At 32.9% G+C, this 139,479-nt stretch overlaps 9 protein-coding genes, 3 long non-coding RNA genes and 3 other non-coding genes across 20 annotated transcripts; 12 read left to right on the plus strand and 3 right to left on the minus strand.

Moving 5' to 3' along the window:
• The first annotated feature begins 15,066 nt into the window (after positions 1-15,066).
• LOC123895399 (cytochrome P450 93A3-like) lies at positions 15,067-20,217 on the plus strand. Its single transcript, XM_045945679.1, has 2 exons — positions 15,067-16,025; positions 19,360-20,217. The coding sequence occupies exons 1-2, from the start codon at positions 15,108-15,110 to the stop codon at positions 19,987-19,989; spliced, it is 1,548 nt and encodes a 515-aa protein (XP_045801635.1). The 5' UTR covers positions 15,067-15,107; the 3' UTR covers positions 19,990-20,217.
• Positions 20,218-20,729: 512 nt separating this feature from the next.
• On the plus strand, positions 20,730-23,022 carry LOC123899706. Its single transcript, XR_006805720.1, has 4 exons — positions 20,730-21,114; positions 21,622-21,747; positions 22,600-22,739; positions 22,934-23,022. It is a non-coding gene; the product is annotated as an uncharacterized LOC123899706 (long non-coding RNA).
• Positions 23,023-23,121: 99 nt separating this feature from the next.
• On the plus strand, positions 23,122-26,718 carry LOC123896059. The gene is made up of 2 exons (XM_045946505.1): positions 23,122-25,949; positions 26,484-26,718. Exons 1-2 carry the CDS (start codon positions 23,122-23,124, stop codon positions 26,716-26,718), a joined length of 3,063 nt encoding a protein of 1,020 aa, XP_045802461.1.
• An 8-nt stretch (positions 26,719-26,726) lies between these two features.
• Positions 26,727-28,885, plus strand: LOC123899705. The gene is made up of 6 exons (XR_006805719.1): positions 26,727-27,290; positions 27,373-27,769; positions 27,883-27,949; positions 28,062-28,157; positions 28,241-28,343; positions 28,586-28,885. It is a non-coding gene; the product is annotated as an uncharacterized LOC123899705 (long non-coding RNA).
• Positions 28,886-39,694: 10,809 nt separating this feature from the next.
• Positions 39,695-42,767, plus strand: LOC123898313 (FT-interacting protein 1). The gene has a single exon (XM_045949233.1). The coding sequence runs from the start codon at positions 40,006-40,008 to the stop codon at positions 42,394-42,396; it is 2,391 nt and encodes a 796-aa protein (XP_045805189.1). The 5' UTR covers positions 39,695-40,005; the 3' UTR covers positions 42,397-42,767.
• Positions 42,768-43,871: 1,104 nt separating this feature from the next.
• Positions 43,872-53,164, minus strand: LOC123899948 (bZIP transcription factor TGA10). The gene is made up of 11 exons (XM_045951221.1): positions 52,718-53,164; positions 52,358-52,464; positions 51,572-51,672; positions 51,125-51,247; positions 50,960-51,028; positions 50,784-50,843; positions 50,580-50,657; positions 49,251-49,329; positions 48,889-49,160; positions 47,565-47,804; positions 43,872-44,365 (listed from the first exon to the last, which is right to left on the minus strand). Exons 1-11 carry the CDS (start codon positions 53,014-53,016, stop codon positions 44,216-44,218), a joined length of 1,578 nt encoding a protein of 525 aa, XP_045807177.1. The 5' UTR covers positions 53,017-53,164; the 3' UTR covers positions 43,872-44,215.
• A 24,136-nt stretch (positions 53,165-77,300) lies between these two features.
• Positions 77,301-81,260, minus strand: LOC123898087 (FT-interacting protein 3). 2 transcript variants are annotated; one of them, XM_045948951.1, is made up of 3 exons: positions 81,055-81,260; positions 80,465-80,545; positions 77,301-80,056 (listed from the first exon to the last, which is right to left on the minus strand). In XM_045948951.1, exon 3 carries the CDS (start codon positions 79,978-79,980, stop codon positions 77,656-77,658), a length of 2,325 nt encoding a protein of 774 aa, XP_045804907.1. In that variant the 5' UTR covers positions 79,981-80,056; positions 80,465-80,545; positions 81,055-81,260; the 3' UTR covers positions 77,301-77,655. The 2 variants fall into 2 exon arrangements, with proteins under 2 accessions (XP_045804907.1, XP_045804908.1); XM_045948952.1 differs by lacking the exon at positions 81,055-81,260 and adding an exon at positions 80,843-80,995.
• Positions 81,261-91,619: 10,359 nt separating this feature from the next.
• LOC123899533 lies at positions 91,620-93,440 on the plus strand. The gene is made up of 2 exons (XR_006805660.1): positions 91,620-91,739; positions 93,197-93,440. It is a non-coding gene; the product is annotated as an uncharacterized LOC123899533 (long non-coding RNA).
• A 389-nt stretch (positions 93,441-93,829) lies between these two features.
• LOC123899534 lies at positions 93,830-98,456 on the plus strand. Of its 5 annotated transcripts, none has more exons than XM_045950695.1 (7): positions 93,830-94,098; positions 94,719-94,821; positions 95,083-95,134; positions 96,633-96,850; positions 97,088-97,259; positions 97,368-97,695; positions 98,169-98,456. In XM_045950695.1, exons 3-6 carry the CDS (start codon positions 95,132-95,134, stop codon positions 97,524-97,526), a joined length of 552 nt encoding a protein of 183 aa, XP_045806651.1. In that variant the 5' UTR covers positions 93,830-94,098; positions 94,719-94,821; positions 95,083-95,131; the 3' UTR covers positions 97,527-97,695; positions 98,169-98,456. The 5 variants fall into 5 exon arrangements, 2 of the variants coding, with proteins under 2 accessions (XP_045806651.1, XP_045806652.1); XM_045950696.1 differs by having other exon boundaries at positions 94,719-94,809; XR_006805662.1 differs by having other exon boundaries at positions 96,652-96,850; positions 97,088-97,695.
• LOC123900200 lies at positions 95,607-95,676 on the plus strand. Its single transcript, XR_006805852.1, has one exon. It is a non-coding gene; the product is annotated as a small nucleolar RNA snoZ7/snoR77 (small nucleolar RNA).
• Positions 95,841-95,939, plus strand: LOC123900194. The gene has a single exon (XR_006805845.1). It is a non-coding gene; the product is annotated as a small nucleolar RNA Z103 (small nucleolar RNA).
• LOC123900195 lies at positions 96,065-96,161 on the plus strand. Its single transcript, XR_006805846.1, has one exon. It is a non-coding gene; the product is annotated as a small nucleolar RNA Z103 (small nucleolar RNA).
• A 2,022-nt stretch (positions 98,457-100,478) lies between the features above and the next one.
• Positions 100,479-110,366, plus strand: LOC123897759 (TBCC domain-containing protein 1-like). The gene is made up of 9 exons (XM_045948511.1): positions 100,479-101,186; positions 101,697-101,843; positions 104,155-104,532; positions 106,054-106,158; positions 107,942-108,082; positions 108,663-108,866; positions 109,150-109,242; positions 109,330-109,441; positions 109,960-110,366. The coding sequence occupies exons 1-9, from the start codon at positions 100,725-100,727 to the stop codon at positions 110,007-110,009; spliced, it is 1,692 nt and encodes a 563-aa protein (XP_045804467.1). The 5' UTR covers positions 100,479-100,724; the 3' UTR covers positions 110,010-110,366.
• Positions 110,367-124,900: 14,534 nt separating this feature from the next.
• On the plus strand, positions 124,901-129,084 carry LOC123896806 (CDK5RAP3-like protein). The gene is made up of 10 exons (XM_045947184.1): positions 124,901-125,127; positions 125,225-125,359; positions 125,670-125,764; positions 125,858-125,952; positions 126,075-126,210; positions 126,279-126,428; positions 126,608-127,150; positions 127,393-127,601; positions 127,739-127,871; positions 128,644-129,084. Exons 1-10 carry the CDS (start codon positions 125,067-125,069, stop codon positions 128,773-128,775), a joined length of 1,689 nt encoding a protein of 562 aa, XP_045803140.1. The 5' UTR covers positions 124,901-125,066; the 3' UTR covers positions 128,776-129,084.
• Positions 129,085-129,866: 782 nt separating this feature from the next.
• Positions 129,867-135,180, minus strand: LOC123896060 (protein STRUBBELIG-RECEPTOR FAMILY 2). The gene is made up of 16 exons (XM_045946506.1): positions 135,087-135,180; positions 134,317-134,443; positions 134,152-134,223; positions 133,986-134,051; positions 133,813-133,884; positions 133,564-133,635; positions 133,024-133,095; positions 132,843-132,908; positions 132,705-132,770; positions 132,250-132,617; positions 131,567-131,880; positions 131,199-131,464; positions 130,978-131,125; positions 130,424-130,563; positions 130,179-130,335; positions 129,867-130,058 (listed from the first exon to the last, which is right to left on the minus strand). The coding sequence occupies exons 1-16, from the start codon at positions 135,178-135,180 to the stop codon at positions 129,867-129,869; spliced, it is 2,292 nt and encodes a 763-aa protein (XP_045802462.1).
• Between the last annotated feature and the right edge of the window lie 4,299 nt (positions 135,181-139,479).

A 139,479-nucleotide genomic window follows, 5' to 3' on the forward strand; every position in this document is an offset into this window, starting at 1 on the left:
CCTTTGTTTTTCTTGTGGGTTCAAGCTTAGGGAGGTGTTTTGAGTGATTTGGGTGAATAAAATTGAAGGTTGGAGGTGGTTTTAATGGATTTCGAATTTTTGGAAAAGTGATGAAAAGATGAGTTTTTTTGGTTTTTTCTCTTCTCTGTTCTAGCTTCTAAAAATCGCCTCCCTGAGTTTCGGTTGCTTTATTTATACCCAAAAATTAGGGTTTATGTTTGATGGAAAAGGGAAAAAGTTGACTTTCAAATTTTTTCTTGTTGGAAGTAATGGTCCGAATGGGAAAGAGGACAATCCTTTGAGTTGGCTGTGCAGGTGTTGCAGTGGTGGTTTTAACATTTTGTTCTTGTCTCTGTTGTGTTGCAGGAAAAAGAAAGAAGGGAAAGGAAAATCCTTTCTGGGTTCAAGGATTTGCGTCTCTGATCTTGCTGTTCTTGGACATTTTTTTGATTTTTTTTTAATAAAATAAAAAAAAACAATAATAAATATTAATAAATAATAATAATAATAATAATAATAATAATAATAATAATAATAATAATAGTAGTAGTAGAAAATAAGTGATGAAAATTAATTTTTTTTAAAAAAAGGGGTAGGACAAAATTAGGGTATGACAGCTGCCCCTATTTAATTATCTTGGACCCATGAATGTGTATGACATTTGTCTTCATATTCTTGTGGTGCAAGGTAATTAAATACAAATGCCCTAATTTTGCTCCAAGGAGAAAAGTGAGTTCAAAGATGATAGAGAATGAGATCCACTTCCCTTGAAAGCTGGATACCAAAGGTAGAAATTATTCTGATTTTATTCAGCCGCCCACACTGAAGGTCAATCCTTGGTTTGATCTTATTCAGCCGCCCACGCTGAAGGTCAATCTTTGAAAGTGATTTTATCCAGCCGCCCACACTGAAGGTCCATCTTGATGGTGATCTTATCCAGCCGCCCACACTGAAGGTCAATCTTCTGTTTTGATTTTATTCAGCCGCCCACGCTGAAGGTCAATCAACTTTTGAATTTGTTCGCCACTTCACTTTGTAAGTTTCGAAACCTAACACTTGTTCTCCACTTCGCTTTTGAAAGTTTTGAAACTCAACAATGGATCTCCACTTCGCTTTGAAAGTTTTGAACCCTGGATACTCCGCTTTGAGATCTTTTGAAATACTAGATACTCCGCTTCGAGAGCTTTGCAAATGGATACTCCGCTTTGAGAGCTTTGCAAGTAAGGTGATCTTGGGATCCCACCGGGGATAAGATAATCTTGTTCAGCCACTTTTGCTGAAGGTTGATCCTTACTGATGAGGCGATGCTCTTCTAGGAGATCCTGCTGGGGATGTACCTTTAAGATGTCCTGTCTAAGGATTCTTCAAGAGACTCGTTGGGGAGAAAGCTAGACATCTTCCAATTCAGACTTGCTAGGGAAAAGGTAACTCTACCTTGCTCGTGGTTGAAGGCTGAAGGTTATACTCTGTGGGGAGAAACCTTTGAATCTGTTGCATGCATATCTTGGATGTTGCAATGATTGTTTATGCATGTCTTAATGCCTAAAGATGCAAAGCTATTGCAAATGAATTTGTTGATTCATGATATGCATGATATGTCTTTGTCTGTATGAAGTGAAATGCATGATTAGTGCATGCGATGACCGTTGGGACGAGTAGAAATTGGATTTTTTTTTTACGAACGGGTGCTAATGACAACTAGGCTTAAATGTGGCCAATGGTGATTAGGCTGCAAAGTGGGTGCTAATGACAATTGGGCTTAAACATGTGCCAATAACGATTGGATTTTGAGTTGGTGCCAATAACGATTGGACTTTCAGGGTGCCAATAATGATTGGACTTTTGAGTGAATACCAATGACAATTGGATTTTTGATTGGGTGCCAATAACGATTGGACTTAGCTGGGTACCAATAACAATTGGATTTTTGGGTGGGTGCCAATAACGATTGGACTTTTGAGGGTACCAATAACAATTAGATTTTTGAGGTGCGCCAATAACAATTGGACTTTTTGCTGGGTACCAATAACGATTGGATTTTGAGTTGGTGCCAATGACGATTGGACTTTTGAGTAGATACCAATAACAATTGGATTTTGGTTGTGTACCAATAACAATTGGATTTTTGAGTAGGTGCCAATAACGATTGGGCTTTGAGTGGGTGCCAATAACGATTGGACTTTGACTAGGTACCAATAACAATTGGATTTTGGGTGTGCCAATGACGATTGGACTTTTGCTGGGTACCAATAACAATCGGACTTTTGAGTGGGTGCCAATAACGATTGGACTTTGACTAGGTACCAATAACAATTGGATTTTGGGTGTGCCAATGACGATTGGACTTTTGCTGGGTACCAATAACAATTGGATTTTGGGTGTGCCAATGACGATTGGACTTTTGAGTGGGTGCCAATAACAATTGGGCTTTGGGTGTGCCAATGACGATTGGACATATGAGTGGGTGCCAATAACGATTGGGCTTTGAGTTGGTGCCAATAACAATTGGACTTTTGAGTGGGTGCCAATAACAATTGGGCTTTGGGTGTGCCAATGACGATTGGACATTTGAGTGGGTGCCAATAACGATTGGGCTTTGAGTTGGTGCCAATAACAATTGGACTTTTGATGGGATACCAATAACAATTGGATTTTTGCTGGGTACCAATAACGATTGGATTTTGAGTTGGTGCCAATGACGATTGGACTTTTGAGTGGGTGCCAATAACGATTGGACTTTTGCTTGGGGATATTTGATTTGCTGTCTAATCTCGAGGTTATTGAGTTTGTGGTATGGGGCATACCAGATGAATGAAATGACATGATTAATGCGTGATGTCGATTTGCTAGAATGAAATGACATGATTAATGCATGAAGATGATTAATGCGATGATTTGCATGTTACTATGAATGCCCCTGTAGTGGGTGAGGATTGGTTTTAGAACCGGTGAATGTTCAAGGCTTTTTGTGGAAAGGTGGTCTGATGTTGTGTCAACATAATCCCGACACCCATTCCGGACTCAATAGTTGCAGATGTATGCTAGATTTGGCTTGGCCGCCTTGAAGGTATGAGGAGGAGTTGCCCCTGTGTAACCTGTCTTGCCCCAGTCAATTGCGTCTTTGAAGTGATTAGCCAAATCACTGATATTGGTGCCCCTTTTCTAGGAGGTATGTTCTTTGATCAAACTGGCATTTTGGAGGTGCAACCCTGATTGCCCCATTCTTGAAATGTTTGGCCGGACCAATGAGATCTTCAGGTGCCCCTAGTCACAAGGGTTCGCTCTTGATTAGCGGGATCCCAAGGTGATTTGCCCCTAATTAGGAACATCTTGAGCTAGTTTGTTAGGTCTTGAACACCTGGGTTTTGATGCAGCTTGCCATGATGTGATTTTGAGCATTTTTCCCGTATTGAATGACCCCTCTAGGGAATGTCCCTCTTGGTTAATTGAAGTTCCGAGATAGTTGCCCCAGATTGAACCGATTTCTTGCTGATCACTTGGTGACCGTTCATAGCTGAAACTTCCTTATTGTTAAGTGCTGATTTGCAGATAAACCTGTTTATTCAAAATAGTAATTCTAATACAATGTGCATGCTAGTTTTGAAATCAAGATTGAGATGAAATTGATGTATAGTGGATGAATGTTGTGAAAGAGGGTGTGAGAGCATGATATCAACACTGATGATTAACAAAAGATCTGGGAGTCAGGTTAACACAACCTTGCTATTGTATGCTTTCAAAATAAACCTTGCTTCAATTAGGTCTTTTGAGGGTTGTAACGTGGCCTGGTTCACGGTTTTTGAATAAAAGGATACAAGGCTCAAACTTTAATTTTAACCCACCCCATTCTCCATGATGTTCTTCAGTCTTACGTTCAATTAATTCAACCTATGCTCTCAAGTTCCAAGAGATTTTGGAAATGCGATGGTGAGGATATGATGGCTTAGAGGTCAATGATGTCTTTTGACGTGACAATCACTTACTTTTTGTTTTGGTCATATGATTTTGATTTCATTGGTGACACTCTTTTCGATTCTCTTTTGTTTCATTGAGATCGTGTGATGTGTTCAAGGAAAAAATGTGATTGATCCTCGAATGGGATGTTCTTCTCTTGAAACTCGAATGCATGGTTGAATCAACTGAACACTACCCTGCCCCGGGTTAAAATTGCGGGTTTTTTCGTATAAAAAAGAAACACCCACTTCTAGGCTCAACAAGGGTGACTACGAATTATCTTCCTTATTTCTCCGGTGTTTGGGGATTTGAAACAATGCCTTACATCATTAGCAAAGTTTTATCCGAAAGCATACTGTAGCAATTTTGGTTATTTCGTTTTTCATCATCCTCCCTCCAATCTTTATTCAAACAGATTTGATTATGAGTGAAATATATTTTTTTGCTTTCGTGAGAAGAGAGAAAAGTGAATGGACATGAAAAGATTAATTCGAAACATGCATACACATTTTATTATGATTACTATTGCGAATAAACAAGTTTAAGCACAAATCAAACTTTGCAAATAGGAAAATTACAAAGATGAAAATAGTCTAAAGATAATCAGTCCTTGAGCTTGATTCTTGTTTGACCGGTCGACAACCTTTAAACTCTTAGAAGACCTTTGCATATGAACCAGCGTAATCCGGCAGCGGACTATCTTTCACATTTGGCTTGTCTTGCTTGAAGGTCAACAATTGTTTATCAATAAGCTCTTGCACTTTCTTTTTGAATTCTCGGCAGTTGTTAGTGGAATGACCTTTGGTACCGGCATGGAATTCACATTTAGCCTTAACATCGTAACAAGCTGGGAATGGCGGGGTCATCGGTTTTAGAGCCCTAGGAGTTACCATTCCGGTGTGCACTAGATATGGAAGAAGCTGACTATATGGCACAGGAATTAGATCGAAGACCTTTCTAGCTTGCTTCGGAGTCCGCTGTGGTGTGAGATTCATAGGCATTTGCATTGTCTTCGGAAGAGAGTACCCTTGAGGTTGTTGGGAGTAGGGGGTATGAACATGCATTGATGAGCAAAATTGAACTTTGCTGACATTGCTTAGCTTGTCCATTATTTCCCTGAGCTTCAGATGGGTTTCCCCAATATGGGCATTAGCAATGTTTGCCCCAGGATCAACACTTGGCATCCCTGAACTATGGTAAACATTCTTTGGATTTTCTTGACTCTTTTGAGGTACGACAGCCCTTGGTAAAACTTGATGAGCTCTTGGCTGACTAGCAAAGAATTCAGTATTGGTACCCATTGGCGCTTGGATGACTTGGGCAGCGACAGACCCATCATTAGACAGATGTGTGTATCTTGAAGAAGTGCACCCAACTGGTAAACCGACCGGAGGCCATATCACATTTGACGAAGAAAGATCCATTGACGAGTTTGCCCCTACTGCTGCAACATTCAGTCCCAACACATGTTGTGGAAGCAAGTTGAGATTGGTTAACACCTCCAAGACACAGTCCAGTTTGACGGCCATTTGATCCATGTCACTCCTAAGGGCGTCAATTTGTTCTTGCCAATTTTCCATGATTTGCCTTGAGACGTTTCGAGTCTAATAACGGCGCCGGGAATATGACTGGTTATAGGAAAGAATGGAATGAGATGCATGAATGAAAATGCATGCGAAAAATCCATTAATCTTTTTTAGTCATTTTTGTTTAAGGAAACCGTAGACACATAGTTATCATAAGTGTTTCGGGATATAAGGAAATTCAAACTATTACTTCTCATGATTTAAAAACCTTATGCTTATGTAACTAGTGTCTATTTAGTTCTTTAAAAACCAAAATGTACATGCATGATTATCGTTATGGATGCATGAATGCAAGTAATGTCATGCAGCAGATCGGGCGAACCAGAACATATTTGGTGTAAGTTTTGAAGGTCAACGGCTCAGAGTTACCTGCAACCCATCCCATTCTCACATGTTTGTTCTAGGTTTGACACGGGTTCTAGAATCATAGATAAATCTTAGGAGACGATGTTCGTGTTGCAACCGCTCATAACAAACATCCCCTAAGAATGAATCTCATCTACAAAGGTTCCTAGTAACACGTTTTGGGTTCTAGGTTAATTAAAAAGGTTCCTAGAGTCACGGACCCCACAAGAAAACATCGGTCCTACGAGCCATACGTCAGGAGAACCAACATTGTCAAGGGAATCTACTCTAGGTGGGGTATCATGCCAACCTTACGAGCCATACGTCAGGAAGGTCAACAAAGATCCACCGTTATGTCCTAAGTTTTCCTCAAGTCCGGGTGTAGGACTTTTCACTCAATAACCGGTAACCGGCCCAAGTGGGCAAAAGGAAAAAGAAAGGAGATGAAGAAGAAGAGAGAAATATAGCAGATAATATTCAAGCAAGCATGCAATATAATATTAAAAGCAGTAAAGAAAAAGCAAATATGTAAATAACATACACATTAAGGCAAACAAGCGAAAACCCCACTAAATTAGGCTTAACTCTCAAAAGGTTTAGTTTCCCCAGCGGAGTCGCCAGCTGTCGCGGCGCGAAAAATAACCTCGAGTGTAAACACTCGAAAAGAAACAGAGTCGCCACCGAATTTTATTTATCCCAAAAAAGGGAAAGGAAAATATCGAGAAAACCTTGGGGTAGAGAAAAAAGGGTTCGGGAGTTGGTTATGCGAGGGGAAGGTATTAGCACCCCTCACATCCGTTGTACTCAACGGGAACCTTTTAGAGGGAAATGTTTGTTTGCTTTAATGTGTTTTTTAATGTTTGCTTGATTACTCGTTTCTTGCTTCATCGATAGAAAAAGTTTGTTTTTATTATTATTTATGTTATTATGGATGCGGGGAAAAAGGTTTTGTTTTTTATTATGCCCGACAAGATGTTGAATCTTGCTCCTACGTATTCCCAGGTGCAATGGGAAAATCAGGGTTTCGTAGTTCAGAGTAAAAAATGTTTGTGGGTTGGTTGTTTTTAGACGCATGACGTCTAAGTCGCATTCTCGTATTTAAACGCTGCTTGTATGCTCGTACTTTGGAGGCTTAAGCGTGGTTTGTGTTACGGAGAAAGGACGAAAACGTCACTCGTTTTATGAAAAGAGTTTTACTTTTACTGCGCGCGTGGGCAGAGAAAAGGTTTGAGTGTGTTGAGTTGATTTTAGGAGTTTTAATGAAAACGTCCGAGAATGAGGATAATCCGAGTCACGAGCCATACGTCAGGGCCTCGAATTATCCGGGGAAGAATGTCATACGTCAGACTAACCCCTTTTCACTCTAATTATGCTTAAGTTCTTTTATTTGATTTAAGAAAATCAAAAGGAAAGATAAAGCGGATAATGAAGTGTTTTAATGTTTTTTAGCGTTGGGGAATGAGAATGATTCAAGTCACGAGCCATACGTCAGGGTCTCGAATCATTCGGGGAGAGAAAGCCATACGTCAGACTAACCCTTTTTCATTCCAATTATGATTTGATTTGATAAGTTTAAGCAAGATAAACAAAAAAACAAGCCAAGCAGACATAGTATAACCATAAACATATGCATGGACTGAAGCTTTTGTCAACCGGTTAATTTTGTTTAATCGTGATTGTTTAGGAAAAAATAAGAATGAGAATAATTCGAGTCACGAGCCATACGTCAGGGCCTCGAATTATTCGGGGAAGAAAGTCATACGTCAGACTAACCCTTTTACATTCCATTTATTTTAGTTACGGGGTTTTTCAAGAAATAAGCACTTATTTAAATAGGCACTTAAAAATGGACAAAAACGCCACTGGGGTGCAAAACTGGGTCTGGGGGTGAAGCAATAGTAATCTGCAACACCAAAGCCCAGCCGAGTTCGTCAAAAAAAACAAACAGAACAAAAATGATTCAAAGTGTTATCAGGATCAGGGTGCACGATATGCTTCACAGATCTGGGCCTTCTGATTCATCAGACGGGTTGGATTTTAAAATAATCAAACAGATCTCAGCCTTTCACCAGATCCAACAGACCTGTTTTAAACTTGGGAAGAAGCCAATGACGTGCTGACACGTCATCGTCTTCAACCCCCCTCCTTCTTCTTCACGTGAAAGCAACAACAAGAAGCCATGAAAGCTTCATCGAAGCTCACGGCTTCAACAACAACATCATCAATTTTTGACCAAAAAACAAAAGTTTATATACCTTTTCACTCGAAATATTTCGTAGATTATGAATATGAACTTATATTTTTCAAAAGATTTTTGTATCTCAAAAACGGTTCGAAACTTTAAAACCCAAAAAAACTTTAAATTTCACATTTGTTCGATTTAAGAAAAATCAAGGGTTGGAAAAGCTTCAGATGATGTTCAGGAGTAAAAAGCGTTGAGAATCTTACTGGTTTCGAGCTCTGTTTTGGTGGGTTAACACCTACTCTTTTCTTGGCTATTTTGAACTTTGAGTAAGCTCCTCTTGACGGTTTTCCTTTGTTTTTCTTGTGGGTTCAAGCTTAGGGAGGTGTTTTGAGTGATTTGGGTGAATAAAATTGAAGGTTGGAGGTGGTTTTAATGGATTTCGAATTTTTGGAAAAGTGATGAAAAGATGAGTTTTTTTGGTTTTTTCTCTTCTCTGTTCTAGCTTCTAAAAATCGCCTCCCTGAGTTTCGGTTGCTTTATTTATACCCAAAAATTAGGGTTTATGTTTGATGGAAAAGGGAAAAAGTTGACTTTCAAATTTTTTCTTGTTGGAAGTAATGGTCCGAATGGGAAAGAGGACAATCCTTTGAGTTGGCTGTGCAGGTGTTGCAGTGGTGGTTTTAACATTTTGTTCTTGTCTCTGTTGTGTTGCAGGAAAAAGAAAGAAGGGAAAGGAAAATCCTTTCTGGGTTCAAGGATTTGCGTCTCTGATCTTGCTGTTCTTGGACATTTTTTTGATTTTTTTTTAATAAAATAAAAAAAAACAATAATAAATATTAATAAATAATAATAATAATAATAATAATAATAATAATAATAATAATAATAGTAGTAGTAGAAAATAAGTGATGAAAATTAATTTTTTTTAAAAAAAGGGTAGGACAAAATTAGGGTATGACAGTAGTCGCTATGTTTTTGGTTTTATTTGCATTTGTACCTTTCTAGCTTTTGCTGTTATTTGCCCCTTAACATTTCTCATGTTTTGGTGGGTTTAATAAATTCACATTTTGCTGCTCAAAAAAAAAAATGTTCAGCTATAGTAGAGTTCCTTATTATTTGTGGTTAAGCTATAGTAGAATTACTTATTACTTGTGATGTTATCAATGATTAGCTTGTTCACAAGTTCAATATGTAGAGTAATGAATGAAGATCTGATATTGTCTGACATATCATTTTCTGCAAATTTTAGATTGCACCACATAGCTGTCATGATAAATTGATAATATCTTGTTTTGAATTGATAAATTGATAATATCTTGTTTTGAATTGACTTAGGCTTCAACCATACTTTCTTGGATAGTTTTCTCGCTTGATTTTTGTCTAAGTTAAGAGTACTTATGTAATATAGTTATGTGATATTGATCTATATATGTGAACATTAGTGTAATATAGTTGTTGTTGATTAAGGGGTTCTTATCTGGTGTGTTGAAGTGTGGCTACTGTTTTTTGGTGTTTACTTGATATGTTTCTATGCTCAATGTGTATAGTTAACAAGTCAATCTATTGTAAAAATTGGTTGGGTAGAAGGCAAACTTGTGAGTTGAGTTGTGATTTAAGGTTTGCTTTTGATTATTGTTGAAGACACATGTTGATTTTTTTTAAAAAAATTAGCCAAATTGAATCAACAAAAATCAATAGAGTGTATATATATATATATATATATATATATATATATATATATATATATATATATATATATATATATATATATATATATATATATATATATATATATATATATATGTGATTCTACGCTCTCTCTGCCTCTCTATCTCTATTTTTATATTATAACTTTCTTCACTATCTTTCTTCAACATGCATGGATTTAAAGAATTTCATTTCCAACATGTTTATGTACCTATTCATTATCTTAGGCGACCTGTTTTGGATGGTTATAACTGGTGGCGAGGTCATGCTGCAGCCTTTCTTAAGTATGCAAATTTGCCTCCGGAAGCACTCAGACATGGGAGAGTAATCCAGGTTAGAGAATTTAAATGTCTAAATGTGTTGTACTTGAGGAGACTAGAAAGGCTTACCATACATAATGGAAAAGAGTGAAATTGAGTAGTAAAGACCTCTATGTTATATGAAGATGAAAACAGACATCAATACTAGTTGATAAAATAACCTAATGCTGAGAAGCCATTGACACTAATCTCATGCTTTTAGCTTTTTTTTTATCCTCAAAATTTTATGTGTGATGGTCTAATATCATTTGTTTCAATGTCTGGAGTCTCAAATTATGCGTATTTAATTTGCAGCATAAGATGACAAGCGGCTAAGCATGCACATGCATCAGATGTGCAGTCAACATTAGATGACGATGCTTGAACACAATGACAGCAGGATGAGGATGTTGGCTTATCATCATTTTGTTATCATGAGAATTGTTTATTGCATATGTACTTGAAATTTGTATCATATTGTGTGTGGGATGTAATGATGCTCACCTATTTCAATTTAGAGCTAAATTGTAATTTTAAACTTTGGTAACTTAGGGGGCCAAAAGTGCTATTTTGAAATATAGGGGACCAAAATCGCAACTTTTTGAAACTTAAGGGGCCAAAAGTGTAATTTAACCTTCATGTTTAAAAGATTTTAAGTCAGTTAACCAAATTTGTTGTGCAACTCCCCAATTATCTACACATAATTCCTCACGTCTGTATTGTTATTAATTTAAAGGAATATTACTATTGTCAATACAGGTGTGGGGATGTTCATATAACTGGGGAGTTGGAGAACATATTTGGTTAGTTCTCTTAAAGTTTTTCAAACTTGAAAAAAATCTTTCACTTTTAACTTTTTTTTAACTCTCATTTGCAACAATTAGACGTGTGTTGCATATAAAATTTTACTTTTTAATAAATAGTGAGATTTTATGAAATTATTACTAATATAGATGTGGATAGTCATGCGTTGATAACTAGGGAGTTGGAGAGCATATTTGGTTAACTAATTTAAAATCTTTTAAATTTAACCAAATCTATCATCACCAAACAATCAGAATTGTACCCCATATACAATGTCAATCATGAACAAATAGTAAAAAAAAAAGTGAATGCTTTTTTCAAATTTGGAAGATTTTAAGCTTCTTAACCAATTTTGTACACCGACTCCCCACTTATCTACACATAACTCCCTCACCTAAATTGTAAATAATTTCAAGGAATATCATTATTAGTTCAAAAGTGGAATTGTCCAGAGACACATTTCTGATTGTTTGTAGATGATAAAGTCAAAACAAAGTTAAATATGAATGATTGTTTCAAATTTGGAAAATTTTAAACTTCTTAACAAACTTTGTACACCGACTCCCCACTTATCTACACATAACTCCCCTCACCTAAATTGTGAATAATTTTAAGGAATATCATTATTTGTTCAAGAGTGGAATTGTACACGAGACACATTTCTGATTATTAGTAGATGATAAAGTTAAAACAAAGTTAGATGTGAATGATTTTTTCAGATTTGGAAGATTTTAAGCTTCTTAACCAACTTTGTACACCGACTCCCCACTTATCTACACATAACTCCCCTCACCTAGATTGTGAATAATTTCAAGGAATATCATTATTTGTTCAAAAGTGGAATTGTACACGAGACACATTTCTGATTATTAGTAGATGATAAAGTTAAAACAAAGTTAGATGTGAATGATTTTTTCAGATTTGGAAGATTTTAAGCTTCTTAACCAACTTTGTACACCGACTCCCCACTTATCTACACATAACTCCCCTCACCTAGATTGTGAATAATTTCAAGGAATATTATTATTTGTTCAAGAGTGGAATTGTACACAAGACACATTTCTGATTATTAGTAGATGATAAGTTAAAACAAAGTTAAATGTGAATGATTTTTTCAGATTTGGAAGATTTTAAGCTTCTTAACCAACTTTGTACACCGACTCCCCACTTATCTAAACATAACTCCCCTCACCTAGATTGTGAATAATTTCAAGGAATATCATTATTTGTTCAAGAGTGGAATTGTACACGAGACACATTTCTGATTATTAGTAGATGATAAGTTAAAACAAAGTTAAATGTGAATGATTTTTTCAGATTTGGACGATATTAAGCTTCTTAACCAACTTTGTACACCGACTCCCCACTTATCTACACATAACTCCCCTCACCTAAATTGTGAATAATTTCAAGGAATATTATTATTTGTTCAAGAGTGGAATTGTACACGAGACACATTTCTGATTATTAGTAGATGATAAGTTAAAACAAAGTTAAATGTGAATGATTTTTTCAGATTTGGAAGATTTTAAGCTTCTTAACCAACTTTGTACACCGACTCCCCACTTATCTACACATAACTCCCCTCACCTAGATTGTGAATAATTTCAAGGAATATCATTATTTGTTCAAGAGTGGAATTGTACACGAGACACATTTCTGATTATTAGTAGATGATAAAGTTAAAACAAAGTTAAGTGTGAATGATTTTTTCAGATTTGAAGATTTTAACCTTCTTAACCAACTTTGTACACTGACTCTCCACTTATCTACACATAACTTCCGTCACCTAGATTGTGAATAATTTCAAGGAATATCATTATTTGTTCAATAGTGAAATTGTACATGAGACACATTTCTTATTGTTTATAGAAGATAAAGTTAAAACAAAATTAAATGTTAATGAAACTCTTCCCTGTTACAAAAATTAGCACAAACCAAAATACTAAGAAAGAAACTCTAAAATAGATTCAACCAAAACAAAAAGCATCCCACACAAACGAGATACACAGTCAACATACCACCAAGCACAAAACCAAAAAATAACCTTGCAAGCCCTGGAGCGCACAAGAAGGCCAATAGATACATGATGTTCTCAACAAAATCAAAGCTAATGAACAACTTCCAAACACCCTGAAATGTAGCCAACATCCACTCCAAAAGCATTGCACTAAAGCACGAGCAAAAGAAACACAGCAACACCATTAAAAAACACCCGTTTGCTAAAGGTCCTTCACTACATTAGCAAAAACTGTACCATTTTTAGCCTTCCAAATAGTCCAAATCCCATCGTTTTGTATTTATCCTTTGCCAATGAAAAAACTTCAAATTCTTGATAGTAGTCCCAATGCCTATTTTGCCTTTGAGTTGTGAAACCTTTGTTCGTCAACAAAATTGATAAATGATTCCAAATTCCCAAACCAGTGTGGTCACTTGTAGATCAAACAATTGTTTTCATTCAATAATCTCACTCACCACCACCCTGTTCCACCAATAACATTGAAAAGAGGTTCACATGAAATTATTAGATTTTAACAAATATTACATACAAAATTGAAACAGAACAGAACAAACTGATTATGGTTTCAAATAATATTGCTTGAACCAAAACACAAAACCTTTTATCCTTTCAAATAATATAAACATAAAAAACAGAACAGACCGATTACACAAAATTGAAACCTCATTAATTAATGGAAGAATGAGTTCCTAGGCTTACAAGAAGGCCAAAGTTACTAGTTCACTCTTAAACTTGCATGAAAGGAACAAAAAATTAAATCTAAAACCCTAACAAGGAGAAGAAACAAACTTTTTGATTTCTCAAAATCGCAAGAGAGAGAGGGGTCGAGTTATGAAGAAGCATTGACGGCATGGAGGGAGAATAGGGGCGGTATGATTGTTTGGTGGTGGAGGGAGATCAGTGGCATCGATGAATGGTGGTGGAGGGAGAAGAGGGGTTTGGCAGAGAGAGGGAGAAGAAGGGTGGTGAATGGTGAAGAACAAGTTGTTCTTCTTTCTCTTTCTGCGGGTGGTAAAGAAATAGATAAAAAGTAAAAGAAAAGTGACATCATTCACGTGTGGGAGGCTTGTTGATGAGCAAAATGACAAATGTACCCTTGATGTGTTGTATTTTTGTTGGGGGTTTGTGTCCCTATAGCATTTCTGTTATTTTATTATGAGTATTCACATCTTTATATGAGTATACTGTATTGCCATTTGATTGAAATAAATGAAAAATATAATGAAGTGATATTTCATCTTTAGATTCAACTTGGAGACAACAAATCACCTTTAGAACCTCAAAAATCACTATTTTTAGAAGAAGAATTTGGGTTACGACCAAATTTGCAACAAATATGAAAATAAAGGATCAAAATGTTTTATATTATAATATGGGGACTATTTTCGTGAGTGTTTGATAAAATAGGAAGACTAAAAATACAATTAAGTCAATTTCTTTTTGTTATTGTTATTACATATGAGTAGTTAAATTCATTAGGTTATGTTGTTAGATGAACTTCCCTGATCTAATTGAGCCATGTAATTTGTAGAAGTATCATATTATTGCAATTCAATCTTAATATTTATTTAATTTTCCCTATGTTTAATGTTTTTCATAAGTAGACATATTTGTGAATTGATTTTAAGTACATTACAAGAAAAACAACTATTATTGCCAGCTAAAAACCCTTTTTAAAAGTGCCCAAAAAGGCCACAAACTTTAAATTTATCGACGGTCTACTAGCTAGGGTAAAAAAACGCCATTAAATAGCTCATTTTTAAGTTTTGGGGCGGCCAAAATCGTCAGAAACAAAAAATAAGGAATGTATTGGTGCCAGATCTGCCACAAATCAGCAACTGTCTTTTCAAATTTAGTGGCGGCCAAGACCGTCACAAAATGATGGTGTTGGCAGCTTTATAATTATTGGCGACCAAGACCACCTCTAACACTTGCTGCAGTTTTGAATGTGACATGTAAGTTGAGGGACTAAAAGAAAAGAATCAGATATCACAAAAGACAAATTTTGAGAGGAAATTTTTTATTGACTAAAATCCAAATTTGGACGAAAAAGACATTTTACCCGAATCATATTTAATCCATAAACTTATATGTGAGTTGGGAAGTTAAATCAAAATATATTGTTCACTTTTACTCCTACAAGTTATCTTATATATAATTCATAATCAACATTGTAATTTACCATTTCTTCCAAAAATACATCAAGTATGGCATTAATGTTGGTAGACTATATCCAACTCTTCTTCCTCTGGCTACTCTCAACCATTGCAATTCTAGCCATACTAACTAGAAAGAAGAACAAGAACCATCTTACTCCACCTAGCCCTCCAACACTACCTATCATTGGACACCTTCACCTTATTTCTAAGTTACCTCACCAAAGTTTTCACAAACTCTCAACAAAATATGGTCCTATAATGCAAATTTTCTTAGGTTCTAAGCTATGTGTAGTAACTTCAAGTCCAGAAATAGCAAAGGAGTTTCTAAAAGTCAATGAAACGTATTTCTCCAACCGAATTATAAGTGCTGCAGTTGAATATTTATCATATGGCTTAAAGGGTTTCTTGTTTGCACCTTATGGTGACTATTGGAAATTCTTGAAGAAGATGTGCATGTCAGAGCTTCTTGGTGGAAAAACTCTTGATCAACTCCGTCCCTTGAGGCAACAAGAGACTTCGAGGTTTCTAATGCGTTTGCAAAAGAAAGGGGAAGCTCGCGAGGTCGTTGACGTTGGTGATGAGCTCTTGACTCTTACCAATAACATCATAACAAGGATGATAATGAGAAAAACTTGTTCTGAGAATGATGGTGATGTTGAAGAAATCAGGAAGATGGTGAAAGATAGTGCAGAACTTGCAGGGAAGTTTAATGTGTCTGATTTTATTTGGTTTTGTAAAAATTTGGATTTTCAGGGAATGAATAAAAGGCTTAAAGGGATTATGGAAAGGTTTGACACAATGATGGAGAAGGTGATAAAAGAGCATCAAGATGAAAAGAAGAAAAGGAAGGAAAAGGGTGAAGGTGTTGCTCATGTTAAGGATCTACTTGATATTTTGTTGGAAATACCTGAAGATGAAAACACAGAAATCAAATTAACTAGAGAGAATGTCAAGGCTTTCATCATGGTATGCAAGTATTCTAACTATTATTTTCACCAAAAGATTTTCATTTTTATTTTTATTTTCATTTTCAGTAATACTTTCTTAATTGTGCACATGGAACAAATTGTACAACAGAAGGTGTGTCTAACCAAAAAAAAGAGTTTCAAAATGTTAAAAGAGAATATACAAGATCACAAAAATTCCTTTATCCAAGTCTAGCCGCCCCCAAACAAGCTAAGGGGAAAGATACCACATATTCAAATAAAAAACAAAACCTTTCTTCCTAAACTTTAACCACCACGACAATTGTTCCAAATAACATCAACATCTTTATATGAAAATCTAACATATCAAAACAATATAATGTAACAAATGATAAATTTCATTAATTGAATAATCAGTATTACTATTAGGGTCATGATTCCACTTCCACTTGTGACATTAACCCGTAACAAAAAGTGATCCAAAATAACACAACACTTCATATACAACTCTCGTCCCGCGCAAATAGATTTCTGACGCCATCTCCACCCCTCACCCCCATAACCCCACCGACTCTTACACATCTCTGCCACCCTAATGTTTTTATCAACATGTAAATAAAAAATCTAATAAATCTAACACTTAGAGGATACTAGTATATAAAATTACATTCAAAGTTTAAGTTTATTTTTGATTAATTTATATAAAAATATGACATAATATCAAATGAAAATGCATATTGATCTAATCAAACTCGGGGCACCAAGACGTTGTTTAAGTATATGTATGTAATTGATATGTCTATGCTTCACTTATTTCTTATTATAAAAAAAAAATTATTAAATAACTGATATATTTGTTTATGTTAACTACATGATATATCAGTTATTCAATAAATTTAATAATTTTTCACTTATACTCTCTAATACTTATTGAAGAAAAAAATTGTTAAATTTATTGAATTACTTATGAAAAGTAATTGTACAATTTTTTTACGTTTTATTTTTCGAAAAATATTAATGAGTACTTAGCACTCATTAAAAAATATAAATAGTAAGTTGTTATGAAAACGTGTACATAAAGTTATTGTATAAAAAATTAAACTATCTAAATTTTTAAATAAATAATTTATTTAAATAAAAAATAAAATTTTAGTAATTAAATTACTTCGACAAAAGAAAAATTTGCAAGTGGATATGGATCTTTTCTTATAAAATATTGAGTAAAAAAAAGAAAAATATATTTTTGTTTTACTTGTACGAAATCGACAAAATATATAAACAATACTTATATTTTTTTTTTTGAAGAAAAACAATACTTATACTTATAGTACGACAAAATGCCAGCAGCCATGAAAGGAGCAGCTAACCTATATGGATTAAAATAAAATTTGACTTTGAAGTTTTCTTGAATACTCTACTCGCACTCCTGAGTAAAACTAGTTCAAATTTTAACCTTTTTTTTATAAAAAAAAAACTTAAAATTTTATTTAATCAAATATAAAAAATGACGTATGATGGTGGCTCTGCAAGTGCACAGAATCACAATCAAGTAATAAAGTGATAAGTTATTGTTCACCACAAGGATTGTGCCAAAATTACTAGTTTCGCTTAGGAATTTAGATTGTTTTGCATTCGCTTTGTTGTTTAGAGATAGTTGTGTGAGTAAAAGTAAATTGCAGGAAAATAAATTACTATAAATAATAAAATGGTGCGTGTGTGTCCGCGCGAGGTGGTTAAGTGTTTTCGAATCCCTCCCTTACTCATGTTCGGTGGTTAATTCCCTTGTCCCCTCTATCATGATTAGTCTTTTAAAATAGGTTCAGAAGCACTCGTTCCCTATTTGTATTACAAATTGGTCAGAGCCTAGTTTAGGTTGTCTTACTTTGCTTAAATATCCTCGCCCCAGTGGTTCCACTTTTTCGTTTAGACTAATTAGGTATCCTTACCCTTAAGGCTCAATGTGTCGCAAGCTGTCATGTATGCCTTAAACTAGTCCTAACTCTGACTTCAAGTAGAATTTATCGTTCTTGACTAAGCTTTCTAATCCTACACTAAGACCTCAAATACTGAATTTAATGGTCTCATGTTGGACCTTAGCGCACCGTCCTTCGTTCGGTATAATTAGCTTTGTTTCCTATCCGATATCCACTAATTTCCTTAGAGTTTATTCAAATGTGATCAGTATTAAAATAAAGAATAAAAACCAGACAGTAAAAGAGTTTCAATAGGAACAATTGAATTTATACCCAAATTATACAAAACAAGCATTCGTCAGGGAGTTCATCAACTTCACCTAACCTAGGAAAAATAAATTACAAAGACAATAAAGAAAAGAACCTTATTGGCTTTGGAGTTCCTTGGCCCTCCTTGCCTCCTCTTAGAGTTCTTCTAACTCTAGAGTGAGTATCACTATTGTGGAGTGATCACTGAATGTTTCTGAATGAATAATAGTAAAGGAGAAAGACTTTATTTATAGTTTTCAGCTGGGTTTGAGCTTTTTTTACGCGTCCATCGCACCCATCGTGGCAACAATGGCGTGTAATTTCGCCTCATCGTGGCCACGATGGATCATATCGTGGTACGATGAAAGATCTTCTCCAGATTTTCTGCTTTCTTCAACCGCCTTTCATCGATGGGAAACATTTGTTGTTGATTTTCTTCAATTTAAACCGACTCTCATCGCGCCACGCTGGATCTCATTGTAGGTACGATGGATTGCGCTGTTTATTACGTTTTTGCCCTTGTTTGCTGCTTTTTCCACTTTTCTTGCTTCTGAGCCAAGTAACTTCACTTTTCCAGGTATTTGCTTGCTATTAAAACAACCCTAAATTACTACTAAAAACATCATATAATTGACTGTTATCAACGTAATATTAAGTAATTGGGCATTGATTACATATTCCGCAAAATTCTTTTTTTTAAAAAAAATCAAATATCTTTTGCGCGTAAATAAAATGAGCGGCAAATTCTTCCTAAGAGTTTTAACGATGTTTTTGTTTTTGAACAAGCTAAATTAGCCTACCCAAATTGACATCAGAGAGAAGTGAACCTGAGACCTTAAGGAGGAGTACACTCCTATGTCTCAAGCAAATACCAGAGGTCCTAAGTTTGATCTCTAACTTGGACATACAACATCGTTAAAACTCTTAGGAAGAATTTGCCGCTCATTTAGACTCCACAAAGCTTAAATAATTAATATGCGGTCCACTGGACTGCCTAATCTGGTTCGGGGATCAGTTATGGCATTAAGAGTTCCCGCCCCTCCTGATTACAGTTGTGGGAGATCGAACCGTGATCCTCCCTACCAAGTTAAGCGTCAATAACCAACTAACAATTGATTGTGGATTTATAACTTTAGACTATGGTTTTTGCAGGATATATTTATGGCGGGAACACACACAGCTGCTCTAACGATGGAATGGGCTTTGGCTGAGTTAATAAACAATCCAGATGTAATGGACAAAGCTAGACAAGAGATTGATTCAGTAATGTTAGATATGAATAGATTAATAGAAGAATCAGATATTCCCAATCTTCCATACTTGCAAGCAATTGTCAAAGAAACACTAAGAATTCACCCTACAGCACCAATGTTAGGTAGACAATCATCTGAAAATTGTCTTGTAAATGGTTATGAGATTCCAGCAAACACCAATTTGTTTGTTAATTTATGGTCTATGGGTAGGGACCCTAAACTTTGGGAAAACCCACTTGAGTTTAGGCCAGAGAGGTTTTTGAATGAAGATAACAAGTTTGATGTAAGGGGACAAAATTTCCAATTTATGCCATTTGGAACTGGAAGAAGGGCTTGTCCAGGTGCTTCATTAGCACTTCAAGTTGTTCCCACAAATCTTGCTAACATGATTCATTGTTTTGTATGGAAGGTTGATGGTGATGGAACAGTTAACATGGAAGAGAAAGCAGCTATGACCCTTCCAAGGGCTCATCCTTTGATGTGTATTCCTATACCCCGTTTTAATAGCATTCCTTCTAGTGTATATTGACCACATGTTGATAATGATACAAGAATATTTATAGGGTCCTTAACAATAAGAGAATAATGACTCATGTAGTTTATTTTTGTAAGGGCCTTTTAGGTATATTATATTAGTTAGTAAGTACGCATTATATTGTGTTATTTTATTATGAGTATTCACATCTTTATATAAGTATATTGTATTGCCTTATGATTGAAATAAATGAAAAATATAATCATCTCTGTGAATCAAAAATATCAAATATACTTTGACGATTAATATTTTTAATTGTATAATAAAAATTATAAAAATTTAATATTTTGACAATACTCATCGAGACGAATAAACAACATCTTATATACTAATATTTATTTTTGTTTATTGTAGAAAAATAAAGTCAAAGCAATATGTGTGAATAGTGCATAACAGTCAACTGTGTCAATCAAATTGGGACGGATGAAGTATTCTCTAAGTTTACTCCATTCTTTATTCTTGGAAACGGTGACTCACTTTGTATATATGTTCCCTTGTGACTACTTTCACAATCTTTTCTACGGGTAGATGTTAAGATGATAGTTGTTCTTGATTGAACCAAACACTAGTAGAAAAATGACTTTTGGTTTAGAGATACCACTACTGGTATGTGAATACCAGTAGTGAAATACATTTGACCAAAGGATTCCACTACTGATATTTTAATACCGGTAGTGAAAAGTTCATAGACAAGGGATTTCACTACTGGTTTTCTTAAATCAGTAGTGAAAAGTAGACACGGTGGCAATGTTGTAATTACGTTGAAATTTGTTTTAATTGGATTTCACTACTGATTTGGTATTCACCGGTAGTGGTATCCTATTAGTGTTCATTAATTAATTAATTTGTTCATTCTCATTCTCCATTCTCCCATCCCTTACGCGAACGCGAGAACACACAAAAGTGCCGTCGTCCCTAATTTCTTCATTCTTCATTCTCATTCTTCATCGTTCCCAAATTTCTTCCCAATTTCTTCCCAAATCGCCATCGTCCCTAATTTCTTTCCAATTTTCATTCCCAAATCGCCAATTTCTTCAATCATTCTCCAAACCCTAGACGGCGACTCCTTTATCATTCTCCAAATTTGCTTCAATCTGCGGTAACAAGCTTCAATCTGCGGTAACAATCCCTTTTTCTCTCTATTCTTCATTTTTTTATAACCTAAATTCAATTCATATTTTAAAATTTTTTCTTCAATTTGGTTTATTAGGTAAACTAGGACGTGTTAGTGTAAACTAGGACGTGTATAGCCTTTAAATCTGTTGTTTACTACAATGCGAACTTGCAAACTGTTTTTTTTTTCTGCTTTGAATTGATATGTAATAAATTGTAAAGTATTAGTGTTTTCGTTTGTTCATTCTGTTTTTTCATTCTGTTTTTTCATTTAGATTGGAATAAATTGATCCGTTTTTCATTTATAGTTTATTTTTGGCTATACTCATTTATTGTTTCAAATATGTGCTTTATCAGTTATGATTTTTTATTTTTTGCTGAAGCTGACTGAAATCAGTTATGACTTTTATGTTTTAGATTTAATTTTTTGATTGTGAAAGTGAGCACTCACAAAGTGTTTGAGGAAATGTCTCAATATGAAAAATTGATTGCTTTGTGGTCTTATTTTTGTAGTTTTATTTTATTACTTTTATCTTCCACAAAAAGAGACACTACAATGGATACATTAAGAAGGAAAAGCAAGTACAACAGTGGAAATAGGATCAGCATTGTCACTGCTAGGCTCTATACCTATTGAAGGTAAATATGTTAACTTTTATCATTAATCTTATTCCAATGCCTATGGAATAACTCAGAATGTTACGGATATTGATAAGTTGTGATACTGTAATTGTTGCAGAAGCAGTGATTTTGGATTTAGTAGGTTTTAGTCTATATGATGTGATGATTAGAATTAATCTGTTAAGAAGCAGTAGGTTTTAGCTGAGTTGAGTTTCAACAATCGTTAAGAAGTAGCTGAGTTTGAATTTTAGCTGAAATAATTATTTGTTAGACTTTATTGACCCTGTCAAAATTACCAGTCCATTTTTTCAGAAAACTATAGAAGAATAAGAGAAAATATTAGCTGAGTTTGGATCTGTTTTGGATCAAGTCAACAAACAAATATATTTGAAATGATTTTCAAGCAAATTAGAGAATTAGAGAACTGTTTGCATCCTTCCCTTGGCATTCAATTTCCATCAAATGACACTAGCTATAGCTTCACATTGAATAAGTGTCAAAAGTAGTGATTGGTCATACATATGCAGAACCTAAAATTCATTGAAACTATAAAGATCTGCATTGTACATACTGTGTTTGCCACAAAGAAATTTATATCATGGGGGCTGAGTTGCCTCTAACGTGATCAAATTGTAGCTGTTTAGTCACTTTGATTTTTCAGTTGCAGTATCCATTTGCATATAGAGCTTTTCACCCCTTCATAACATTTTTTCAGTGAAAAGATAGAGTACTTCATCATTCAAGTTAATATACATTCGTAACTAGTATTTTCCTTTAAAACAATATACATAATTATTACCATAAAAATATTGACTCTTGCTTTTCTTAGATCATGTATGAATTGAGGGTTTCAATGCTTGTGCTGTGCAGGGGTGGAGCTGTTTTCTGTGTTAGGCGGTGGTTGCTGCTCCTGCGTGTTGACTGCTGCTGTGCAGTGGCTGGTGTTGCTGTTTTTTGGTGTTGTCATCTTTGTTTGAAGTTAGAAGGTTCAATCACGGTCTCATCTACAGGTACCGATTCTATTTCAAAACATATATAGAAGCTATAAACTTAGATGCAATGCAAATAACTATGTAAAAATTCTGCTATATGCAAATTCTGTTATAGGCTATGATTTTTTATTAAAATAGGGCGAGAGAATGTTTCGCAATAGTAACAACCTAGTCATTCCTTTAACTTAGAATGCATTAATTTCGAAACGTAGGTATGGACCGTAGTTGGATGAGAGCTAATCGATTAAGTACTGAGTACAGACATGGAGTGATGGAATTTCTACAGTTTGCTGAAAGTAATACTGAACTAGAACGTCCTCCTCCTAAATTTCCTCCACTTTTTCTATGTCCGTGTATTTTTTGTGCAAATAAAGAACCAAAACGTACTAAGAAAGAAATCATGAATCATCTAATTTGTGACGGGATTTGTCAAAATTATACACAATGGATATGGCACGGTGAAGTAGTAGCAACGCCAAGTGTGTCCCATAGAGAAAGTGGTAGTGTGGATATCGATGATCGACTGGAAGACATGATGCGTGATATTGGAGAAGATTCGTTTAAGAGGGCGCATGTGTATGAAACTTTATGCAGTGACAAGGATGAACCATTGTATCCGGGATGCACAAATTTTACCCGTTTGTCTGCGGTGTTAAAATTGTTTAATTTGAAAGCAAAAAATGGGTGGACCGACAAAAGTTTCACTGAATTGCTTGAATTGTTGATACAAATGCTTCCAGAAGGTAATGTAATGCCAAATCGTTATTACGAGGCGAAGAAAGTATTGTGTCCAATGGGTTTGGAGTATGAAAAGATACATGCATGTCCTAATGATTGTATATTATACAGAAAAGAGTTTGTCAACTATAATCATTGTCCGACATGTAAGGCGTCTCGCTACAAAAAGAAAGATGGTGATTCTAGTGATGATGAGGTGACCAAAACTGGTCCTCCCGCGAAAGTGGTATGGTACCTACCAATAATTTCAAGGTTCAAGAGATTGTTTGCTAATGCAAATGACGCAAAGAATCTTAGATGGCATGCAGAAGAGAGAAAATGTGATGGCCAAATTCGCCATGTAGCTGATTCTTTGCAATGGAAGAAAATCGACTCTTTGTTTCCAAATTTTGGCAAAGAGTCGAGAAACCTTAGACTTGGACTTGCTACTGATGGAATGAATCCGTTTGGTAATCAAAGTACTAACCATAGTTCATGGCCTGTTCTCCTGATGATTTACAACCTATCTCCTTGGTTGTGCATGAAGCGTAAATATATTATGTTATCGATGATGATTTCAGGACCAAGACAACCAGGAAATGACATAGATGTTTATCTAAGTCCACTAATTGATGATTTGAAAGTGTTGTGGGAGGAAGGAGTGGATGTTTTTGATTCGTATTCTGGTGAACAGTTCAACATGCGTGCCATGTTGTTTTGCACCATGAACGACTTTCCGGCATATGGCAATTTGTCTGGGTATTCCGTTAAAGGGCATAATGCGTGTCCCATATGTGAAAAAAAAACATGTTATAAGCAACTGAAAAATGGAAAGAAGACTGTTTATCTTGGCCATCGAAAATTTCTAAATCGTTATCATCCATATCGTAGATTGCGAAAAGCTTTTGACGGAGACCAAGAGAATGGTGTTGCTCCAACGCCCTTAACTGGAGAGGAAGTTTATGAACGACAACGAGACATTAATGTTGTCTTCGGAAAGTGCCAAAAGCCAAAAGGGAGAGTGCCAAAAGCGAAAGTGCCAAAAGCGAAAGTGCCAAAAGCCGAAAGTGAAAGTGTCAAAAGGAAAAAGCAGCCTGTTGTAAAAAGTATATGGAAAAAGAGGTCAGTGTTCTTTGATCTTCCATATTGGTCTAGTCTTGATGTAAGACATTGTATTGATGTGATGCACGTGGAGAAAAATGTATGTGATAGTGTAATTGGAACACTTCTCGACATTAAAGGCAAGACAAAAGATGGTGCACATGCTCGTCTTGATATGGATTTGATGGGTATACGACAAGAGTTATTACCACAAAAAATCAATGACAAGACATATTTGCCTCCCGCGTGTCACACTTTGTCTAAAGACGAGAAAACAAGTTTTTGTAAGTGTTTACAAAGTATCAAAGTGCCACATGGTTACTCGTCAAATGTCAAGAGCCTTGTATCAATGCAAGATCTCAAATTAATCGGCTTAAAATCTCATGATTGTCATGTCTTGATGCAACAACTACTACCCGTGGCTATTCGTGGGATATTGCCCGATAATGTTAGGAAAGCTATATGCAGGTTGTGCTTATTCTTCAATGCAATATGTTGTAAAGCAATTGATCCATTGAAGTTAGACGAGTTGGAAAACGAAGCTGCAGTTATCTTGTGTCAATTGGAGATGTATTTTCCTCCTTCATTTTTTGACATTATGGTTCATTTGATTGTTCATCTAGTAAGGGAGATTAGATTGTGTGGTCCAATTTATTTACGGTGGATGTATCCAGTAGAGCGATATATGAAGATCCTAAAAGGGTATACAAAAAACCCACACCGTCCGGAAGCTTCGATTGTTGAGAGGTACATTGCAGAAGAAGCTATTGAGTTTTGTTCAAACTATTTGTCAGAAGTGGATGCTATAGGGGTTCCCAAGTCTCGTCATGATGGAAGATGTGATGGTGTGGGCACGCAAGGTTTAAATGTCAAGAGCATGCATATTGATATAATTCTTCAAGCTCATTTGTATATATTGAATAACACTGATGAAGTTCAACCTTACTTGTTTGCTCACAAAAGCATCATAAAGAAAATGCACGATAAGATGAATGAAAAATGGGTGTTAAAAGAGCATAATAAGAAATTCTCAAAGTGGTTTAAAGAAAAGGTCTTCCAAGATGATAGTGTTTCCAATACAATAAAGTGGTTGTCCTATGAGCCTAAATGTAACATATTGACTTGGAGTGCATATGATATTAACAAAACTTCCTTTTATACAAAATCAAAGGATGACCGCAGTACCATGCAAAATAGTGGGGTTATGATTGTGGCAGAGTCCATGCACTTCTCTAGTTCCAAAGATAAAAATCCGGTTATGGCATCTACACCCTACTTTGGGGTGATTGAAGAGATCTGGGAGGTTGATTACGTTGTGTTTAAAGTGCCTTTATTTAAATGCAAATGGATTGATATCAACAATGGTGTGAAAATTGATGAATTAGGATTTACACTAGTTGATCTTTGCAAGTTAGCTTATAAGAGACGAACCTTTCATCATGGCATCCCAAGCAAAACAGGTGTTTTATGTCAAAGATCCTTCTAATGAACGGTGGTTGGTGGTTCTACAAGGAAAAAATGTGCATGGTAGTTATGAAAATCAAGAGCTTGATATTTCCGAAATTCCTCCTTTCTCAACAGATGTGCCTACCTTCATTGAAGAAAATGAAGAGGATGATGTGCATGCAGCTATTCGTTTAGATCATAACGAAGGAATATGGGATTAGACATTACTTTCACTATTTGCATTTTTTGTTCCACTTGTTTTGTAACACATAGTATTAAAGCACCATTTGTTTTGGTTGTTATTGGATTTTTTGTGCTGCGACATTTATATTGCAAGTGTTTTATGCTTAATTCAGTTTTTTGTGTTTTGTGCTGCGACATTTATATTGCAAGTGTCTTATGCTTAATTCAGTTTTTTTTTTTTTTTTTGTGCTGCGACATTTTGCGACATTTATTTTTTGGTTGTTATTGTTATTAACAAATGTTTTGTGTAAACAGATACGATATGGCTGATTCAACCGACAACTCTGCTGAATCTAGTCAACTTAATAAAAAAAGTGTTAGAGGTCCCACTATGATGAAAGCAGTTGAAAATGTTCGTAAAACGGGTATAAAGATCCCGATCCAGTTTGATCTAGAAACTGGAGAGTGTTATGGTAACAATGCCTCCCATTTTAAGAGTTATGTAGCTCTTGTTGCTCGAAAAAGATGTAGTATTACGACTTACTGGTAACATAATATTACCACTTACTGGGGAAGATCGAAAGTTTCACGTCAAAGACAAGATATAGATGTCAAAGAGCAACTAGCAGCATTTAAAGCTGATATGGAAGCTAAGTTTGAGGAAAAGTTGGCGCAAGAGCGTAAGATGTTGGCGCGAGAGCGTAAGATGATGCAAGATTCTCTTATGGAGACACTAAAGTCCATGGGTTTATCCCAAACCTCTGATACAAATAATAAAGTCATGGTACCTGAAGCGCAAACCGATAAACTTGTTGTCACCGGAAGCGCAAAAGGGAGTTGTTCTCCTGCACCGGTCAAGACGCAAAATGAACTCAAGGAGGTTGTTATCACTGAAAGCGCAAAAGGAAGTCGTTCTCCTGCACCGGTACCAGAGGCTCAAAATAACATGGACGATGTTCAGAAATTGTTAATCATGGTTCTGAAAAAGGGTGAAGAGCATTTGCATGTAAAATTAAATCATTGTCCAGCTTGTGTTAATTTTCTCATGTCTTGCAAGTGTATAAGAGAGCTGTTGGTGGGTTCTATTTGGCTCGACATGACTACTCTAAGTGTTTGGTGCTCGTAAGTGTACTTTCTTATTTACTACTATCTCAATATTTGTTAATATGTTATATATCTCTCCTAACTTTAAAATTATATTCAGGTACATTCATGGTTTATGCATTGAAAACAACACCACAAATGTATATGGAATTTTGGAACCTGCTGAGTTGAATATTGTTGGTGATGGGAGAAAAAGTAATCAGAAAATGACTCAAAGTAAATGCAAAAAATACATCCAGCATAAGTTACAAAATGAAAAGAAAGAGTGTCAATTATTACCATTTAACCATGGGTAAGTTTGTATGAATTTGTGTATTTTTTTAATACTTATTTATTTTTTATAACTCATAGTTATTAACAATATAATACCATTCTTCCACGCACGCGTACAGAGGACTTTGGCAGTTGATAATACTTTGTCCAAAGATAAATACTGTGGTTGTTCTTTGTTCACTACATTGGAAACTTAATTCAATAATGGAGAAAATTGTTTCAAGGTAATTAAGTTTATACTTTATGGGTTTTTGATATATACTATAAACATAAATTATTACAAAAGGAAGTTTATATTTTATATGATTTTATGCGGCTTTTTTTTCTTATGAATTAGTGTTTTTACGGTTGATCAAATGGCGAATGGCAATAGAAAGAACAATACCGTATGACTTTATCCCAAAGTAAGTGTGGTATTCTAACTTTATATATATTTACTTTTTTGGCTTTTTGATAAGTAAGTGTGGTATTTTTTGATCAAATGTTACTATATATAATTATGTCATCCATTTGTAGGGGAGGAAACAATATAATACAAATGACTGTGGATACTATGTAATGAAAAATATGTTGGACATTGTCACTGCTAAGATAACTGAGTCTTGGATGGAGGTAATAATTTTTATTTTTTATACATCAATAATTTTTTATAATCGAGTCAAGAATAGTTTTATATTATTATTTACTTATTTTAGGTATTTAATGACCCAAGTGAGTTAACAGCTGACGAGATGTATGAATTGCGACTACGTTGGTCAACATATTTTTTGGAGTTATTGGAGGGTTAAGATTTATCTGGTGAGTTATAGAATAGTTAATTATTTAATTTTAATGCATCTGATTTTTCGGAGAGGTTTTCGTCACAGCACGGACACAAGCTTTAGCACTAGCAGCTGGCTCATTCTTTGGGGTCTGTGATGAAATTTGGTCTTGCACATATTTGAATGTTATAGCCTGTTTCATGGTTAATCTTGATGTTTTTGAATATTACATTCTGAAATGCTTGGTTTTCTGATCCAAATTATATATATTTCATGCAGCTGGGAATTGAGGATGGTGATGAAATGCTTGTTATGCTTCATCTGAGAAGACATGTTTAGTGGAAAATTATAATGAAAAGCTTGCCATGCTTCATTGTAGATGGAACTGGTTTAACTTTGGACTAGGCAAATTAATGCATAATATTTGTACCTTCTATTTTCTAGTAATATTATGGTGCAGTTGCAGCTGCTGGACTTTGCACTTCCTAACCTTAGTTTATATTAGTTTAAATCATGGATGGATTATCATAGTTATATATATATATGCATCAGTTGCTACTGCAACTGATTTTTAACATATAGCTTTAGCACTAGCAGCCATGGCTCATTCTTTGGGGTATGTGATGAAATTTGGTCATGTTACAAAACTACACACCACTACTAATATGCAGGCACAGGATGCTACAAAAAAACGAAAAATAAAATAAAATAAAACTAACATACCACTACTGATATTTATAACAATCAGTAGTGAAAACTACACATACCACTACGGGTAAGAGTAATGACCCGTAGTGGAATCCTCAATTCTAAAAAAAAAAAAAAAGGAAACCATACATACCACTACGGGTATGCGTAAATACCCGTAGTGGAATCCTCAATTCTTAAAAAAAAAAAAAACTGGAAACCATACATACCACTACGGATATGTGTAAATACCCGTAGTGGAATCTCATACATACCACTACGGGTATTTGTAAATACCCGTAGTGGAATCCCCAATTCTTAAAAAAAAAAAAAACTGGAAACCATACATACCACTACTGATATTGTAAATACCCGTAGTGGAATCTCATACATACCACTACGGGTATTTGTAAAAACCGACGTGGAAACCCCATAATATTAAATAATAATTACAGAAGAAACTACACATACCACGACGGGTATAAAAATACCCGACGTGGAAAGTTGAACTTACAACGTCGACTGCATTTACTACTGGCCGCGGCCAGTAGTAGAAAGTCAGTTTGGCCAGTAGTTGTATCCCCTTTCTGCACTAGTGAAAGGACATGTTCGCCACACCAACTGATCCCAGAAACTTAAAGACCAGAACATAGGCTCGTAAATCCTATTCTTATAGAATCGTAATGCCTCCACGCATGGCTAATAATTAAACACCTCATTATTGATAGGGCGCCAATCATCCCCTACATCAATGATCAATGGCTCCTCATCGAAGCCTATATAAACACCTTTTCACGAAGGGCTAAGGAATTAATGCAATCTTAATCACTCCAAATTCTCTTCCTAACTTGAGAGTCATAGTGTTTGTAGGTACACATCTTGTTGTGGTACTTTATAAGTGAGAGAACCCATAAATAGGGGCGAAAACCTTCATGGGCTAGGCAGGGCCATGGCCCACCCCAGAATGTGTTTAATTTTTTTTCAAAGGTATACTATTTAGCTGCGGTTATAAACCCCCGCTAAATAGTCTGTATAGTTTTTTACATTTCAATTTGCGGGGGTTTCAAACCAGACCACTCAGATATTTTTAACAGTTTTAGAGTTTGCAGGGGGTTTCCAACCCCCATGGACGACCCAAAATTCTTAATAATTCAAATATTCTTCTTAATTTATTTTTTTAACCATCCCTTCTAATGTTTTATTGTTTAATAATTTATAGATGTTTTAAAATGTGTAATTTATTTTGTCGAAGTATTTAAGTATATTTTTTTTGGAGAAAAGAGTCCTCAAATTTTTATTTAAAATAGAGTTTGTGTATAAAAATTCATGTTTGATCAATCTTTTGTTAAAAAAATTTTAATTTTTGTTTGAGAGATTCATATAATTTTATAAACATAAATACAAGAACTAATTAAAAAGTATTAGGGCCCGTTTGGTGCACAGGATAGGATAATGATAGGATAGGATATAAAACAGGATAAGGATAAGATAAGATATCAGCAGGATAACAGTTATCCTCAGTTATCCTATCTTGTGTTTGGTGCACACAGTATAACAAACATGATAACTAATATATCATGTTTTTAATACATATTTGCTCATAATAATATGATAAGATATATAAATTATTTAAATGACAAAATTACACTTGTAAATCAATTGTTATTTTTAAAAAATTATTTTGTAATACTTTGAATTTTTTAAATAAAAAATATAAACAAGTAATCAAATAACTTTATATAGTTTTAAATAAAAAACATGAGAAAATAATAAAGTTTAATTTTTTATATTAATCATGATCAAATAAATAACCCAATGATATATACATGTTAGATGAGCTAAATAAATATATGATATATCTCATACGTAAATAATAAAAATATCATTGCAAAATAATTATATTTAATTTCTTATAAAATTTAAATTAATATCCATATTTTACGATTTTTTTAATAATTAGATTACTTTAAAATATTGTAATTTTAGTATAATTTTGATTTTTCTAGATTATGTAAATTACAAAATTACCCTTGTGAGAAAATCACATGTATATTTAAAAATTAATTATTTTATTATTAATTTACTATCAAATTATTTTATTATTTATATTTTATTAATTTTCATTATTTTATTTTAAGCTAGAGAGGCAGGATAGGATAAGCTACAGGATTAACTTATCATATCCTGCTGTGTCACCAAACACTGGACTGAAACAGGATATGATACAGTTATCATATCCTGTCTCTTATCCTGTGCACCAAACGAACCCTTAAGTTTACACATGAATTGACATAAAATATATTTTTTAAATTTATTTATTAAAAATGGTAATGGTTCACCTTTTGACTATTTTCGAGATATCCATATTAGACACACCCTCAATATGCTATTTTTTTTTAGTAATTTTTTTTGTATATTGGATTTATATTTGTAGGGATCTGCCCCAATTTTTCGGGCTAGCTCCGCCACTGCCCATAAACCTAACACCTTAAGGTTTGAGGTTAAAGTGTGGTGTCCAACTCACTTGTGAAATTGTTCTTAAGCCCAATGTGGATGACCCCCGACCCGACTATTCCCTCGTGATGACCCAACACATCTTTCTATGCCAACCTTGACGTTTCACTGATCGACATCGCCCACTTATTCTAATCACTCCAGATCTAAGTCCGCTGTATCTTTTTCTTCAAAAGGTCAAAACTTACCTCAAAATCTCAAACATCTAAAATGGCCACATATATTGCCATAAGAAGAATTGTACCGAAGTAATTTGGTTTCATTATGAAGGGAGAGTAGTGGATACATATTTTAGTCTACTTTTCCAAAAATATCTCACATTTAATTACCTAAGACTAAGTCAAGTTATAACCCATAAAGACTTCGAAAATGTGTATTTTTGTTTTAACTTTCATCGGTTGTTTAGAAGGTTTTCAAGCTATGGTAAAATGGCATGACATGTTGATTTGAGGGAATAACCTTTTTAAATGATCGAGAAAATTAGTACATGAGAGAAAAAGTTGAGTTCGGAATATCTTGTGGAACATCTGTGGACTGAATCTGGTCGAAGTCTTAGGAGCTAGAGCGTTGACTGATCATGATCACTGAAGTAAAGACCGACAATTCCACTACCGGATAAAGAAAAAGGCTATGAGATTTTTGTCATTCAAATTGATTTGTTAACTCACAGACAATTTCTTTTGACATATACATGCAGTGTTTTAAAAACCGGACCAGTCATCGAACCGTTGATGGTACCGGTTCATTGGTTCGTTGGTCGAACCACTGGGTCACTGGTCGAACCGTATGACTAAACCGGATAAAACCGGATAAACCGGTTGAATAAACCGCTCTCTATAACAAAATTATATAGGTATTAAACCAGGTTGAATCAAATGACTCAGTCTCTACAAAACATATGATTTTTTAAGAACATTAAAATTTAATATTTATTATAATGGGTATTTATCTTTTCTATTAAAAGCTATCAATTATCGTCCCTATAAGCTTTGTTGGATTGGTAGAGACATTATATTTTATATATATTGGTCTGCTTCGAACCTCGGACACCCCAGTTATCAATCTCAAAAAGGTAAAATTTTAAACCACTACACTACTTGACAAAAAAAATAACAATTATTATAATTTATTTTTTTATAAGAATTTATTATAATTTATTAGTACTTATTGTTTTTTGATAAGCTTATATATAAATAAATTGTTACAAACACACGGCTCATTCAATTAAAAAATATAGGATAGCATTGCATATATTAATGGCGTGACTTCAATTAAAAAATTATAATTTTTTTCAACTTTTAATTTTCCCTTTTGCTGCAATTGTCCAAAAAAATGTTTACCGCAAGCCCAAGCCCAAATCCATGATGACACACATTAATTATACACAACCCTAATTGTTTATACTTCATTATTATCTAAAGAAGAAAAGTAGCTGCCAGTACTTTCTCTTCTCCTACATTTTTTCTTTCACATTCTACTCATCTTCCTACTTGCAAACTGTCATCTTTAAACCATTTCGGTTTCTTCAATTTTTAATTTCTTTGTGAGAGAACCAGTGGTTCATGGGTTCCAAGTGAAATTTTCAAGGTTCAAGTTTCTATTTTTTTCTTCTTCTGTACCGTAATGCGTTATGCTATGCCTGTAGCTTCTTCTATTTTGGAAAATAAAAAATAAAAAAATACAAGCGTGTAATCAAACCGCCGGTTCGGAAAAACCGCCGATTCAATGGTTTTTCCGGTTTTTTCCGGTTTCCTCCGGTCCAACAGCTTGTCCGATCCAACGTATGAATCAGACCGGACACACTCCGGTTCTCGGTTCGACTGACCGGTCCGATCCAGTTTTTAAAACACTGTATACATGTTGCTTAAGAACAAATAACAATTTAAGTTTGAGGTTGTCATGACATTCGGTCGGATGTTATTTTTAGAAATTTTATATCTTTATAATGTTTTTCTATCGTGAAAGGTTAATATAATAATAAAAAGTCTACTAATTTTATTTTATTTTTTGAAAGAAAAAAAGTCTACTAAATTTCTTAAGAGCATAGAGATTTTTATTTGATATACTACCTCCGTCCCTAGTTATAAGACTCTATTTGACCACTGCATGTACGCTAATGCACAATTTTAATCATTAATATCTTTAATTATCTATTAGTTAAAATTATAAAAACTTAATATTTTGAAAATACTTATCAAAACAAATTGAACAAGATCTTATATACTAATATTTACATTTATATATTATTAAAAAAAATACGGTCAAAACAAGCAAAATGAATAGTACACTTTTGTCAAACAATGTCTTATAATTAGGGACGGAGGTAGTATTTAATAAGGTTAAGTTAATCAATTGATTGAGCTAAAAGGATAAACATGACTCATTGATCTATCCATGAAACATTTAACAATAATTCCAATTTATTAATGGTTTATTGCACCATTTCAAAAAAACATAATGGTTTATTGCAAATTCTAAGTGCTAAAGAACATTTTGTTGAAGTTAACAAAACAAAATTTTTACTTATAAAGTGCAAAAGTTTTTATGCATTACATCTAAAAGAGAAAAAATATGGCTCAAATTTTCAAGTTTATTTATGCTTTAATAATATTTCTTTCAATATTTCTTGTTTTAACCGACGGCCGTAAGTAATTTTTTATATTATTTTCCTTTTCCCATTCTCTAGTTTAAGTTATTTTCAATATTTCATTACTATAAATTCTTTATTGTTATTTGATTTTGCAGATTGGAAGTGCAATGATCCCAAGGATTGTCCAATATATATATATGTTACCCTCCTCTAATTGCGAGGTGCACTAATTTTAATTGTGAGTGCGTGTTCAATTATGAAAAATAGGCTGTAAGCATATATGTTTACTATTCGGTTCTAAAATACTCCCTCCGGTCCTTTTTATAAGAAACACTTTGGAATTTTTATTTGGTCCTTTTTATAAGAAACACTTTGACACAATTCCATTTGTACCCTTATTAAATACAATCAAATAATTCATTATAATGCTAGTGCATTAATTAGAGAAGTCTATTTCTCATGCTAGTCAAAGGTTAGTTTTGGAATATAACATAAAATGTTAGAATCATTAATGAGAAAATTTACCTTCCTTGGTCTGTGTGATTTTGTCAAAGTGTTTCTTATAATAAGGACCGGAGGGAGTATAAGCCTTTTTAAAAAAAAGCTTAATTAATAAAATGGTCTCTTAAAGACATTTTTGGTTTCAGATTGGTCCCTTAAAGAAAAAAAGGTCCAAATAGGTCCCTTAAAGAAAAAAAAGTCCGAATAGGTCCCTTAAAGACATCTCCGTTAATCAGTTTGGTCCCTAAAAAGAGGTCTAAATAGGACCAAACTGATTAACGGATATGTCTTTAAGGGACCTATTCGGACCTTTTTTTCTTTAAGGGACCAAAATGAAACCAAAAATATCTTTAAGGGACCCTTTTATTAATTAAGCCTTAAAAAAACAAAACACAGAGACTAAGAAAGTTGATTATGCTATTAAATTTGTTGATAATTAGTATTGTTTTTATAATTTTATCTTTTAAGAGAGAATGAGTAAATATTTTTTAGTGTATTTATTAGAGATTGTATAAAAAGATGCACTATAATTAGGTGTATATGGTGGTAAAAAAATGTCTTATAAAAGGGACAAAGAAAAATATCGGTTCATAGGAAAAAAAAAAATTGGTTTAGTTGCATAGGAACTTGTTGATGCTAAATAGATTTTTCTACAATGTTTAGCTAAAAATAATTTATATTACCCCATTCTTAATTATAATAAGATTCCATTGAGAAAATTGTGGAGATTAAGCAAGTTAATTGTGATATTAAATATGTTGATAATTGGTATTATTTTTAGGAAAATGTTAAACGGTGTCCAATGACACTAGTTAAAACATACCAATATAGAAAACTTATCTTGGAACTTGTGAATGCAGCATATTAAAGACGTAAAAAGTCATATTATTATCATTAATGTTGTTTTTTTATTTTCTTTTTTTTGGTATATTTAACTAGTGTTCGAGGACACTGTTTAGTATATGACCCTTATTTTTACTATTTTATCCTTCAAAAAGAAAATGAGTTATTATTTTTATAAAGTATTTATTACAGATTGTAAAAAAGTATGCAATTTACTTAGCTAGGTGTATGTTGGTAAAGAAATAATTAATGTCCTTAAAATTATGAAAAGAGTCTATAAAAAAGAACAAAGAAAAATGTAAAAAGAATATTATATTTTAAGACGGAGCAACAAATGACAATGAGCAAGGAAAGAAAAAGCATGACAATGAGCTATATTTTTAGCGCAAATGAATTAAATTGTACTCCAAAAGAAATTATAATTTTCTATGCTACCCACTACAAAAATTCCGAAATTCTAAATGAATATTAGGACGAATAAAGATGCAAGAATAATGTTCTAAAGCAACTTTTCAAGGGTCACTTACCATTTAAGCTTTGTGTGATGCTTTCTCCATTTCTTTTGCTTCAACTTCTTTGTTATTGACTAATTAATTGTTTTGGAAAAGAAAAATGTTATGTTAACAAAAAATTTGTTGTTTAACACTTATATAGTGTATAGACGATTTTATTTTTTTAATTATATTTTTTCTTTTAAAGTCACATCAATAGTTATAAATGATATATTTTTACACGGTATTAGATAAAAGGTGACACATATTCATCCGTTGATAATTTGAGGGTATTTGTCCAACAACTAATAAAAATAAGCCATATAAATTGATTTGATTATGGTACAATTAATTTGTAACTAATTTTTATTTCACATATATAATTGTTAATTTTTAGTTGTTCAAATAACATTATTCTTTGAAAAATGTTTTTTGTCGACACTTCTTGAAGTGTATACACCTCGTGAAAGAAAGAGAAAAATAGAATGGTGTGATAAGTTGATGATATGAGAGGAGAGGAAGGAAGAGATAAAAATAAGGCATCGAAGATTATTAGGGTTGTATATTTTTATTTTTTTTGTGTACAAAAACGACCTAAGATCAAAGGTTGTATGATTTAATTTAACTGGATCAAGATTGTCTCGTGTCATTCTCTTCCGATGACTAATTTTATTCAAATGTCATTATTGAACTTTTTTTTTTTTCATTGTCACATCAAAATGAAAGGTGTATATAGATAAAATCAAATTACAATAATATTCATGTCTCATAATACTCTACAAAATTACCAAAAAGAAGTAAAAGTATAGTTATTGATCAGAAAAATTTGGCATCATGGAAAGTCATGGAAGAAAGACAAAAGCATCTAGGAAAGTTAATTGGCATCGATTTTGTTCAAGTCCATCTCTATTTGTTGTAGTATTACTATTTGTTAATATTATTATTATTATTATTATTATTCTAAAAGGCTATCTCTGTTCATTCAAATGAGGCCTTTACAACATTTTGGAATTTCGACAAGTGGCTTTTTCTATCTCTAGCTACTTTAGCATAAGGTAAATGCAATCACACTGAATGTTCCTTTAGCATTATTTCTTTAGAGAATCGGGTTCTTAACTTTAAGAATATGTTCTTATGCAGTTCAAACTTGACAAGTTGGACGAGCCTAATTAGTTTTTTTTTATTAAGACATATCTGGCTCAAAGACCAATTAATCCGAGGAATATCAATCTCACTACATTCATTTGTAGGGAAAGTCATTTAAAGATAGAGCTTAGTTCTGTATGAAATGATCTAACATAAGAAATGGTACCAAAAGTCTTCAAATTTAAGACTTTGAGAAGAATACGCTCCAAAATCTCAATGTTAATTAGAGTTGATAGAGTTAGATATTATTATGTCTTCGTTTGGTTTTCTTTTTTCCTTGTTGATGAGAATGAAAAAAAAAATTATCAATTCTTCAATTAAATATTAATTATTTTGAAAAATTAGTCTTTGTAATTGCTTATATTAAACTGTCTCATGTTCAATATCTGCAATGTAATTTACTTATTTTTAAAATAAAAAATATGCGCCAACACGAAACTGGATTGCGGTTCGGACGATTTCGTCCTGTTTAACCAAAAAAAATTAAATCTATTTAAGGATGACAACGGGCGTCCATGGGTGCGGGTTTGACACTTACCATACCCACACCCGAAATCATCACCCAAACCCAAATGCTGTTCGGGTGGCAAAACAACACTCACGCCCACACCCATTGGGTTCGGGTTTTTTCCACCCAAACCCGCAGCACATTTGAAAATAATTTGCAAATTTAAGAAATTAAATTCCAACATAGACTTTGAATTAAATTACAACTAAAATTAAGGTATTCCAAAGAAATTCAAACATAGACTTTCAAGAAATTACAACATAGACTTTCAAGAAATTAAATTACAACTAAAATTTATGGTCTTCCAAGGAAATTGAGGTATACTATGGGGGTAATTAGGTAATTATAAAAAATTTCGGGTGGGTGTGTATGGCTTTCGGGTGTGGGTTTGACTGATACCAAACCCACACCCATATTATCGGGTGTCACCCGAACCCAAACTCAGTCAAATTGAGTTTCGCCCGTTGACTTGGGTTTGGGTTCGGGTGGGTCTCTCGGGTTTGGATTTTTTTGCCATCCCTAAATAATTTAGTTTAATAATTTAATCTTCAATTTAAATTTATGTATAAATTAACAAAAATTTAAAACTAAATAGTTAAATTATTAACCTAGTTATATTTTAAGGTCTAAATAATAATATAATTTTGAAAAAAAAGTCATATATAGAACTTTAAAAAAAAAACTGAACGAAAATAAAAAGTGAAAATTTAAAAAGACTAAAAGTGAAACAGAAATTTTAAATTTTTTATAAAAACTAAAAATATATTTATACTCTAAAATTAAAAATCACTCTGAAATCTACAAATCTAATTGTTGCCTTTAACCATTAGAATTGAGATTTGGTATTGTTTTTGTCGGAAGCTTTTTCCATAAGTTGGAATCATCAAAATTGGATCCGATTCAGACCGATATTGTTCGAAAGGACTAAGTACGTGGATACTCCGTGTTAAAAAATATTACATTTGCTTATTTTTAAAATAAAAAATATGCACCAACACGAAACTGGATTGCGGTTCGGACGATTTCGTCCTGTTTAACCAAAAACTTTTAAATCTATTGGCATTATCGATCAATGTAATATTTAGTTTAATAATTTAATCATCAATTTAAAGTTATGTATAAATTAACAAAAACTAAAAATTAAATAGTTAAATTATTAAACTATTTATATTTTAAGGTCTAAATAATAATATAATTTCGAAAAAAGTCATATATAGAATAGAACATATACACGAACTTTAAAAAAAAAACTGAACTAAAATAAAAAGTGAAAATTAAAAAAAAAAAAAAACTAAAATAGAAACAGAAATTTTAAATTTTTTATAAAAACTAAAAATATATTTAACTCTAAAATTAAAAATCACTCTGAAATCTACAAATCTAATTGTTGCCTTTAGCCATTAGAATTGAGATTTGGTATTGTTTTTGTTGGAAGCTTTGTCCATAAGTTGGAATTATCAAAATTGGATCCGATTCAGACCGATATTGTTCGAAATGGCTAGGTGTGTGGATACTCCGTGTGTAACGGTAGTGGTCGTTGGTCGTGCCACTGGTTTGTTGATTTTTTTGGTGATTCTATGCTTGGGTTGCTCAGCCTAATTGATTGATCATCCCTCGATCTGGCTTTCAATTTATTCTGAGTTGCTTCTCAACAAGTAGTGCCGAGTCTATTTCAATATCCGTATCATTTTTTATTTCGAACTGCTTAGCTTGAAAAAGCAATCATCGCTTGCTGCTTGCTGCAGGGAGTAGCGGTACGTGGATCGTTTCCGTGTTGACGGTCGGTTCATTCGCCTCGTATCTTAAGACTTCTATTTGATCTTTTAGAATTAACTAGAAGTTGGTTTATTTTATTGTCCTACGCTTTTGTGTAGACTCAAATGGGTTAGGTCTATGTCCCCCAATTTTTATATATATATATATATATTTCTTTTTTTCTTTTTTATATAATAAAGAGATATAGACAAAGGATGGGGCCGAAGTCTTCTTTGTCCCTTAATGTCCAGATGTTGTTTGCCTTATAAAAAAAATTAAAAATCACTCCATTTTGGTAAAAGAATCCAAATGACCATTTCATAAGTGTGGAACTAAAGAATCATAGTAATAAAAAATTAAAAAGCATAATCCATTAACAACAAAGAATATCAACATTAAAAAATGTTCCACCTTTCATTACAAAGCTTTTTCCAAGAGAGTCTAACTCACATCTCTATTTTCAAAAGAGTCCAATCATCTTTGTTTTTCTTTAATTTTCATCATCTATAAGCTGCTATTGCACTTGTGAAAGATTATTCATTCATCAAACAAAACCAACAAAATATCATAAAACTTTCACATACACCATTAAATTCCACTACAAATTCATCACAAAAACACATTATAGTAAAAGTTCTATTTGCATCAAGAAGAAACTTAAAAAATGAGTTCTTCAAAACCTGCTCCAAAGCCAAACACAGATGATTACAAGCTAAAAGACACAAAGCCAGAGCTAGGAGAAAAATGGCCACATGGAGGACAACGAGGCGGAACCGGTTGGATTTACAGTGAAAGAGCAACTAGTACTTATGATCTTGTCGAACAAATGTTCTATCTCTATGTTAGAGTTGTTAAAGCAAAAGAGTTACCACCAAATCCTGTCACAGGAAATGTAGATCCTTATGTTGAAGTAAAAGTTGGCAACTACAAAGGAAAAACAAGACATTTCGAGAAGAAAACAAACCCCGAATGGAAGCAAGTTTTCGCGTTCTCGAAAGAAAAGATACAATCATCAATTGTTGAAGTGTTTGTAAGAGATAAAGAAATGGTAGCAAGAGATGATTATATTGGAAAAGTTGAATTTGATATGCATGAAGTTCCTACAAGAGTTCCACCAGATAGTCCTTTAGCTCCACAATGGTATAGACTAGAGAATTTGAGAGGTGAAACAAGAACAAGAGGTGAAGTTATGTTAGCTGTTTGGATGGGAACACAAGCTGATGAAGCTTTTCCTGAAGCATGGCATTCAGATTCAGCTTCTGTTAAAGGTGAAGGAGTTTATAATATAAGATCAAAGGTTTATGTTAATCCTAAACTTTGGTATTTAAGGGTTAATGTAATTGAAGCTCAAGATGTTGAATCTCATGATAAAACTCAACCACCACAAGTTTTTGTTAAAGCTCAAGTTGGACAACAAGTGCTTAAAACTAAGCTATGTCCTACGAAAACCCCGAATCCAATGTGGAATGAAGATCTCGTATTCGTAGCTGCTGAGCCGTTCGAAGAAAACCTCGTCTTGACGGTCGAGAACAAGGCGAGTCCGGGGAAAGACGAAGTTGTGGCGAAATTGACATTACCTTTGAACAAATTCGAGACGCGGATGGATCATCGACCGGTGCATTCACGATGGTATAACGTTGAGAGATTCGGATTCGGCGTTCTTGAAGGTGATAAAGGTAATGAACTTAAATTCTCAAGTAGGATACATCTTAGAGTTTGTCTTGAAGGTGCTTATCATGTTCTTGATGAATCAACAATGTATATTAGTGATACAAGACCAACTGCTAGACAATTATGGAAACAACCAATTGGGATTCTTGAAGTTGGTATCTTAAGTGCTCAAGGACTTCAACCAATGAAAACAAACAATGGTAAAAGTTCAACAGATGCATATTGTGTAGCAAAATATGGTATGAAATGGGTTAGAACAAGAACAATAACAGAAAGTTTCAATCCAAAATGGAATGAACAATATACATGGGAAGTTCATGATCCTTGCACAGTTATAACTTTTGGTGTTTTTGATAATTGTCATTTAGGTGGTGCTTCTCAACAAAGTGGAGCAAAAACTAATGATGCAAAGATTGGTAAAGTGCGAATTCGTTTATCGACTTTAGAAATGGATAGAATCTACACAAACTCATATCCATTACTTGTTCTAAAACCAAGTGGTTTGAAGAAAATGGGTGAACTTCAATTAGCGATTCGTTTCACATGTCTTTCCTTGAGTCACATAATTTACCTTTATGGACACCCTTTACTACCAAAAATGCATTACTTGCATCCATTCACTGTGAATCAATTAGATAGCTTAAGATACCAAGCTATGAACATTGTAGCAACAAGACTAGGAAGAGCAGAACCACCTCTTAGAAAAGAAGTTGTTGATAACATGCTTGATGTGGATTCACATATATGGAGTTTAAGAAGAAGTAAAGCAAATTTCTTTAGAATTGTTTCGCTTTTTTCGGGTTTAATATCGCTGAGTAAATGGCTTGGTGAGGTTCAAAAGTGGAAGAATCCAGTTACATCAATACTAGTTCATGTTCTTTTTTTCATCTTAATATGTTATCCTGAATTGATTTTACCAACAATTTTTCTCTACATGTTTCTCATTGGAATATGGAACTTTAGGAAAAGACCAAGACACCCTCCACATATGGATACAAAAATTTCATGGGCTGAAGCTGCACATCCAGATGAACTTGATGAAGAGTTTGATACATTTCCTACTTCTAAGGCACAAGATGTGATTAGAATGAGGTATGATAGGCTTAGAAGTGTGGCTGGGAGAATTCAAACTGTGGTTGGTGATATTGCAACTCAAGGTGAGAGGCTTCAAGCTTTGCTTAGTTGGAGAGATCCAAGAGCTACTTTTTTGTTTGTGATTTTCTGTCTTGTTGCGGCCGTTGCATTGTATGTTACACCTTTTAAGATGGTTATTTCTATTGCTGGGATTTTTTGGCTTAGGCATCCTAAGTTTAGGAGCAAGTTGCCTTCTGTGCCAAGTAATTTCTTCAAGAGGTTGCCATCTGGTGCTGATAGCATGCTTTGAGCACGGTTTTAAGAACCGAATCGGTTATTTTATGGTTCATTGCAGTTTCATTCTGGTTTTAGCAGTTTAAGATGGTTGAACCATGATCAGAGGTGTTTCTGGTTCGAGGTCTGGTTTGGATTTTAAAACACTGGCTTTTGAGGATTCAAATTATACAAAACAGAAGATGTCATTTTTTTTCTTTATTTTTTTCTTTTGTATGAGTGCATTGTTGATTTTTTATTTTGGTGGGTACACTTGTTGTATGATTACATTGAATTATGTCATTTTTTCAACTTATTATCAGTGTCAACGTGTTTGTAATGTGTTCATTGTCTCTGTTTGTATCCATGCTTCATTTTTTCCTCTATTATCAAATTTTTAATTTTTAATTATTGTGTTATTGGGGACTCATGTATTCTCATTTCTCAACATATAACCAATCAATGAATCCATAATATTTGCAGTTTCTTATGAAGAGTCATCTTTAGTGTTTCAAATAAATATGGTTTTAGTTATGAGTATGATGACATGAAAAAAAAAATGATTTTTCAATCTCCCTGTATGCCTAAATCTGTTAAAATAAGCTATTAGAAACATGTTTCGGGTGAAATGCAACATGTTAGTTAAAACTGTTAATTGATTTACTTGCATAGCAAGTAACCAATTGAAACCAATAAAGTTGTATAAACAGAAAGTAATACTCCCAAATTCTTGTTCAATTTCCATTCACAAAGTTCATTGTATGTTCCAACAGCATTGCATCAAACATAGTATCAATCACACTCTTTTAGTAGTTTTTGAAAAACATAAGGAATGTTAAAAATCAAGAAATCTACTACAACGTTTCTTGATGTAAGCGCAAACTATATTTGTGAAACGATAAAAGGCACTTTTGTTAATCAGCCCTATCACAGGTAGAGGTGTCAAAAAACAATATTTGATAAGGCCCAAATTTAGGCCCCTCTACTAAGTCCACTAAATGTGAGCTCATATTAAAACATTATAGTTTGTATATTGATAAATGAGATTTTCTTCTCGCGCCCCCGGAATTCATCGTTCGCCGCCGGAAATTTCAAAAATACCCTCCATGCTACTAAAGTAGCAAACTCAGAGGGCGCCAAATCTAGGAAAAAACAGTTCGCATCATTCGCATTCTAGAACGCGAACTATTTTTCCCAGTTTTTACTATTTACACAGCATCATGCGTTGTGAAGGAATAGTATTGGAAAGTCGGGGGCACAAGAAGAAGGAATCTTGATAAATTACAATAAAGCAAAGCAAAGCAACCATTCTAGGCCACATGGACAATTTATTCAATAGCCAAAGCCTTAATTTTCAAATGGTAATATTATTCACAACTTTCTTGCAAACCAAAAACTTCTCTTCATATCTTATAATTTAATGAAAATATTCATTTCATTCTTTATATGATCAGTTTAATTTTCAATCTCAATTTCCTATCTTTTAGAGTCAAGAATGTCTGCCAAATAAAATTCCAATATAATTTTGTCAACATTTACTTCTATAATTTTCACTTATCTATCATAATATTTGTTTATCCATGGGCAGGTTGTCATAATCAAGTAGATGAAGAGAAGCTCCTAATATATCATAGATAAAGAGAAAATATATAAAAAAAAAAAAAAAAACTACAAGACCATATAATATAATATATAAATCTAGCTAGTTAGCCATAGCTATTAAATGTGACACTAATTGGAATATAATTTCCTGTATTTAAATTCTCTACATTTCATAAAGTTAATTCCAAAAGTTAATTCCAACCGCAGGGAATCCTGATCCATTACTAATTCTACCACACACGCTCACTCACACGCTATTCTTGGCGAGGACGGGTCAACCAGAGAGAACTCAATGCTCGAAGACGATGGAAATACTCGGACATTGCAACCAAACACCTTGCAGCTTGACGAGTTGTTAACAGCTGATGCAGACGATGAATTGTTTGATGCCTCAGATTATCTGCCTGTAAGTTTTCAAATTAACAATTTCATAATCATTTTCTATATATCAATGCTTTTTGTCAAACTCAAAACAGAGCTAGTTGTAAATAAGATATTAATAGATTATAGTTTTAATAGTTATATATGTTAGGAGAACAACAAACTCTTAGAAATAAGTACCTTCTTCTGAAAATAGATTAATGTATGATTAAAACTTATATGGTCACACAATCACACGTCATATATATAGAAATTAATAACACTAAGCTCAGTGGACTTTTCGATCAAATGAACAGACAAAATTTGTTCAAATGCATTTCTCAGTCAAGTTCTGAAACATAAACAATCTTGCAGTTATATATATTTTCCTTTCAATAATTGCAATAGGATTTTTTTTTTTAATATGTAGACGAAATGGTAAATAGCACATGAAATTCATACACATAAATGAAAGAATATTTCATAGTCGAACTCAGGACACTACATATTCAACCTAACAATTTTAACATTGGCCAGTTGAACTACGACATACTGATACAATAGGATTAGCACATGAAATTCATACACATAAGTGAAAGAATATTTCATAATCGAACTCAGGACACTACATATTCAACCTAACAATTTCGACATTGGTCAGTTGAATTACGACTACTGATACAAATAATGTATGTTGCAGACTATTCAATTCTCTCACCATGAATTCAATCCTAGAGACTTATCTAGCTTATATTGTTGATTAATTCAAATAAAATTTTCACTTAGAACATTTTTTTTTTGTTAATTTCTATATTTATTTTTGAAATATTACACAAGAGGACATAACAATTTTTGAAAAATATATATCAAGACCAAAAGTACAAACTAGTCAAATTGAAAAGGGACAAAGCTTACAAATTAATTAATGGTAAAGGTTGCTTGAGAGATTAAAATCAAATAATCATTATGATAATGTTGCCTACCTAATGATTCCTCAGTTTCTTATTCTTATTGTGATTGATTACTTTGAATAGATCATTCAAATATATATTTTGGAGACTTGTATAAATAATTAAAACTGATTATTTAGCAATTGAAATTAAGCATAGTTAGTTGGTGAACCGGTCTAGTTACCACAACCAGAACTTCACAAAAGAAATTTAGAATATCTTAAAACATTGTAGTCAACAAATTATATTACTAAATTTTTTTCATTGTTTTGTTTGAAATGGACTAAGATATTTACATTTATAGACCAATTTAGGTAGTATGACAATATTTGTAAATAATTTTCAATATCCGAACATTTTTAAAATTGAATATCTGAACTGAACTAATTCAACTTTTCTTTTGGGACTTATTAAACTAATTAAGCTAGTAAAACCCATTCCTATATGTATATATAAAATGAAATAAAATTAGAAAATATGGATTATAAAAAAAAATAGAAAATATGGAGTTGTTGTATGTTGGGCTTATAACGACCGAGCCCAAGTTTCTGTTGTCGGTTTATTTTGTCTGGACTTGTGCTTTTAAGTTTTATACGTTTTTGCACTAAAATAATATTAAATATTTTTACACTATAGTTGTTCTTCGTCTCCTCTAAATTAATTAGAATTTCTATATTTCTCTCAAATATTATAGGATATCTCCTAATAGTATAAATCTTACCGGAAAAAATCTCCAGATATATTTTCGGTAATATATTTTTTAGTGTGAGCAATTTAAAAACGACGAAGAGTAACTATGTTTTTACACAAAAATAAAATTTTTAATTTTTTTTGTTTTAAAGTGGAAATTTTTATTAATTAAAATAACACCGTTATATTTATTTTACAACTCAAATCATTTCTAGGTCATCATAATAGGAAATGCTTTTGTCTTCCTTTGTTTCTCCTTACTACTACTTTATAATTTTTCAACAATTCAATGTATAGTGTAAAGTTATGAAATAAAAATATAAAAATATATTTTCACAAAAATTAATAATTAATAAGCCAATCCCATATTATATAAAGGGTGTTTGTTTGTGCTTTTGAAATAGCCTAAAAGCAACATGTTATGGTTAGGACTCATTGTTAATTGTGTCTTTCTTCAAGTTACGGTTACGACCATGACATCACATAGATATGGGGTTTAAAATGTATCTTTGGATGAAGATTGTAACAATGAGGGACCATAGTCTCACGTGTTTATGTTCAATTAGTAACAATAATATGAGTGAGTATAGTGTGATATGTCCTTAGAGTTTATATTGACACTTACTCAACTTTTATAAAACAACTTATATGTGATAACCATCTTTACTTAGAGCTGCTCCAACAAGTTTAGGGCTAAAATAAATTTTATAACGAGACATTCAAAAAATTAATACTAAGCTTAAAAATTAAAATAAATTTTGTTTAGTATGAGATTTAAACTTAGACCCCGGAAGATGAGACTCTCATCTTAACCAAATATGCTAGCTAAACATTTATAAATATATTATATATATTTATCTAAACTAAAAAAAATTGGACTTGTTTTAGCCCAAAATTTTGAGGCTTAAAGCCTTTACTTTAGTCTCTGAGCTCTTAGGTCGGCGCTGTCTCTACTAATAAATCTGTATATGATATTGGGTTTTTAAAAGCGTGGTGTGTTTAATACTATCCTCTAAAAACGGTTCAAAAATAGACCATTTATGATTTACATACCCTTAGAAGTAGATTTTAAAATCCATGTTTGTAGATTCTATATATGTAACAACTTCATGAGAGTGAGGAATGCATGCAATGCAAGTAGTAGTAGTTTGTTTGTTTATATGAGGGTTAAAGTAGGTGTCCCTACCCATATGATTGAATTGGAACAGATTCTTGTTCCTACCTGACCCCCACGAGATCGGTTATGGACTTATGGAAACTTGGTAAAATTTGTCAATAAGGACCACAAAACTAGTTAACCAAGATCACACAATATTCACCAAATTACTTGCACCACAATTCAACATGCAATCATGAACATTAGTTTCTTCATTCTTTTATTTGTTATTTTACTTTTTTGGGATAATATATGTTCCATAGTTGTCGCTATATGGTTGAATTGTATCATGATCCTTAATACTACATCCGATCTTAAATATTAAAAAAAAAAAAAAAAAATGGATCGACAAAAGTTAATATATCTGATCAAAATTTTAAACTAAATATATCATTATTTGTTGTTTTTTCGTATATTTAATTAATAAAAGGATGTAATGTAACATACCTGTCTGACAAAACTTTCAAGAGTGGAGAGCTTGTTCATGGCAAGAGCCATTTGTCCCATGTAGTTAGCCATATTAGGAGGACAGCTTAAAGAATCTGATGTTATAGTTTCTGAAAGAGATTGGTTGAGTGCATCTAGCCCTTGTGAAAGTGCTTCTTCTGCCTCTTGTGTTGATTGTTGCAACCCACATATTCCAAGTATTTGTTGCTCAGTAAGTGGCTCAATTTGACTTATAATTATCTAAAACACATATTCATCAAATAAAACATTACTAATTCAACCCAAAATTAAATTAAAGAAAACAAATAAAAATGTAGTATTTTTTTATCAAAGAGTCTAACAGCAAAATTCACATATACTAAATACGGAGAAATAAGACACTACGGGTTCAAACACGCATCTCATCCCATCATATATAGTATTATAGTTTATTTTCACTGATTAAAAAAATTAATTTTGATGAAAAATTAGAGTTTCTTATTTTGAATATTTTTAGTCAAGACACTACTAAAAAATTTGTATACACTAATTTATGGTCAATTAGAGGGAAAAGGTGGGTATGGAAATTAACATGAACTTCATTCCCATAGATAATGAGAGATAGAGACCCGTGCTATTTTTCTTCTATTTCCATCTTTAGTCCATTTCTGATTCCAATAACAAATTGAAGTGAAAGGTATGGCTTTATGGAAATGAGACCTAACCTTATATACCCAATACTGGAAACCTTCAATTTGCCTTTAATTCCACATTCATTCATGGCATCAAATCCATTGCCCTTAAATTTTCTTTGGTAACCCCAACTATGAACTTCAATTCCTTAATATAATCAACTTCTCCTCAAATTCAATTTTTTACAATTTTTGTTTTAAAAAGAAAAGATGATGGATATTTCTTCAAAACATGAGAAATTTTTGGATTTCATTCACATTTGATATGTATAGAACACTCTTTTGTTTTGGTGATTTATCATATAGTTGTCACAAAATATTGAGTGTGAGACATGCAAATAATTAACATTAACATTTCTTCATGGCTAGGTTGGTGTGTTACATTATTTCGTTATCTACCAGTTTAATAATAGAGTCTGCGTAGATTAAATTTCCTAAGAGATAGTTGTAGAATGACCATTAGAATCGAATCTAATATGAAGTTTCAAAAAAAAATATTCATAGGTAAACACGTACTATTTTTTATAAATTTTAATAAAAAATTATACCTCCATTTTTTGGTCCATATAAAAATGCCCCGACAATTAATATAAATTTAATTAATAATAATAATCTATCTTTTCTTTTTTTAAATCGGTGTTACATTTGTGTACCTTAATGAGTTCAGATGGCCTGAATCCGCCGATCCACATGAAGCAACGTTCAGCCGGGGTCTTCCACATACCATAAACAAGATGGAACACATCTGTTCTAGCTAGAATGGCTTTTAGGTTAATTACTTGATCATAGTGAGCCAAGCAATTTTCCACATATAACCTAAGCTCATTTTCATGTAAATGTTCATCAACTGCTGCTCTTAGCTCACACACTAGCCTGTGGTGTTCCTCTAACCACCTCCCATATTCCACATCAAACATTGCAGCCTCTGAAAATTTTGTTGCAAAAAGTTTTAATGCAAGTACAAAAAAATTATATATTTTATGGGTTGATTTTATTAGTATGGGAAGATATATACCTGAGCTAATGCTATTCATAGAAATTGGAATGCCTCCTTGGTCTCCTCCCATAAGTGCACCTCCACCCATTAACACGCCCTAAAAACGAAACAACCATTTCCGAATAGAGAATAGGATTAGCTGCAGTTAGTTACTGTGGTGTCGTAGTATCTAAATCAATGATTGAGATCATAGTTTAATGAATATGTAATTTCAATCGTCTGATCTCAAATCATTAGTTGTATTTCAAAACAGGGTAAAATATTAATGTAGCAGATTTGAATCCGCTTATTAGTCATTTGCTACATTAAACTACAACTGTTGGATTAAGAGAGAGAAAATATTACATCATCTTTAATAAAAATATAACGAAAAAACGATTCAAAACGTCAAATGTATTTAGTTTAAAATCTAGACTAAATACATTTTACTTTTTTATAATTATTTTCTCTTTCTTAATTCAACGACTCTGCAGCAAATTGCACCATGCAGCCACACCCAGTGGCGGAACTAGAAAAAATATCGTGGGTGGGCCGAAAAATAGTCAATCTATTTTCAAATTGAATTTTTTGCTCTTCTACTCTCACATGTTACTATTTTGGTACCAACAAACTATATTTTTACTCTAAAAATTGTGATTTTTGGCTATAAAGGTGATTTATTGTCTCCAACATTGAATCTAAAGATGAAATATCAAATTTGAGACCAAAATTCACAATTTTTTCCCATTAAAATTCGTTAATTTTACGGCAAAAAAGTAATAAAAAAATATTTAGATAGGACTAAAATTGCAACAAATGTGAAAATATGGGACTTTAAAAATTTAATATTAATTAAACATATTTTTTATGTCATTTCATATTTATATACACTAGTTCAACTGCTAATTTTATCTATTATTATAAATTCAATTAATTATGAACTAACATTTACACTAATACTTGAACTAATATGTGTACCGAATTACTTATAGTCTTCAATAATATACTCTAAATTAATATTTATATTAATATTTGTCCATATATATACCGGGTGACTTAAAATTATTAATAATATATTTAAATTAATACCCTACATATAAAAAAAATTATTTTTTGGGGGTGGGGGTGGGCCGCGGCCCACCTCAGCCCACCCCTAGGTCCGCTGCTGGCCACACCAGAGAAGTGATATCCGACTTGATATATACAAAAAAAAAAAATTGAACGAGCTAAAATGATATATATTAACAAAAAACCTCCTCAGCACAAGAGGTGTCAAGAAAGACTACCAAAGTTTACCTAGAGTCGATATATACAAAATTTTAAAAATAAGTCTATGCACAGAAAAAAGATGTTTATTTTGTTCCTTACTTGAGTTCTAGCACGCTGCAACTCTTGTTCAAGCTGATTAAGCTTAATCCTACTTGTTTCTAGTTGCTGAACATAAGCCTGAAAAAATAAAATTAAATTGGTACTAGTATCTTTGACAAGTATTTTTGCCTAAAATGTGTAAAAGCAATATACTACAATTTTTTGGGATGATAAACTATCTTTCTGTAGAAGAATTCACTGCACCTTTTTCCTAAGCCTGCTTTTCCTTGCTGCCTCTCTATTCTGAGCAAGTCTTCTCAGAGTCTGTGCATAACATTTTCAAAATATTCAATTATTTTTTTTAATTATTAATTCCTCAAAAAATAGAATATCAAAGAATTTAATGAAATTAATTAAGATATTATCATTAAATAAATAACCTTAGGATCTGGTGTTTTTGGTCCTTCATGTTCAGAACTTGAAGTTGTACCCTTTCGACTGTTCTCTCTCTGTCATAAGTTGAATAATTAGTTAAACAAAAATGGGGAAAACACATAAAGAATATAAAAAAAATAAATGGTACTTTATAATAAGATTTTACCAACCTTGACTAGTTTTGGTGGTGCAGGTGCAGAGAGGGTTTCATTTCGTTGGTTTGCCAACTCCATGGACGGTTGAGATGCTTTCTTTGAACCACAAGATTGTGGAGAGGTTAATCCCATGCTACCCTATACCAAATACATATTTACAAGATAATATATATAATAATGTTAAATTTATATTCAACTATATATATTAAATTATATTAATAGCTAACTAGAACATTAGATTGTCAACTCAAGGTTACAATATTGTATGTATCATATATGTTAATATAATCATGTGTTCTCATTTTTCAGATTTATTGAATAACTAATGTATTTACTAGTGTATATTATAAATCAGATACATTAGTTATTCGATGAATCTAAAAAAAATATTATTTATATGTGAGACCGGATGAAATATAATATATAATTGTTAGTTGATTAATTAGTTAAACTTAATTATACCTTTGAATTGGATGGTGGTGGTGGTGCTACATGCATTGGTTGAGATGGAAAAATGTTAAGAGTTGGTGGTGGTCTCATTCCTGAAGATGATGATGAATTCTCTGTTGAAATAACACATACATTAGTTAATAAAATTTATTTCATTTATCACCATCATCATCAATTAATATCTTGGTCAATGAAAAAAATTTATGAGAAAGGAACAAATTATATATACTTGCATAAAACAAATGAAGGGTTTATAGAAAAAAGGAAGAAAGTCAAGAGAAAGTTAAAGAAAAGAAAAAGAAACTTATGATGCTTCAATGCACACTTCCCTTTTGCAAGGAGATCATGACAACAAGGTTTGTTACATGTCATCATCTCATAGCAAAAAAACAAAGAAAAAAAACCAATAGAATCAAAATTAGAGAGAGAGAGAGAGACAATTTTTTGTGTGTTTTGCTGCAGATTTTTCCACAATTTTGCTTTATTTTTAGTTCTTAGAAAAGATCCAGTCAAAGAAAAAGTACTAGTATACGGAAGATATGCATATGAATCTGCTAAAAAAAAAAACCCCTCAGAGAATCTTCAAAAATGATTTGAAAAATTAACCAAAGAAAGTGCATGCTCATCTTTCTCAATTTGAACAACAATTATCACTAGAAACAAAAAAAAATTTGAGGTCGGCAGAGTACTGAAAGGTCTGGGTAGTATGCTAGAAGATCTGAGTTCGATCTTCAGCTTTATTATAAACAAAAAAATAGGAATTTTTTTTAATTTTTGTGAGAAAGAGAGAGTGCTCACGTCTTTGATCTTGAACACTAGAAGGATCAGCTTGTGCTTGTCCATCAAGATACAAAAAAAATGCTTGATCCAATTCACCTAAATCATAAGCACTTGAATCTTTGCTTCTGAGATTAAAAGAAAGAAAAAAAACATGAAAAATAACAATTAGCAAAAAATTGTAAGATTAATAATAAATTATATAAAAAAATTGGATATTTATTCTCATAAGAAACTGATATATTATTGGGATCAGTTATTCAACAGCTTTGCAGAAAGTAAACAACTATGACTATGACTATTATTTTTACTCAAAAAAAAAATTATGACTATGACTATTATTAATATTTTTTAAAAAAATTATAAAAATTAAAAACTTACAAGTAGTTGCCAGGGATAGAGGATGAAGATGAAGAAGGCATCATTCCAAAAGAAATTTGATTGTCATGCATATGATGATGTTGATGTTGATTTTGATGTTGTTGTTGTTGTTGTTGTTGCTGATGAAGATGTTGATGGCTTTGTTGTTGTTGAAATGATTCAAGTTGAGTTGTTGTTGAATTTGTTGTGCTTTTGATAATACTAGAAGAAGCCATGATCATAGAATTGTTATTGGAACCTAAAAACCTTTGGTCTTGTTCTTTTTGTTGTGCTTCTTCAATAGCTAAAGAAAACCCCATTAATGGTGGAAATTTTTTCTAAGTATTTTTCTCTTGAAATCATTTCATTTGTCTATACAAAGAGAGATGAGAAAGAGAAGAAAAAATTGAGCTTTATATGAAGAAGAGTCGGTTATATATAAAGTTGTTGTTATTTCAAATAGGTGGTATAGAAGAAAGAAGAGAGTGTATTAATGAGAGAAATTAGAATTGAATGCTACATGAAATAAAAAGACAAAACTCTTTTACTTTTTTTTTCGTCACGTACATATGAATAAGTGGGATAATCGAGGTTCAAATTTTGGCCCCTACATATATAATGTAATGTCTCTGCCTACTGAGCTAAGCTCACACGGAACGGAACAAAACTCTTTTACTTTTACATCTCTTCCCAAATCAAATAAGTCGAAGAGTTTGGTACACATCTTATTTAAATATGTATTTATATACCGATAAGATAGATAATTTTAATAAATCAAAAAATTAATATTATTGATGAACTTTTCAAAATTATCGACTTCTACCAGTATATATGTAAATAAATTGTGTACAAAAAAATTTTATCATCGAGTAATTGGACTTAAGGATCGTTGGAAAGAACTTGAATTTAATTCTTAGTAAAAATAATTTTTATTCTGACTTTACTTATTTTGACTGCATGATCAAACTCTAAATTACGAAGACAAGTTTTTTTTTTATTAACTAGAGGATTAGTACATTTTTCTCCCCTTGATTTTCTTTCTCATCTTTTTGACTATTACAAAATATTAATAAAATGTTGATAAAAAATATTAAATAATATAAAATATTTTAGATAAGCGGTTCTCCCAGGATATCCTCCCCTACAAGTTTCTCTCTCTTGAAAATTAAACCACTTGAAAAAAAAAAAAAAAAAAAGAGAGAGAAACTGGGCATCTTAGTGAAAAAAAAACCACTTTTATGTGAAATGGAAAACCAGGTATGGCATCTTAGTGAAAGCCCTTGGTTAAGGGTGTATGTGTGAAATGACTAAAAAGTCTTGTTTCTTTAATTGTGTTCAACTTTTACCATTGACGTTTTCATGCAAACTTACACGTAGTTTCTTCAAGCGGCTCTATCCATTGGATCATTCTTTAGCCCATTTTGTTTCTTCATGCTTATTTTTTTTATAAAAAAAATGCGTTAAACAGTATCATTGGAATTCTACTTAAACATATAAGGAAATTTTATATTAAAACTTAAGAATTGATCAATATAATATCTTAAAATTTTCTTTTTTAGTATGTTTAACAAATGTTCTGAGACACAATTTAACATGACATTTTTTAAACTAAATTATTTGTGGTGCGAGGAGCGGCGTTTGGCCCTCCGCACCACCTGGTTTCCAGTTCTACGGTGTTAATGCTTTCGTAAGGAGATGTTTCGCGCCAGATCTGGATATTACAACGGTGGTGGTTACGACGTAGTTTTGCGTTAGATCTGGAAGGTTTCGGGTGTTTCTTTCGACAGTGGTGGTGACGGCGGAGTTTCGCACCTGCTTCATGGTATTTTGGTTCACTATGGTGGAGTTCTTTCTATCTCCTTCATGTCTTTCGTCTTTCTTTGTTAGGATGGGGTGTGTTGCGCCACTGTTTGCTTCCAGCGGTGGTTTTGACACGGGTTTGTTTTCGGCAGTTGGCTTCTCCGGAAACTTGGCTCGCCGGATGATGCGTTTTGGTGTTTCGCTAGTGTTTTGGTGGGGTGAAGGATCTGGGTTTCTCTTCCGTAGTGTCTCGGTGTGGTTTCGGTTCTGTTTAAGCCACCATCGTCTCTCTTGCGGTGGTGGTCATGGGATTTTGGTGTTATAGGTGATGAGGTGGTGGTTGATGCCGTGTGGGATTGGTTTTTTTTATACTTGATTCTCTGACCGTTTTTCAAATCTGTTGAGATTTGCGTGACTCTTTTTGAATCGTTGATGGTTTCCAAATTTGTTGAGATTTGCAAGTTTCTCTGTATCTGGTTGACTTTATCGCGTCAGTGTCGACTGTTTGGAGGCGATCTGCGTGCTGAGACTCATCTGCCTAGATTCTCATTCTACCGGTGTCCCATCAACTTTTGACTCAAGGAGCTGTCTTTTGGATTCTGATGGGCCAATCACTTTTGATTCGAGATCGGAAGTTAGTGTCTAGTGGCATCTCTATGGGTCGGGTTGTTGTCTTCTCTAGTGATTTGGAAACTGAGGAGTGTCTTTATAAGAAAGGAATTAGGAGTGAACCTCTATTAGGTGGTGTCTGTTTTAGTCTATCTTTATATAAATATGTTTGGACATCTTCATCTTTTAAGCTAACTTTGGGATGAGATTCAAACTCGTTTTACACTATTTATTGAAACTTGTTCCATGTCAATAAAATATATATTGATAAAAGAAAGTTGCATTAATATACGGTTATTCCAATTTCGGTGTGCTAGTTGATACAGAGCAAAACACTCTGACTTTAAATGGGTTCCACAAGTAGATGGTGGAATTGATCCCCTCAAATTAGTCATTCATAGAGCTGAATACTAAGTTTTCAAAAAATTAAAAATTAAAAAATATACAGTTAATTAGAAACGAAATAATAAATAAATAGCTTATAAGTTATCAAAATTACTTATTAAGAAAAAACATGTGTACAGAAAAAATTGGTTGGGAAGTGAGAACCCACCTTGTGTGTCCCACAGATTTTTCAACGGAGATTAGTCATCACTAACGACGATGAAAACTTCGTACTAATATCATAGTAAAAAAAATAAAGAAAGAAACATTGGCATTTTTTTTTTGTTTATAATAAAAATAGTTGTGAGATTTGCTTTTATCCTTTGTAATTCCTTGTTAACTTGCAGAGGTAGCATTCACCAACAATGATTTCAACGAGATATTAAATATGTTTGCATATTGTCTTCTTAACTATGCCATTGAATAAATACTCTAATAGATGTATCCCCGTGCACTTAACTTAATTGGTAGGGATATCGCACTATATGTGCAGGAGACGGGGTTCAAACCCGGGACACTCCACTTATTCACCTTTAAGGTGGATTTTCTAGCCACCAGGCTACTTGACAAAAAAAATATTCTAATAGATGTGATACTAATATTTCTTGATTTTGAAAACAAAAATTATCACAAGTTGGAATCTTATAAATCGTTTTCAGGTGTGAGGAATATCTATGGAATAATTACAGTCATATGAAAAATAGCTTGCAAACGTAAGTTATCTCTAACATGGTTCATATAGATAGTTGAAAATAGCTTGCTTTTTATTTTATCCTTGTTCCTCAACTTGGATAATATTGACTTTGGACAAGACTTTGTAATTTCCTAATAAAAATTCGAGTGATAGCTTAAGATCATACGCATTCTGTTTTCTATATATAGTTCCACACACAAAAGATGGCATGAATAATTTATAAAAAAATAAAAAAGATGGTGGCATGAATACTGTTCAATTAGAAAATATTTGATTCATTTATCAATAAACCACCATGTATTCAACCAAATAAAAAATAAAAAATTAACCACCATGTATAGTTCTGGAAAAAAAAAACATAGTAATTAATTATTCAAACAACTATTTTATATATTTTTTTGTTCACCATCAGTATCTCTAATCAGATTCGGAGGTCAGTTCTGGTATTAAGTGGTTCAAGCCTCTCCTAATTACTGTCGCAGGAGATCTAACAATGTAACTCTTGTATATATAATTAACCAATTAATTAATAATTAATATATCTTCTATTTTGTAAAAAACTAATAAGGGTTAAATATATTTTTGTTGTTAAAAATATGGCGGATTTTTATTTGAGTTCTAGAAAAATAATAATCTATACTAATATATAGAGGAAATACTTAAACAGTATTTTTTTAAACTCTTCTTGCCTTTAACATTTTTTTTCATAACTTCTATCTTAATAACTTCTTCTGTCAAATAAAAAATAATTTCTATACTTTTTTGTTTTCACCAAATCATTCATGTTTTTTAACACGTTTTTATTTTCATAAAATTGGATCATAAAGACGGGCACGCCGTCTGGCCACTAATAATAATAATAATAAATATTTTCATCCTCTCTCAGAATTTTATGTTTTGTTTTTATTCTCTAATGATATAATTGTTAAAATTTATGACCATTTTATGTTCATGATATGTTTATGTTATGAATATTTATTATGTTAAATTTATGTAAGTCATATTTAAAAAATATCAAAAACATGTTAAAATTTTGTCTATTAGGCGCAAAAAAGAAACAGAAATTTTTTAGAGATAAAAAGGTCTCATTTTTATTTTTATTTTTATTTTTTTTTGAAGCATCATTTTGATTTTTCTAGGAGGAGGAAAAGAAGACCTGTCTAAATAGGTTTGATGTGTTACTATGTCCTTTCTCACAAACACCAATATTATATTTGTCACCGCACATTACCAAAATAAAAAAGATTATTTTAACTTGTGTTTTTATGACACATATTAAGATATAAATTTGACACTAATACAAAAAATTGAATGTTTAAATATTTAAAAAACACAAGTTTAAATAAAAATCTACATTTACTTTCTTATAGCACATGTTGAAATTCTCTACATAAAAAAATATATATATATATAAATATTCTGTTATTAGCGATGCAACATTATTCAAATAATGTTACACGGTTTAACTTGATTATATAAAAAATCAAATTGAAAGGAACTAATATGTCTTATAGAAAATAATCCTCATAACCTATTTTTCTTCACACCAAATATTGTATTTTAAAATTAAAAAGGAAATACAATTTTGGTACTTAACCTAGTTCAATACATAGGAAACAGTTAATTAAGACAAAACCAACATCAACAAATCAAAATTGAGGTTAATGGACTATGCACACAAAAAAAAAAAAAAAAAGAGATTAATGTAGATGTGTAATGAAAGAAAAAGACTTAATTATTTTGATATGTGTTGTTAAATTAAATTGTAAATGGTTCCACTGTTAATGTCGTAGAACTTAATTTTCCCGTTATTATTTATCTAAAAAGGTTATGGGGGAAAGGAGTGGTAAATGGATTAGGTATATCCAAATATATAGATCCAAAAATGTAAATGAATATATATATAATTAGCCGATAGAATAGCTCCTGGGGGTATATAGGAGTCTAATTTAGTTTTTTTTTAAGTAGTCTAGTGACTAGAAAATTCACCTTAAAGATGAATAAGTGGAGTGTCCCAGCGTAAGTTAATTTTTTATAAATAGAGAATGTTAAGGTTGTTTTAAAATTATATATATATATATATATATATATGGACTGGGCAATGGGCTTAAGGACATATCCAGTAAGCCCAATTAATATAAGAAGGAAGACAGGCCCAAATCAAGAAAACCCTAAATATTCATTAGGCGATAAGTGGCCAAGGCGTGACTAGCGACAGCATGGCAACGCCCAGAAGGGTAATCCCGTACTATTATAAATGTCTTCTCCTTCCTTGCGTTAACTGTTGACTTGAGAAGAAAGAAATCAACTTCCCATAACCGCCATAGCTTGGAGACCAAGGTTATCATCCCTACTTTCACGCTGTACCGCCGAAGAAGACGTTAAGGACCGGATTTCTAGGAATCTTAGCTTGGAGAAGAAGACTAAGCGGTCTATAAATAGCTTCACACTTTCATTTGTAAAGGATCGATTTCTAACTTATAAAACTCCCAGGGTTGTTGGGATTGAACCAAGTGTAATCACATCCTTTAATCAATAATACAACCCCCTTTGAGTTTTTACCAGAACAATATATATATATATATATATATATATATATATATATATATATATATATATATATATATATATATATATGGAACAGGTGTCAAAAGTATGGAACAGGTATATTTTGAGAATAAGACGAAAGTGCTACAGTGCGTCGCAGCGGTATATACAGTAGGAAAATGGTTTTATTTCTCTCTTATATTGAAAGACTTATTTTACAAAGTGATTACAAATGAAAAGTGGTGCCTAAGATGCGAAACAAATTCCCTTTTTATAGGGAAATATGGAACACTATTTGTTCCGGTAAAAGGTGCTTCTTACCTAAAGCAACCAGTAAATAAAAACGACAAAATTAATAATACAAGCATACGACAAAAGTTAATAATGCTGGGTACACTGAGGGCCCCATCGACACAATTATTAACTTTGAAATAGAAAAAGAAAATTACAACATAAAACAAACAACTTTTTTTTAAAGTGGTGTAATTTGCCGGCAGCATCATTTGCTTCCTTGAAATGAATTTTTCTTAACGGGAGAAAATTAACCACGTGTCCTCTTCCCTTGAGCCACGCCTTCTATGAGACTGTCCCAGAAATCTTCTGGAGTGGGAGATTGAGATTCTCCTGCTAGGATGTCCATTGAACCCTGAGAAGATGTCGACATTGTATCTTCTTTGCATGAAGGAAATGTCTTCAAAAACTGTGATTTCATATGATCAAGAGTCCTGATCATAATCTCGTCTTCAGATTCATTGGGATATTTCTTTTGGAAATAGCTCTTCATCTGATCTAGAGAGAATTGAGTAGCCTCTTGACCACCTTTCTTGGATTTATCTTCCTGAATTGATTTATTAATACTGCTAGCAATATTTTGAATATCTTCTGGGGACATTTTATTCCACCATTTAAAGAAAAAGTTTCTTTCTAGGATCGGAATATTAAACCGATCTTTTGAAATCTTCAAAGACCACCTCCAAATCCATGGAATTTGGAATTTTATTAAGAATAAAGCTGGACATTGTCCTGTAATTAAATTATCTGAAGCGATTTTTAAAATTAAAGGACTATTATCACACCAAGAATTATAAAGATCTAATAATTCTTTTGGTAAAATTTCTAGAGAAGGACCAAATTTGATCCACCACTCAAAAAACCAATTTGGTATTTCAGAAGCCAAAATATTTGGGTTAATTGAGAAAAACCAAGAATGTTTATTCTTTGGATTCTGGTAATAGAATACTTGCGTAAAGGCTTGGACATAGTCCCAATAATTAAAATATATATATTTTCCTTCAGCTACTTTAATAGCTTTTTCTCCATTTGGGTTAAATCCCCATTCTCTTGGGAGTAAGATCTTATTAATATGGCATTTTGAAAAATTTATAAAATTTTCTGGGTTATTACCTTGATAATAATGAGTTATAGTTACAGATTCTGTAACATTTAATAGAATTTCTAAATTCGGTCTTGATTTTCCAAAAAGACCTGGATATCTCCTTGAATCTAGATACTTTGTTTTTACTGACCAACCATTATTATTGGCTTGGGTTATATCATCATGTTCAACATGCATAATTTTCTCTGTAACAGGATTTTCAAAATATTCCGAAACCTGTTCTGGATTATTAATCACAGTATCCTTATAAGTTATTAACTTATTTTGCTCATTTGAATTTGAAGAAGATGCTTCTTCTTTTCTGGGTGTTTGCTTATTTTTATTATAAGCAATTGTGGTCCAATCCCCTATTAGAGGAATGTTAGATTCTTGCAAAGGCACTATGCCTCTGCTATGTCTTCCTCGGCCACGACCTCTTCCCCCGTAGGGGCCTGACATCTTAGTCGCCCTGCAAAAATTCACGTGTAAGGTAATCAGCTAGAGAATTATTTTCTCCTTTAATGTATTGAATATCAAAATCAAAAGCAGATAATTGGGCTTGCCATCCTGCAAAAATTTGTTTTGCAACTAGATTTTTAACATCCTTTTCAATTATTGACTTAGCTGAACTACAATCAATCCTGAGTAAAAACTTTTGATTTAAAAGGTCACTTTGGAATTTAGAAATGCATTTTATAATGGATAGCATTTCTTTTTTTATAGTTGAATATTTTTTCTGAGTATCATTCCATTTTCCAGAGGTAAATCTAACAAGGACTTCTTTAGAAGTTTCGGGTATAACCTGTTTCAGGATACCTCCATATCCTAAATTGGAGGCATCAGTCTCAACAATCTTAAAATATTTAGGATTAGCTAAGGATAAGCAAGGCAAACATTTAACTTTAGCTTTTATGTTTTTAACTGCCTGGGTATGATTCTCAGTCCAAGGGCCATGTTTAATTTTAAGCCTGTTATAAAGAATAGCGGTATCCTCTGCTAGATTTTTATAATAGTCTGAAATATAATTCAAACTTCCCAAAAATCTTTGTAATTGGGTTTTATCAATGATAACGTCGGGAAATTTAGAAGCAAATTCAATACTTCTACTAATAGGAACTATTGTTCCTTGATTAATTTCATGTCCTAAAAATCTGACTTTTGTTTGAAAAAGTTTCATTTTGGGTGCAGATAAAACAAGACCATTATGTATAATAATGTTTTTAAATATTTTTAAATATTTAAAATGCTGATCTAGGGATTTAGAAAAGACTAACACATCATCAATATAAACAATAATAAAATCTGAATAAGGATTAAAAATATCATTCATTATATTCTGGAATTCAGAAGGGGCATTCTTTAATCCAAAAGGAAGGACATTCCATTCATAATGTCCAAAAGGAACGGCAAAAGCTGTTTTATATCTATCAGTTTCATTAATCTGAATTTGCCAATATCCAGACTTCATGTCAAATTTTGAAAATATTAATGAGTCATTTAACCTATCTAATAAGTCTTTCTTATTAGGAATAGGATATCTAATCCATTTTAAAACCTTATTAAGGGGTTTATAATTGATAACAAGTCTAGGAACACCTCGTTCCTTTTCAGCTGCCTTATTCACATAAAAAGCAGTACAAATCCGAGGGGATTTTGAAGTCCTAATTAATTTTTTGTTAAGTAAAGATTCTATTTCATTTTTACATAAACCAAGATATTCTTGATTCATTTGGGCTGGTCTAGCCTTAGTAGGAATCTGACTTTCTTTAAAGTCATCCTCATAGGGTAAAGAAACAACATGTTGTTTTCTATTCCAAAAAGCATTAGGAAGGTCATTACAAACTTCGGTTTGAAATTGACTTTCCAGTTTCCTAATTTGAATTTTAATCTTCTCATCATCAAGTTGATTTTTAATATTGAAAATATTAATTTCTTCTTTAAGGAAACATATTTGTTTTTCTTTTTTCTTTAAAAGTAAATCTCTTACCTCATTAAGCATTCTAGTTTGAGGGTCAGAAATAAAATCAAAAGTAATTTTTCGGTTTTCCAAAATAGTTGTGATGCCCTTTTGATCAATCTTAATTATAGGCATTATCATATGTAAAAAAGGAGTACCCAAAATAATCCTATGGGTTAAATCTTTTACCAAAATAAATGGAGTTGGTAAGCAAATATTATCTTTACAAATATAAGTATTATCAAGTTTGAAATTAACTTGAAGTTTACTTCCACCAGCCTGGGTAAGACTTTGGGTAGTTTTGACAAAATATTTTGTAGGGATAATACCCTCCTGAATACAATTAAGATCTGCTCCACTATCAATAAGGGCTACTTCATCTTTTAAAACAAAGATTTTATTAACTATCAAAGTAATTTTAGTAAACCATTTTTGAGAAGTAACTCTTTGAATAATATTCAAATAGCCTTCAGAGTGATAAGAGGGATTTTTTATTAAATCACTATTATTTATTAGAATATTATTATTTTCTAAAATACTAACCTTATGATTAAGGATATCATTATTATTTTTTATCTGAATAATCTCGGATTTTAACTGATTAACTTCTCTTTTTAAATCTGTTATTGAAACCGGAGTTTCTTTAATATTAACCTGTTGAAATCTAGATAAGACTTCACTGAGCTGGTAGGGAGCTTCACTAATCATGGGAGATTTTTCCCTGGAATTTTCCTTAATCAGAAATTCAATCATTTTCCTTTTCAGATTATTATCTGAAATAGACTCTAAGACTTTTAAAGCTTGATCTTGTTCTGAGGTAAGAACATTTAATCCATTCATGTTAACAATGGATTTCCAGTAATCTAACTCATTACATTGACAATTCTTATTATCTGAATCACTATCTCCAGTGCTTAATTCTTCATTTTCTTCTGACATATAATCAGATTCCTCATTAATTTCTGACATATAATCATATTCTTCAGACTCATGATCTGAGTTTAGTAATAAAACCTTTTGTAAATGATTCCTAAGATCCTCATCCTCAATATTATTGAGAGCTTTCTTAGTCAAACATTCGTTAGCATAATGGCCAACTTTTCCGCACTTATGACAAGTGATACCTAATTTCTTGGCTTTTCTCTTCCTCTTAGGGTAAGATTTATAAGGTTTGTTGTCTATCTCCTTTTTGTATTTATGCCCTTTTTTTCTAAAAGGTTTAGTATAACCCTTATTTTTTTCTAGGGTTTCTGTATTCCTTGCCTAATTTCATTCTCTTCCTTTCTTTAGAAGGAGGTGTCCCTAAGTCAAAAGCAAATTGTTCACAAAACTCTCCTAATTGGTGTTTCTCTGTAAGACGTTGTTTTTTCAACTGGTTTTTGAGTTTTATGTCATTACATAAATTTAATCCTTCATTTACACAGGCACTAATAATTTGGCCGTAGGTCAAATCAGAGTAATTTATATTAACTCCGTCATTTTTATTGCGAAGGGACTGCCTTACCTTTTCACTAAATAAGTGAGGTAGACCATCAATAAATTTTGATTTCCAATGAATTGAATTAGGATTAGTTAATTGAAAAACTCTAGACAGGAATGTGTCTTTATACCACCTAAAATGTGTTAAAGATGGATATCTAAGGTTTTGGAGAAGGGTATTTAGCTTCTCAGCTATGGGAATATTGGTTCCAACAAAATGTTGCAGAATAGAGAGACATAGTGTATAAACTGCATCTTCTTCACCAGTCATAGCTGTGGTAGCTAACATAGAACTACTAGATTCTTCTATTTTAATAATTTTTTTATGAGAAAGAATTTCTTTCTTTTGGGCATCACTAAGATAATGATCCCACCATCCTCTGAGTTGACCGACAAAACCCGTAGTAATAAAGGAGGCTATAGAGCTGTCTGAATTACCTTGTTGTTTACAGACAGTGGAATACATAATCATTCTATGTATTATATCAATGATTTGCTTATCATTTAATCCATCTATATTCCATTCATAAATGGATTTTCCAGAATAAGAATTCTGGAAAGTCTCTGTTTCCTCAAAAAGCAAATCTTGAGGAGAAGGTCTTTTATAATAATGCTTATCTAAAGCTCTAGAAGCATAAACAGGATTTATATTAACAGTTTCATTAATATCCTGATTAGCAAACATAGCTGCTAATTGATCAACATCTTTTAAATTAACGGGTTCATCAGATTCTGATAAACTGTTGTCTTTATTAATGACACTCAAACATAATTGTTTAAGCTTTACATCTAATATACTAATAAATTCATCACTATCTTTTTGGATTTTAAATCCTTCTATATTAACAGGAGGTTGTATAATAGGAACATCATTGTGGTCCTTTTCATAATCTTTTCTTTCAGAATTCTGTTTGTATTGCAAAATCTGTTTTTCAAAAAGATTTTTCATATCAACTAATTCTTTTTCAATATATATTAATTGGTCTCCTATACAATTTAAAAAACTATTAGTATAATTTTGGGATTTAATTATCGAATTAAATTCTTGAATAGTGCTAATATTATTATCAGTCTTTTTACTTTGTATAGCTAAATAGGTTGTAGCTTCAACATTCTTTCCCAAACTTAGAGTTTTCTCAGGGGGAAAAGGAGAAATAATATTATTTCCTTCTAAAGTCGTCCAAGATTTAGATTGTAAAACCATAATTTCTTTTTTCATTTTTTCAACAAAAAAATTTGTAAACCATTTTACAAAAGGAATATAATCTTGAGTCTGACTTAAATAAGTATAAAAGTCTTCTTTAAACTGAGCTAATTCCCAGGGTTTAAAAGTCTTAAAATACCATTTTCTAAAATCAGTATATCTTTCATGATAAAACTCATCATTGATGAGTTTTCTCCAAGCACTATTAGGTCTTAGATCCATAAAACCTAATCTTCTTGGAGATGAAAACTCATCTCTGAAGCGGTAGGAGATTTTCTACCTTCAATATTAGATTTTTGGTAAATACCATGTGGAATTTTATTTTCACTTATACAAATATTTTCAACCGTCTCAAATTCTTCTTTAATTCTAGAAGTAGATGCTCTACTAGGAGCAAAATGAGCTGAATAATATTCAGATTCTGAATGTCTCTCAGACAAAGTTCTAGGTATTCTAAAACTTCTTCTAGAGTTAAATTTTATCTCTACATCACCTTTAGTGGTTTGGATGATTTGGTCTATATCCTTATTAAGGACAGGTTCAGGATCTACAACCTGATTTAAGGACCATGACTCAGGGAATGTAATTTCATTCCATCTGATCATTCTATTAGTAGCAATATTTGAGGTTAACAAATTTGTTTGTACTAGCGTTGTAGTTCCTGGAAAACTGATTTGTTTTACCCTAGGATTTAAAGTATTTAATACTTTATAATAAATCCTATAACATACAGCAATAACTTCACTACCTTGTTTAAAATTATAACCATTGGTATGGATGTTTAATTGTAAAGCATCATTGATGTGTTTATCAGTTAAGGATAAACTTAAGTTTGGAGAGACATCAAAATAAACCGGTCCATGACACAGACTAGTTTCAATGACTGCAGCCAAAGATTGTTTAAAATCTTTACATCTATTATCTCTAACATAAGCCATTATACTAGAATTCAAACCTAATAAGGTTAAAGGTTTAAAAGCAATTTGTATTAAACCTATGTGAACAAAATTGTATCCTTTAAAGGATTCTAAATCCTTTTTAGATAATAACTTGATAGTCTGGTGATTACTAGAAACCTGAACTGTCTGTTCCAAAGTTTTAACAGCAAATCTTGCCGATATATCAAATAATCCAAATTTATAAATTTGTTTAGAAGGTACATAAGGAACAATCCATTTATTTAACCTTTCAGCATCCATGGGATATTCCATGAGTTCTTCATTTTTAATATTATTATTATTATTATTTTCTTCCATAAGAAAAATAAAAAGATTAAGATTGGCTATCATGTTATGGTTGATCAAATATTATAACTAAAATCTTATAAATAATATCTTCCTTATGATCTATTATTCAAAGAATCTAACTGCAAAATTTTGTTTTAATACAGTAATGATCTTAAACAAAAATACTCAAGCTCACCAAAGGCACAAAATAACGGCACAACTAGCCTTCAACATGCCACAAAGAGCGAGTAACATTTAAAATCATTCCTGACTAAAATAAAATATTGAAGTTGGATTCGATGGATAATGGTTCATAAGAATTATATTACTTAACAGATTTTAATTAAATATTTAATCTTCCATAACAAAGATTTAGCCAAGAAGGTCCATTACCTGGATTCAAAAAGGCGATGATACCAAAAGTATGGAACAGGTGTCAAAAGATCGGACACAAAATTTAGATTATCAAATCGGTTTATTTAATTAAATATGAATAATATTTTTATTTTTTTTGACATAATAATATTTTTATTATTATAATTAATTATATATGTAAGATAATTACACCTGAATGAAAGGTAAAAGGGCCATAAACTTATTTTAATATTTTATTATAATTATTTTTTTGTGAAATATGAAGTAATATATAGTAAAATTCTCTAACATGTCATTTTATCAACATTAAATTTAATTGCATTGGTTTATTAATTCATTAGTCTATTTAATTATAAATATGATTACTTATTTAAATACATTCATATAAAATATGCATTTGCTATGTAACCCAAAAAAAAAAAAATACAACATAGATTGATTATAGGATTTTCATTATGTATCCTCTCTTAGAGAGTGAGGATCCTACACCAATGATTTTGTATCACACTTTACATACTAGGTTAAAGGGCATGAAAACTCGACGGCTCACTAGGTGAAGTCTTTCAATATGGAAACATGGAAATCTTGGGGCGAAAACCTTGAGTATTGTAATCGTTGATATAGTGAACTTAAGTACTTCTAAGTGAAGAGTAAAAAAAAATTCACTCTATTAAGAGTGGACTTGACTAACTGACCATTGTTTGACCATTTTGGTTTTGAACTAGCTATAAAAATGTTGTGTCGTTTCTCTCCTTATATACCATTTTTATTTTAGTTCTATTTATGTTTTTTATTATTTAACTTCAACTCTATTGTACGTATGTTAATATGAAGTTAAATAATTTGATAAAAGAAATAATTTTTAATTGTGTTTAAAAAGATTTCAAAAAGTATTAAAACAAAAAATTAACAAAATTCAAATCTTCTTTCTTATATTTTGCACTAACTAAATTTTCCAAGTTAACCTTTGGAAAATTACTCGACATTTTTCATTTTATTACATTGGTTTGCAGCTTATAATAAATAAACCTCCATACTAATTATTTAATCAGGTTGCACGGATACACTGATTTGAGATTTAGCAGTTGGGTTTCACTCTTCTCTGCTCCATATTATATCATCGAAAATAAATTAGGTTACCCAATCTCATGGAGTATATACGTGGAATTAATTCATAAAGGATTTGACAAGTATTTTGTCCCGCACACTCATGACTTCTTATTTTTTATATTAATTTTTGTTTCTCATATTATGTTCGATCATGAAATTTATATCAGATGACTTGAAGATATATTTATATGTTGGAGTACTTGTTACTATCTTATAAGTTGATTTTATAGATTGAGTTAAATTTAATTCAAAAAAACAAAAATTAAAAAAGTATTAGAAGCTCGTAAAAAAATTGTTGAATCATATGTTCTCAGGTTTCTATCTACAACTCATGTTTACAAATGAGGGCAATATCATCACATTACAAGTGGTTTTATAAGGTTAAGTTAGATCAATCCAATTCTTATAGATTTTTTTTTTGAATTACTTATAGGATTTATTTAAATCCAACACAAAAAATTTAAAATGAGACAATCATAAATATTTGAGGTGTGTGGTACTAAAATATAAATACCTCACTCACCCTTAGTCAGATTCAAACATTAGTTTGCAATGTTGTCTAAATCGTTCTGCTAAATTAAACTCCTATTGTTTATATATATTAAAAAATTCACGGGAGAAAAACATTTTAAATGAGAGTATAACAAGTACTATCATCCAATTTTAATAAACTTTTTGCAAACAATGAAGAGCAACATGCCAAACAACAAAACCCACTATTAGTTTCGGTTATAATGGGTTGGTTTGATTTAGTTTATGGGAGAGAAAAATTTGAATCAATAAAAAATTGTTTTTTTGGTTCGGTTTTTCTCAGGATATATATATATTGTAAGATTACATGGAATTCCAACAAATATAGTGATAAACCTTAGTTTATGTCAATGTTTAGGGACTAAGGGTCCATTTTGATTACACAATTATTCATAAATTTGTATTAGCTATGTTTCTTAAACTCAAAAATAATTTAATTTAAATAGACTTTTAAGTTGAAACTATATTCTTTAAAATTAAGAAATAGTAAAGTAACTCAGATTTTCATACCTTGATACGTTTTGGCACATTTCATTCTTTCACACCTTAATTCTTCTTGTCTTAGTATTTTTTTTGTGTTGCAAAGTTTTTCATTCGAGTTTTGGAAGAACTTAAAATAAAGGTAACTTGCCGGTGAAGAAAAGTCAAGTGAGTGACTCTTTGTCAAATCCTTTGAGCAAAATTTATGCCGTTGAGCGAATTTTATGAGAAGACGAGTTTGATTAAACATTTGACGGGGCGAGTTCAAATAGTTTAGCTCATTTTATTTGTATCCATAAATTAGTGATCCAGTGTTTTATTTTCTTGTTTTTCTTAGTAAAAAAAATGTTATATCTTTTTTCCAAATTGTTGCATAAAAAAGAAAAACTTTTTTTCCCAATTGTTTCTAAAATAATAGTCTTACCATAATTTATTCATTCAATTATTAGAATAATAGTTGGCTATGTAATTACACAATATAATTTAATCATTTAAAAAAATGTCAACCAATTTGCTCCAACAAAAAAAAAATGTCAACCAAATAAATAGACATATGCATCATATCAAATGCTAGTAATTTGTGACGTTCACTTCAAAATAATGGTCAACGATCCATTCATAATTTCAAACTAAATTAAAAAATCATCATTGTAATCACAACTTCCTCCATTTATTAATAGATTTAGGAAGAACCGTAGCCCATATGACAATAACCCCTAAACCTAAACTTGATAATAGGCATGGTAAATCTAAAGCCTATAAACTTTGGTTGTTAAAAAGGACAATTAGATTTGTGAAGGTCATATAATATCAATATCAACTACTTTAAAAATCAATTTCACCATTCTATTTTTATATTTTCAACAAAAAAAAAAAAAACAATTTTACGTAACCAATATATGGCAATGTTATAGTCTAAGAAAGGCTTCAAAACGTGTTCTCTCCAAAATTACTCTTACTAGACATTACCTCTAATCAAGGTGTTAGTATACTTTATATATTAGGTAGGGTTTAATTATCCAAATGAACCCATGCCTCTTGGGAATGCTTTCTTATGGGAAAAGTAACAAAAGGGAAAATATCATTTTCATTCAAAATTAATTATGCGCATTACCATGTTCAAATCTTCCAATGTTTGGTACCTTATCTTGTTAATTTACCATAAGAAGATAAATTTTGTCTTACTAAACGACTTGAATTATTAAAGCAAGTTACATATAAACGGTTGTTCTTGTTCCTCTCCTTGACTTGTTTCAAGGGATGGGAGAGTCCACATTTATGATATGGTTTTCTAAAGGTTGCAATTTGTTATGGCAGGTGAGTTAAGTCTCACATTGTTTAGAAAAGTAGAGGTTGAACAATTTATAAGTGAGAAGATTCAGAAACCTAACACCTTAAGATTTGTATTGTTGTTCTTGAGCCCAATGTGAATGATTCTCCAGTTGTCCCCTCGTGACCCAACACAATTTGATGAATTGTGGATAATTTATCCAACATTTAATAAAAATTTGTTTTTTTATTACAATGGAGAGTAAATTTGTAAATGGAATAAAATTTATTTTGTAGATAAAAATACTTTATATGTTTGTGAAAACTACATGTGTCTACTTTGTATTGGTGTTGGGTAAATTATCCACTCCCCCCGTCTCAAAATAAATGACCTATCTTTGACTTAGTGTATTATTTATATGACCTAATTTGATCTTATTTTTTTTACTAATATATACATGCAAATATTAGCATATGAGATGTTTGATTTGAATCGATGAATATTTTCAAAATATACAATTTTTATAATTTTTAATAATAATAATTAAAGATATTAACGATCAAAGTTGTACATCGACAAACGTAATGGTGGTCAAACAGATCATTTATTTTGGGACAGAGGGGGATACGATTTTTCAAAGACATTGTAAATTAAGTTTCATCTTTAACGAGATATATAGTTCACACTCATAAGAAGTGGATGTTTTCTCTTTAGGCTCCCCATGGTTCTTTTTCCCCCTCTGGATTTTACTTTTTTGCCCTTCAATAAAAACTTCAGTTTCTACAAACCGAATTTTTTTTCCTATTAACCGAATTTTTCCTGAATTTGAACTAGAAAAAACTTCGGTTTTTGCGAACCGAAATTTTTATCAAGAGAAAAATTGGAATATTTTGGATATAAAAAATACATAGGAGGCCTAAAGAGAAAACATCTAACAAGTGTGCTTTTTGTAAGAAGTTAATCTTTAAGGTCCTCTGAATTTCAACCAAGCAATTGGGCTTATTATTATGGACCAACTTTGGAATATTTAATTGAAAATATTTTATAGCTTCTCTTTCCACCTCCCGTATGCTATTCAAAGCTTGCTAATAATATATGATACCCACCATTACAGCAAAATATGTATGAAGTACATAAATATTACATAGTATTGTATGGACCACTTGTTAGTAATATATGATATCCAAAGTGTTATCACTATTTGAGATGCTCTAAGAAAAGTATAGGAAGTCAACGCAAGCATTTAATGCTACTACATTGGTAATACTAAATTGTATTGAAGATAAGAGTATCTTCAATGGTGATACCACTTTAGATGTTATACATTACTAATAAGCGGTCCTTATAATGTCATGTAATATTTATGCAATTTATACATATTTTGCTCCAATGGTGATATCATTTGAGTATCATACATTATTAGCAAGTGGTCTCTCTTATATTTATTTTTTTAACTGAAATTAATGATATTAAATTGATGATATGGTATCTTAAATGAGATATTGTATCATCAATTTTGATACTCTCTATGTCATGTCATGAAACTCCAATGATAAAAAAATTAAGGTACGGATCATTAATCTATGATACTCTCTATGCTACTCTTATTGGAGATGCTCTGAGAGTATATGAAATCACCGTACACAATTAATACAGTCCGATGATATGTCACTGTATTGTTAAATAATCAATCAATTGTATTTAGGATAGCATTATAGAGAAGTCGCGCACGTATTTAATGTAGTTATATGGGGAAGCGACGCATGCATTTATAGGGAAACCGCACAACCATTTAATCAAACTTATAAGAGAAGCATAGAGAATCAACCCAAGAGTCAATGTTAGTTTAGGGTGTGCCTGACATTTTTAATAATCAGGCCAGGCCAGGCCGAAGGCCCCTGTAAGCCACCTGGCCTATTCCCAACCCTAGGTGTGGGAAATATTAAATTGTATTTAATAGATGAGTATATGGACTCAACGCGCGCAATTAATGCAATTTAGTAGTATTTTACTGTATTTAGGAGAGCATTATAGGGAAACAGCACACACATTTAATATAGTTAAATGGGGAATCAACACTTCAATCAGTGTAGTTAAGTGGGCTTATGAGTAGCTAACATTTGAAAATTTTATTGAAGAGAGCATTATAGGTAGGGTTGCTCAAATTATTCAAATAAAAACCGCAAATCGATAAAAAAAACCGATAAATGCAAAAGACTGAATATTTTCGGATGTGTATGAATGTCCTTTTATGAAAACCGCTAGATCAGATCAGATTTCGGATTGATTTTTCAAAACAGATTCAAACCAAACCGTATATATATATATATATATATATATATATATATAGGGGAGGGATCAAAGGATCAAATTACACCGGTGTAACATTTGAGTAATGTTACACAGCTCAATAACGCTTTAACGAATACAAATTTTACAAAATCCACCGTTAGATTGAAAGCTTATATCGTATAGATCATCTATGTTGAATTGTATAAAAATCTAAAATCGTTTGATATGTTTTGAGATAGATCAAGATTAACGGTATTCAATAAAAACGCATAAACCATTAATCTTCATCGGTCTCAATAACATATCAAACGATTTTAGATTTTTGTAAAATTCAACATGGATGATCTATACGATATAAGCTTTCAACCCAACGGTGGATTTTGTAAAATTTGTATTCGTTATAGCGTTATTGAGCGGTGTAACATTACTCAAATATTACACCGGTGTAATTTGATCCCTCCCCTATATATATATATATATATATATATATATATATATATATATATATATATATATATATGGGGAGGGATCAAATTACACCGGTGTAACATTTGAGTAATGTTACACCGCTCAATAACGCTTTAACGAATACAAATTTTACAAAATCCACCGTTGGATTGAAAGCTTATATCGTCTAGATCATCTATGTTAAATTTTATAAAAATCTAAAATCGTTTTATATGTTTTTGAGATAGATCAAGATTAACGGTATTCAATAAAAACGCATAAACCATTAATTTTGATCTATCTAAAAAACATATCAAACGATTTTAAAATTTTGTAAAATTTAACATGGATGATCTATACGATATAAGCTTTCAATCCAACGGTGGATTTTGTAAAATTTGTATTCGTTAAAGCGTTATTGAGCGGTGTAACATTACTCAAATGTTACACCGGTGTAATTTGATCCCTCCCCATATATATATATATATATATATATATATATATATATATATATATATATATATATATATATATATATATATATATATATATATATATATATTGCAATAACATATTTTTTTGTTCATTTTAAATTTTGTTAATACTATTAATTTGTAGGTTGAATTTAATCTATTTTTTACTTTTTTATATGGTTTAAATATAATCGATAACTGTAATTCGAAAATATTAATTTTTGCTATATCATATGTTATATTTTCCATCAAACTTAATATTTATTTCGTCAAAAAAGTCAAATTATTATTTTATAGTGTTTTTATAATATTCATATTTAATAAAAAAATTATAATTTATATTTTGTATATCAAAAAATCGATCCAAATTAAACCGCATAAAATTGTATTAGATCGGCCCGGATTTTTTTATTTGGTCATCCAAGACCGAACCAAAAATAAATTTATTTTTGGATCGGATGAGTTTTTACCACAATTTATCCAAACTGAACCGCGAGCACCCCTAATTATAGGGAAGTAGCATAAACTTTAATGAATTTGAACTAGCGGTTCAGAAATGATTGTCTTAGATTATGATGATGATTCGACTAATAGGAGTTGTGGAAGATGATAGTGAGATGATTTTTTGGTCTTTGTGGGGGAAAAAGTATATGTAAAAATTTAGCACTCCAACGCTCAAGTCGATATTTGAATGAGGTAAAAGAGAATGTAAATTGGAGGCGCGGATATTTCATACCTATAGATTGATGTATGAATGTTTATGTATAGGATAATATAAGGGTCCGTTTGGTGCGCTGGATAGGAAAACAGGATAGTATAAAATTAACCTATCATGTTGAAATCCTTTGTTTGGTGCACCAATAGGAAATGATAAACTTAACCAATTTTTAATCATATCCTGTTGGCTCTTTGTTATTCTGATCCTTATTTTTAGTTGGGTTAGCAACCTGATAGCATAACACTATCACGGCGCGTATTTTCTATTTCTCAAAGGACCTCTTTCGATTCTCACTCTCTGCAAAACTGTCTCCTCTCTCCCACTCTTTTCCATCAACAACATCCCTATCTCCCTGCTCCTGCTCTCAATTTCTATTCGTGTCTACCTTTCAATTTTTCCCCCTAATTTTTTTTTTTTTTTTTGCACTTATGTTCCCAATCGAGGTACTTTTAATTCTTAAATTTGGTGCTTATGTTCCTAATTTATTGATTGGAAAAGGGTAAAATGACATTGTTTGTTTGTTTTCCTAATTACTTGCCATCGTTTTGAGTTTTATCTTCATCGCCCATTGTATATATCTTGCAATATGTGAAACCCCATAAGTGCTAAATTGCCATCGGTGGTAAGAAAGATCTATTTTTTAGTTTTGTTGATACAATAAAAAAGATCTATTTTCTCTCTTCTACCTCAAGTTCTATGATTTTTCAATTTACAAATCGTTCTGGAAACAATTTTTATAGCACAATTTATCAATGTATTATTTTGTGCAATTATATGAAACTATTTTATAAGATTTTTTTTGTGGTATATAAGAATAATTTTGTTACTACATTTATTGTTAATTAAAACAAAAATACAAAAAATAAATAAATAAAAACATTTATCATATTATGTGAAGATCAAGTGTGCACCAAACATATGATATGATAAAATAATGATATCCTCTGTCTTTATCATGTGTGCATCAAACACATGACAGGATATGTGCTTATCATGTCACTATCCTATCATATCCTTATCCAGCTTCTTATCCTATCCTATCCTATCTTTATCTCTATCATATCATGCGCACCAAACGGACCGTAGGGGTTTACAGTATAGTGGGGTCCCCATGTGTAAAAAATCTGCCACATATAACACCTAAATTATCTTTTGTATTGGGAGCACGTTTAAATATTGGGGACGTATAGTCCTTATTTGTGCTCGTGTATTGGTTCTGTCGTCATTTGTGATGGGCCTTGGCGTGTGTTGGGCTTTTAGCCGATCCAAAACAGTTGCCCCCACGAACACAATCACATCGGTTGTTAATACACTTCAACAAGAAATTAAAGAAGAGAAGCAAAAGATAGCTACTCTGCAATCATATTGCTTCCTTTTTTGCATAGTCTTAGAATTTGGGCGTCTGACTCAAGAAAACTAACATGTAAGGTAAGGAGTGCTTCTCTTCTTTAATTTTTTGTTATGTGAACTGAGACCGCGCCAAGCAGAATAAGGCAACCATGAACTTCAACAACGACCAAAAACTATCAGAGCGATAGAACTGGTTAGGAAGTGATGCAGGTGGCTAGTGTCAACCATCGCACCACCCACCGTGGCAGCTACATTTTTTATGAAGAGGGCGGGGCTCCAAAACCTTGTGGCTGTGTAACAAGAGACGGCAGTGATAGAGGCTGTGAGAGGAACGAGAAGTGTTGTGTTGTGTGAACAATGCGGTGGGACAGAGAACAAAGGCAAAGAAATTCTATGGCAACTTTGGAGATCTAGGAAAAGAGGGCTGACGGCGAGAGGGAGAAGAGGGAAACTTACCAAAAACAATAATTAAAAAAAAGAGAGCTTCTACGGTACATCTATCAAATTTTAATGTACCGGTACATTAGATCAAATAATTACTAAATTAATGATTATTTTATGTATCAAAATACTATTTGTCGATTATTGTATTTCATAAATGATGATTTCACATGAAAAAAACATATTTTTATTGTTTTATAAGAGCATTATGATTACATTTTTACATTTTTTCATAAAAAATTCAATAATAACTATTATGAGTGATAAAAAATTAAAAAAACTATCAAATTTAATTTTTTTTACAATTTTGATAAATAGTATTTAGTTATTATAATATTTTAAATAATAGAAAAATGATTTCTTTCCAAAAAATATTCATTTATTTAGTAATTATTTTATCTAATGTGCCGGTACATTGAAATTTGATAGATGTACCATAGAATTTTCCTTAAAAAAAATGGTAATATATTATTGAAAATAATGCGTTCAATGTCTTGAAATTTTTTTAAAAAAATAATCTTTTATACTTAAAACATTTGTTTTTGTTTACTTAATGATTGTCTTAATAAATCACACTTACATGTAAATATTAATATTAATAAATCACACTTACATATTAATAAATGATAAATATTAATAAATCACACTTACATGTAAATTACACGTAAGAAAGTCCAGTCTTGCTAGCCACATTCAAAAGTGTTCAACAAAATTAAAAAACTAAGGAGATTTGAGATTGGGAGGCAGATCAAAGACTTCACTAACGTAGGACATAATTTATTTTGCCATTAAAAAAAAAGGACATAATTTATTTTTATTTCTATTTTTTTTTTCAAAAATATTAGTGACTACACAAGCAAGAGTGGAGAAGCAGAGAATTTCAAATTCAAACTCAAACTCAAACGTACTAACCTAGTGTCATTTTACATATCAACATCTTCGCAATTATCAGCCTGACTTATACTTACAAACAAGTACATATAATTTTATTGGTCCATATATCCCAATATTTTAACGTAGAAAAAAATATAAAAAACACAATTGTTATTAAAAAAAAATCACTTATATCTGCAGAGATCTATGTCCGTCAATATTCGAATATTTGCCCCTAAACTCAATCCAATAAAAAAACAAATGCAACTTGATATAAATAATCTATAGTACTGCCTTAGTAAAATGGGCAAAGGGCGGGTACCATATAATTTAGTGTCATCTGTCCACATAAAACGGTAACATCACATGCATTAATCAAACATGTGCATTATTTAATTCAAAATTTCACATAATCACTATACTCATTACTACTCCCTCCGGTCCTTTTTATAAGGAACACTTAGGACAAAAAATTTGGTCCTTTTTATAAGAAACTTTGACCAATTTTCAAATGTTTTAAATGTTCAATTTCACTTATGCCCTTATTTATTATGAGAGAGAATTTAAAAATAAGTAAATTAGTTGAATAAAGAGTAATTAAATAAGAGTATACATGGAATAAATTAAAATTTATAAGAGTATTAAATGAAAATAACTATGTTAAATGTGCTTCATTGGTCTGTGTGATTTTTTCAAAGTGTTCCTTATAATAAGGACCGGAGGGAGTATTAGTATATGTTATCTATTTAGTTCAAATTTAGAGCAAATACATGAGTTTAATGTCTATGTACTGACGTACTGTCAGTGTAAAGTTATTTTACACCTGCATTTATGATGTGTTGATACATCATATAATGAATGTCACACATAATGTTTTTATAACATACTGTGATTCCACCAAATTCATCGTCAATCCAAACATACACATATTTTATAAATAAATAAATAAATGCATTATTTAACAACAAAGACAACAAAATATGCAGCAACTTCAATAAAAAATACTTCAAAGAAAATATTAAACAGAAATTACCAGCAGCACCATAACAATTCAAACCAATTTTCCCATTGACAAAAACTACTAAATCTGATTAAGCATGAAAGCAATTCAGCAGAAGTTAATTTCAGCTTAAACCTACAAATTACAGATATACTATGAAGTTCAAAAGCCAAAACATAAAATCCTAAGACATAATAATAGATCAACAAAATCTACTGTCTTCAGAAGAAGATAATGGATTATGCATCTAACCAGAAATCAAAATCTGTAGCTGATATTTTGTGAATCTCCAATCTGCACTGTCCTTTCTTGAGGATTCGAACTTCAAAGCATGCAATCAGTTCTTGCAGGCAGCCTCCTGAAGAAATTAAGCGGCACCGATGGAAGCTTATGACGAAACCTCGGGTGTCTTAGCACATAAATTCCAGACAGAAGGGCCACAACTTGGAATGGAGTTACATAAAGTACAGAAGCAGCAATAAAACAGAAAATCACGAACAATGCCGTAGCTCTCGGATCACGCCAGCTCAGCAAAGACTGCAACCTTTCCCCTTGAGTAGCCAAGTCACCAACCACAGTTTGTATCCGACCAGCTATGCTTCTAAGCCGATCATATCTCATCCGAACAATGTCAGAAGGCCGCGAAGTCGGGAATGTGTCGAATTCTTCATCGAGTTCATCAGGATGCGCCGAATCAGCATGAGAGAGCCGAGTGTCCATGTTAGGAGGGTGTCTTGGCCTCCATCTATAGTGCCAAATTCCAATCAGGAAGAGGTAAAGGAAAACTGTTGGTAAGATAAGTTCAGGGTACATGACCAGTATTATAAACAAGATATGAATCAGAACAGTTGTAATTGGATTTTTCCAATTGCATATCTGATCAAACCATTTTCCGACAGCAATTAGTCCACTCAATACTCCCATGATTCGGAAGAAATTAGCTTTGCTTCTTCTCATACTCCACATATGGGAACCGACGTCGAGCATGTACTCGACTACCTCCTTTCTCAGCGGCGGCTCAGCACGACTCAGCCTCATTGAAACTATCTGAGTAGCTTGATGCCTCAAACTGTCAAGCTGGCTAACAGTCAACGGGTGTATATAATGCATCTTTGGCAACAACGGCAGTGAATACATATGCATCATATTGAGCAAAGAAGAACAAGTGAACCTCACAGCCAGTTGAATTTCACCCATTTTCTTCACACCATTAGGGTGAAGAACTAGAAGTGGATAGGAATGTGTATACACCCGATCAGTCTCGAGTGTCGAGAGACGAATCCTTACCTTACCGATTCTTGAATCTTTTGCCCCTCCAGCCTTTTCAGGACCATGCAAATGACAATTATCAAATACACCAATTGTTATGACAGTGCAAGGATCAAAAACCTCCCAAGTATATTGCTCATTCCACCTCGGCATAAAGCTATCAATGATTGTCCTTGTTCGGATCCACTTCTGTCCGTATTTCGCTACACAATAGGCATCTGTAGTCCCCCTCCCGTCTTTATTTTTCATTGGCATCAAACCCTGTGCACTCAATATCCCCACTTCAAGAACACCGATTCCAGATTTCCAAAGCTGTTTCGCCGTTGGTCGAAGATCGCTGCTGTAGTGAGTTGATTCGTCCAAAACATGATAACCACCTTCTAGACAGACTCTCATATGAATCCTACTTGCAAATTTGATTTCTTTCTTCTTTTCGCCTTCTACAATAATATGTTTTTCAAGATTAAACCACCTAGTATTCACCGGTTTGTGATCTAGTCTCCGATCCATAAACTGCAAAGGAATTGCACACCTCCCCAGTACTTCTTCCTTGTTCGGAGCAACTCTGTCTTCCACACTCAAAATCAGCGGCTCCTCGAACGGTTCTGCAGCAACAAACATCAGATCCTCGTTCCATAATGGATTGATAGTCCTGCTCTGAGAGATTCTAGTCCTCAATGCCTGATTCCCCAAAATAGCCTTCACGAAAACTTCCGGATATCTACCCTTATCAGTTGGCTGCAAGTCCTGTGCTTCTATCACATTGACCCTCAAATACCAAAGCTTAGGAGACAAATAAACTTTCGACCTAATATTTGCAAGAGCATCGACCCCACTAACAGTCGCGGCATCCGAGTGCCAAGCTTCGGGAAATGCTTCATCAGCCTGTGTACCCATCCAAACAGCCAGCATCAGTTCTCCCTTAACCTTATCACCCTTTCTATCCTCCAACCTATACCATTGCGGAGCCAACGGACTATCCGGGGGAACCCGTTTCGGGACCTCATTCAAATCAAACCACACACGACCAATGAAGTCATCCTTCACAACATCCTTATCTTTCACAGTAACCTCCAACATCGAGGCCTGAAGCCGGTCCTTTGAGAAAGCAAAAACCTGATTCCATTCAGGATTGGTTTTCTTCTCGAAATGCCGAGTGGTTCCTTTATAGTTCCCGAGCTTAACTTCGGCATAAGGATCACAACTGCCAGTTACATCCTTTGAAGGCAAATCCTTAGCCTTAACAACCCTCACATAAAGGTATTGCATTTGCTCAACCAGGTCATAGGTGCTGGTTAGTTTGTCACCAGAGATTTTTCCCCCTCCAAGATGGGGTTTGGTCTCTTTCAACAGAAAATCTTCGGGTGGTGGCCTCTGCATTTTCTTTGTTCAAACAAAGACAAACCAAATTCCAGAAAAACCAAGATGTTGCTGTACAAGTCAACAACTTCAGAACCTAAAAAACAATAATAAAACAGTCACACAACTGTTACATGTTACCAAATCAAGGCCCCTAAGAATTCAGGAAAATTAATAAACTATGAAATACCGAGACAAACACCAGACACAACATTAACACGTAAATATCGATAATAATTTAAGAAAAAATGATTAAATGTAACTGCATGTCTCAGTATCGTGTCGGTGTCAGAGACACCAGACAAGACAAGCTTCAATCTGACGTGTCACTGCTACATAAGTAAATAAATTACTCTAACAAATGAAAATACAATTCGACAAAAAAAAATGAAAACACAACTCCAAAAAAATAAAAAATACAAATAAGGAAAAACAGCTTAAACTAAAAAAATGGTTAATTAATAGTGTGATAAAAGCTTAAACATGATAAAAAGTAATGACAAACCTAGATCTCTGATTTCACAAGGCGTAAATGTTGGAGAAAACCAAAAGCTTTCTTTAAAGCCACAAGATCTGATTGTTCAACCTGCAAGTAATATAGAAAAACAAAAACAAAAATTAAAAACATATGAACAAAATATACAAGTATAATGCAGCACAAGATATAATAAATAATTGCCTCAAAAAAAATGAAAAAATAAAATATAAAATGTAGTAACATTTCAAAGGTTGAAACTTTCTGCATTCTGAAACTACCCAATGAGTAAACGAAAGTAGAAAACTTGGATTATTTGTAGATTAGTGATCTTGTAACTTCATCTAAATTTCCCAGAAATATTGGCTAAAAACAGAAAATAAAAATAAAAATGCAAACTTTGCGTACCAAACACTATCATCACTTGTCACACCAAACACACACACATAAGAAATCCAAATCTTTACGCAACTATGCATGTACAAAAAATAAAAATAAAAAAGTAAAAATAGTAGAAAAAGAGAGTTTTTTTTTCTTATGTATAATAATAGAAAAAGGGTAGTAATGTTGAAGAAGTGAAAATGGTGAATGAATGAAGAAAGATGAGAAGAAGGGTTTACCTTGTCAGAATGAAGAAGTTCTTTTGAAGCGTGAGAGATTTTTTTGGAAAGAAAAGCAGAAAAAACAATGGAGCTGAAATGAGATGAGAGAGAGAGGAGCAGAAAAAGTGAAGAAGAATAGAGAGAGAGAGAGAGAGAGAGAGAGAGAGAGAGAGAAAATAAAGAACTCTTCTCGGCTCTTGCAACTGACAAGATGTTACTAGTACATTGTGGACTACTTTTCATTTAAATATTAGTAATTAAATCAATTTTTTAATTTTCTATATTTCATGAGATATTTTAAAAACAAACTTATAAAAATAAAATTATGATAAGATTATCTCGTAAAGTTAACTCAGTTAGTAGGAATATTACATTATATATGTTAATTCGGGATTCGAACTTCAATCATCCCACTTATTCACCATAATAAAGTTGAAATTTCTAGTCATTATACGAGTACTTAACAAAAAATTATGATAAGATTTATGAGATGCACGTATAAAAAGGTATTACATCGTTAATTTATAACAAATTATCTATAATAATTTTCGGTGTATTATGCCAACAAACTTGTTTTATAAAAATAAAATTTATTAAAAGTAAAAAATATATATATTATTTTAAAAAAGACATAACTAAATATAATCGAATTTAGTTAAACATTTTAATAATTTTTATTTTAGTTAATTATATTTATGCTATACAAATTTTAATATTTATCATGTGTTTTTTGAAGGATAATCTCAAAAAAAATTATATCAATTATCAATAAATTTAATACTATTACGATTAATTTTTTTGATTTACACAAAGAGTTGTTTGAATATGAAATATAACGGTCATTGTGACATGGTGAATTCTACCTCATAAATAAAATATTAGCAAAACAATGCAAAAGGTCAAATGTATATGGTCTGAATTTTGGACCAAATAATACCCTTAACTTTTTGCCATTAAAAAAAAAACCTCAAATTTTGAAAATCATATTACAAATGTGTTCAATTAATTTGGAGGAAAATTTGCTTATACATACTACATTCTAATATCCATCTTAAAAAAATGAAATTTTAGCTGCTGGTTTACTTTAAAAAAATTAATCAAATAAAATGTCATAATTTTTAAAAGCATTATTACATTTATTCATTTATATACAATTTCCCATCTTGAAGAGTACTCCTACCTTAATAAATTTAATTATAAAAAATTGTTTCATGGTAAAAGAAAATGAAAAGAAAAAGTGTAGTACATGTGTGGTTGATTTGTCTGGTTATGTGGGGTAGGGATCTCATGAATCTATGCAAAATATACAGAGAAGCTCCTTTTTTCTTTGCTTTATTGAACAGTGTATCTGCACCACTATAGCGTAGCATTGTTGTACAAAGGTTCGTGTAGGGTGTGTTTCGACTTTGGTCCCATAATAATAACTTGTCAAAACCTTACACGTCAGACACACCCTTGTGTTGTGCGTTTGTTTTTTTTCATCTTGCATTGGGAAAAAGGAAACATGAGTTGGAATAAATATTTGTATGACTTTGTTGCTTTAAGTTTTCTTTGAATTAAACGAGAAAATAAATTAAAAGTTGACTAAATAATTTACTTTGAATTCAGTTTTTTTTTAACGATGATTGATCTTCGTCGGAAAATTTATGAGATATATATAAGATGATTTCTCCTCTGTCAACTAGTTTTCTTCATACGAATATATAAGTCAAGAATCGAACATCTGACCACGTGCTTTGAATTCAACTTTCTTTGAATAAAAAAATTTGCTTTTGTTTTTTAACATAACTCTTTATTTAAATATGTAAATATTTTTTTCATTTAAGTAAAAAGATTATTTTTATCTTATTTATAAAAAAAACAATTATTTTTATCTTTCTATAAAAAAAACATTTTTATCTATTTTTAATTCAAATAAAAGATTATAAAACATAAATTTATTTCTATCTTTTTTTTTCAACATAATCATCTTTTATCCTATTTTATTTGGGTTAAAAAAAATTATTTTTAAAAATATATCAAACTTTGATTTTAGTTCCTAAAAATAAAAAGAGTAAATTACACCCTTCTCCCTTGAGAAATGCTTAGTACTATCAATATAAAATAACAATTTTTCAAATAAGTAATAATAATTAAAAAAATTATACTAACAAATAAAAACAAATATTAGCATATAAAATGTTGCTGGATTATTTTCGATAAATACTTTTAAAATATCAACTTTTTATATTTTGTTACTAATAAATAATTAAAAATATATTGTAAAAAAATAATTAAAAATATTAATAGTCAAAATTAAACATCGACATGTATGAAACACTTAACTCAACTCGGTCACTTAATATGGGATTGAAGGAGTAGCTATTTTGTTCAAAATGACATCGCTGGGCACCAAAGATGTGGGGGTTTAAATAGAAATAATAAATATGGATACAAAATTATCCAATTGTTATTCTTATTGGATTTTTTTCTTTATAATCGGTGATGGATTTAAAGCCCAATAATATTCCTACTCACTGACACTCGAAATTTCGAAAATTTCTCATCCCATCCACTCACTTTTTCCAAATTTGAACTAAAAAAAATCGGAAAACGCGTTCCGAATTTTTTGACCAAGGGCAAAAATGGAAAAACAGGGAGTAGGTGAGAAAGTGAGTGGGTGGGATGAGAAATTTTCGAAATTCCCACTAAGTCATAGACCCACTTCGCACAAAATTAATTTTTCCATTCTCAAATAAATCAAACCAACGCAAATAAAATAACAATTTTTTAAATAAGTAATAATAATTAAAAATAATGCCATTTAAAACAATATCATCAAAAAATGATATTATTTAAAACTAACATATTACTTTTCTCGATAGATAGAATTTAACAAATTTCATAGATTAAATATTCAAATAGAATTTCCACAAAGCATTTAACACAAATAAAAATATTTTAAATACATAAATAAAAGTGAGATTAACAACTTAATCCACGAGTCTACGCTAATCTAAAATTAAGGGTCTTACAATTATTGACACATCTCGGGCACATGAGTCGATTGGCTCTCGCGAAAGATTATTGTACTAACTCATCACCCCCTTCCTTAGTGTTGTTAGAAACAACCTACACTTCACAGCTCGTTGCACCCCATCTATGGTCGACTGTAGCCTCATTGATCTCGATGTGCTCATCTGAAACTGTTGTCTTATCATATGATTCCCTTGATGGCGACTTCTCCAAGTATGTGGAGAGACGAACCATTTAGATCTTGCAAAAAAGTGATTCCCAAGATGCCCTTCCACGTGCAAGATGAGCGCATTTCCTTGAAAGTTCTACCAATTATAGTGCTTTACAGACTGAATTAGGTTCTGTAGGATGTCTTCAATTCCTACCTGTGAAGCTAACGTTGCAACTGTATGCACCAGCGGTGGCCTTGCCAAACGAGGAGTTCCAACTGACAAAGGCGAAACGGGCCTTCCATCTTCAGGATTGTTGCTATAGTCGACGCTCTTAGGACGGTTCTACTCATTAGTAGCCATTGTTTTCTATTATTTGAATTTTTGAGTTAAGTTTTGATATTTTGAAATGAAAAGATAGGAAAAACTTGGTGGCGTCTTAGGTGAGGGAGAAATTAAGTCTCTCACTAGTGGAAATCTAAGGATTATCACACATAATCTTTCCTGTAACACCCCTTTTTCGGCGTTTGAGAAAAGGGTATCACTTTATAATATACTGAAATTATCTTCTTTTTTTTTCTTTATAGCTATTTTATAAAACTATTTAATACTTGTAAAGGCTTCACCAATTTAATTCTAAGACTTGTATCTAGAAGTGTAATTCATCATGCTCTTGACATAAAAATTTACACTTAGTATATAGAGTATATTACTTTGTTCAATTCTGATAATTAGTAGAAAGCCACCTATTTTAAATGGATGTGAGAGAAAGAGAACTTGAGTAATTAAAAATAAAAAAATTAAGAAAGAGAAATTTAAAGGAACTCGCAAGAGACCGTACACGCGCTTTTTTTTGTAGTGTTAAAACAATCTTTTAGTATTCCTCTTTCTTCATATTACCAAATATTGGTACTGTAGCATACTTCAACTTCTCTGCAACACTGAAACATACACTTAAGCATTGTTTTTTTTTGGAAGCTTACTTGTTTTCAAGTGTCACCGCCATTATAGCATACTTTTTCTCAACACTGTAGCATACTTTTTTTCAATTATCGCCATCATTATTTGTTCGGAAGTTTAAAAGGTTCCTGCTTGTTTTTCTTCATACTTTTTTTATTGTGATAAAAGGTTTCATGTCATTAGTTTATGTTTGGAAGTTCTTGTTATACATGAGACCCATTATTATTTATTTTTCCTTAAACAGTGTCCCGGGCACTGTTTAGCAGCACTCTAAGTAGAATACCATCACATTCATAAGGCTAATAACCCTTCTACATTTATGACTTTAATAAGTCCATGAACTTACAATATCAATTACTTCCTAACATGCATACCATACTCAATAATATTATACAACCCTTTAGTCTAGGGATCATTATTTTCAAGAGTCATCGCAGCTACTATTTTACAAAGATGAGATAAATATTATGAGACTTATTTAGTTTAAGTTAGGAACAAACTAGCTTAGACTTCTTAGACCACTTTAGGTATTTTCAAAAGGAGAGTTTTTAAGGGCAATATATTACAAATAACTAATTTAGACACCCTTAAAACTCTAGTCCACGTTAGGTAGTCATGCGCCTAGAGATGGTCGTTTGGGCGGAATTCTCCTTCCTCCCAATGAAGATAAGGATCTTCTTCTGAATCCTCTTCTTCAGACATAAAGTTCATTTCATTATCATCTTCGACCACTTCGTCGGAAACGACAATCGGCACTTCATTTTGAGGAACCAAGGGTTGTTGAGGTGCTGCTACATTAAGTGGATTGACTCCTATTTGTGCAAGTGGAGTGTTACCAAACATATGACGTAACGATAAGTATAACCTTTCAAGCGGTAAATGTTGTTCTAATGTCTCGCGAACTAATGACACATTGTATCATGTAGCCATACTAACTAGTCCATTGAAGATTAAGGATCTGTTTACACCGTCAATCTCCCATGGATCATGTTGAAAAGTGATGAAAATTTCTAGAAAATACTTGTATTTACATTGTAAAGCTAGAACTTTCTAGACATTGTAATATCTAGTAATGTATATAATTATCTAGAATCATCTAACAATTATTAAAATAAACAAATCACCATGCCAAGGGTGGTGATCCAAGCCTATAAATAGGCACTCCAATCATGTAATTGATCATCCAAGAAATCAATAACATTTTCTCCTATAAGCTCTTAGTTCATATTCCAAATTTCCTTCATCACACAATTATTCTAACTTTATTTTAACCAAGCTTCTAATACTACTCTATAGCAACCTTTCAACTAATAACAGTGGCATCAGAGCTAACGTTCGATCATATATTGGGCATAGAAATTTCATTCAAATATTTCCAACCAAACCCTCCTTATATCTACATCATTTCTAAATTTTCCCCTAAGACATGGCTAATACCATTCAACCATCATCTATGACTATCCCTAATTTCAATGGTGAAAACTATGACTTTTGGAGCATTAAAATGAAGACATTTTTTTGCTCTCAAGATTTATGGGATATTGTAGATGAAGGATTTACTATTCCAGAAGATCTTTCAACTCTCAATGCTAATCAGAAAAAAGAGTTGAAAGAAAATAAACAAAAAGATTCAACGGCACGATAGTATCTTTCCGAGAATAATGGGAGCTACAAGTGCCAAAGATGCATGGGGTACATTGAAGGAGGAGTTTCAAGGAAGTGATAAGGTACGTGCTATTAAACTTCAAACTCTAAGGCGTAAGTTTGAATTAATAAAAATGAAAGAGTCTGAGACTGTAAAAGACTACTATACTAAAATAAAAGAATTAGTGAGTCAAATGAGATCATACGGGGATAATATTCTCGACAAAAGAATTGTTGAGAAAATTCTAATTTTGATTCCTCGTAAATATGATGCAATCGTGACTACGATTGAACAAACCAAAGATCTATCTACGATGTCGGTGACAGAATTAATAGGCTCACTAGAAGCTTATGAGCAAAGATTGAGTAGGCATTATGAAAACACAGTTGAAAATGCTTTTCAATCAAAGCTCAAATTATGGTCTCATGACAAAAAATATGGAGGAAAGATAAATGGTCGAGAAAATTCTAGAAACAGAGAGAATTCTAGAAATTTCTCAAAGAAAAATCAAGATGAGTATCCTCCATGTGGCATATGCAAGAGGACAAATCACGCCCAGAAATATTGTCGATGGTGCGGAAAAGAGCAATGTCGACACTACAAGAAATTTGGACATAAGGAGAAAAATTGTTACAGCAAAAATAAGCATCAAGCAAATTTCGTTGAAGAACAGGAGTGTGAGAAGGATCAACATGACTATGAGCAACATCTTTTCTATGCTACACAAGATTCCAATGATGAATTAAGCAGAAATTGGTACTTGGATAGCGGTTGCAGCAATCATATGGCTAAAGACGAGAGCATCTTCAAGGATATAGATGACTCCATCAAAGTAAAAGTTCGATTGAGAAATGGAACTGTTGTGGAATCTAAAGGCAAAGGCACTGTGATGGTGGAGACTAAAAAAGGTACGAGATTCATCAAAGATGCCTTGCTAGTTCCAAAATCTTTTGAGTATTGGTCAAATGATGGAGAAAGTCTATACTCTTCACTTTGAAGGAGATACATGTTCAATATATGATAATAGTCACAACAAACATGAGATAGCCAAAGTAAAAATGGGGAAAAGAAATAGAAGCTTTCCAATAAGCTTCAAATATACAACCAACATCACCTTGAAAGTTCAAGTCGATGATTCATGGTTATGGCATCGAAGATTTGGCCACTTCAACACTCAAGCGTTGAAGATGTTATATCAGAAGAATATGATGAGAGATCTTCCATACTTGAAGGAAAGTAATGAAGCTTGTGAAGGATGTCTTCTCGGGAGGCAACACCGATTGACATTTCCAACAGGAGAAACATGGAGAACAAAAGATGTGTTAGAGCTCATACACACTGATGTTTGTGGACCGATGAGGACACCATCACTCAACAACAACAGGTATTTCATCCTCTTCATCGATGACTTTTCTAGAATGACTTGGGTATACTTCATTAAAGAAAAATCAGAAGTGTTTGGAATATTCAAGAAATTCAAGACCCTTGTCAAGAAGCAAAGTTGTAAACATATAAAAAAGCTAAGAAGTGATCGAGGTAAAGAGTACAACTCTCACGAGTTTGATAAATTCTGCGAGGATGAAGGCATTGAACGACAACTAACCGTTGCATATTCTCCACAACAAATAAATTCCCCTTACCGTGATCTAGTTCTTCAAAATCTTCTTCTTGAGTTCTGAGGTTATATATTAACTCATAAACATATTACTTATTAGTTTTTTTTTAAGGATATTACTTATTAGGTTATCACTATTAGAGTTGTAAACTTCATTCTGTTCTTCCTTGACTATCTGATTTTACTAGTTTTCCAAAATATTATATTATATGTAAAAATAAATGTTTTTAAAGAAATTAGGTTAGAATAACTCTTGATGTTTCCAGTCCTGATTAAAATATCATCTTTGATATTGAAATTTTCTGAACATCTTTTAAGGTAGAAATTAGAAGATTAATTAGCACAACTTCATCAATTTCTTTAGGATTTTGAAGGTTTAAACTGAACTTAACTTTCTTTCTTCACGTAATATATATAGTAAACCCTAGTTTTTTTCCCCATTAAATTAGAACTTCGAGTTTTCATAAAGTGTAAAGTATGTTGGGTGAGTTTGTCTCTTCATTTCAAAATCAATAGGATATTAAAGGCCGATGGATGAATTTAATTTCGCATTATGATTTTGGACTTTCAAGTTTCAAACCTTTGAGGAGAAGCATTGCACTTGGTCTTTTTAATTTATAAGACCAATCTTCTCTAGTAGGTATGCGACAATATATGTTAAAGTGTCATTCTCATGGGTATAGTTCAGTTGGTATGGACATTCCATATGATATGCAAGGATCAAGGTTTTAACCTTGCTACACCAACTTTTTTTTACGATCAATAAACTATCTCATTTCATTATTCAATAATCGAGTAATATAAGTAGGTAAAGACTCAAAAGTACAACGACTAGACCAAAAAAAATGGCCGCCCTAACAAGTGTGTGAGCAACAATATTCGTTTGTCGCTTAATAAACTTAACCTTGAAGTTTGGATTACATAACATAATATTATTAATATGCAAATAATAGAGCTAAACTCAGAACTACAACCGCGTAAATGATGAATTGCATCCACCACACTTTTAGAATCCGTCTAAAAAATAACATGAGATGTGCCTCTTTGTTCCATTGCTTTCAATGCTTCAAGCAAGACTATGGATTCTCCTTCGACAATGGAGCAGCTCCCCATCATCCACGTCATCCCTGCCTTGACAAACCGCCCCACATCATCTCGAATCCACCAAACGAAACTGGTTCTATTTAGCTCTTTACACTACAAGAAAACAATGAATTATTGAGGGTCATAAGCCTCCAAGAAGAGCTAAAATCCGTCAATAATGTATGCATTATTGGCGGCCTTAGACCCTCAATAAAACGCTCGCCAGTAAGCGTTATTGGCGGCCCTATACCATCAATAATGACCGGTCAACTTTGGAAAACATTATTGACGGCCTGCAACCCTCAATATGTTCCTGACGGCCTGCAGCCGCCAATAATGCATTGTCCATAATTAAAAAAAAAATTATTTGATTATTTTAAAATTAGAATTAATATTTTTTTAAATAACCTGAAGTAATCATATGATGAATCTTATATTAATTCTTTCCACTTTTCATGAGTCCAGATCCTCCAAAATATCTCTTTTGTTGTGCCTTAGCTTTCAACTCCTTGCTTGGTCGATATTATTGCGATTAAGAGTTAGGATTTCGGTCTGAATACAAAAACGACAGAGAAAATAAAAGCACACGACAAAGAAACATCTTACCCTCACTCAAAATTACTCAAATAAATCTAGAAAGAACAAGATCCATAAAGAAAGAAATTTACCCAAAAATTTATTTTATTTAAAAAAATAAAAATTTACCCAGAAATCATCTTCAACCTTCAAACTATAAACCTTTTTTAGTGTTTAGGTCCGAATTTTTTGTGTTCAGCTTCCACCACCATAACCAAACTTATTTCTCATTTAGTATATATTCAGATCTGAATTTTGTTTAGAAGAGTGAGTCAATTTGAATCTATGTTGCATGGGTACTTCATTTTAGACCGATTACCGGTACCGGGTACGTACCGGGTACTGGTACGCGTATGGTACGCGTATGGTACTCCATCGGTACGCACCAACGCCATACCTATTTTTTTGTTTGTTTTTTGTAATGGATACACGTGTGGTACACCTGTGGTACGCGCGTGGTACACTAATTAAAAAAACACGGTTTTTTCCCTCTTTTTTCTTTTATTATTAATTTTTTTTATAGGAAGATTTACGTTTTTTATTTGTTTATAATATAAAAGTAGCAACTATTGCTAAAAAACAATAACAAAGTAGCCGCAGGAATTATTCACACATTCATCGAAAAGGAATAGACTCAATTCAAAGAGAGATGAAGATCGAGTTTTTATTCATACCAATCTTCTTCTTCTCTCAAGAAAGAGAAATATTAATACTTATAATTAAAGTGCAACAAAAATATGGGATATTCATAGAGATGAATGAGATTTATTTAATATATAGTTGATATTCTTGAAATTGTTAGTCTTTCTCACGGTGAACCTAACTAGAGGTCACTCTTTTTAGTGATGATGAAGAGGGAAATAATTGACTCTTTTTGAGCTAATTGGTTTTTAATTTCATATTTTGATATTTCGAACAATTTAAATTACATTTAAAGTGTGGTGTGATATTTTTATGTTTAATTATTTGTTTTAACAGTATAACTCTATTATTTGATATATATAATTATATTTTTTAAAAAAATTACAGGGACGTACCCGTACCTTAGTTTTTCTAAAAATAACGTACCCCGTATCGGTACCGGGTACCGCACCCGTGCAACATAGATTTGAATGTATTTGAGATTTTGAGTGAGAAATAACATAAATTTTTTTTTTCTTCGGTGATGCGAATAGAAATTAAGAGGAAAAAAGTGATGTTGTGCAGATGAGAAGAAAAAGGGTGAATTTATGTTGCTGGTTGTGAGAGGAGAGAAAACTAAGAGGGGTTCAGTGTAACATCCCAATTTTTATTATTAGAATATTTATTTATTGTGGCGTGTAACTTTCGTAATTGAATATTTCGGTATTTATGAGTTTAGACTTAAACTGCTAACTAGAGTAATTAATAGATGAGAATTTCTTTATGGAGCTTTAGGTAAGTTGTGCCTAAAATAAATAGAATGAGTATTATGTTAGTAAGTTAGTAGAATGGGGGGTGTGAATTGGAATTTTGTAGAAAACCTAACTATAAAAGCTAGTTAGTAAGAGAAAGAGTCATTATTCACATTTTTTAAGGAAGTTAGAAAGAGAGGCTCTAGAAACAAAGGGAGGAAGAAACGAAGAAGTGAGAACCAAGCTCAAAGAACAACCAAGCTTCCATTTTTCAAGCTTCATTAGAGGTATGAGGGTAGTTTTATAATCTTTGAGATGAATTAATGGAGAGGAGAGAAGTATCCTTCTCTAGCTCAAACTCTTCTCATCTCTTTCATTTTGGGTTAGTTATGGGATTTGGGAATATGTTAATCATGAAATTTATGTTATGATATATGATTATCTATGTGTGTTCATGATTTATAAATGAAATGATTTGATAAATGATGAAAATCCATGAATAAGTGCTTATAATTGATGATTTAAGTTGATTTAATCATGTTATAAGTGTGGTAATTGTTTGACATGAATTTATGGGTTTAAATAAGTGATTTTCGTAGCATTAAAGTGCTTATTTGGACCAAAATCGCACCAAAACGCATCCTGCAGAATTCTGCAGTATGAACAGTGCGCTTGCGACGCAATCTGGCCGACGCTATAGTCGACGCAACCCCTTATGTTGACTATTTTGACTTTTTGTTGACTTATGCACCCGGAATCTATTTTGCTCATTTTTTTCGTGTAGATTCCGATTACGGAGTTTGTTTTCTAAGATGATTGTTGGTTGTTTGTGTTTGCATATAAAGTATGCTTAATTAGTTTTTATTAATTGAATTAAATAACTAATTGTTGTTGATTAGTTTTAGTATCTTTTGAGTATGGAATAAATGTATTTTCCATGAGTTGATGATGATAGTGATGTTGTTAAGTCTTGTTGATACATTATGTGTTGTTGATTAATGATGATGATTAGGCTTGTTGATAGATTATGATAAATTATGATGTTGATTTATTAATGATGATAAATGATAATTTATCATGAGTAGATGTATTCTAAAGACGATGATTTAGAATATTTGGATTATGTTATCCATATTATGTTGATGTTATAGTTGAGATAAAACCATATGTTTGGTATATGCACATTCATGCATTCATAAGTTGTGTCTATTGATGAGTATCCTAGAGACGATGATCTAGTTTACTGTTATTCTAGAGACGATGATCTAGAATGTTTTAGAGACGATGATCTAAAACACTTGGATTAAATTATCCAAAATTATGATGAAATGGTACCACATGCATTAGATGTGTCTAGGTGATATCACATCTATGTGACTTTAGAATATATTAGGAATTATGTGTTGTTCCTAATTGTTAAATGATACCTGACATATATAGAATTCATTTATTAATGTTGATGATTAATACCTCTCAAATGTGATGTATGATTGATAAATGAATATAATGCGTTACCTGATTATTATAACTCGTTAATAACATGTAGTTATGTGATATATGTTATCTTTAACTCATATATACATATGTCTGAGTATGTCTGATATATGTGTGTGGATGTCTGAGTTGTATCTATGTAATTGTTCTTATTTATTTAGTGTCGGATATTCGTTATATTCGATCACTAGTTATGATTATATTATCTAACCCTCTGTTTTGTGTTTGTGCTGAACCGTTGCGGGTTCAGATTATCAGGTTGTGTATGTTTGTCGGTGTTCGAGTTGTTGGTGAAGCTCCGCTCTGATTATGACACGGGGAAGGGTTTATCGAGTCTTGTACTTGTATTCTTATTTTATTGTAAATGTATTATTTTAGAAAATAATTTTTATTAAGCGAGGTTTATGCTAATTAGCAATGTTCTTGAAGTATGTAATACCTTAAACCACTATTTTATATTTTAACTTCGACTTCGAGTCGTTTTAATTTTATTATCCGCTGTGTATTTTGAAAAAGAATTTTCTATAGTTGGATTTATTTAAATATTGGGTTTGGGTGTTACTAGTACAAATATGACATATTACTAAAGCGTTTACATCAGTGGAAGAGATGTCAGATGTGAAAAGTAATATGGAGTACTCTTTACATCTGGTTTCAATTGTACTTGATGTGAAAAATACATAGACACAACTTATTACATCTGATCAAAATATCCTCAGATGAAAAGCTAAACGCGGTGGCAATCCTGTAATTATGGTGAAAATTGTCTGAAATACGTTTATATCTGGCCCATAATATGCCCAGATGTAAAAAGTCTTATGTGATTTTTTATTTTATTTGAATGGAAATTAATATAAACTTCACGCACGCAAAAAAAAAAAAAAAACCTAATCTTCTCGAACTCGTTCTCTCTCTCTCACACTCTCTCGAACCCTAGCCTCCAATCCCTAATTGAAGATCAAGGCTTCCTGAACGCGAGGCACAGATTAAATTTCATCTTTGTTTTCACGATTTCCCTCAAAACAAAACCCAGATCCTCTTCCCTGCCATAATTTTTCTTCGCCCTAGCTCTTCTTCGCCTTTGTTCGTCTTCATCGTAGCTTCTGCCACCGCAGTTCCTCTTGTCGCCGCCATATCTCTTCCTCAACGAAGGTTTCACTGCTCTCTCTTCCTCCCTCTCTCCCCGTGTCTTCAATTTTTAATTATGTTAACTTTTGTCTTCCATTTATTGAATCTTGTCTTGTTAATTTCTGGATTCTTCTCTTGTTTGATTTTGAGTTTATGTGTTCAATTTCCATTTCCATGTCCTATAACTTAGGGCTTTTGAGTTTAGTGGTATAATATTGTTCAATTGTTCAATTTGTATCCATTAATCTAGGTTTTTGAGTTTAGTGGTATTGTTCAATTTTATTATCCTCTGCCTTAGTTTGCAGTTTATATAGATCTAGGTATGTTTGTGCCTGCTTTACTGTTAATTGTGATTTTATTATCATTGTGTGTTTTAATTTCTCTAATGATAATAAAACTTGTGTTTTAATTGTGTTTTAATTTCTCTAATGTTAATTGTGAATTTGTATTCTGGGTTTGTGAACTTTTTGTTAATCTTTCACTTAATAATTAAACTTGTAGCTATTGCGGTATACATGTATTAATGATACTATACATTTTATATGCATCATGGTTTTATTATAAGGTAAGTGATTTGTGTGGTTCGTTATAGAAGTTTTTTTTTTTCTTCATGTTTATCTTACTCAATTGTTCTTCTTTTATAGATGAAAATGATGATTACTAAATTATAAATGAAGCATATGTGTGATCCATTCAGCATCAGTTCCTTCAATCTGAGCAAACAAAGAGTTCAGCGTATGTATACATGTACAGTCCTCATATCCTTTACTTTTTAATTCCTTGTGTACTTGGTTTAACTGTTTCGCTATCAACCAATGTGTTAAGTTAATACCGCCAAAAGAGTGTTATGAAAAGGGATTGTTGTAAATATATATAAAATAGAGGAAGACTTGAAATTTAGGAATAGCATCATAAGAAATATATGAAATGATTAAGATCTTTTACTCATGGTAGTTCTAAACTGGCTTAATTTATACTGTGATAACAAAGGTGCTTTTTGTATTGCAGCTAACCCCATCTTTCACAAATGGACAGAACATATTGAGATTGATTGTCAATGGTATTCTGGGTTTGTGAACTTTTTGTTAATCTTTCACTTAATAATTAAACTTGTAGCTATTGCGGTATACATTTAATGATACTATAGTAATATACATTTTATATGCATCATGGTTTTAAGTGTATGATACACTAATAACTGATACTAGCAATATACATTTTATATGCTGGCCTTTTCTTTTCTTTGCTTACAAAGGTGATTGTACCTGATACTTGTAATATACACTTAAAACTGATACTATTAATATACATTTTATAAGTTAGTTTGTGAATAGGATTTGAAAGGGTGTTATTCTATCAAAATTTGGTTTTTATCTTTTTTTCCAGCCACATTTTTAAAAAAATACATAGATAGGAAGGATTATCATGTATAAATTCCTGTATTAGTTGTTGTACTTTCAATATTTAGAATTTGTTTGAGCTTATACATAAGTTTTTGTCTTCATAATATTGCTGGTGTTTTTTCAGTGAAGCTGATGAGGATTAGATTGAATTGGAATTACCGTCTGAATAGCTATTCTTTGATGAAAATTTCTGTGCTAGAACTAATTAAAACCTATACAAATATTGATACTTTTGATTTGAATTATGAAGTGTTTCTTTTCTTTATTTTCCATGTTTTAATAATATATGTATAATTTTTTAACATATTAATCTGTTATAGGTGTTGTTAATGCTATAGTCATATCATAATTTTCATTGTGACTTTGGATGTGATGATTATTTCCCCAGATGATCGAAGCTGAAATAACTGTGCGAAATTTGTTTCTCTTTTTTGAGAAATCAAGCCAAATAATCTGATCCAATTTGCATTCTTAAATTGTATATTTATGATAAAATATTTAAATGTTTGAATGTTCTGTTTTGTGAGTAAGTATTTACAGCTTTATGTGTATTTATTTGATTGCTTATTATATGATTGTATTTTAAGATGGATGTGATGATTATTTCCCCAGATGATCGAAGCTGAAATATCTGTGCGAATTTTGTTTCTCATTAGAGAAATCAAGCCAAATAATCTGATCCATCTTTACAATCTGAATTAGTTGTTACATCACTAATGTCTACAAGCAAACATGTCTCTAGTACCATGCACATGTTGACTTTGTACCATTTGATTGATAAGTCAGTTGTTACTCATTTGATTTATTATTGTGATTTATGTATATACTGGTATAAATTAGCATGCAAACGATGCAGGATATGTCTTGTGCACATAGAATTGACTAACTTTATGTGTTTTATACTTGGTTGGTTGTTGTAAATTTCTAATAATTTTTTATGGTTTAATTGGTCGTATAATTATTCTTGGAGAACAAGTAAAGGGTATATGACACTAGAACTCTTAATTTTAGCAATGAGTATATCCTACTACTTAGAGATTAATGTATTCTCCGGATATCAATAAACAGATGTTTAATGCTTGCACTACTTTCTGTGTGGATAGCAAGTTTGGCTTGTCTTTTACATTTATCATATTCAATCTTGCTCATTTCTAGAACCTGACTGGAAGACAAGGAATGATGAGGGATCCGGTGATGAGGAGTGCTGCTAATGGAAGGCAGAATGGTTTCACTGAGGATGAATTGTCAGATTCTGCGGCAAGCTCAGAATTTTCTACCACACAAGTAGGAAATAGTATCAATGGTTCTCTTCCAAAAAGTAAGGCTTATATGTTAGCAGGGGATGCTTCTATGTGCAAAGTTATGCAGAAAAGGTATGAAATATCCTAAGAAATTTTTCTGCAATTTTTTTCATTTCAATTTTGGTTTTTAAGTACTTGCCACTACTTTCTCTGAATGAATGAAGTACTAATGCCTTGCCTGAAGTACTTGCCACTACTTTCACTTTCAATCATTTTGAAACTGATTTTTATGAATCAGAACTATGAAACATTTGTCGATTGTATTGATTTGAATGTTTGATTTTTTTGCGGATTTTACTTTGATTTCAGCATGACTTATGTTGGAGCAGGAATGATCTGTTCTCATCTTGTCAATTTATCATTGTTTTTCGGTGTTGTGGTTTCATGGGGCATTATGTGGCCATTGATCAGAGTACTTAAAGGAAGTTGGTTCTCTGAAAGTTTACCGGAGAGTAGCATGAAGAGTCTTAATGGTTATAAGGTCTTTGAATGAACACAAATTGAAGGACACACTATTAGAACTAACATGATTTCAGTTTTGATTTTTTTCCATTTTAAGCCTTAACTTTCCTTTATTTTCATGATGCAGGTTTTTATTTCCATTGCATTAATCCTTGGTGATGAACTCTACAATTTTATCAAAATTATATATTTTAGTGCCTTTTTATCTTCTCTTTATTTCTTGGTTTTGTTTCCCTTTTCTATTATGTTAATGGTGTTTCCCTTGTTGATGACTTTCTATATATAAAGTCTTAGTGTATGGAGATTGTCCATTTCTTGTTTCATACCTTCCTGATTCTTCAGCATCAACCTCGGGAGTAGATGGGAGCTTGTCGGTATCTAGATTTCCCGTTGATCATGAAATCAATTTGAGGATTTATTTGTAGATGGATTCTGTTGTAAATTCAACCAATGAGGTGTGAACAATCTTTCTTTTTTTTCTTCATTAGTTTATCATTGATTGTTAGGTAGGAGTAGGAATGTAGACAAGAGAAATGGGAAATTGATAAAAACAGAGCTAGTATAAAACACATGACTAGTTCTAGAACAGAGCTAGTATAAAACAGAGCCCTTGCTCAAATCACTAACCTGGTCCTAGAAATGTTAATTTATAAACCACATGACTAGTTCCCTTCTTAACAAGAGCTAGTATTAAAAAACTTGACCACATACATGCAAGGTTCACTGGTAGTGTAAAACTATATGTACATTATAGGTAGTCCATTAATCAAGAGCTTGTTGCTGCGTTTTTCTGTTTTGGTTTTAGCTCGGCGTGTTGTGTGTGTTTGCAACTTTTTGGTGTGCTCGTTTGTTTGGGCTCCTTGACCCTTGTAACTTCCTAAGTACTTCTTGTAATAAGTGGCTGAATTAAGTTATTTACATATTGTAGGTGTTCAATGATCCCACGACATTAACAAAGGAGGAGCTGTATGATTTGCGAGACCGCTGGGCAACTTGTTTTCTTGACCTATATAATCCTGAGGTAGATTATGATGATGCTGATGAGAAAGATTAGGAGCTAGCTAGCTAGGTTTGTGTGAAGTTACAATGGATTAGTATTAATTATGATGATGTTTTTATTTGTATTTTGGATGTTCAATGGTTGTATTTTAACGACATTATTACTATATGTTGAATGTTGAATTTTAGTATTATGTTCTTGATGCAAGTTATGTTATATTGTTAGCATTGTGGGTTAGATTTTTTTAATAAAAAAAAAAGATTTAAAATATATTAAAAAAAACGCAGGTTTTTCAAAAAAAATTAAATAAAGTTGAGATTTCACATCTGGTGGACTTGGTCAGATGTAAAAGGTCCAATTTATTTTTTAAAAAATAATATTTGATTTTCGCCTTGGTCAGAGGTAAAAAGTGTTTTTTTACATCTGACTGCGCCAGATGTAAAACGTGTATACTTACTAAGTCTCGTGCGCCTACATCTGACATTTTTCAGATGTAAAAAGTGTTTTTTGCCAGATGTAAAAAAGCTTTTTTCTAATGAATGTTGTATGTAAGGGAGAAGGGGGGGAGAAAACTTGTTTGTCCAACGTGTGAATGAATCAATTACTGCTTTTGTCCTGCGTGTTTTCGAATATTTATTGGCGGTCCAAGGCCGTCAATGAGTCTTTTTTTATTTTAATTATAATATTGTTATTGACGGCTTTTGTTACTTATTGACGACTTTTGGCTTTCAATAAATTATTGAGGGCTTTAAGCTCTCAATAAGTTTGGTCAACAAACCTCAATAAGTTTGGTCATCAAATTAAGTTATTCTTGTAGTGTTATGAAATCCCACATCATCATGAGCTGGTTTTTCCCGTCGTGTAACCTACTGATGTTGTTCAGTTTGTTGCCTGCTATGTTGTACCTGTGTAACCGAAAACCATTCCGCCAAAAGGTGTCAAACTTTAACTCCTAAACTTGTTCCCGGTTCTTACAAATCATTCCAAACGCGATTGTTCCTATTGTTCCACACTACCCATAATAACATAGCACAAGTTCCTACTATTTCCTCTTTTTTAGCTAAACAAATGTCAAGAATAACATCTGAAACATTGCAGTTCTGCCGAGTCTAAGGCATAATAACATGCGCTAATCCTGCTGCTTGCCAAGCTTGAGTACTAACTTCACAACCGAATAACACATGCCAATCATCTTTGTTGTGTTGGTTACAAAGTGGACATAATAACCTTGCTACACCCACTTATTCACCTTAAAAGTGAAAGTCTAGCCACTACTCTACTTGATAAAATATAAAATAAAATATATGTCAGTGTCATACACAAATGAGGGAAGATATGTGAGATGAGATTTGACTACTCATTTTATGTTGAGATTTTTAGGCCTTTGATAGTTGGATTGTCCCCTACCAATAAAGTGCTCTCCTTTATTATTGAGTCATTTTTATTAGATTTTTAGTATTTGAGTCAAGCACACTAGTGCTATGTTTTGTGGATTTTGTGTAATTCTGATGTGCAGAGTTAACCCAATGATGTTTGGTGTCACGACAGTCTTGCATGATCTAAATACAAAAGGTTTTAGTGCTCTCATATGATGTTATGAGTCATGAAACTTGATTTTGTACAACCGAGAATTACGATTAGTCAGACTCGTGTCAGAGTGATGTAAATTAAAGGCTAGTTCAACTCACATGTATTGCAATTGTACCATTATAGTACCAAATCAAATGGGGAATTTGCTTTATTCTATTGGACTATCCTTATCAAAAATATGATTGACCCATGATCCAATAAGTTGTCTATAAAAGGAGTCTTTAAACCCTAGATCAAGTGACCTCGCATTGATTTATGATCAAGTTGTCTGCGCCTCCATTTCCAGACCTTAACCACAAATCCAATTTCTACATGTGATTTAATAGTTTTCTCACCTTAGACATTAGACTTCATAAGGATCCAAAGATACCCATTATGTCACTGAATTAGGTCATCTGAATGTTTCTATGGTTAGACTTAGACCTTCATTCTTTTTTCTTTTTGGTTTTCACCATCGATATCCGGCCCCTTGAACCGTCTAATTTTGTTCAAGAGTCAATACTAACATCAAGTAGTTCCAACCTGTTTCCGATTACAACTGCGAAAGATCGAATTATGATACTCTTTACCAAGTCCAACACTAATCACCACCGCATTCTTTTGCTAAATAAAAAAAAAAAAATGTAATGTTTATTTTTTTAAAAAATCCTCGCATTCATGTGAGTCTTTCAAGTCTCAACTCTGAAATTGGCATAGTTCCACGAAACCCAACCACAACTCGCCACGTCATCACACCCAAACACGGCGACCCACACCGCAAAGCAACCCTCGTTTCTTTCCCCCCTCCTCCTCCTCCTCCTCCTCCATTCTCATCATTTTCTCATCTCTTTCACTTCCATTTATTTATTATTGCCACCACTCTCTCTCTCTCTCTCTCTCTCTGTAACCATAACCATGACAGACACTATCGAACCTTCCACGTCATGTGGGAGCACCATGATTCACCCCAGACGCGAGCCATTCGAGCACGGTCTCTTACCAATCCCAAAGCTCATCTTCTCCGACCCAACACAATCCCTAATCTCATTGAAACAGAAGCTTCTCGAATCTTCCTCTAACCACCGAGTCGACTCATCCACAATCTCCGATTCCCTCCAGATCTCCTCCGACCACGCTAACCTCCTCCTCGATACTCTCGCTTCCGTTCACCACTCCGACTCAGAACCTCTTGTTCGAGCTGAACCTGGCCAAAACGACGCCGTTGGTGCCGATGTTCACGATCTGGTTTTGCTTCTCTATATTCAATCTTACAAAAGGTTGCTTCCTCGTTCTCATAAGGATTCTGCTTCTGTTGCTGATGTTTGGCCTTCTACTTCTGCTTTTGATGGTTACTTCTCTGCTCTTTCTCCTCTTCAGGTTTAGCTCAATTCTCAATTTCTCATTTCAATTCTTGCAATGCAATGCATTTAATGTAGTAATTTTGATTAATACTTTGGATCGTGATACATTTTAGATTTTAGGTTAAATTTTTTTGTTCGATTTCTGTTTCCATATGAAGTTGCTAACAAGATTGTTTTAATTTATTAAGCTACTCATTGGCCGAAAAAATGGTTTTTTTATTGTACTTGAGAACTTGAGAAGTGAATGTGAATATGTGATAAGGATTTTCGAAAGCTTGAGTCACTGAGCAAATGCTAACAAGTTGGCTTTTTCAACGCCATAAAAGTAGAATTAAAACTAGAATTAAACACATTGAGTATAAGAATGCAATGAAACTTGTGATATAATGACTTCTGATCTAATTATACTTGGAAATTGAAACATTACTTTTATTCTATTTCTAACAGATTATAAGCTATATTGAGTTTGCTGTTTCATTTAGACACACATTAATACTGCTCACATGTTAAATTCAATGTTTTGCAGCTTATGCGCAGCAATAGTCGGCGTTTTATGCCATCACAAGCTGATGAAGAGGCACATCAGTTATCGTATCTGCAAAAGCACCTTGCCAACATTCTATCTCTTCTAGCAGAGCCAGGGGAGGGTGAAGGAGAAGGCGAAGAATCACAGGTTGGTTTGTTAATTTATTCGTGATACTCATATTTTTGTTATTTTACAATAGATGGATTATTTCCTATGTACCCTATAAAATGGAATATAACCAGTTAGTCACTCTAATTTTCATTAGTGGAATTAGTAGCCTGTTTTGGTGCCATCCCATGGAATTCAGGAGATCATAGATTTGTAGCACTTTTATGATTGTTTGGAAAACTGTTGCTTCTAGAATTGTAACCTACTCCTTTAAAATGACTTTTATGATTGTTTGAAAAACTTTTGTTTCTAGAATTGTAACCTACTCCTTTAAAATGATGGTACATTTTATTTTGCTTATAACAAAAATTAGGTGAATTGAATGAATATTTACTCTATTACATGGAGCAGATAGGTTTGTGGCAATTCTAGTATGGTTTTGCACCTTGTATTTCTGACTCATGTTATAGAAGTAGCACTGCAGAAGATATTTATCAAACCCAGAGTCAACTCGTGAATTAGAAGACTTATTGTTTGAATCGTGAGTCAAATTTTATTATGAATTGTAAGATACATTATCAATAAAAATATGATATTTAAAAAAACTAGTGACCTAACAAAATTATAAGTTAATATATTATATACAAACATCACAATAATTCAAGGTCATAAACCAAATGACAAAAGAAAAGTGGCCGGCTATACAAAGTAAAGTGGCCCTTCTTCTCTTTATTTTCTTTCTATTGCTTCCAGTTCTAACTACACTGGCTACACAACACACACACGCGTTCCCTTTGTTTTTGGATAATAATAATTTGGTTTTTGTACATAGACGGTGATTTTTCCTTTAGTTCTGTAAAATATTTATTTCATTAGATTGAAGAAGTAAAAAGTGAAATGCATTGTTTAGTATTTGGATTAATATTTATGTTGCAAGCTTCGTTTTTCGACAAAATGTTGCAAGCTTTGATGAATACCCTAATTTTAGATAGCGATTCGTTAGAATTAATGATAATCATCATAGTGAATTGGGTTTGTCATAAATCATAATGAATCAGAATTTAAGATGGGATTCAATGCCATAAAAGATATACACTAGGGATTCGTATCTATTGGGTTCAGTTTTGTATCGAATCGAGAGACAACAAGCACAATCGTAAAAATAATGATAAACATGCTGCAAAATTCTTGTGGAAGACAGAAGACATGATTCTATAGTCTGTAGTATGTTGTATTATTGTTTCACTTAATTTGGGTGGGAGTGTTTGTATGTGTGAATAAATGTTTTGGGGAAATGCTACCATATTTGGTCAACATTCTTGTGAGTAATCAGTGCTAATAAATGTGCCATTAATCTGATAAGAATATTATTAGATGGCTTACCCCTTCAGTATTCCTGCCAATATATAGGCCTTGAGGGAGTGGCATGGTTGTAATATCTCAAGTAGTTCCAATTCTGTTTGGCTTTAATGAAAGTTATTTGATGATTCACTTGATACCAAGAGAATATGATTGGATGTCTTTACTGATTTGGTTATTCCAATATACTGTAATATCTAGTGAAATGGGGATGGCGTGGGTGATACTTTCTTCACCCTTCTTTTTGAGACTCCTACCAAACAGCCAACTATCAGTGGCCTGTTATTAAGAATACAGTTGAAGCAAGCTTGGTACAATTGAGTTTGAAATGTTTCGGGCTACAGTGTACTAAAAGAAATCATACATGTTGGTTTATTTGCATGTTTGTGCTAGAGATTGCTGATATGACTAGAATGGACAATCTGCTCGGACAACCAGGCTGGTAGTAGCCTCTTCCTCTTTGTTTTGGAATCGAGACAACTTTTATCTCGATTACTAGATAAGGATAAAGATGTTGGACATCAACTTCATTGTCATTGATACCTATTTCTCACGGCGTTGTTGTCAGCCCCATTTTTGTTTATATAACTAATAAATTTAACTTTATTATCACATGCATTTGACAATCTATAAGTTATTGGTAATCACAATTAAGGATATGCGGAGTTATAGTTAGACTTACTATTGTGTCTCAATAATGAATCTCATAGCATTAGTTTAACATATTATACCTTTCATTTTGGCATGGCATATTGTCTTAGCAGTGAGTTCTTGTCAATTGTTTTTCCCTTAGTTAATTAAACTTCATAGGATAAGATCATGTAGTGTTAAATAAAGTTAAGTAAGGAATGTTAAGAAATTTTTAAATTTTGGTTTTTTATTGTAAGTTTTATTATTGGATTTTTCATCCTATTGAATTTTAATTTTTAGATATGACTTTTTTAATTCTTAGACCTATTAGTATTATGCTTATCTGACGTTGTTGTCTTAGGTTTTAACTATGGATAGATTTGAGCACCTTGGGTTCCTGGTTCAGTTTGGTGATAAGGCTGAAGGAAATTGTTTGAGTCAATCATCTCCTTTTTTTGCAAATTCGGATCCTGACATGCCTGCGGTTCCCGTTCCTGTTACGCAAGTTCGTGATTGGCTTATGCAAAACATAACTTCTGCTTTGGAAAATATTTCTGAAAGGACTTCTGCAAAGGAAAATGGGTCAGCCAGTGCCACTGATCAGGATGTTGCTATGATCGATGCATGCACTGTCTCGGTAAAGTCCTCAGCAAGTACCAGGGATTCATGTTTCATTGAAGGGATCTCTAAATCATCTTATGTGAAGCAAGCATCTGACATTAAAGGTTCCACTGTTAAGGTTTGTTTTGAAAATGTCTTTTTCGGTTATGTTGACATTTTGACTTTTCAGATTCAATGTTGCTATCTTGCTTGCAATTAGATTTATGACCTTCAAATGTCTTCATATTATTTTTTCTTATATGATTATAAAAATGGAGTTATGTTATGCATCTGCTTCTAAATTTGCTAGGTACTAAGCTGTTCATATTCCAACTTACTATAATAAAAAGAGACTGACACTTTCGTTTGGCCTTAACTCATGGAGTTTTATTCCTGAATGTTAGGGATTATGCAGTGAAGGAGAAACAGTAGAGGAGAGACACTGAATAATATGATATTAGATTGATAAAGTATACTGTCTAAAAAAATATTTTGAATATCATTAATTGTGATAAAGAGTACAAATAATAAAGGCGGTAGGGTTTTATGCAGAAACAAGGCCCCCTTTAACCGATAGCAAATAGGTCTAGTGTAGTATTAGTGTACTATAAGTACATGCTACTCCTCCTAACCCAGTTAAATAAGGAAGCGGATTAGGATACCTAATAAAATTGGAAAACAACTCCGTCATCAATTTAATTATGATCTGTTGATTTTTGAACTTCCTTCTAAATTTATACTCCATCAGTCCCATTACGAGTGGCACATTTGTAAAACAAATTGGCCCAATAGGAGTGTCACTTTCAATGTAATATTAATTAGTACTTTTTTTTTTAATTGTACCATCAAATTAATTAATATTATATGCAGCACTCCAAGTCAATATATTCCACTTTGCATTTATGGTAACAGTGAATACACTTTGATAAGAATAATTGGAAAATTATCATCCTGTTTCTTTCATTTATAGTCTTTTCTTAATCCTTGTGAAATAAGCACATGTGCCACTCATTGTGGGGTGGAGGGAGTATTTTGGAGAGATCAGTTTAGGCCAAATGCCTATACTTTGGCGTCCCTCTACATCTTTTCGTAACCAATCATTCTTGCAGCTGGATGCTATTTAGTTAAGGCATTTAAAGCATGAATAAAAACCAATGTGTAGTAATCAATAATGAATATTGTATAATTTTAGCATGCGAAGTGGCCGAGGAGAAAAATTATAATTATTATTCTTGTATTCTTACTTGGTTTAATTCCATGAGGACATTGTACTCGAGAAATGATATCTAGGTATATTTGTTTTTGATATCTTTCCATTAGAAATTCATCTCTTTCTGTCCCATCATCAGTCTTGGAAAACCGCAGCTTTTGTTGTTGGGATTGAAGTAATTATATATTTACCCAAGGGGGCATTGCATGTTTTTGCAAATGACAATATTTAAAATAATTATTTCTCCTATATATATATATATATATATATATATATATATATATATATATATATATATATATATATATATATATATATTTGTACATACAGATGTATATGCATGTATGTGCATATATTAGCTTTTGTTCAGTTTATTTATATATCTTGAGATGTCTGTTGAGCTTATTATGGAAAGTGGCATGCTATTATAGTTGCGTTTGGTCATTGCAGGTTCTAAATTGCCAAGAGTCTACCATCTATGTCTTAGCACCTTTGAGATATGCCATTGTCTATGGATGCTCAGATGCTACAATAGTTCTTGGAGCAGTTGGCAAGGTAAATGGTTTCTGTTTTCTGCTTTTAAGACGTGCATAATGAGTCTAATAATGTTCTTGAACTTCGACGGAATTTACCTTCTAACAGGAATGTGGGAAATGATATTTTATTAGGGAAATAGCACAAGTGTCCTTGTGGAATAATACATTCAATACCATTTTTGACTTCTTAACAAGTGCCCTTGGGGCATTTGTTATGATGACCCATTTTAATATTGTGTTGTCATAATGTCATCTTAAGTGGTAAAGTGAAATTCGAATAACATGAATCTGATATGATAATTATCCAGTTAAAGTGACTGAGATTTTCGCAGATTATTAATATTCTAGTAGAAAAGAGGAATGGTAATGGAGCTGACCTTTTCTATTAAAAACTCTCTTTTAATGTAACTCGGACTATAATTAATGGCTTCAGTATTGCATATCTTAACATGATTTTAGCTTCAAGTGAATAGCTTGATTTATGCACCCGCCTTTTCCCCCTTCCATTTATACATGTCTGTGCTATCAATTCCGCGCAGAGGAATGGTAATGGAGCTGACCTTTTCTATTAAAAACTCTCTTAGTAATGTAACTCGGACTATCATTAATGGCTTCAGTATTGCATATCTTAACATGATTTTAGCTTCAATTGAATAGCTTGAGTTATGCATCCGCCTTTACCCCCTTCCATTTATACATGCCTGTGTTGTCAATTGGCGCAGAGCAGCCGTGACTTCCAGTGTTCAACAGGTGCTGCAGCAGCAAATCGCGGCAAAACTGCTCCCAAAATGCATGTTCATGTCTGCAATTAAGTTAAAGGAGCCAGATCCCTCAACCCCTAATGTTTTAACCGTCCTGTTTCTTTTTTAAGGGTACATTGGTCATTTTGCTATATTATAAGTAACCTGATTTTATTCTTCTCGAGGGTGAACCTTTTCTTCTCCATCTATGTTTCTGCCTTTTGGTTTATCTTTCTCCTTCTGCAAAGTGCTAACAACTCCGCTCCGGGTTTGTATTTGTCTCCTTCATCTGGTGTTCTGCGTTCTCCAAAGCCTCTGTTCTTATCTGTTTCTTCTTCTTCTTCTCTTCTGCGAAACTCTTCTATTCTTCTGTTTTTCTTGTCTTCTGCGAAACTCTTCCTGCTTCTATTTTTCTGGTCTTCTGCTAACCTCTTCCTGCTTCTGTTTTTCTTGTTTTTTCGGTTGTCATTTTGATTGCTTTTTGAACTTCAATTAGCAGTTAAGTTTATATTAGGTTTTGACACTCCATCTGATAATATGAATTGAAGAGAAAATTTTCTGCAGTTCTTAATGTGGCTCATCAAACTGTGTGCTGCATTCACATTAGATAGAAACTTAATAGCATTCATTAGTTAGCTTAACTATTGGGTAGTTTTATCTCACACACACTGTTAATACAGAGTTATTACAATTTAACAATGGTATTTATGTGCCTTTTGACATCCTACATTCTTTTGAGCTCGTTAGTCTACATTCTCTTCTCTTCCATTCTATTTTTTGTTTTTGTATTTTGAATTTTTTAATGAATAAGAATAGGTACACTTACTTGGACTTTAACCTCTATTCCCTATTTTTCATATATATTTTTTTAAGAATAAATCTCTGCAGCACTTACTACATAAAGCACTGATGGTTGTGATGACTGTTTTATAACATTCAAATTAGGATATTGTGTTGGTCTATTTTGGGATAGGATTAATCTGTCTCTGTTATGAGTATCAGAGTAGCTGATGCTTCATTATCAGTACTGAAGCTGATATTCAATTTTTTTTTTGTTGACAGGCTGTGAGAATAGAACACTGTGAACGTGTTCATGTGATTGTGGCCGCAAAACGTATTTGTATTGCCAACTGCCGTGAATGTGTTTTCTTTTTGGGAGTGAACCAGCAACCTCTTATGATTGGTGATAACCATAAACTGCAGGTGAACATCCTTGTATTCACTCTCTGTTTTTATTGTTTCTGCATCTATGTTTGTGTACAAAGGAGGAGCTACAAGGCAAACAAACCACCACTGTTTCTACATTTCATCAGAGTAATTGTGACAATACCATGAAAACGAATCAGGATTGGTCATTTAGTAAAACATTGTAAAATCATACAATCTTATTGTAGTCTTGGGAGTTAGCAACACTTCTAAAAGAATCCACACCTTCCTTGCTACTATGGTTCTACCTACCCCTTGCAGGACGACTACAACTTAAATTCCCACCACAAGTCATAACCCTTATTCATTTCTGACTGTACTGAGCATGAGGCCCTGACATGTAATGCTATATAAAAGGTTAACTCCACCATACAGTCTTGCAGTATTTGACAGTGCTAGAATTAGCATTTCAGTCCACGTTAAAATACAGTAAATCGTTATTTTTATCACTATTTTTCCATCCACAATTCCGCAATTATGCCTCTTATAATGGTATTAACTTCTGATAAGGGTATGTATATTTTCTCTAAAATCCTCACTCTCCTTTTTGAAATTGTTTTCTCTTGTTACTTATCAGGTGGCACCATATAATACATGTTACCCCCAGTTGGAGAAGCACATGAGTGAAGTTGGAATTCTACCCACAGTGAACAGATGGGATGAAGCTCTGGCTTTGAGCATGCTTGATCCTCATGATTCACTATCTCATCCAGCCGGTGTCTCTGATGTTCAAGCTGAGTCTGCTACACGCATGGACCCCGATCAATTCACAAATTTTGTGGTATGACTGGTTATACTGTTATACTGATAATTGACATAACAGGGAATTTTTTTATTTGTATTTTCCAAAAGTTAATTGATTTTGATAAGTTCATTCATTGCTTTGTATCTTGTGACTGTGTTCTGTAAACATGTACGGATGAAGAAGGGTTGGATGTATTTTCTTTGTTCTTTTCAAGTATTTTTTAAAAATAATTATTTTATTCTGTATAGCTAATATAAAAATCATGTTCCTTTTCTATTTTTCACAAAGCTCTTTTTCTGTATTTTTTTTTAATCTGCAGATTCCAAACTGGCTTGCAGAAGAGTCCACTGGATCTACAAATGACAACCCATTTGCATTACCAGATGCGTATGCGGCATCTCAACATAAAAATGTATGTCTACTAGGTTATTTGTCAAAATATTTTAATTTTTTTACGCTTCCATTGATTTAATTAAACAGAATTGTGTATTCTTTTCAGCAAAACAATTTAGGGGATATAAGGAAACTAATACAGGAAGCTTCTTTAGAAGAGAGTCGGAAACGAGAATTGTCGTCCGTGCTTCACGTGTGCTTCAAGGACTGGTTATATGGTAACCTTCATTCGTTTGCTTTCATGTCTTACAACTCCCTCCGCCCGTTTTTATAAGTCTCTTTGTCAATTTTCACAAACATTACGAAACATTGGTAGTGTAACTACTATGTACATTTTGTGTGACTATTACTAAATTGCCCTTTTTGTCCGGTGTTCATGTGTGTGTGTTAGTGCTTCGTAATACAGGTACATGCATACACACATAATTACCCCGATTGAGTTTCTCCATCAGTAATTTTGTAAAATACACAAGAATATTTGTATTTCATTTACTCTTCAATGCTGAATACACACACGCGCGCGCATGCACACACACACTTAACCATAGAATTTCTCTGTAAGCAGTTTTTAAAATAAAAGAAGGTAAAATGTAATAATTTAACATATGTTGGAGTAGAGAGTGATTTATATGTAGATTAACAGCATATTGCAAATGGAGGAGCTTTATTATGTTTTCTCAGATTAATCTTGTCAGATAAAATAGATTATGCTAATATTGTTATTTCTATGCTACAGCTTCGGGGAATATTCGTCAACTTTACTTTCTGCAAGCGGAGGATATATGATATAGCACAGTTAATGACATTAAAGGGCAAAGGTTTTTGGTTTCCTTTTTTATTCAATTTCGCTTGCCAATTGCATTGGTCGCCCAGGTAGCTGAGATCAGATGTCACGAATTAGAGTTCCTTATGCAGTCAGATGACTCTGCACAGAGATGGAACAAAAATACAATCGGTAATCTGATTGTAATGATTTTTTGTGAAATAATTTCTGTAATATTTTGTTATTCTAAATTAGTGGCCTTTTAAAAAAAGAAAAATCACTCCAATATCTAAACTATAAAGTACTAGATTTTTGGGTTTTCAACTTTGCCCCCATATATTGTCAAGAAAAGAATGAACAAATATTTTGCATTTGTAAAATTTCTTAAACCTAGAACTAGAATAATTTCTTAAAATTCCTTCCTGTGACGTGCAAAATCACTGAACATCGTAAACCTAGAATTTCATAAATTTATAATTTATTATGACAATTTTCACGTGTATAATTTATGCGGAAACAGATTTGTTGCTTCAATCTCGACTATACGATTTAAAACAATGGCATATATTTTGTTATTGTGTAATTTTAATCATTGTTATATGGAGGTTTTAAAACGTCCTAAGTTTATAATAAGACTTTATCTAACATGCACAAACTTCTTATGTTGTGCATGGTGAACAAGTGGTCATTTATATTATAACGAATACGAATTTTACAAAATCTACCGTTGGATTGAAAGTTTATATCATATAGATCATTTATAAAAAATTTGAAAATTTTTAAAAATCATTTGATATGTTATTGAGACCCATTAAAATTAACGGTATTTAATAAAAACTCATAAACCGTTAATTTTGATGAGTGTCAATAACATATCAAATGATTTTCAAAAAATTTCAAAATTTTTATGAATGATTTATATGATATAGACTTTCAATCCAACGGTGGATTTTATAAAATTCGTATTCGTTATAATATAAATGATTATTTGTTCACCATTCACAACATTAAGAGCTTGTGCATGATAGAGTTGGCGTTATAATTAAGGATGGCAATGGGTAGGGTATGGGTAGGGTACTATAGTACCCATCCCCATACCCGCGGATTGAAAAAATACCCGTACCCATCCCCATACCCGCGTGGGTAAGAACTTTTGCCCCCGTCCCCATACCCTATGGGTACCTAGGTACCCATACCCGTTACCCGCATTTTTACTAAAAATAAATTGATCAATTATAAAATATCATATAATTTTAATAGAGTTAAAAAAATTTCAAAGATTTTAATATTGACTAATGAAAATTATAAACAAAATTATTATTAACCTTATGTTAAAGTTCATATTTATGTTAAATATTTACATTATTTTTATATTATGTTATAAAAAATATTTTTATTAAAAATATGTAATAGTTTAGTAGGGTTGTATTGTTTTAAATTGATTTACATATATTATAATATAATAATATAAATAAAATAAATAAATATATATTATGCGGGTATGGGGCGGGGTGGGTACTAAGGTACCCGTACCCGCACCCATACCCGTTCATTTTTGCGGGCAATTACCCATACCCGTGCCCGTACCCAAAATGCGGGTTTTTACCCTACCCGTTGTGGGTAATTTTTGCGGGTACCCTCTGGGTATGAGTCAAATTGCCATCCCTAGTTATAATAAAGCTATAACTAGAAGCAATATAAACTCGTATTCATTTGAGTTTGGATAGACACGACAAAAAATTCGTATCCGTGAATACCCTCTTAAACTCGCCTCAAATTTGACGGTAAAAATATGAGTTGCTGGGTTTGAATTGAAGTATGTGGTCTTTTATTTTATTTAATGGTTATACAAAGATAATCATTTCTAACACAATTTAGATGGGGAAATTTTTTTTCTACCCCCAACAATTTTCCATCTACCCCAACATTTTTTCCAATATTCTCATTCTACCCTTATCAAATTTAAATATATTTTATTATTTTCTCACTTTGTCATTTTGTAACTTTTTTGGTAGACTGATCACACCCATCACACCCAGTGTTCCGGTACGTTTTTTTTTTTTTTTTTTTTTCAGGTTTGTTAAACTTACCGGAACTCTTTTTCAAAGTGTTCCGGTTTCTTAAATTTCCAATTTATTACCGGAACACTTTTCAAAATCGTTTCGGTATTACAATTTTCCAGAATCGGTTGTGTGGTATACCGGAACACTTTTTTAAGTGTTCCGGTATACAAAAGGTGTTCCGGTATACAACAAAGTGTTCCGGTATACATAAACGTGTTGTGTTGTATACCGGAACACTTTTCAAAGTATTCTGATATACAAAGAGTGTTCCGGTATACAACAAAGTGTTCCAGTAATTACATGTGTGTTCCGGTGTGTTGAACAAGTTGTAAAAAGTGTTCCGGTACATTAAAAGTGTTCCGGTATAGCAGTTTTGCTAATTTTATTTTTCTATATTTTTTTTAAACAGATATGGCTCAAATCAGCAATACAAGTCAAATATTAGTAGATACTACAAATGTTTTTACAACTGATCAAAAATTTGCTACACCGGATGTTGTTCTCACATGGGCTCAAGATGTTGGAGATGCCAACAAAGTCAGTATTATCATTACCCGGTCAGATAAAAAGAACGGAATAAGAGGTAGAAATGACAAGTTGGTTTTAGGTTGTGATAAAGGTGAAAAGTATGACTCTTCAGAAAGTTCCACGACAACTGCATCGAAAAAGTGTAACTGTCCATTTAAAATTAGAGCTGCACCTTCAACAGATGGTTCAGGATGGAAAGTTCATGTTATTCATGCAGTGGTTAGATGATGCAAAATATGTCAGCTGGAATAGAAGAAAAAACCCTGAACATCGGTAGATATTTTGCATCCACGCGTGTAAAACTCTTGTCAGTGCAAATGGTACAGCCGACCAACAACAACAAATACGACCTAGCAGCACAATCATAATTCTTAATAGAACACTGCCTTATATAGTTATCAAATAGCCATTGTTGAGAAAAATATCCACCTCGCTGCTTTCTTGTCTCTCTGGCCGCATACTGAACATTGACACCCAACAAATCAGCTGCAAGTGTCGCAGCTTCTTCCTCTGTGAACAATGACAGTGTGTAAAAGTCACCCCTAATCGGAATATGCAACAAACACGCAACATCATCCAGTGTAATTGTCATTTCACCGAACGGCCTGTGAAATGACGATGTCTCTAGGTGTCATCTCTCAACAAATGCGGATATAAGATTCGGATCGACCTTGTTCAAACTGGGCCGCTCAAGTGGACTCAACCTAGATGCAGTCATCCAACCTTCAACAATTGGTGGATGTTGATCAGGAAAAAATTCGGTCAGTTTGCCACCGAGAGATGCTATCTTTAATTCAATTCTTGGTCCATGACGTTCCTACATTATATGACAAAGGATTGTAAATATAGTTACAATTTCCACAAAGTAAGCCATAATACCCAAAGACGTGCTAAATAAGTTTATCACAATTACAACTTTTCTGGTCATATTGTGGGTGACAGAAACCAGAGAATAGCGTCAGTACTTAAGTGAACAAAACAAAACAAATGCAATAAGGCAGTAAGTAAGTGAACAAAACAAATGCAATAGCTATTTATAAATAATACTAGGTTACGAGTGTTACCAAAACATTAGGTGAATTTTTTCAGAATTTTTGACCTGAGATTCTTTCCCCAGACATTGATCATAAGATACATCCTACTGTTATACATTTCATTGAACTTTAACTAAAACTATAAATAAAAATTGATTACCTCGCCAAACCATACATGACGAGCAACATGCTCATGATACCGTGTCAGAATACTAGTATCAATCGGTCCTCCAGGCCACACCACAGGCTGCACCACAGGTTGCACCTCAGGCACAAGCTCCTCCTCCTGCTGCTCCTCCGCCTGACGCCGTAGAAACTCATCATGTCTGATATTTTTGGAACGCCTAATTCTACCATCGCGTCCTCTGATACGCGCGACTGATAAAAAAAACAACATTCATTAATAAAAAAATGCAAATACAGTTTAAAAATGTATACCGGAACACTTGGGTTTGAGTATTCCGGTATGCAAATATTAACAAACGCGAAACAGTTGAAAAATAGAATACTGAAACTCTTTTTTGAAGTGTTCCGGTATGAATATTCATACATATATGAATATTCATACCGGAACACTTGAAAAAAGAGTTCCGGTATTAATATGCATACCGGAATACTTAAACGAAAGTGTTCCGGTATGAATATTCATACCGGAACACTTGAAAAAAGAGTTCCGGTTTGTTATCGCCACTTACTCTCTCGATTTCCTCTTTCACAACACCGGAACACTTTTTTGAGAGGTGAGTAGAAAATGAATTTTTTTTTACGGTTTTACTTTATATACGAGGGCATTTTCGTCCATTCAAAAATTTGTGTTGGGGTAGTTGGAAGATTGTTGGGGTAGAATTTTTTTTTTCTTAGATGGAAATAGAGTCATCTAACTAGGCAGTCAAATTATGCATGACAACAAAACTCATACTCATGTATATTTTGTCTGAACTCACCCTGAATTTAACGGGAAAAACTTGAGTTGATTGAGTTTTAGTTAAAGTTTTAGTTTTTCCTGATTTTAAAAGACGAGGCAGAGCAGTTAATCAGAACACAAGTACCCGCCCCAAACAGAACACACTCCGTTATATCAAAATTATATTTTTACCTCTCTTAATTGAAAAATCTTTTAACAAAATATTAAATTAAATTATTTTTTTAAGAAGCCAATATAGTATAAAAATAAAAAGCAAGTTTAACACAATGTGTGCCTAACAAGCAACAACGTTTACAAAGCAAAATACAACAACTAAACAGAAAAACAAAACATCAACCATGTATCATCCCTATAGACAAAACAAGGGTTAAACCACCATGGCGTTAAATCAAAATAAAACAAAATTCTTTTTTACAAGTCATCAACCACCACCAAGATATCATTTTCACTTTTTCGATTAAAACATTCGGTAAGGATACCTTTTGAGAGAAAAACTTGTTTGTTTGTTTTTTCTTTCTAAAGCGTCCAACAACAAGCCGTCCACACAACCTAAATACTAAGACGAACATCTTTACCAAACTAATAATAATTACAAAAGTTAGCAACTAACCAATGTAAAACATATCTCCATAAGCTACTAGAAAAACCGTAGTAAAAAAAATAGATGATTAGAGGTTTCATCTACCGTACAACCACCGACACACAATAACGAGCCCAAATAAAGCATTTCGCGATGAACTAAGTTTTCTTTAGTCGACAATCTGTTATTTAAGAATCTCCATACAAATAATGACACATTCAGATGAACAAGTTTATTCCAAATAATATCCTTGTAACACCCAAACCCGTTATTTAATTAACTCTGCCTTTATAAAATCTTTTTCGAAAATACGCAGCGGAAAAATTAAAAATCTGATTTATAAAGCGCTGGTTTGAATATCACAAACTTCATTCAAAGATAATACTAATACATTTATCTAGTAAAATATTCGAATGAACTAAAAACAAAACCTCGCATCGAACGATGCGTTATTAGTTATACAAAACGGATACTTTTCAAATGAAAGCTTAAGACCAACAGAGTATACTAAGAGGACTACATGCGTATACATATAAAAACCCCTTTTTCCCGTGTCTCAATCAGAGCAGAGCTTCACCATTGCACTCGGACGAGGCTAACACATTACCTGTCAACCTGGACCCCCAAAGGTCCAGCAATTAACACAAAGCAGAGAGTTAGAAAACATAAACATAAATATAAGTGTGAGTAGTATACTACACACTTCACACGCTATCATACATTTCTAACTCACGCACATACATCGTCAAATACGACTACCAATTAATCATTCATTTACAAACACACCAATCATATAGTTTCACGTCTTCTCGGACACTACCAAAGTGTACATTTTATAGTCATGACGGACTCTACACTTGTTCATTTTATAGTCATGACGGACTCTACATTTGTTCATTTTATAGTCATGACGGACTCTACTCATATACCAAGACATGGCAACAATCACAGTATTAAACAATTAGTAAATACCAAAGCTTAACACATACGGAAAACACATTACAATCCGATCAGATAATGTCACATAACAATTATCAAATACATGTGCATTTACCCTAATGCATCTAATGCCAATTATCCAATGTCATGTCATCCCTAGACACGACTAATGCATGTGGTACCATTTCCACGTTGTTCAGATTTCAGTCATGACGGACTGTTCAGATTATAGTCATGCACGGACTGTTCAGATTATAGTCATGCACGGACTGTTCAGATTATAGTCATGCACGGACTCTACATCAGTTTTACATCGTTGCTGGATGGTGTCAGTTTTAGATCATGCAGGATCATCATCAATACAGTTTTAAATCATGTCGGATCTCGGTTATCATCAACCATCTCACTCATAAAGAGGAGTCTCACAGTTTTATATCATGTTTGGATATGGGCTCCAGATCTCGGATAACATAATCCCATCTTCGGCCACTTTTCATAAACATAATCTATTTTCATCAATTATTGGAATTCACATGATTCCCATAACACAATTATTCATGAATGCATGATTACTTTTAAACACATCAAATACATGACGCTATCTAGCTCGAAGCTATTCATTCACTGATGCGGAAACACAATTCCAACATCTAACACATTAGGATAACACAATATCCTATCACTCAAATCATAATTATTCACATGATAATTATCTGCATAACCATTTTTATACACATAAGTTTCATTTACACTTATGTCATAAAACACACATCATTTCCTTAACATTGCAAATTAATGCTAAAACATAAACATAGTCACTTGAACTACAAGTCATTGCATACGCGTGCGAATCATATAACGATTAACAATAAGCATTAACAACATCAACATGTATCAACAAACATGTAAGGATACCCTTAAACCATGTTACAAGTGCCTAATTGTACTTAAAACAATTATCAAAAAGTTGCTGTCACAGTGCTGTTCGCTGAGCGAATCCGTAGCGAACACGTAGCGAACACGTAGCGAACACGTAGCGAACACGTTCGCTGTAGCGAACAGGTAGCGAACTACATCAGAGGGTTGCAGGTACATGGCGAACAGATAGCGAACCCGTAGCGAACTTATTCGCTAAGCGAATCCGTAGCGAATCCGTAGCGAACTTATTCGCTGAGCGAATCCGTAGCGAATCCGTAGCGAACTACACCAGAAATATCTGTTCTTGAGTTTTCTAAGGCGGTTTAACATTGAATCAACTCAAAAATTCATCCAAACATGTTATAAATTCATATAAACAGCCATTCCAAACATATATGGTATCAAGGAACATTAATCATCCCTTCCAAACATCCAAATACCTCAAATAATCAAAATCATGCCAATTTCTTGCAAAATAAGCAAAGTTGCATAAACATGCAAATCATTGATCAAACATCTACATATTCCCATTTTCAACTCCCCAAAGTTGTTTACCTCATCTACCATGAGTTCACTACACATGTTAGGATCAAAAGAATCCATTTTCCATTAAGAAAATCACCCACAAAACCCACAAGAAAATAGAGTGGAAAGAGTTTGGGAATGGAGGAATCGACATCCTCCCCTCTTCCGAATCACTCACGAATATGTAATCTAACTCTCGTACCTTAGCTCGACGAATCCACAAGCTTGCTCTTCTCTTTCTCTCCCACGAGCTCTCCCTCTCCCTCATGAGCTCCTTGCCCTAGCTAAGCTCTTCAACTTCTCATGGATTGCAACTTATGAGACTATTCATGGTTGACTTGGCTACTTATAGCTCTCTCTCTATTCTCATGGATCAAAGCCCACTTGGCTTAGGCCCAATGCCTATTCCACGCCCAAAGGCCCAAACAACATAACTTCTCGCTCATTAACTTACGTTCTCGCTAAATGATTATTCGCCGCTTAATAATTTAATTATAAATCACGCCCTCGCGTAATAAAATAATTAAATAACGAATACTAAATTTTGGGTCGTTACAACTCTACCCCCCTTAAAAGATTTTCGCCCTCGAAAATTACCCGACTAAAACACAACTCCGGATAAACTCCCTCATCCGACTTGCTAATTCCCAACTTGCATTCTAACCAACGGGTTTCTTAGTCATAACACCTTAACCGATACGGTCTCTTACACAAACCCCGATTCAAAATCACACTTCTTCCGAATTCATACCAACAACACATACAAACTCCAAATCATACCAAGTTTGACAAAATCAGTCAATCCCAATCGACACAATCTCGTCTACTCATCAACAATAGATCAAGGACAGCTAATCCCTTGATTTGTCGATAGATAGTCAACAATCGTGATGATGGCATAAACCATTCTCATCAAACTACTTAAAACTTTCTCTTAACATCTTACGGTACTCGCAGCACCACTCCAAAACAAAACCACTTAACCCAAAATACTCCGAAAGACCCTTCCGTTGCATACTTCACAACTTTTCAAACTCCATAAGTTCTTGACTGCGTCGAATCTCACTCCAACCATTCATTCGGTAGCACAACTTCTACGCTCATTTGTTGTCCGACCTCTCAAAGTTCTTAACACATTCCAAAAATATATTATCTCCAACCGTCAAATTCTTTTCCTTCGTAACTCCCAAATCATTGCGTCGAACCCCATCATAACTGTTTTATTTTCCAAATAATCTCTTATCCAATTTCTGACTTCCTTAACATGACCTTCCCGATATCATTTCCTGTCGAAATATTCTTATCCAAAATATTACCTTAAGTCACTCGTCGACTCACTATCATCCCACCGTTCACGACGAAAATATCCATAATCATTTATTTCCTTCCCACATGGTATTACTATACTATTCCCATAGATACGATGTGTCCGACATCTCTAATCTCCACCGACTTTTCCATTTCATAGTTAACTTTTTCCAATTGCTACAAAACATCATTTGACACTTACTTTGAGCATTGCTTCCAAATTCTTAATACACATTTTCCAAACACAACAATCACTTATGTGTGAGATAGTCCTTTCCGCAAATTCTTACTTGACATAAGTCACTTTCTTACGTCTCTCTAATACTCGTGCTCGACACGTTTCCAAAGGCTAACTTTCTTATCCCCAAACATCCAAAGGTAACACTTCGCACTTAGTTTCTCAAATCTTTCCAAGAAATGACCACTCGGTTCAAACATACTCAACCTTTATAAATCCTTCCTAGGCTCTTCTTGATCACCTAGTAATTCTGTATTTAAATCTCAGCTACTATCAAGAGTTGATTTCCAAACAACCATGATCTCCGTCTTGTTGATTCCAACACAACTCTCATCAGATTCCTCTGAAAACTTTTCATCAACAAAGCTTCCATCTTTATCACTCTTCCTCCTCTTTGAGGATGAACCATCAAGTGAAAGACAACCAAACAATGGAACATTCTTGCTACGAGTTTCGCTAGAAACACCACCAGTCCCACTTATTGTAATCGGGTTTTCGGTTCCCTAACCACACCTTCCATCCTTGACATCAATCTCCCATTTAACTTAACCCTCAAGGTATCCACCATTCGCATACTCGTCGTATGATCATCACTAGGTTTTCTTACCCTCGACGCACACGTCTTCTTCGTTTCCCAGCAACGGTGTTCACTTAACATTCAATCTGCTCCATCGTTCCCCAATGGCCACATTCTCCCTACGGCTAAACAACTTCATTCCGACTCACTCCGAAATGATCATCTGATACTTCCTCCAAAGTATTCTCCAAATAAGAACTCCACTTCGAACAATGCTACTCAATTTTAAACAATCCACTTCAAGAACATCTCTATTCGTCCTTACTTCTCGCGTTCGAAACATCTTGGAGAGACAAAATCTTCTCCCCCACTTATCTCAAACCCACCTTTACACTTCCACTAGAACATCCGGTGTAAGCACCTAACCGTCCTATCGATTCCAAATATATTCCTCTCAAGAGAAATCTAATACCGACAGCATTCACATGCATGTCGTATGCAAAGGGTAAACATAAGGTAAGATATCTAAGCATCTACTCAAAACCCCGGTGCAGTCCTCTTGACATACACACCACTGCAAAATACATAAACACACTATTCCCGTCTATGCTAACGTAACAACCTACGTAACAACTAGCATACATAATTACTACCACATGTCTATACATATATTTATAACTAAACTATATGTAAGACAATGAAACATCCATGTACACAAGACATCGAGTCAAGTACATGCATTACATTTCGTTTGTCCGCATACTTACAACATCTACTCAAACATGTATAAAACATAGCATGTTCTCAAACAAGTTCCCATCATGAGAATACATTCACATAGTTCAATTAAAGAACCACACTAAGTACTAGTAATCAATCTACCACATGTTATAAACAAACATATAACAACACACATTAGGATCTACTTACATCCTACTCCTTTCTCACTCTAGTGAAAAATTCATTTTCACTTACTCAAAAGAAAATAATCTTATATTTTCAACAAAATCTTCATCACATGCAGTTTTACATCATGCTGGATCATCAACTGTTAGTAATAAGCATCTACAAACCAAAAGTTCAAACCACACAAATTTTTAAAACTTAAGCATAAAAATACTCAACCACTACTTGACTTGATAACTTATAACAATGATAAGTATCAATCGCATCAAGTACACACAACAAGAAAAGACAGACACAACTGGCACACACGCTCACTCGATCTGACTGCACAGACCGGCTCTGATTGACACACAACCTCACAGTCCGAAGACAACTGCTCTGATACCACTTTGTAACACCCAAACCCGTTATTTAATTAACTCTGCCTTTATAAAATCTTTTTCGAAAATACGCAGCGGAAAAATTAAAAATCTGATTTATAAAGCGCTGGTTTGAATATCACAAACTTCATTCAAAGATAATACTAATACATTTATCTAGTAAAATATTCGAATGAACTAAAAACAAAACCTCGCATCGAACGATGCGTTATTAGTTATACAAAACGGATACTTTTCAAATGAAAGCTTAAGACCAACAGAGTATACTAAGAGGACTACATGCGTATACATATAAAAACCCCTTTTTCCCGTGTCTCAATCAGAGCAGAGCTTCACCATTGCACTCGGACGAGGCTAACACATTACCTGTCAACCTGGACCCCCAAAGGTCCAGCAATTAACACAAAGCAGAGAGTTAGAAAACATAAACATAAATATAAGTGTGAGTAGTATACTACACACTTCACACGCTATCATACATTTCTAACTCACGCACATACATCGTCAAATACGACTACCAATTAATCATTCATTTACAAACACACCAATCATATAGTTTCACGTCTTCTCGGACACTACCAAAGTGTACATTTTATAGTCATGACGGACTCTACACTTGTTCATTTTATAGTCATGACGGACTCTACATTTGTTCATTTTATAGTCATGACGGACTCTACTCATATACCAAGACATGGCAACAATCACAGTATTAAACAATTAGTAAATACCAAAGCTTAACACATACGGAAAACACATTACAATCCGATCAGATAATGTCACATAACAATTATCAAATACATGTGCATTTACCCTAATGCATCTAATGCCAATTATCCAATGTCATGTCATCCCTAGACACGACTAATGCATGTGGTACCATTTCCACGTTGTTCAGATTTCAGTCATGACGGACTGTTCAGATTATAGTCATGCACGGACTGTTCAGATTATAGTCATGCACGGACTGTTCAGATTATAGTCATGCACGGACTCTACATCAGTTTTACATCGTTGCTGGATGGTGTCAGTTTTAGATCATGCAGGATCATCATCAATACAGTTTTAAATCATGTCGGATCTCGGTTATCATCAACCATCTCACTCATAAAGAGGAGTCTCACAGTTTTATATCATGTTTGGATATGGGCTCCAGATCTCGGATAACATAATCCCATCTTCGGCCACTTTTCATAAACATAATCTATTTTCATCAATTATTGGAATTCACATGATTCCCATAACACAATTATTCATGAATGCATGATTACTTTTAAACACATCAAATACATGACGCTATCTAGCTCGAAGCTATTCATTCACTGATGCGGAAACACAATTCCAACATCTAACACATTAGGATAACACAATATCCTATCACTCAAATCATAATTATTCACATGATAATTATCTGCATAACCATTTTTATACACATAAGTTTCATTTACACTTATGTCATAAAACACACATCATTTCCTTAACATTGCAAATTAATGCTAAAACATTAACATAGTCACTTGAACTACAAGTCATTGCATACGCGTGCGAATCATATAACGATTAACAATAAGCATTAACAACATCAACATGTATCAACAAACATGTAAGGATACCCTTAAACCATGTTACAAGTGCCTAATTGTACTTAAAACAATTATCAAAAAGTTGCTGTCACAGTGCTGTTCGCTGAGCGAATCCGTAGCGAACACGTAGCGAACACGTAGCGAACACGTAGCGAACACGTTCGCTGTAGCGAACAGGTAGCGAACTACATCAGAGGGTTGCAGGTACATGGCGAACAGATAGCGAACCCGTAGCGAACTTATTCGCTAAGCGAATCCGTAGCGAATCCGTAGCGAACTTATTCGCTGAGCGAATCCGTAGCGAATCCGTAGCGAACTACACCAGAAATATCTGTTCTTGAGTTTTCTAAGGCGGTTTAACATTGAATCAACTCAAAAATTCATCCAAACATGTTATAAATTCATATAAACAGCCATTCCAAACATATATGGTATCAAGGAACATTAATCTTCCCTTCCAAACATCCAAATACCTCAAATAATCAAAATCATGCCAATTTCTTGCAAAATAAGCAAAGTTGCATAAACATGCAAATCATTGATCAAACATCTACATATTCCCATTTTCAACTCCCCAAAGTTGTTTACCTCATCTACCATGAGTTCACTACACATGTTAGGATCAAAAGAATCCATTTTCCATTAAGAAAATCACCCACAAAACCCACAAGAAAATAGAGTGGAAAGAGTTTGGGAATGGAGGAATCGACATCCTCCCCTCTTCCGAATCACTCACGAATATGTAATCTAACTCTCGTACCTTAGCTCGACGAATCCACAAGCTTGCTCTTCTCTTTCTCTCCCACGAGCTCTCCCTCTCCCTCATGAGCTCCTTGCCCTAGCTAAGCTCTTCAACTTCTCATGGATTGCAACTTATGAGACTATTCATGGTTGACTTGGCTACTTATAGCTCTCTCTCTATTCTCATGGATCAAAGCCCACTTGGCTTAGGCCCAATGCCTATTCCACGCCCAAAGGCCCAAACAACATAACTTCTCGCTCATTAACTTACGTTCTCGCTAAATGATTATTCGCCGCTTAATAATTTAATTATAAATCACGCCCTCGCGTAATAAAATAATTAAATAACGAATACTAAATTTTGGGTCGTTACAATCCTTATGTGTTACCACTTCCACCGAATTGATGTGAGTGAAAAAAACAATACACTTTTAACTGAGTAGCCTGCACCGAGATCAAGGTGCCACACCCATCTATCATATATATTTACCAGCAAAAAAAGAAGTCTTAAAAACCGCACAACACTCCATAACCAACTCATCCTCCCAAGCAAACAAACGCCTATGCCATCTCTATCGGTTCCCCACAGGGACGGATCCAGACATGATATATTGGTGTGGCTAAAAAAATTATGTTCACAAACTCTATAGTTAAAAAAAAAAATCACGCTTGCAGATTAGTTGAAGAAATAGTTTCATCTCTACAAAGCACGTTAAAAAATAACAAAATAACAAAAAAAAGAAGAATCATATTTGTAGTTGTAGAGTTGAGAGGAAAGTAAGAGAATAAAATTTAATATGTTATTGAGATCAATTAAAATATACAGTATTATCAATAAAAGTGTATAAACCTTTAATGATAAATTTTAAATTATCCGATAAATTTTAAATTAAACCTTTAATGTTGGTGAATTTCAATAACATATCAAATTATTTTAAATTTTTGTAAACTTTTACATGAATTATCTAGATGATATGAATTTTAAATTTAACGATAAATTTTGTAAATTTTATACTCGTTAAAATGTTATCGGTACAATTTAATTTCAAGAAATTAAAAGCCAAAAAGGAACCTATATAGGACTTGAGCTCAGGACCCTTGAGTAAATGGGGGGATACATAACCACTGAGCCAAAAACATAATTGTGATAATATTAGTAGTTATACATATATATACAATAATTCTGGTGTGGTTATAGCCACAGTCATCCCCTACATGCATCCGTCCCTGGTTCCCCACCACTACCGGTTCCCGAACACACATGCATACATGCAACCTGACCACTACACCACCATTTGATATTATCTCATCATTAGATCATATGTCACGTCGTTTAAAACATATCACATCGCCAATTTATAGTTAAAAATTATGATAGAGAGATCAAAATTGTTGAATTTTAAAATAGAGAACCAAATCTACAAAATGATAAAAATAGGGGAACCAAAACTGCGATTAAGCCTATGTAAAAATAACAAAAGAGAAGGATAGTTTATTATGCCAATTTCCAAATACCATTTAACAAAAGAAAATCAAATAATTCAACTAAAGTGGTTAACGAGCTTTTCCTTATATTGTTCGGAAATTCGAATTTGATTTATGGTAGAAATAAATTATATCAAATTTTACTTAATTCGTGACCAAATTCTGATAATTATTAGAGTACTTCTTTTCCAAGTCTGAATATTAAAATAATAATAATAATAATAATAATAATAATAATAATAAAAAAAAAACAAAAAGAGAGAGAGAAAAAATGAAGTTGAATAGAGTTGAAGCTGACACTGTTACTTTCATTCGTTTTGGTGTGTCTATGTGATGTCTGAGAAACTTGTTTGAAATCCAAATTCTCATTTCAAACAAAGTTAAACAATTTCTGATCTTCATTCGTCTCAATGCAAACTCCCGACGACATTCGCAACCTTCCCATCGACATCACTTTTTCTCGTCTCGGAGGTTACATTCATTCATTCATCATTATCATTTTCCGTTTTCAATTTCATTTCCATTTTTTCAATTTTAATTTCTGATTTCAAATTTTTCATCTTTCAAGAATGGTTGGTCGATCGCAAAAGAGTACCAGCTGATTGGCGGAAACGCGTGGCAGCAATTAAGGCTCGAATTTCCAAGGAATTCTCATCCCTCCCTAAGGATTCTGATCCCCTTTTTCAAACCCTAGACCCTGAAGGTTATTTTTTTTTTCTTCCTATTTTTTAGATTGAAAACTATATATATATATATATATATATATATATATATATATATATATATATATATATATATATATATATATACAATTTTAAATTATCATATAAGCAAGTGTATAAATTATGTCCCAACAATTACAGAGAGAATGTTGTTAAACTTTTTTGTTACTGGTTTTAAGTTGTTTTCATATAAATTATACTGGGAGCTTATTGATTATAAGAAATTTTGGTGGGTGACTTTGCTTGCATAAGATGGGATTATTATAGTGGCATTGCTTTATCTTTTTTCAGAGATTGGTTATTTAGAGGCCAAACAGATATATGATATTCTCTTGAATTCTACTACGGAAAGCAGGAACATATTTGGTCGACTATCTGGTTCTGCGGTGAGATACTCATACCCGTTGTTAGTGATTCTCAAATTATGTATGATTGTTGTCGTCATCATTATCATTATTATTATATTATTATTTGGGTAGGGTGCATGGGAAGCAATTGTGCGGTCTTTTGAGAAAGATCATGTTTTTCTTGGTGAGGCTGCGCTTATTATCACCCAAAATGTGAACTATGAAATGTAAGCAATGTGTTCTTTTTGTTTTTCATTATATTTTGTGTAGAAAATGACACGTGAGAGAGTATTGTTCTGTTTCTTTTTATTTTAGTTTGTCACTGTGCTGTTTGTTTTTTATTATGAAGCCCTTATCAGAGAAAGCAGGTGCAGAAGATTCAACAGCAGCTGGCAGAACTTGACCGCAAGGAGGCTGATATAAAAAGAAGTGCTGCACTCTCGGCAGCAAAATATGTTGAAGCTTGTCAAGAGCTTGGCCTACAGGTTTGGATTTGTGTGGTGTATTTATTTGCTTTTAAATGGAGATTGTGGTTGATTATATTGTTTTGCAGGGGAAAAATGTCAGATTAGAACTTTTGGAAACAGCAAAATCACTTCCGAGTACGTTTCGCAGGATTTTGGATGTTGTGAATAGCGATAACATTTCACAGGCAATCGAATATTATTGCAATTTTGTCAGAGATGCTCACACCGAAAAGGAAGTAAGGGAGAACTGTAACTATTGTTCATTTTATTGTTTTCATTTATACCTGATGGGCTTAGAGTTGACATGATTTTATTGTTTTCATTGTTCCTGCTACTCTCTTGAATTATCTCAATAGAAGGATGGGCTTAGAGTTGACATGATTTTTGAATAAATTAATTAGTATAATGAATGCAGAAATCTTCCGAAGCTGTGCTGCAAAACTTGAGGAACATGCGTGAAAATCCTCCATCTTTAAATGTTGCTGTTGACTCTGAGGTTATTAATACTGTTCACCCAAGTAACCAGGAATCAAACCCTGCAGTAAGCGATGTGGAATTTGCTGCTCCTGACATTGACTGGGATATTTCAGTGGAAAGCTCACAAATTGATTGGGACATTGGAACCGTAGAAGAAACCGAGGATACTGGTAATGGCTTGGGTCCGTATGAAATCATTAATGCCTCTGAGGCCATACAGACTTCTTCATCAACTGAGGATGTTGGATCTGATCCAACAATATCAAACGAAGAACTTTGCTCACATGCAGATATATCCTGGGATATTAGTGTTGAATCTGCTAATGTTGATGTGATTGACGATGTTAATGCATCAAATGCAGTGCTAGACAATCAGACTTCTCTTCCAGATGCCTTATCTCAATTGACAGAAAACAAGGAAGGCAAGAGCCAGCTTTTAGACACAGAGTACAGGAATAAGATTCTTGATGATCTATATGAGGTATATACTATATAATAGTTATGCTTACTCATTAATCTATCAAGATCTTGTTTTTGCTCATATAATTTCAAATATTAAACCCTGGACATACAGAAAGAAACATAAAACTGCAATTTTTGTTAAAATTTATTTAGTTCTTTTGCTATTAAACAGTTGCCTGCCTTGGATAAACTTATGAGTTAGATCCCATGAAATTGCCAGATTAAATCTTATTTATTTGTATTGAATTTTTATGCCATCAGGTGAAATCCTTCTTAAATCAACGGTTAGCTGAATTGAAGAACGAGGAAACTTTGTCACTGCAAAATCAAGTGCAGGCAGTTTCTCCCTTTGTTCTACAACAGCATGCTGCTGATGCTATAGAAACGATGCAAGGTGATGTTTCTTTGGCAATTTCATTGCTGACAAATAGGAAGACAAGGGATCTGGTTATGATTCTCAACTCCAAAAGGTATACTTGATATTTTATAACTAAGATTTCATGTTTATGAGAAGTACATTGATTGAGATGAATTCAGCTGTGTCAGATTTTGTATCTATTCATTGTGTTAATGACTTGGTGGACTATCCTTTGTGGCCAAACTTTAGATTTCTAGACAGACTAGTCAACTCTCTGGAGGAAAAGAAACATCATGAAGTCAAGTTGAAAGATGGATTGAAGGACTTGGCAACTAAGCGCATGGAACTGCAGAATTCATTATCTTCATTGTGGCCTAAACAAGTGAGTTCTACTTGTGTGTGCTTGTTCTATTTTAGTTGACAGTATTCATAATGCTAATTTCATGCATTATAGTCTGATTTAAGATCAGAAAGTCGTTGGACAAATCCATGCATCTCTTCCTTCCCTTCTTTGTTCCATTTTTTTTTGGTAGGCAAAGAAGTGACATTTCTTATTTATATCTAATTATCATCCATCAGGAGACAACAGTTCAGCTGTTTGGTCATATTGAACCACGAGCTATAGTACATTCACCAGCTCAATTACCCAGTTTGGTTTTAAAACATTGATTTTCTGTCTATGGTTTCTTTAGTGAGATTAGTTTTCTTTCCTCAAAAATATAACAAATGAGTGTGTATAAATTGCTTGGGAGGTCATTAAGATATGATAATAATAGGGTAGGGTGGGCATCACTTTCAACCCATAGAGTATTTCTCACAGCATCACTGATTTACTATAATTCTTTCTTGTGAAAAAGTTATGATATGATGTTTTAGTAGAACGGAACAATGTCATTTCTTTTTAATTTGTTTGTTTTCTCTTTGCTACAATTAGGAGATAGAAATCAATGTATTGCTTCCGTGTTACTATAACCCCCTTTTTCTCTATTGTCCTTATTCTTGATTCTCTGCTACCAAGCAGAGAAAAAGCTCTATTCCATTCCATATGCATCTGTAGACAACTAATCTTTACATATTATTTCCTCCTTACCCCCCTTCCCTGGTTTCTTTCTGTTCTTATACAAGAGACATGCTAAGTTTTGAGTGAATCGCAGGATGCGGCTGTGGGAAAAACAAAGGAACTGAAAAAACTGTGCGAGAATACACTTTCATCCATGTTTGATGGAAGACCAGTTAATATAATTGGAGAGATCAACACTCTGTTGACCAGTGGTCTTGGAGCATGATGAAGATCTGATTAAAGAAGAGAAGTTTCCTTTGATAATGATAAAGCCTTTAGGTGGATAATGACTACAGATAAAATAACTGAATAATGGGTTTTATGGGGTAGAACCTTTCCTTTTTCTTTTTGTTCTTATTTTCACAGTACCTGTTATTTTTGACAACTTATACAATGCAAATTCACACAGACATGTTATAGATTAAGAACTAAGAAGTAACTTGTGGTACTTGGTCGTCATTTGAAACTGTCCTTATTGATCTTATAAGCAGAAGATACGGGATGCATTATTCTTGCTTGATATTTTTATCATTAATTTTTTATGTCCAATTCACTTTCATGACAAGGTTAGGCAGCACATTTACTCATTCTGAGTTTTTTATGATTAGAAATCGAGCTCGGTTCTGGAATTTATAACACTCATTCTGCGTAGTGCACTATTGAGAACCATTATTACATCACACCCAAGAAGACTAGGCTCTAGGCAAACTTCAAAAATTTACTAAAACAATTAGATCTCATCTCACTATAGTTTATATCTTGAAAAATATGATGTATCAGATGAAAAGCGTCCAAAATGTTTTATGTAATTACTGAATATATAATACATTTCCTCGATAAACTATGTTAGGTTCAAATGGAGGCCACTTGTGAGGAGTGGTGGGGTCTCTGCCCTATATTCGCAAGTTATATTCCTTACCTACCGTCTCACTACAAAGTTAGTCATTGCAAAAGAAAGTGATTTAATAAGTCGTAATTTCATGTAGTATTATTCATCACTCCGCTACGTATCATTAAAAAAAGAAAGGCATTTAATGTGTTTTGGATGAAAAATCATGCTATTTAATATCACTCAAATTAGTATGTAAATCCCATTTCAAATGTCCAAAAATAACTCCGTACATAGTACAACAATATGAACCTTTTCATAGGGGAAATTCAATCTAATTCATGCAGTATTTTTTTACAAAAGAATATTTTGTACAAAAGAATATTTTTTAAGAAAAGAATAGAGATCAACTAAAATTCCTATTAATTGCGTTAATGTCAACTAGTTTGCAGAGTATGTAGATTCTGTATGACTGTGTTAGTAGTACATTAAGCAGATACATAGCTCAATGATGGTGATGGTATAAAGCGGGAGGTGGTTGTACGAAAAGATCTGTCAAGTGGGTCAAGTTCAGTTCCATCTGCTACACCACCGGCACTCTTTGACACATTAAGCTTTTGCATAAAAGATACAAGAGAGTCTACTATTTCAGACATTGCAGGTCTGAATTCCTTTGCAGGCTGTGTCAAAGATACAATTCATTGCAAACCAACGCAAAGGGGTGAATAGATAATCTTGATTAGATTCATGTTTTGATTAGTATAACTTGATAGTAAGAGCTAATATGAATATGATAATACCTGAGTGCATACAGAAATGATATCAGCATAACGAGAAAGAGCTTTAGATGAGAATGTTCTTTTAATCGCTGGATCTACCATCTGCTCCAAACTCTCACTATCATGAAGCCTTGATGAAGCCCAATTTGCTAGATACTGCTCTTCCTTTGGCATAAAACTGTGTTGCAAGAGGAATAGAGTCCATTATTAGACAACTCCGGAAAAGGAAAGACAGGAAATTGTCGCAAGATGGATTCAAATCATACATTTCGAAAGGTTTTCTTCCTGATAACAGCTCCAAAAGCAACACTCCAAAGGCAAATATGTCACTCTTTGTGCTGCTAATTCCCGGTTGGCCATGATCAGGTGAATCATACCCACTATCTCTAATAGCAATCTCAGAAGCCTGTTTTTAACTGATCATTAGTCAACGAACCAATCTCACTGTATAGTTAGACTATTATATATGTTATAAGTCATTTTGCAACTGTTACTTTATAATTAGTCAGGGAACTTATATTCTTTTCACTGAACCTATCTTACACGAAGTCTTAAATAAAGGTCCGCAAAAGTGATCTGGGAATGGACATAACGTTTTTTATATTGCCGAAACTGCATTGAGACTGTGATTCTCCGCAATATAAAAAATTATGAAGTAACTGTTACCACGACTGCTATTTAAAATCATGCTCAGAAGCAACTTTCACCTAGACTTGGTGCAATTTATGTAACAAGAGCAAGGGACAAATAACATTATCTTTGTTCTGTAACTGGATCAATCAATATTAGGTATAATTGACACTTATTCTTGCAAACTTACCCGAGCTTTGGCTTTAGTGTTGGTCAGTGGTTTTAAGATAGCCAAGCCACAGTCAGAAACACGAGGCATCAGCTTTTCATCCAGTAAAATATTGGCAGCCTTCAAATTGCCATGGGTGACAGGAGGGGAGAACGTCGAGTGCAGATAACTGTAAATACTTGAGTATGTCACGTTTACGAGTTGAGACAGGAAACAGGTTTAAGTAACAAATTGGAACTTACTCTAGAGCTTGTGCAACACCTATAGCGATTCGTAGACGGAGTCCCCAAGATAAAGGTTTGTATGATGCACTGTGTAGAGCATCATCTAGAGTTAAATTTCTGACATAGTCGTAGACAAGAAGATGTTGTCCGTGCTCCAAACAGTAACCTTTAAGTGCAACGATGTTGGGGTGCTTCAGACGGGAAGCGGTACAGACCACGTCTAAGAACTTTTCCTCTTCACTGAAAGATAACCCTGCCATTTGGATGTTCTTCACAGCCAAAACCTTTAAAAAAGAAGAAGCAATAAGTTGTAAATTGAAAGCAATAGATTTGAAATCTGAACTTTCTTTACTGTTTAGTGTTTAAAAGGTAGCTTAAAATTATACCTTGTTATCTGGTAACTCAGCTCTGTAAACAGGGCCAAGAGAGCCTACTCCCAGAAGGTTGTCTTCACTGAAGTTGTTAGTAACCAACTCAACCTCAGCTACTGTGTAAACCTTCGTCCTTCCGGTGTATTTGTCTCGTTCAGAAAAACTTCTTCTTGATGTTTCTCCCATCCTTTTAAGTTTCTGGGAAGGCAATCGCCTTGGATCCAAAAGAGATGCAGCATTAAAAGGTGGGATTTGCAGGCTATCATCTTGTGCCGTAGGAGAGACTTCTATCACCATTAAAAATGAAGAGGGGAAGAAAGCATTAATGACTAAAGATGGAAATGAATTAACAGAACAAGTACATGAAATGGCGTCGTAACATAGGCAACATGAAGAACTCGATTGAAATTAACCTATATATGAAAATTTTGAAAATGGTTGGTGAGATAATCAGATAACTGAAAATTGGCAATGTATCTCAAAAGGATACATGCTTAGGTAGGTGCATGTTCATTTTTCTTACCACTCCTCATACTGATATTCAATTTTCACACCTATCAAGGACCCCAAAAGTTTTCAGCTGAATGTCATAGAAGAAATGTCTGACTGAGTATTTGGTAATTTTAATGTTAAATCTGTATGTATATGCAGTGACCAACAAATTGTAATGTTAAATTTATCGACTGGAAGTGACTCACCTTTGACTGCACTGATTGGATTAGAAGGAAATGGATTAGAAGGAAATGGACGAGAAGAAAATGAAGTACGGTGGTTGCTTTCGAAGACAAAGCTTTCCGGTCTCTGTGTGTGAAATTTATTCAAACTGAGCGCAATGAAGAGCGCTAATCCTGTTACCATTAATGTTCCCCCACCAACCATAAAAGCTATTCCTCCAAGACCAATTCGTTTCTTCTTGTATTTTATTGCTTTAGGAGGAGCATAATTCTCGATGGCATTTGCCTGGGTTGTGGGTGGGCGGCTGGTATTTTGTTCAACTGGTACACCGTCCAAAGGAAATCCCCAAGGAGGAGAGCCGTCCACTGCATGGAACATATTGCTACCAATCCTAATGGAGAGGAAAGGGTATTTTATTTATTTGTTCATTATTTCATATCTGATAAAGAAAATGCAGGTAAACAAGACTACTACTAACCATAAGTTTGGAATGGACTGAAAATGTTGTGGAAGAATGCCACTAAACAGATTTTCTTGAATGTTCCTGACAAAACAAACAAATCAGCAAATAATTGGTATTGTAGATGTGAGAAATGTGTAGAGATAGGTAACCTACAGATAAATGAGTGGAAGCTCAGCCAGGTAAGTGACTGATCCAGTAAATCTGTTATTCTGCAGGAACCTGCATATAAGTATCACATTACAAATAAAATCAACACTATCCTTTCGCAGTATAAGATGAAATGCAAATCAAGTAAAGGAAACTGGATGAGGAGCATTTGAAAGAATAAACTTACAATTTCTCAATGTTTACCAAGGAACCAAATGAACTTGGTAGATCTCCTGTGAAATTATTATAAGAAAGGTCCCTGATGAAAAGAAGAAATCATCATGTGAGTTAAAAGACTAAGATTTGTAAAAAATAATTCAACATCTAAATTTTTCTGCGTCACTTTCTCATGACTCCATTATATAGCCTAATCAGCGTGCTTCCCACAAGCTGACAGAACATTTCTTTCTGGCTTCCACAGTTTAAACTATCCCATGCATTTCCCACAAAAAAGTAGCGCTTGTGTGGGCTATGATATCTGGCTTTTGCATATCTAGCATAATATATTAACAGATACTATTTTTTCCACTGTGACTGATTAAAAAGGTTTAGATTAACTTCATCTTTTGCACTTACTAATCCAGAAAATTTGATTAATATTGCAAAGAAAAGCACTTCTATGGAAATGGTTTAAGCTAATTGCCTAAAATTTCTTACTCATCGGTAAAGTCTATCTTTCATTTTCAATGAAACTGTAAAGCAAAAGACTCGAGTGAAGAGGACATACATTTCTTTGAGATTATCTAAGCCTGTGAACACATTGCCAATTGGTCCAAATAAGAAATTGTGGCTTAAATTCCTGCATAACAAAAGTGATGATATCGGTGCCAATTATAAAACTCAATCATCATATCATACTCGAAAGAGACAAGACAATGCGAAACAACAAATAATCAATGAATGTTAAAAAGTATTCCCATCCAAAGTGTATCTTCTCTATGAAGCTTAGACTAAAACCAACATGAAGGTAACTCACAGATGTCTAAGTTTTTTCATGTTTGATAATGAACTTGGTATATTTTGGCTCAAATAGTTGCAAGCCATGTTTCTGCCATAAAGAAGGATCATCAGAAAAATGCAAAACTTAAAATACAGATAGAAATTGAATTTAGTAATGCAAGAACAATATCAGAAGAGCAGTAGGCATACATATGTGTGGCATTGGGAGGTAACCCATATGGTATTTCACCCATTATGCTGTTGGAACTGACATCACTAAAAAAAACCAGAACATGGAAATAAGTAAATAATATCTTGACAACATAGTGTGAACAATCCATCCTGTTATAATAACTTTCAACATAAAATTACTTACATTATCTTCAAACTTTGTAGATTATACAGCGCGGCTCCAAGAGATCCGGTGAGGTTCATTCCTTGAATTTTGCTGAAACAGTACAGAGAGAGCAAGTATAACATTTATAGTTGCACAATGATATGAAATAATAGGTTATATTATCATTAGAGTATGTGCAATTACAGATGTATAATCGAGGACCCCGAACAAGCTACTCCTGTCCAAGACTCCTCACAGGGATCACCGCCGTTCCATCCTTGCAGCACTTGCGGATAGTTTAGGCTCCTGTACATATCCTTGAGAGCTGCGACTGTATCGAAAAATACAACAAATATATATAGTTTAGTCAGATCCAAGTGTGACCTATAACAAAATTACTTAGATTTCATGTTCAAGCATACATTTTTTTGTTTTTCTCAGGTACAAAATCTAACCTTCACAAATACACAAACATTCTAAAATTTTTACATCTTCAATTTAGCATTAAAAAGTAATGTTCTACTTTACTGGACCCCTAATTATCGAAATACTGACAAAATCAGCAACTGATTATAGCTCCGATCACCACCACGGTTTCCGATGTTTTTGAAACCTCAACGCACATTTCATCGGCCGCATTAAACCGTGACCATCCACAGTATCAAGGACCGCGACATCAGCACAACCATTACTGCGGCGGCTAATTTAAACTCTACTAACCACAGAATATGAATCTACAAGCGAAATTAATTCAGAATGCATAGATTCACAATGTTATCAATAATCCTAATAATAGCATAATCTTTTTCAATAGTATCTTGAAAGTAAAAAGATTCAAAGATAACACAAAGCACAGTACTAGAAATCTCGGCAACAGAATCATAACCGCAATATCAAGGTTTACCGCAATTACGAAACCATGAAGCAAAATTATATAACTTGAATCGATTTTCAAGAAAAGATTAAACAGTTACCGTCAAGTGGATCCGTGTATGCGAAACCCTGAGAAATCAAAATTGCGAAGAACGCAGCGAAGACGAGATTGAAGTAGTTACAATTACGAACCATTTTCGAACTCTGGTTGGTTTTTCTCTGTAATTTCTCAAATGCGAAAGTGAATCGATAGAATCGATTAACAAGAAGTGATTAACGAAAACACGATTACAAAGAGAAATGTAATCTTTTGTGTTAGTGAAGAGATTAGTGATTTTTCTTGATTGATTGAACTCTTTGAATGTGTTAATTGAAGCTTTATTCGTTATGGGTAGTTTTTTTTTTGGCGCGCAAGGTTTAACGGTTAGGTGCAGTAATCGCATGCACTCGCTTCTATACAGTATTCCATGCTCCCCAACAAGTCAACAACAACTTTTTTTTTTGTTGGCTCTATCATCATTTTTTTAATAAATAAAATATGGAATTAAAGGGTATGCCATTTTTAATTGCACTTTTTTTCTTCAAATTTTTAAGAATAAACCATAAATTTAGATTTTAGAATTATCATTCTCGCTGATTCGATTTCTGAACTATCGAAATATACTAAATAACTTCACACTTATTATAAAGTTTAGTTAAGTATAATTAATTTTTTTAATTATATAAATAAATAAAGGGTATTTTCTTAAGAGTTGGTGTAAAACAAAATTTATATTAGTGGAGGAGTATTATAAGAGTATTATTATTAAATAGAGTTAAATTAATCAGTTTAATTTATATTTGTGATTTCTGTAAAAAAAATAAAAATATTTATATTTGAGATAAAAGACAATATTTTTTTTTTGTCTAAATTTGAGATTTGAGATTGGGTACAATATTTTATCAATTTATGGGACATTGAATTGACCTTATGTATTTCATAAATTCTTCGATAGAAATAGTCACCGCTAAATAGCGATAGATATTTTGTAATTATAACATCATAAAAAAAAGGAAGTTTGATGAATAAATGTATTTTTATCAAGTTGCAATGTTAAATTATAATGCAATTTATATGTTATCCGGTGATCTTCCATTAAATTTCTTCTAGGAAGGAGGAGGGTGTGGACTTGAAGATATGATTTAACACTAAATTTGATGACTTATAATGCAATTTATATATTATCTTATTACACAATCAATTGCGAATGCTATAGAGCCTAACGGTGAGTGCTTTTTTGGTGGGGAGGCGGAAATCGCAATAAAGGAATTCGGTAGATGACTTGGGATAAACTTACTTGCACGAAGTCGAGAGGAGGTATGAGATTTCGAGACTTGAGGACGTTCAACTCATCCATGTTAGCTAAACAAGGTAGGAAAATTATGAGATATTTGAATAGCTTGGTTGCAAGAATTATCAAAACGAGGTATTTTCTGAATTCCTCTTTTCTAGATTTCAAATTAGGCCATAGTCCAAGTTATTCATGAGGCTGAATGGGGAAAAATTCAGCTGTACAATGTTTGATTTTAAAATTGTTTCTGGGACTGAATAAACTGGGGACCAAGAGATTGGACATAAATTGAAATTCTTGTCCTCCAATGAATATTTTGTGCACCAAATATCGTACAAGACAAAATTTGTTTAGTATCTTAAACTTTGTCCTATGTTGTTATGTTCTGTGCAATACTTGCACTTTGCAAATCAAACGGATCTTGTATGCACATAATTTAGCTTTCAGAGGTCATCAAGTTGGTTTCTCTTAAACTGTGTATTGACATAATTAAATTGAGCTGAATCAAATAAGATGAGATTGATCAAACAATGATTTTAAAACAAGGAGAACCTTTTCCCATTGTCTTTGTATATCAATCACAATAGTTTTGTAACAAAAAAAAATCACAATAGTTTCATTGCATGACCAAGATCTATCTTCACAAACATATTCCAACTTCAAAGAACAGTTCTTTTATATGTCTCATTGTGCCTTCTTTTGTTACACATCACATTCACAGAGAAAGATGCAGATAAATTTTGATGCATGAATTGGTAATACACATTTCAAATTGAATTTTAGTAAAAAGATGTTATCAAAGACAAAGACACTATGACAATACCTTATTCATCGAATGCTAGTTGGATCATTCACAACCTATTCAGTATTCATGAAAAGTTGTAAAATTGAAGCGAATACTTTAATTGATTTCAATTTTTCAGAAAATTTTGGACAACAAACATTTAAAATACTATAAATCCCGTACATGAGATTAACATTGAAACTCGGAAATTTATTTTATAAAATGGCCTAAGGGCGATAGATAGTACATTGTTTCGAACAACATAAACAAAAGATAATAAATAATACATTTTTACTTAAAGACGGGGAATGACAGATTGGAGGTTCGACCAAGCTTCGCGAATGGTTTGCATCTTCATTTCCATCAACTCTGATAGATCATCCAGGTGTTTCAATTTGTTCAAATAAGCAGCCTTCTCACGACGAGCCTCATGACGCTCTTTCTTTAGTGCAGCGATGGCTTCATTCTCAAGACGAATAGCCTTAGCCAACTCGAGTTTTTCCTCTTCCAAAAGAGAATTTTGTTCTTCAGAAGAAGCAATGGCTTGATCGATGGCATGCTGTTCCTCGACATATTCCTTAATTTTGTCATGTCTGTCATTCAACTCATATTTTAAGGCTATCAAATAACCATTATTAAAATCGCATTTGTCAAGAGTTTCAGCCAACAGATCAGCGTGAAATCTGATGGCTGGATGGTCATATGTTAAAAGATTTGCAAGCATTTTCAGTGAGGTGAGAAGACATAAGTGAGTGACAGACAAGTGAGAGGATTGCCGTTGAAGGTTGGTAACATATCTGCAGAAATCATCGACAATTTCTGGATGGAGTAGGACATAATCCAGATCTTGGTCGATGATTACCGCTAACTCATTAACCAAAGCAGTAATTCTATGGTTAATAGGTTCGGAATCAGTGGTGGAAGAGGAACCAGATGAATGACTCATTTTGGGTTAAAGGTTGAAGACAAAATGACTCAACGCATGAAAATTTTACACAGAAAGTTTATGGCTTATGTGAAAAATGGAACAAGTGTTTGAGATATTTATAGGCCAAATTTTGTACTCCCTTCAGTCTTTTTTTTTTTACAAAAATCAGTCAATATTTTAGATTCATTGAATAATGAATGTATTTGATCTATAATATGAGTCAAATACATTACTTATTGAATGAATTTGAAAAGTCAAAAATTTATTATAAAAAGGACGTATTAATTTATTAAAATGGTCAAAAACAATTATTAGATTTGACTCTTTAAATGGTAAAACAATAAACTTTTACATATAAAATATCAAACTTTTAAAAAAATTATTTTTTTAAAATCATTACATAATTAAAATGGTCAAATTTTTTTTTGAGGTTTGACTCTATAATTAGTAAAACTATAAAGTTTCAAATACAAAATATCAAACTTTTCAAAACATAACTCTTTTAAAAATTTAATCTTTTTAAGAAAGGTTAATATGTGTTTGGGTGAGTTTTATTTTATCCCATGAAATACGGTATATATTTTTTCGATTACCCCCCATAATGAGTAGATTCTGTCATTTCACCTCCTCATAAAATATGTTGACTTAAGATTTTAAATAATTGATGATGTGACATGATAAGTGAGAGAGGTAAACCAAAATTCGATAACATTATAGGGGCAAAATGACGAAATGTTAAGTCAACATATTTCATGAGGGGGTAATTGAAAAAAAATAATATTACACGGAGTAAACTAAAACCCAATCACATTGCAGGAGGTAAACAACTATTAACCCTTTTAAGAAAAATCGATAAGATATTTAAATAACACGTGACAAGATATTTAAATCCTTTGACCATTGAATTTGACTTTGACCCCTAATCGGTGCATATCAAAAAATACTTGTTGGAAGAGATAAATCCCTTAAGTGAATTTCAGTTATCTCGAAGAATTAGTCTATACATTTATGCACCGAGAATACATTGATTTATCCAAGATAACATGCTTTCAGTTTATTAGTTCAAAGGACCAGGAGATTGCTTATTATAGTTTTTGTTTTTTAAACAAAATAACCACATTTAGAATTTGGATTGGTTTGTATTGGTATTTCAAGTGTGAGTTGAGTCCTACATCGGATGAAACGATGAATGTTGAATGGTTTATAAGTGAGAGGACCCATAAACCTAACACCTTAAGGTTTTGAGTAAGAGTGTGGTGTCCAACTCACTTGTATAGTTGTTCTTGAACCCAATGTGGATGATTCCCGGCTGCCCCCTCGTGATGACCCAACATGGTATCAGAGCCTCTTGTAGATCCATTGGACTACCCGTTATTTGGGCCACCCGTTATTGTTAAGTCCACGTTCCAGCTTGTTCAGTCCTGGACGTGGGGGGTGTGTTAAAAAGTCCC

Source organism: Trifolium pratense, linkage group LG7 (genome assembly GCF_020283565.1).
Source record: "Trifolium pratense cultivar HEN17-A07 linkage group LG7, ARS_RC_1.1, whole genome shotgun sequence".
NCBI lineage: Eukaryota > Viridiplantae > Streptophyta > Magnoliopsida > Fabales > Fabaceae > Trifolium > Trifolium pratense.

Coding starts and splice junctions, on each gene's coding strand:
- LOC123897759 (XM_045948511.1), top strand. CDS start 100,725: ATGACAGACACTATCGAACCTTCCACGTCATGTGGGAGCACCATGATT. Junction 104,533..106,053: donor TTAAAGGTTCCACTGTTAAG/GTTTGTTTTGAA, acceptor TGGTCATTGCAG/GTTCTAAATTGCCAAGAGTC. Junction 109,243..109,329: donor CGGCATCTCAACATAAAAAT/GTATGTCTACTA, acceptor TATTCTTTTCAG/CAAAACAATTTAGGGGATAT.
- LOC123898087 (XM_045948951.1), bottom strand. CDS start 79,980: ATGCAGAGGCCACCACCCGAAGATTTTCTGTTGAAAGAGACCAAACCC.
- LOC123898313 (XM_045949233.1), top strand. CDS start 40,006: ATGAGTTCTTCAAAACCTGCTCCAAAGCCAAACACAGATGATTACAAG.
- LOC123896806 (XM_045947184.1), top strand. CDS start 125,067: ATGCAAACTCCCGACGACATTCGCAACCTTCCCATCGACATCACTTTT. Junction 125,765..125,857: donor GTCGACTATCTGGTTCTGCG/GTGAGATACTCA, acceptor TTATTTGGGTAG/GGTGCATGGGAAGCAATTGT. Junction 125,953..126,074: donor CAAAATGTGAACTATGAAAT/GTAAGCAATGTG, acceptor TTTATTATGAAG/CCCTTATCAGAGAAAGCAGG.
- LOC123899534 (XM_045950695.1), top strand. Junction 96,851..97,087: donor TGCAAAGTTATGCAGAAAAG/GTATGAAATATC, acceptor CTTTGATTTCAG/CATGACTTATGTTGGAGCAG. Junction 97,260..97,367: donor AGAGTCTTAATGGTTATAAG/GTCTTTGAATGA, acceptor TTCATGATGCAG/GTTTTTATTTCCATTGCATT.
- LOC123899948 (XM_045951221.1), bottom strand. CDS start 53,016: ATGGGGTTTTCTTTAGCTATTGAAGAAGCACAACAAAAAGAACAAGAC. Junction 49,330..50,579: donor TGCAGCGTGCTAGAACTCAA/GTAAGGAACAAA, acceptor TTTCGTTTTTAG/GGCGTGTTAATGGGTGGAGG. Junction 47,805..48,888: donor GGCCATCTGAACTCATTAAG/GTACACAAATGT, acceptor TATGTGTTTTAG/ATAATTATAAGTCAAATTGA.
- LOC123896060 (XM_045946506.1), bottom strand. CDS start 135,180: ATGGTTCGTAATTGTAACTACTTCAATCTCGTCTTCGCTGCGTTCTTC. Junction 133,885..133,985: donor CCTCCCAATGCCACACATAT/GTATGCCTACTG, acceptor TCTTTATGGCAG/AAACATGGCTTGCAACTATT. Junction 133,096..133,563: donor TTAGATAATCTCAAAGAAAT/GTATGTCCTCTT, acceptor TCTTTTCATCAG/GGACCTTTCTTATAATAATT.
- LOC123895399 (XM_045945679.1), top strand. CDS start 15,108: ATGGCATTAATGTTGGTAGACTATATCCAACTCTTCTTCCTCTGGCTA. Junction 16,026..19,359: donor ATGTCAAGGCTTTCATCATG/GTATGCAAGTAT, acceptor TGGTTTTTGCAG/GATATATTTATGGCGGGAAC.
- LOC123896059 (XM_045946505.1), top strand. CDS start 23,122: ATGAATCATCTAATTTGTGACGGGATTTGTCAAAATTATACACAATGG. Junction 25,950..26,483: donor ACACTAGTTGATCTTTGCAA/GTTAGCTTATAA, acceptor TTGTGTAAACAG/ATACGATATGGCTGATTCAA.